Source organism: Anas platyrhynchos, chromosome 15, assembly GCF_047663525.1.
Source record: "Anas platyrhynchos isolate ZD024472 breed Pekin duck chromosome 15, IASCAAS_PekinDuck_T2T, whole genome shotgun sequence".
Classification (NCBI taxonomy): Eukaryota; Metazoa; Chordata; class Aves; order Anseriformes; family Anatidae; genus Anas; species Anas platyrhynchos.
In genome coordinates, this window is record NC_092601.1 from 7,372,232 (window position 1) to 7,480,773 (window position 108,542).

At 56.2% G+C, this 108,542-nt stretch overlaps 6 protein-coding genes, 1 long non-coding RNA gene and 1 other non-coding gene across 9 annotated transcripts; 4 read left to right on the forward strand and 4 right to left on the reverse strand.

Annotated features, from left to right (window-relative positions):
• The first annotated feature begins 5,721 nt into the window (after positions 1-5,721).
• On the forward strand, positions 5,722-36,476 carry RAB40C (RAB40C, member RAS oncogene family). Its single transcript, XM_038187091.2, has 6 exons — positions 5,722-6,095; positions 20,980-21,040; positions 23,162-23,222; positions 31,182-31,259; positions 31,744-31,966; positions 33,331-36,476. Exons 1-6 carry the CDS (start codon positions 5,954-5,956, stop codon positions 33,609-33,611), a joined length of 846 nt encoding a protein of 281 aa, XP_038043019.1. The 5' UTR covers positions 5,722-5,953; the 3' UTR covers positions 33,612-36,476.
• A 2,068-nt stretch (positions 36,477-38,544) lies between these two features.
• Positions 38,545-41,926, forward strand: WFIKKN1 (WAP, follistatin/kazal, immunoglobulin, kunitz and netrin domain containing 1). Its single transcript, XM_027468956.3, has 2 exons — positions 38,545-39,604; positions 40,436-41,926. The coding sequence occupies exons 1-2, from the start codon at positions 39,368-39,370 to the stop codon at positions 41,924-41,926; spliced, it is 1,728 nt and encodes a 575-aa protein (XP_027324757.3). The 5' UTR covers positions 38,545-39,367.
• A 404-nt stretch (positions 41,927-42,330) lies between these two features.
• Positions 42,331-45,157, reverse strand: METTL26 (methyltransferase like 26). The gene is made up of 6 exons (XM_027468958.3): positions 44,920-45,157; positions 43,759-43,921; positions 43,553-43,612; positions 43,069-43,136; positions 42,761-42,839; positions 42,331-42,686 (listed from the first exon to the last, which is right to left on the reverse strand). Exons 1-6 carry the CDS (start codon positions 45,111-45,113, stop codon positions 42,639-42,641), a joined length of 612 nt encoding a protein of 203 aa, XP_027324759.2. The 5' UTR covers positions 45,114-45,157; the 3' UTR covers positions 42,331-42,638.
• A 273-nt stretch (positions 45,158-45,430) lies between these two features.
• Positions 45,431-45,501, reverse strand: TRNAG-CCC (transfer RNA glycine (anticodon CCC)). Its single transcript has one exon. It is a non-coding gene; the product is annotated as a tRNA-Gly (tRNA).
• A 1,314-nt stretch (positions 45,502-46,815) lies between these two features.
• MCRIP2 (MAPK regulated corepressor interacting protein 2) lies at positions 46,816-50,814 on the forward strand. The gene is made up of 5 exons (XR_003500651.3): positions 46,816-46,975; positions 47,119-47,197; positions 49,742-49,869; positions 49,946-50,047; positions 50,347-50,814. It is a non-coding gene; the product is annotated as an MAPK regulated corepressor interacting protein 2 (long non-coding RNA).
• Positions 50,815-51,246: 432 nt separating this feature from the next.
• ABCA3 (ATP binding cassette subfamily A member 3) lies at positions 51,247-78,077 on the reverse strand. Its single transcript, XM_038187086.2, has 31 exons — positions 77,959-78,077; positions 73,775-73,867; positions 71,644-71,908; positions 70,896-71,023; positions 70,605-70,770; positions 69,193-69,452; positions 68,230-68,346; positions 67,531-67,651; positions 66,910-67,083; positions 66,049-66,230; positions 64,983-65,129; positions 64,331-64,460; positions 63,674-63,828; positions 63,308-63,463; positions 62,780-62,990; positions 62,337-62,487; positions 61,629-61,727; positions 60,724-60,916; positions 59,631-59,934; positions 59,094-59,367; positions 58,650-58,854; positions 58,002-58,221; positions 57,613-57,771; positions 56,642-56,814; positions 56,065-56,199; positions 55,723-55,917; positions 54,932-55,119; positions 54,640-54,810; positions 54,341-54,528; positions 54,177-54,250; positions 51,247-53,625 (listed from the first exon to the last, which is right to left on the reverse strand). Exons 2-31 carry the CDS (start codon positions 73,826-73,828, stop codon positions 53,494-53,496), a joined length of 5,127 nt encoding a protein of 1,708 aa, XP_038043014.1. The 5' UTR covers positions 73,829-73,867; positions 77,959-78,077; the 3' UTR covers positions 51,247-53,493.
• A 5,646-nt stretch (positions 78,078-83,723) lies between these two features.
• VRK3 (VRK serine/threonine kinase 3) lies at positions 83,724-93,028 on the forward strand. Of its 2 annotated transcripts, none has more exons than XR_003500666.2 (11): positions 83,724-84,279; positions 85,415-85,467; positions 87,286-87,352; positions 88,161-88,245; positions 88,740-88,839; positions 89,203-89,295; positions 89,636-89,768; positions 90,478-90,598; positions 90,905-91,022; positions 91,872-92,020; positions 92,698-93,028. XR_003500666.2 is itself a non-coding variant. In XM_027468965.2 (11 exons), the coding sequence occupies exons 1-10, from the start codon at positions 83,739-83,741 to the stop codon at positions 92,018-92,020; spliced, it is 1,404 nt and encodes a 467-aa protein (XP_027324766.1). In that variant the 5' UTR covers positions 83,724-83,738; the 3' UTR covers positions 92,698-93,028. The 2 variants fall into 2 exon arrangements, 1 of the variants encoding a protein (XP_027324766.1); XM_027468965.2 differs by having other exon boundaries at positions 90,905-90,966.
• Positions 93,029-94,521: 1,493 nt separating this feature from the next.
• On the reverse strand, positions 94,522-105,907 carry CCNF (cyclin F). Its single transcript, XM_027468963.3, has 17 exons — positions 105,758-105,907; positions 104,008-104,162; positions 103,475-103,581; positions 102,499-102,566; positions 101,540-101,733; positions 101,134-101,187; positions 100,493-100,597; positions 99,836-99,913; positions 99,264-99,415; positions 98,576-98,740; positions 97,787-97,910; positions 97,264-97,444; positions 96,727-96,814; positions 96,265-96,364; positions 95,832-95,962; positions 95,450-95,619; positions 94,522-95,080 (listed from the first exon to the last, which is right to left on the reverse strand). The coding sequence occupies exons 1-17, from the start codon at positions 105,768-105,770 to the stop codon at positions 94,617-94,619; spliced, it is 2,349 nt and encodes a 782-aa protein (XP_027324764.2). The 5' UTR covers positions 105,771-105,907; the 3' UTR covers positions 94,522-94,616.
• Positions 105,908-108,542: the final 2,635 nt, after the last annotated feature.

Consider the following 108,542-nt stretch of genomic DNA (forward strand, 5'->3'; position numbering starts at 1 on the left):
AGCATCAGGGGACAGCACAAAACAGCAAACGTGACCTTCCTATTGGGGACCTGCCAAGCGTGTCAGACTTTCCAGCACTGGGTCTGTTCGCTAGCGTCTGGTACTGACTCTGGGGATGATGAGATATCAAAGGGACAAAAAGCTTCTCCACAAATTGAAGCCTGAATCTTCTGTGGCCTCAAGTGCCCAGCTGGAAGTACCAGCCCCAGGTGGGGGCGATTCTCCAGTGTTGGGCAGAGCCGGTGCCGGAGCTGTCCTGCTGCCTCTGGTGCTCGGCGTTCTCCTTGCCTGTGATGGTGTCCGAGCCTGCGAGTTTCTTCTGCTGGATATTTGCCACGTCTCTGTTCTTCCTTTCCAGTCGCTGATGTGAACTAGCCTTCCCCCACCCTTTTCCGATCCTGCGCGGAGACATTACAGCGACTTAGCAGACATCCTGCTCAGGAACATCTGACCTTACGGCATCTCTAATTAGAAGGTGGGATCAGCATCATCTGCTACAGCAGTGCAGGCTGGCATTTCCCTGGGGGACAGACTGCTGATAAGGTTCTGGCACTCATTTATTGTGCCACAACTTACAGCAGGCAGCAAGCCGTCTTTGCCAACCATCATTCAAAGACTGTAATCTTGCAGGTTTTTTTATAATACTGCATTTCCTTATCATTGTTATCATTCCTTTTACCTTTTGTTTCCCAGTGCTGGCACAACATCTGATGTGCCTCTTTACATAGGCATGATTTTTGCGAAGGAAAATGTAACTCACTGCATGTAAAACTCCATCCTAGACAGAAGTTCTGCCTCTGAGAAATACTTTCCTTTCCTAACCAGAATAGCCTGTGACGATGCTGAAAGGAAATCTCGGTAATTACACTGCACCAAAGACTCTGTTTATGGTTTTGGGAGGCTTCCCTGATCCTGCAGCTAGACTGTGCCTTATTCTCCTGGCACATCCAAATACATCATCAGATCCACGGAAAACGAGCATCGCACGTACGTATAACCCCCACGTGGGCTCCCACGCGGCAGCTAGCAGGGAGCAGAGCAGTGCAGCATGCAGAGAGCCCCCGAGCCAGCAGGAGGGCAGGGCAGGGTGACTCCCGCTTGGCTCTTGCACCCAAAGGAGCCGTGTCAGCCTCACTGGCATTGTGCAACTCCACAATTAAAATTGACACATGGCACAGAGGCGTGTGGGTCCTAAGCTCTGAGAACACCTTGCTTAGCCTGGGAGCAGCTCCTCGGCTCCAGGAGCGGTGTCTCCGGTGCGAGCCAGGCCCTGGGCTTTAGGGACAGGGCAGTCTGTCTGCCTGCCCAAGCTGCTCTAATTTCACAGAGGATCCACAAGGGTAGGCAGTTTTCTGCTGTTTAATAGTGTGAAATGAAAGCAGGCAAATCTCCTGTTTGTCATCATGCAGATGATGAGTTGCTTTCCTCCTGCCATGTGTCGCCTGGTCCCAGCGCTGCGACAACACCTTCCTCCTTATCTCCAGCCCTTACTGATTTACCCTGTGCCCAGACCTGGTGATTACACCGTCGTGAATCACAGGGTAGCTGAGGCTGGATTGGGGCTGTGGACCTGGTCCAATGCCCCTGCTCAGACAGGGCCACCTGCAGTGGGTTGCCCAGGATTGTGTCCAGATGGATTTGAACATCTCCTGGGAAGGAGACCCCAAAACCTCCCCGTGCAACCTGTGCCAGTGCTCAGTCACCATGAATAAATGTTCCTGATGTTTAGGCCATTTCATGTGTTTTAATTCATGCCCATTGCCTCCCCGCGGGCTGTGGGGCTGGCAGCGTGTGAGGCTGCACGGAGCTGGGAGCTGCCTTTGCGCAGTGCTCTGGGGCTCTCCGTGGATACCCCGTGGCAGGATGCTGGTGAACACAGCGGGGACGTGCCTGGATTTCAGCAGATGACATGAGGCCACCGGGCTTTCCAGCTCATTCAGGATCTTCCAGGTTATATTCCACTGTGCAGGATAAACATGCTTAGAGCAATCCAAACCCTATGTGAGCAGCTGATCTCCATTCCCAGAGGGGAATGGTGCACCCATCCCATCCCCTTTGCATCTGGCCCACCTTTTTTTCACTGGGAGCTGAAGAGCTGCTCAGAGAACCTGTCCCGTGAGCCCTGGTGGCAGCTGGCAGCCTCCCTCCAGTGCTCATCCACATCAGGGCACAGACCTCAAACCCAGAACGCGCCGGCTGCCCGCTTATTGTCCCAGCAAGCTGCATGTGAGGAGGCCGCATGCAATTAGAAATGCTGAAGGCAGCAGGATGTAAACCCTTCGTTTCTAAATGGGGGCCGTGGCACAGAAAGCAGGCGGTGGTGCTGGGCACGCTGCGTGCCCGGGGAAGCAGAGGAGCCAGAGCCTGGGCTGCATCCAGCAGGGCTGGAGGGAGGCTGCGTGTGCGTCTCCTGGCCGTAGTAGTATTTAAGCAGCATCTGGGACTGGGGAAGTTCATGAGAACTTCACAACTGTTGTAGTCAATCCTTCTACTTACAGTCTTTCCAGTTTTAAAATATTTTTTGAAGTTCTGAAACATTTGTACTTTAATTTGCCGTGAGTGTTTGCATGTGAACATCAGAGATGATGGGGACGTCTCGTGCTGGTTAAACAGCACCGGCTCATTTTCTGTTTGCATTCGCATCGGTTACCAAGTGCTGGGCAGGAGCAACGTGCTCACATAGCAGCAAGGCACCGTTTGTTTTAAAATGCCCCTGTTAGCACCATTCAAAGCACGGCCATCCAGCAAACAGCTCTGCTGTGTGCCCATCCCAGGACCGTTTGTGCAAAGGCACGGCGATGCTCGTGGGGTTTGTACCTGCTGGTCCACGTGCAGCAGGGACCGGAGAGGTTCTGCAGGTGCTGCTGGGTGACAATACGGGGATGGAGATGTTTTCTCTGCTGACAGGTGTGGATTTTTTGGTTAATTAAGCCTTTTAATTGGAACTTAATTGGATTTTGATTACACTGGAATAAAGATGTTGGGAGAAAAATCAAGCTCTTCCCTCTCGTTTCTGCATGCCGACCCCTGCCTGGATGCCTGCAGCAGCGGCTGGTGCCACGGGGATGGAGCAGGGGGGCTGCAGGAGGGCTGGGCTGCTCCCCCTGGCCTGGCTGTGATCTCTGTTCCCCACACACATGGGGTAATTCACCCACTGCTCCCCCAGCTGAGTGCTCTGCTGAGGCCAGGTCACAAAAGCCTTGCGAGGAGGAGCACCGATCCAGCAGATCCTGCCCCACCACTGGGAGATGGTCATGGCCATCTTTCCACTTTCCCCGTGGCTCAGTTTTCTGCCAGCTCGTCTGTACCACACGTGGCTGCTCGAGGTGAGAGGCAGGACAAGGGGACGAGCTGTGCCATCTGAGCAGGGATATGCACCATGCCTGGGAACGGGGTGCTTGGGGCTGCTCCTCTCCTTTCCACATCAGAGCAGCCAACACCCTTGAATTTACCCCTCCTCTTCCTCCTCTCCTTTTTTCTTTTTCTTTTTCTTTTTCTTTTTCTTTTTCTTTTTCTTTTTCTTTTTCTTTTTCTTTTTCTTTTTCTTTTTCTTTTTCTTTTTCTTTTTCTTTTTCTTTTTCTTTTTTTTCTTTTCTCTTTTTCTCTTTTTCTCTTTTTCTCTTTTTCTCTTTTTCTCTTTTTCTCTTTTTCTCTTTTTCTCTTTTTCTCTTTTTCTCTTTTTCTTTTTTCCTTTCCCTATCCTTCAGCAGCTTGCACCAGCTGCCTCGTGCCCACCAGGCAGGGTGCTGCAAGCTGGGTTCACCCCGCGGCATCTGCCTGACCTCATGCTGCTGGGAGCACCCGGAGCCACCTGGGTTGCCTTCTCCTCTCCCACGGGGATCACCGTCAGCGTGGGATCTGCTTGGTGTCCCAGCAAGGGGATGAGGAGCACTCCAACAGCCTCGCCTGGAAACCTTGGCCCTGGAAAGAGCGGCAGGAGGAGAGGCAACGAAAAGAGAAGCAAATTTGAGGAGACGCCTGCCTGGCCTCTTCCTCCCACAGCTTTGGGTTGGGTGGGGTGGGAGCAGCACCACGGGGAATGATTCCTCTCTGCTGCGTTTGGGATGGCCCAAACCAGGCAGCGCTGGGTGAGGATGCCCAGGCCTGCTGCTGGGGGGGTGATTTTGTGCCTCTTTACGCAGCGCACCAGGGCCGCGGCTGCGAGCTGCTTCCTCATGCATTTTCAGTGACTGCGGGGAGGTTATTTTAACAAAAGCCTCATCAAAACAAGCCCTCCCGAGGGAGCTGAGATCGTGCGGCTCCGAGGCAGCAAATGAGCTCCAGCCCTTCGGCACGGGGAGGGAGCTGGGCTGGGACCACCGAGGCGGGGGCACGCGGGGCTGGCTCCGTGCCCACCGCCAGGCCTCCCCCCCCCTGCTCGCCCCCAGCCCTGCCGCAGCGCTGGCTCCCAGCCGCCTGCCAGCCCCCGAACAAAGGCAGCGAGCGGCCTGGGATGTGGCAGCAGGCTCAGCCCGGACAGACGGACGCAGACGGACACACAGCAGGGCGGGGAGAGCCAACCGTGCCCCCGGGGAGCAAGGCACGGAGCTGGCGGCCCCAGGCCCGTACACGGTGCTCGGGTCTCGGTGCCCGGAGCTCCTCATTCGGCTGAGGGCTGGTGCTGGTGGGCATTCCCCCTTCTGCTCCTGTTGTAGGTTGCCCCACTTCTGGGGCGGCTTCCAAACCCTCGCAGCTGGAGCAACCTGGTGCTTAGGGACATGGTTCAGTGGGTGACACTGGTGGTAGGGGGACGGTTGGACCCGATGATCTTGGAGGGCTTGCCCAGCCCTAATGGCTCTGTGGTTCTGATTCCTGGCAGAAGAGGCTGCCATGGGGCTGCCCAGCATCCCTGTGCCTGCAGCTCCCAGGCCCTGAGCCCCTTCTGACCGCCCCGCTCCCTGCCCAGCGCCCCCACCTCTGCCCCCAAACCCACCCACCCCATCCAGCCCATCGCCCTCCCGCTCCACCCAAGGGAATCTGGGGGTGCTCCAGGCATTAAGCAGTGGCGCTGAGGGGAGGGGATTCTCTGAGGGCTTGTAAGGATTGAGCTCGTGCTCCGTGCCCTGCCTCCCCTCACAGGCTGTCATACAGCGGGGGTCCCGGCCTGGGGGGGCCCCGCCTGGGGGGGCACCTCCACCCCCACAGCTCTTTGGAAACAACTAGAGGAGAGGTTTTGGGGGGGGGCAGGCAGGCAGAGGGGCTGTGAGACGGTGTGGGGCTGAGCCCCGCTGTGGGGCCAGACCCTGATTCCTGATCCGCCAGAGCCAGAGCAGGAGCTGGGGGTCCATTGGGTCCCCCTGGGGGGCTTTGGGGTCCCTGTGGGGACCCACAGGGTTCTTCTGGGGAGGACAATGGGGTCCCTCTGGGATCCACGGTGTCCCTCTGGGGTCCACAGGGTCCCTGTGGGGGTCCAGGGGGTCCCTGGGGCTGTCCCTGGGGTCCCCCTGCCCGGGGCTCGTTGTCCCCGCGGGGGCAGCCCCGGGGGGCGCGGTTCCCAGCCTGGCCCCTCCACCCCCCTCCCAGCCTCGCATTCCCATCACTCCCCGCGCCGCCGCGCCCGCTCTTTCCACCTCCCCCACCCGCGCGAGGCACGCCGGGACTCGTAGTTCCCCACCGCACCTCCCTCCCCCCCCCTCCCCCCTTGAGAGGGGGCGGGGCTAGGCGTGACGGACGTGCCTCCCGACCTATGGCGAGGCGCGCTGCGAGCCGCGGGGGCGGGGCCTGGGCGCCGCCTGTCCTCGGGCCGAGTGGGCGCCAGGCGGAGGCTGCGGCCCGGCCCCGGGGCGCCCGGCGCGGAGCTGAGCGCGGGGCCGGGGACCGGGGACCGAGCACCGGGGGTGGTGGTGGCGGGGCTGCGGGGCTCAGCCCTCAGAGGTGAGGCAGCCCCGGGCCCGGCGGTGGCGGAGCAGCAGCCCTGGAATGCGGCCTGAGCCTCCCGGCCCAGCCAGGGGCGATGGGGACGCAGGGCAGCCCGGTGAAGAGCTACGACTACCTGCTGAAATTCCTGCTGGTGGGAGACAGCGACGTGGGCAAGGGCGAGATCCTGGAGAGCCTCCAGGACGGGGCCTCAGAGTCCCCCTACGCCTACAGCAACGGTGAGCGGGGGGCTGGGGGTGGGTTTTTTTGGGGGGTTGGGGTGGGGTTTTGGGGTTATTTGGGGTTGGGGTGGGCCCTGTGGGGTTTTATGGGGTTGGTTTGGCAGGGTTGGGTTTGTCCCTGTGTCCCTACAATGCCTCTCATCAGGGTGTGTGCTCCTGGCAGCTCAGGGGGTTCCCCCAAGGGCCTGGCGGAGCAGTCAGTGCCCCCCCAAAGCACCGACCCCATAGCTGGGATCTATGGGGTTATCACCGAGCCAAGCTCTGCTCCACGGCCTGCTCACAGAGCCCAGGCTGCTTCTCCATTATCTCCACAGGGTTAAGGCCAGGGCTGAGCCGCGCCAGAAGGAAGCGGGGCCCGGAACAAAAGAACGGGAGCAGAGCGGGAGCGGTGCTGCCAGGGCAGGGCTGGGAGCGCTGGGGGCTGGCTGCTGAGCACGGCTCGGGGTGTCCCCCTCCTGCAAACACCACGCTTATAATGGAGCCCCTGACACACCATTAACTACAGTGTCACCAGACCATAATTAAGAGCCAAGGAGTGGCGCTGTGCTATTTCCTGCGTCCCCTCGCCGCAGTCAAAGCGTAACCCGGCCTGGCAGGGCGCAGGTCCTGGGGTGATGTCCAATCTGTCATCCTCCTCCCCAGCCTCCATGCGAAATAACGGCCCCAGGGGCTCGACAGAAGCAGCGCAATCCAGATCCTGCCCCAGCGCCGCAGCTGGCCCGAGGGCTGGAGCAGTTGGTGGCTGTTCTGGATGTAAACAGGGATCCGGGAGGATCGGGTGCTTCTGGGGGCTCTGAATTGAAGCTGGCTGAACGCAGAGCGTACAGGAGCGGCGTGGCTTGCCTGCTCGCCTCCCGATGCTCTGCTCGGCCCCCCGAGCTGCTGCCATCTCCGTAGGAGCTGATGCAAGAGCGCACCTGCTCTGCAGATACTCACGGGGAGGCAGTGACTCAGAAGTCCGGGTAGTTGTGAAAGGAGAGTAGCAAATTCTGGAACTAGGAGGCTGTGGGATCATTCATCTGTTTGGATGTCTGGCTGCGCTCGTGCGGTTTGCATTCGAGGAGATGCTGGGCAGCTGCCTGAAGCCTTCGCATCCCTGAAGCACCCGGAGCGGAGCACCCGCTGCACGGGGAGGGGTGAGGAGCATTTGTTTTAGGTGAGGTGTTAACGATGGAGTTGTCTTCCAATAAAAATGTTGTTTTGAGGCTAGTGATGCAGGAATAATGTGGACAATTGGAAAGGGAGCGTGTGGTGGGCTCCCTGATGCATGTGCAGAGCCCAAAGAGCTGTCGCTGTGGCTGCAGCAGGTCTATCTCTGTACCTGCTGTTTGTAACAACGAGGTAACGCTGTCTATTTCTTGAAAAAGAAATAACGTTTTCAAAACCTCCCCTCATCTTCCGTAGGCAATTGAACCTATTGCTAATTAGGGAATTGGGTCACGTGCTGTTTTTATTACAGCAATCTATGCCTCGATAGTCTCTGTTGCTTCTGCAGCTGCATGCCTTTTGGATAATCAGATTGAGCAGCTTTGAAATCGGAGTGAATTTGATACCAGAGAGATTCCTGACAGCCCTGGCAGTCAGGTTTCCTCCGTCTCTGATCAGCTGGGCTGTGCGTACCGGCAGGGGAAGCCTCACCACGTGCGCTGCCTGTGCCCCGACGGAGACTGGCCCTCGATGCGCAGGCACATGCCTGGTTTTTTCTCTCCTGAAGACAAAACTTGCCCTGATCGGTGTGAAAAGGAGCGTGCTTTAGGTTGTGTGGTGACAGGGACGTGGCTCAGCTCGTGCTCAGATCCCTTGTACCCAAGCTGTGTTGGGGAAAGGGTAAGTAGGGTGCCCACGCGCTGTCCCATCGGGGTTATTTGGCCAAGGACAGCTGTTTGGATGCAGGCTTTAGAAATGCAGGGTGAAATACCTTCCTTTGGGCTCTGGGGAGACACACCTTGTAAAAGGGAAACTGTAAATGAAGCCCTGGATCTTTTCCTGCTTACCTGCCCTACACCTGGTGTCTAGAAAGCAGTGAGAGGGATTCTTCGCTCCGCGAGCAGTGAGGTGCTGGAGAAGCGGGCGGCCAAGGGATAGGAGAGCCCTTTTCCTACCAGCATCTCCTTTGGGAACTCTAAGCAGCAGGGAGCCTCTGCTTGCTCCCACCCGGTTCTGAAAGCCTGGGGGGCTGTGTGATGAGTCCTAAAGCATCGTGGCTGCTTCTCTCTGCCCTCGTCCAGGATCCCAAAGCCCCACTTCTCAGCGTGGCGCCCTGTGCGACACCAGACACCAGGCACGGAGCTTCTGGAGGCTCAGCAGAGGCAGTGTGAACGGAGATTTGGCGTCCAGCTCTCACCTGTGTTCCTCACTGGGTTGCTGCTGAAGCCGCTGAGAGCGTTGGTGTCGAGGAGCGTGAGGCTGAGCGTGCTCCCGGTGAGGAGCAGGATCTGTCCCCCGGGGCTGCTGCCTGTGCCGTGTGGCTGGGCATTGGCACCCCTGCCCCAGGAGGGTTTCTAGCTGAGGTGGAATTGTGTTTTGCTGCTCCTTGCTCAGCTTCAGAAAGCCCTAAGCAAGCATCCTCCCTAGTATTTTAGGGAAAATGTAAGCTTTCAGGAGAACGCTACGGTTCTGATTTCTGAGCTTCCAGTGTTGTCCTTCCCAGCTTTTTCCCCCTCAAACTTCCCAAATCTGCTGCTGTGGAAGCCGGCTGCTGCTCTCAGAGCCCCCCGCTACTCCTGGCAGCTGGCAGACCTCACCCGCGAGCCAGAACCCTGCCTTTCCCCAAAAGCTTTTCGCTCTCAGCTCTCAGCCGTGCTCCCGAGGTGCAGCAGGGAGGTTTCCAGCCCTGTGGCAGTGTCCGAGCTGCCTCGGAGCAAGCCCACATGCCTTGCCCACAGACAGGAGCCCCCTACACGGCTCGCTTGTCACTTCAGTGCTTTTGCTGCCCACGAGGGTCCCGTCCTTGCCCTTGGACGGGTGGAAGCCGGACTCTGCGGGGCTGCGAGCGCTGAGCCGAGCGGCGGCCGTGTGCTCGCCCACAGCCAGCCCCGATGCCCCGTCAGCGCCGTGTCACCCGTCCTCTCGGGACCATCTCATTGTCGGTGTGCTGAAACAATCCTGCCGAGCTCGTTAGTTGGCTTGCTGACGAGGCTGCCCTGCGCCGTGCCGCAGCCCCACGGCCTGACTCACCCGGAGCCGCTGCCCGGCAGGCGCGGATGCCGCCGCGGCGTGGGCCAAGGTGCTCGGCGTGCAGCAGGAACAGGGCCTGGGCTGCCCTCAGCGCTCAGACACGAATGCGATGTGCTCCCCGCTCAGCCTCACGTGATCCCATGCTTTTTCTGTGGCTGAGTCTTCCCCCTCACCTGCTGCTGCTCCCATGGGAGAGGAGAGCCGTGTGCTCGGCAAGGAGCGGAGCATGTTTCTGAGCAGATGGTTTTGATTGGAAGGGGAATAGATTTTTTTTTTATTATTATTATTTTTTCTGTTCTCAGTTTGTATTAAGAAAGTCGTGAGGAGGGAAGCTCAGGTCTGCTGCGCTCTGGTCTCCGTACAGCAGCACGGGAAGGTGCCGCTGCAGGGCAGGGATGTCACCGGCCCCTCTGCAGGGGGACCCCGGCCCCGTCTGGGGCTCAGCACCTGCATTCAAGCACAGCTCGTGGTGCTGTTACCTGAGGATGCTGTCGTTGAGTGACCCACCTCTGGATGCTCAGAAGCACGCAGGCGAGCAGTTCTGCTTTAAACATGCAGCTCTGTACACCTGACAGCTCGCCGTCCCTCCTGAGAATACGAGCAAATATTGCAGGGTGCACCCCTGCTCGGCAAGATCTGGGGCAGGGCTGTAGGAACGGGAATAATGCTTTATTCTGAGGTTTTAGCGCTCAGGTGGGAGTTGGATTTGAGGCAGGATGTTCTAAATGGAGCCTCGCCATCACGTCCCTGTGGTGGCTGCAGGATGGGTCTGTGGGGAGCGCCTCGGCTCAGACAGGCTGATCGTGCTGCTGGGAATCTCCTCAAGGTACTGAAAGAGCGGAGAGGGTTTGTTACAGCAGGTCCTCGCGGCTGCCAGCGCTCGCATCAGTGTCCTTCAGGAATGGTTTTTTCCGTGGTCATCAGGGATGCAGAACTGATCTCATCAGAGCAGGCGTTGGGTTGGAAACCACTCTGGTATCTCGTAGTTCTCCCTCATTTACTTTTCCTTTGTGTAAAATCATTTCTGAACGTGCAGTCCTGCAGCTCTCTCTGCTCCAGGGGACCAAGTCCCTAGCAGGCCTGGATGTTTTCTGCTCCTTCAAGTCAGGACGGAAGATGCTCAGCGCGTGAGGCTTTGTGCACGCGTCGCCTTCCAGCAGGGCTGTGTTTTTGCAAAGCTGGGCACTTATTCTGCTGAGCTCTCTGTTGCCTGGGCAGTTCTCCCTGCCTCTAACCCCGTATAAAGGCTTTGCTTCCAGGTGGCTGCTGTATGCCTGAGCCTCAGGTCCACGAAGGTGATGCTGAATGAGTGGGATGAATCTGAAGTGGGTGGGATGCTCTCCTAATAACTGGAATGAAGTTTTTCTTTATATTTTTTGAGCTTGTTTTTTAAACGCCAATAGGTTTTGATTTTTCTAGATCGCGAGATGAACTTGTCTGCGTCTGTTGGCCTGTGCTTTCCTTGGCTGTAAACTGCAGAGGAAAACCCGTGTAAAATGTCTCCTCCTTCCCCGCCCCAGCCCCTTCAGCTTTTGTTTCCAGCTGTTCCCTGGCACGTTTTCCTCAGGCAGCTCCCTGCCTCCCTCTCTCACTGAGGAGCAGAGCATCTCTCTGCTGGGCTCACAAAGAGCGACGCTGCAAGCTGAACTTTCAGAGCTGGGGTTTTACAACCTCGCTGCTCTCGTTTTCTTCCCCAAACTTTCCTCTACCCCTCGCCTCCCTCCGGCAGGCTCATCACCATAGGAGCAGCGATACGGATGCCTTCTGTCGTACCAGTTTCTGTTTGATTTCAGGCTGAGGAGGAGGAAGGAAGCTCTGAGGCGAAAATCCTCAGCCCGTTTTTGCTGTTTTGCTGAATGATTTGCTTTGCTGAGAGCTGGGTTTTGCCTGAGGCAGTCTGGAAGAAACTTTCCTTGGGGCATGGAGGGCCACCGTGGCGTGGGTCTGCTGCTTCCTGCAAAAGCCGTGCTCACAGCAAGGTTGTGGCATAATGCTTTATTCCACTTAAAGGAAACAAATATTTTTTTTTTTTTAAGCATCACTTTAACTTATTTTCCACCCCTGCTCCAGAGTTGCCCAGCCCATCTGGGGGTTATCCTGCCACGTTCCTGGCTTTGCACAAGGTCGCTCCCCGCACGCTCTCGCAGCCACGTCCAGAGCAACGACTGCCCCTTGGTTTTTGCTGCTTTTGGCAGCAGTCAGGCTGTTTTGCCCGTGGTTCTTGTCCCAAGAACCGTGCGTGTGTTTTCTGTTGTGTGGGGGATTATTTATTTATTTATTTAGGACTGTGAGGTGCGCTGAGCCGATTCTCAGCTCCGTACGGGGAGCAGGCAGTGTCTGTGCTGAGGCACGAGGAGAAGTCGTGCAGGGCTGATCCTACCCGGCCAGAGCCCTGCCTGTGCTGCTCACTGCACAACAAAATGCAGGCACGTCCTAAATGTCTCCTCGGGAAACGTGTGCCTGTTCTCGTGGGGGCTGTCTGCGTTGTAAGGGTAACGCTCGGTGCTTTTGTCTAACCCAAACAGGTGAAATCCCCTCTTTCTCTTTGTAGCAGCAGCAGTGATGCTTCGTGACCCCAGCCGAGGTTCTGGGGCGAGGGGTGCTCTGCAGCAGCTGTAGGGGAAGTCTCGTAATTACTAGAGGTAGGACTGGAGGGCGTGCTCTCAAGGTTCAGGTTGGAAATGAGGAGACATTTCTGCTCAGAAAGAGCAGTCAGGCACTGGGACGGGTGGCTCAGAGAGGTGGGGGAGTCCCCGTCCCTGGGGGTGTTCAAGGAAAGGCTGGACGTGGTGTTAGGGACAGGGTTTAGTGGCTGATGGTGGTAGGGGATGGTTGGACCAGATGATCTCGGAGGCTTTTCCAACCTTTATGATTCTGGGATTCCGTTTGGGCTGCAAGCAGAGCGCTCGGCAGCGTGCATCGGGGTGCGCTCACCTCTCCATTAGGGCTGGCTCCATCTGAGGGATGGGACATGGCACCGGGCAGTGGTGCTCGGCCGTGTCAGCCCTTCAGCAAGCTGTGGCCTCCCTCCTGGGAGCTCAGGAGCCCCGTGCCTCCGCTCCCCGTGTAGGCTTCAGGCTGCCGGGCTCCAAGCACGGTGCCACCATCCCTCGTGGGGACAGCCTTGGGAGCTGGCGGCAGCCAACTCCGCAAGGCCGGCGCTGTGGAGGTGTTTCACGCAGTCACTCGGGCCTTGTTGAATGGTTTTTTTTTGTCCCCAAGCGTGCCTCGGTGTTTGTCTGGTGGTCCAGCAACAATGCGGATTGTTGTGGTGCCCTGCGATGCTTCCTCACAGGCCGCCTTTGTCCCCGCGTGCAGCTGCGCCGCTTTTATGGACATCTGAACTGTGAGGCATGAAGAAACTCTTTTTGTCCGTGGGAGCTTCTGTGCATAAAACCAATCTTGATTTTCTCCTAAAGAACAAATCCACTCGACGTTCCCGATTCTGGACTGACTTCTGGCTGTTTCCGTGGCGTCCCGGGTGCCCGCTGCTGTGCTGTGAGCTGCAGGAACAGATTTGCTCCTGGCTCCAGGCGCGGTTTTGGATGCGGATGTCACCCGGAGCTGAGCGCTGGACCCTGTGGCCACCGGGGTGCTGCAGGGATGTGGAGCAGGCTGCTGGTGGGTGCTCTGCAGCTCTGGGCTCCCCGAGCACTCTGAATGCACGTTTTACTTCTGGCTGGTCGCAAAACCAAAGGAGCAGTCACTGCTCGAGGTCCCTGCTCAGGGGCCGGTCACCGGGGATGAAGCTGCCTGGGAGCGGTCTCTTGGATCTGCGAAGGGCTTTGTGAAGCTGTGAAGCACCCACAACCAAGGTGAGGTGCTTCCCCTTCGACTGCACAGCAGGGATGGGTTTTGTCCTTCCTGCTTGAGGAGGAGGAGGCGATGAAGGGCAGAGCAGACGGCCTCCACCTACCCCGCTCCCCTGTGACCAGCACGATGCGCTGCTGGTCTCCTGGGTGCCCAGTGGGAACCGAGACCTCTTGGTCTTGTTCCTGAGGTGGCTTCTGCTCCACAAGGTGGCACAGGGCAGTGGGACAAGCACCTGCTTTCGGACCCTCAGCTCCAGCTCTGCCAGCACCAGCTGGGGGCACTGGGCAGCGATGCTCTTTGGGAACCTCACCACCACGATCCAACAGCGGTGCTGCGAGGCTCGTGTCCGCGCTGGAAGGCACAGAGCTGCAGGGACTCCATCCTTCTTCCAAGCCGTATGTTCTGACCTCCGTTGTTGATGAAGATAATTTGTTATTTGTCAACCTAAGGAGTGGGTAATTGAATGCATGACTCAAGCCGATGAGCTCATGTGTTGTTTGGAAGGGTTTTTTCCTGTGGCTTACAGCTCTGAGCTGACTGGCTGCATTGCTGCTGGTAATGCGCTGCTGTACACGCTTTTTAAGGTCGGATGACTTCATTAGTTGTTATTTGAATGGGTTGAATTTGGTTTTTTCGTCAGCTGCTGTTTGTGCTCATAGCACATTTTTCTAAACAGTTTGGTATAACTTACAGATGATGCATCTGTGGTGCGCAAATCCTTCCCGTGCTGGCCCCGGCAGCTGCCTCCTGCCTGGGAGCAGGGTTTTGGTTTTGGCATAGCAGTCATTGCACGTTGCCCACTGGCACCTTCCCTACAGTGTGTGCTTTGAATTGCCGTCCAGTGGCTTACAAGGACCTTTTGGGCTGCTGTGACTCCTGTGCTCATCTGCCTGGTTTGACTAGCAATGAAGTGACGGCGCTTTCTGCTCTGACCTTTGCCCACAAGTGAACAATTCTGGTACGAGTCTTCAGCCCTGGCTGTCCTTTGCTTGTAGGCTGGTGAAGGCACAAACAGCACAAGTCAAGGGGGGACAAAAAAACAAAACAAACCAAAAAAAACAACTGAAGATAAGGTATTGGGAACTTTTAATGGTGCCGGCTTCATGTTCTGTTTCATGCTGCTTGGAGCGACTTGGCTGCTGGGTTCGGTGGCTGTAGGATGACTGTCACTGGCCATATTTATCACCATACACTGCTCTACAGAGGACGAGTGCAGGATGTGAGCTGCTGTGTCCCGGCTGGCCCCGTGCTGCTGCCCTGCCGGTGCTGTGCCCGGCTGCTCCCCATGTCCGGCCGGCACGCACCAGGGCAGGGCTTTGGGCTTTAAAACCCAGCCACGTCGGTCGTGGCTGAGAAGCTTTTTGTTAACATCTGTAGCACCCAGGGACTTGGCAGAGCAAGCAGTCGTCTTTGGACACTTCTCAGCTATTGCTGGCATTTGGGCTAAATTAAGTTCTGCGCTGACTGCTTCAGGCTGGAGCAGAGAACCGAAGCACGCCGGTACGCAGCCTGCTGTGTGCGCCGCTCGCTGCGCTGCTCCTGGTGCAAGTTTAACACCTTGGTTGTTTGTTCTTTTAACCCACCTGAAAGGTCGGCACGAGCCCTGCGTGGAGGAGAGGGAGGGAGCTTTCAGCAGCTTGTGTCTCGCACGCGGTGTGCATTTCCCCTGCGGAGGTGGGCTGTGCCTCTCCGGTGTGCACAGGTGAATTTGTTCCTTTCCCTGCCCAGGCAGCACCGTGCTGCATGGTCTGAGCTCGTTTGGCTGTGATCAGTGCCATTGGATTAAGCCCTGCTGTCCAAGGACCTCCCTGGCCCTGCCTGCTGGGGATGTGTGCTCGGCTGCTGCCCCTCGGGCACGGAGCTGCTGCCGGTCCTCATCCTGCAGCGGGAGCTGAGAGGGGTTATGGCACCGCTGAGCCTCCTGCCCTGCTCTCCCACCTCCTTCTGAGAACTCAGAACTGTGTGCGGTGTTTTCGTCCAACATTGCATCTTGATGTTAAAGGTTATAAGTCAGGCTTACCCATCTCTGCTTAGCTGCATCTCTGGAAGTCCTTCCTGCCAAGAAACTGTTTGGAGATCTGTTCTTAACATCTTCCTTCTACAGAAAGGAAGAAAAGGCTATTTACATTCTGTTGCCTGCCCTATATTGTTTCTTTGGGCTTATGCTCTAAGTGTTTGTTTTCACTTCCTCAAGACCAGGTGTATGCTAGATGCTCAGGACTTCTGATCCATCCTTGTGCATCAGTAAGGATTTCCATGACACTGGTACTATAGATTTGTTGCAGTCTCTCTCCATAGTCTGCCACGCTGACTCCGAGGTGTTCAGTGCTGCCTGAGGCACAGGAGAAACAGGGTATGCTCAGTACCCTTGATGTTGTTCTCCTATTTTACAAACACAGCATGTCTTCGTGTGTTTTTATTTTTTTTTTCAGGTATTTATTTGCCAGGTGCTCATAGGGAACTACATCACTTTCTCCTGAGCATCTTAAGCACAGAGCATCACAACCAGCTCCTCAAAGCCGGTTACCTGAGGTCACCAGGACATTGCAGAAAGTTAAATCTCGGACACGTGTGCTGTGTTTCTGACTCTAGCTCTGCTCTCCCCACAGATCCCAGCAGTCTCTGGCCAGGGTAGCGTTAAGCCTCTTCCCCTCCCTAATGGGGGCTTCGCGATGGAGCTGGCTGAGGTTTGCTCTTTGGGGTTTCGCTGCTCGTGGTGTGCTGCACCCTGCTCCAGAAGCACCCCACGGGAGTGGGGGAAGACATCTGGGGCAGCCGTGCAGAGGGGAATTCTCCTCGAGTCATGGCCATGAGGAGGTGCTGGGGATTAGGTCCCAACATCAGGGGCTGGCAATCTAAGGAAGCTTTACAAAAATCATTACCTGAGAATTTTGTCCTAGACCTACACAAAACCAGAAGAGTTTGGGTGAAAATGCAGCGTCCTCAGACGGCTGTGGTGTTGTGGCTTTGGCAGTGCTGATGGCAGAGGTGCCCCGTCCCAAATGGAAGTGGGTCCCGGGCTTGCTCCGAAAGGCACCCCAGTGGCACAACGACTGCTTCTGGGTGGCTTGGGAGCCTCTGCTGGAACTTGCCAGTGCAGTAGGGTTCCTCTGCGGGTCCCAATGGATCAGGCACATCGCCTTCCTTGTGTTCCCCCAGACCTCAGATGCCTTTGTTTCTTGGGAGGGTCACACCGTGGAGTTGCTTTTGCTTGACCATGTCTACGGATGAAATAACCAATCTGTCTAAAAGCAGGAGTTGGGCAACAAGAGTTTACTCAATTTATCTTATTTTCCTATTTATATAATGCATTGATTGGAGGGTAGGTCCTGACTCATCACTGAATACCCCAAGTTCTGATTGCTGACCATATATAAGACTATAGTAGAGCATCTCCAGGGCAGAAAGCAAGCTTGTCTTAAAACTATGTCAGCACCTCACTCGAATGCATTGCTCTTTCCTTTGGGAAGAAGTTCCTGAACGTCACCTGGGATGCCTTCTGCCCCAGATCCGTAGGTGATTTGTGTGTTTTGCACCACGGATGCAGGCTGGAGATTCTGCACTGCACCGGGCTGGCAGCAGGCTTGGGGAAAGGCTGGAGGCAAACCCCCGGGAGCTTGCTGCGAGGTGGGGCAAGCTCCTTCCTCCCTCTGCTCCTTCCAGCAGCACCACCTACGTGTGTACACGGGTTTGGTGGGGCTGGCGGTTGGGGTTGGCTTCTCAGAGCCTCTCTGGAAGAGGACGGTTGATCGGGGCTGATAACAAACCTGAAATGCAGTACTGGCACCTGCAGTGGCCTCGCTGCCTCTGCTTGTGGAGAGCTGGGCTTGTTTTCATCCCAGCACTGCCTGAGGATCACCTGGGAAATCCAAAGGAGAGAAAAGCCACGTGCTCTCCTTACTGCTGCACAGGAAAATGGAGAAGGCTTGGCTCAGACCCTCCTCTTCTTGGAGGAAAGCTGTCTGGTCCCCTGCATGGGCGTTAGGGCAGGGCCAGTCCTGAGTCTGTATCTGCCAAACTCTCCTTTTTTTTCCCCCTGAAACAAAATCTTGCATAAAGCCAAGAAGCTACTGTGCTTACAGCAGTGACATTTACAGAACCTTGGTTGCTTAAACTATTTAAAGCAATTTTCATGATATCTTACTCTGTTTAGAGCTCGAGCAGCATGCAATACCTGCTCCCATTGTCTCTCTGCCTTTTCCAGGGCCACTTCCCAGTCTGTGTGCCTGCCTGCCCGCTGCCGCCTCCGTTTTGGTCTTGGTGTGCTGCTGCTCCTGCAGAGGGTGCGGAGGGGCACGACGAGGGCACCAGGTTCCCAGGAGAAGGGATCACAAAGCACTGCCTGTCACGTGCTGGAAGAAAATGCCCCTTCTTGGCGTGGCTTTACTTTTTCTGCTTACGTCAGGTGTAAGCTTGAGCTGGAAGTCCGAATTTTAACTAAGCCAAGTTTTGTTTCAGCTCTTGCTGATGTGAAGCATCCTGTGCTCGGCATGAGTAATCGGGAACAGGTCAGAGATTCCTACGTACACCCTGCCTATTCCCATGGGAAAGTGGCTTGTGTTTAGGTTTCCCTTGTACCGAGTGGCAAAGGGAATAAAGGTTTGGGATCCCTTGGAGCCCTGCCTGGGAGCGATTACCATGCTCGTGCACGAAGCCCAGCTCCACGGAGGGGAGAGGAGAGGGATGTCTGGCAGCAGCTGTATGACAACAAATCGCCTGGCTGCTCCGGGAGCGAGGCTGAGATGGCGTCAGCATCAGTAGGAGCCTAAAGCAGGGCTGGAAAAATAGCCGAGGAGTCGAACTGAATGCTCAATTACACAGAACAGCCCGGACTTGTTCTCCAAGCTTCGCTCGTTTTGTTGCATCATGCTAGATATCGGTCAGGAAGGAGATGGGCTGACACGAACGAGCTCTCGGCGAGGCTGCTTTCTCTCCCCACAGCGCTGCTTGCCCCGTGGGGCTGTGGTGGCGAGGTGGCTGGTGCTGCATGAGCCGCAGGAGCATCGCGTGGGCTTTGCAGCCACGCATCCCTTCCGGGGGATCAAAGCCTGCGCCGGCGGAGCTGAAATGTCAGTCTCGAAATGAGCTGTGCGCTGCTGCGCGCAGAGGTGATGCTCAGGTGGGGGAAACCCTGCCAACTCCAGAAATGATTTTTTTTTAAAAAAACTTCCCTTCACCAGCTTCCGAACTGCCTTGAAACGAAGACAAAAGAGCAGCCGTGGTGCTGCCAGCAGCCTCTGTGCGACAGTGGCATCTAGCGGCCGCTGCGCCCCGCGGGGCGGTGGCCCCCTGTCCCCACTGTCCCCAAAGCCCTGGGACAAGGGGGAAGCCCCAGCTGGGAGCTGCTGCAGGCAGGGCTGCTGATGAGGCTTTTGTAGGGAAAACCCTCATCCTTCCTTCCCTTTGTGCTGCTGTGCTCAAGGAAGTGGCTGGGTGGTGGCCGGAGCCAGCGGCAGCTTCCCCAGTGAGTCCCGTGGGTTTAGGGACATTGGGGACCCGTGGGGGCAGCATCACTGCAGGGCCCTGAGTTTGGTTTGCATGGGTGGGGACTGCACGTGTGACCTGGGCTGAGCACTGAGCTAACCACAGAACAGCCCTAAAAAATAAAGTTAGGTTCAGATGTTGCGGTTGCAAGCCTTTGTCCTCCCCAGTGAGCTCGTAGGTGGGGTTTTGCTGAAGATGTGCAAGGTACAAAGCGCATCGCCTTCTTCCAGCTTGCTTTACCAGGTATGTTTCAGTACTGAACGTAGCCTAGAATAAAAAGGCAAAGCAGCTCTGCTTTTCACCCGAATGCACATTAATTCCTTGGGCTGTCCAGGAGCGTGCTGCCTGCCTCCATCTGCGTATTTTTGTAGGTGTCAGACGCTGCAGTGAAGGAGCACCAGGTATTTTCCCTGCGCACCGTCAGAGCAAGGAGCAGTTGAAGCAGGAGCTCGGGAAGTTTCTGGCTGGTGCTTTCTGGAGGCTGTGTGCTTTGCTGGTGGTTGTCCTTCCCGAAGGGCTGTGTTACTCCGATTTGAAGTGCACGGTGTCGTTTTGGGTGGGAGCAGTGGCTGGGGGTCAGCCCCGCTTTGGGAATCGGGGGGTGTCAGGATGCTCCCCGCTGCCTGCCAGGCGGGTCTGCTCACTGTCCCTGGGCAGGGGGAGATTTGTGTTTGCCTGACAACAAATACAAATCATTCCCTCGCCTCTGGAGGAAGATAAAACGTAAACCGTCTCCTTTCTGTGATAAAGCGCTGGAAATAGTTGGAATTTAAGATAATTATCTTTTATTGCTTTTTATAGCACCCTGCGAAGACTGAAATCTAATTTGTTGTTCACTAACGGGATTCCTGCTGATGGCTCAGGAACAAATCCATTTGCTTTATTGACCAACTTGCCCATTTGGTTGTCGGGGAGGCGTTCTTGCAGGGGAAGGGAAATCCAGGCAGGAACACGAGTGGGTCTCTAATTTAGGGTCACACTTTGGTATCTAGTGGCTGGAGGAGAAAACGAAGCTGATGTAATCCAAGTGGAGGTGCGTGGAGTTATTAAAGATGTCCATGAATTTGTTCCTGCTTTCCAGGCTGCCTCCAGACCTCACAGCTGGAGCCTGTGGGACAGCCGCTTCCCCGGGCACGTCCTTTTGGCTGTGCCCCCGCATTTTGGTGGCGGCGAGCAGCACCCTCAGCTGGGTTCAGAGGTGCTGCTTGCAAGCCGAGCTGCCCTGCTGCAACCTTCCTCTCCGCATGGCAGGGGTGCAGCCTGTCGCCAGGCTCTGCTTTTAAGTCTCCTCCAGTGCAAATGGGTTGCTCGTTGGCAACAGCCCGGGGGGGGCAGTGCTGGGGGGGCCCTGTTCTGGCACTGGGGCTCTGTGAGGAGCCCTGCCGGTGCTGTTTGGTGTGGAGGCAGCGCTCTCTGAGAGCCCTGCTGGGCATGCCCCCGAGCTGCACCAGGAGCCTTCTCTGAAGCTGCGTCAGCCTCACTTCCTGACCCAGTTCGCAGCCCCCTGTGACCCAGATATGAAGCCCTTCAGTTCTTTTTTTCTGTAGAGAAGGGAAAAAATAAAAAAGGTATGGAAATGATGGAGCCTGCCCTGACTTGGTGGAGCTTGTAGCTGAGGGGCTGCTGGGCTCGTCCCGGGCTGCTTTTTGGAGCTTGGCACGAGCATCGACTGTGCCCCTTGTTATTCTGCACTACGAGCTGCTGCAGGAACCTGAAGGATGAGTGTAGGTGATGACAGAGAAAGTAATGTTGTCCCGAAATGCATCGGTGTTGGAGTCTCTTCATCTGCCACCAAGTTTGAGTTTTCACTTTTGAATGAAGTTCAAAAGTGAAGTTTTAATTCCTCTATTTTTATTAGCAAGCGCAGCAGGTGAGCATGCCTTGTAGGAGTTCTCAATTTTTTGTCTTCATAGTTGGAAAGAAGAAACTATATTCTCTGGACAGGCTTTTCAGCATCACCGCCTCCCAAAATGTACTTTGAATGTTTCAGGTAGTGATGTTCTTTTGGGCTGCTGGGTCTGCATGTCATGCTTTGAAATTGTTCATCTCCGGCTCACCCCCCAGAATCCTGTAACACCTGGGATAACGCTGCAGAGCGCTGGATCTCCTACAGCTGGAGCCCTCACAGCTTCTGCTCAATAATGGAGAAATAGAAAGCCTCCTAGGGGTTAACAGTATTTTTAGGGAGGAGGGAGAAGAGTTCCACAGGAGTAAGCTTTGCTTTGAAGAAGAGATCTGCTATGTCAAGGCTGTGTAATCCTTCCTAACCGTGTAGCAGAGCAAGAGGGAGGAAAACATCGCTTTATGTAAACACGAAATGAAGGATGTGGGTGGGAAAAGCAGATTTCTTGTCCATCTCTGAAGACATGCTCAGTATTTACTCAACTTTGTTTTGTTTTCCTTCTAGGAATTGACTACAAGACCACTACCATCTTGTTGGACGGCAGAAGGGTGAAGCTGGAACTCTGGTGAGCTTTGATTTTGAGCTGCTTTGGCTGTGAGCACGTTACTGGTGAGCGGGGCAGCCGGTCCTGCGAGTGGGATGCGGCACCAAGGTGTGGAGAGCGCAGAGCAGCCCCAGCCAGGTGGTGAGGCTTGCTAGCTCCTCGTACCAGAGTGTTATTCTGGCAAATCAGACCCCTCTCCATTCCTGAGCAGCACAAGCAGCTTGCTATCTTGTGCCGGAGTGGTCCAATGTGGGGCTTCCTCTGTCATACCTGACTGTGTTCCCATGCAGATCTCAGTCACTAGGGGAATGGTAGTATTTTGGAAATAGATACTTCCCTGAAATCCTAGGATGAGAAATCAATATGAGAGAATTGGGAAGACAAAAGGTGAAGCCCTCAGTTCCTTTGGAAGCGTGGGTATCGCTCAGGGACTTGAGTAAAAATCTGCAAGGAGAGCGATGAACAGACCTCTCAGCCACAGAGAATGGTGAATCCCTGGAGAACGGGGCTTACTGGAGTGACCTGGCACTGGGATGGAGATGTCAGAACACTGCACACGAGGGGTGGTTCCTTCCTTATCTGTCAGCGCTGGAAGAAGACCTGGAGCCCTGAGGTTTAAACTGCTGAGAAGCTGCCTCAAGAATCCTGTAGATGAGATAGGAAGGACAGACAGGCTGCCCTCATTCTGCGTTTCACCTGGATCTAGTAGGAAATGACACAGGCCCTAAAATACTAAATTAAACGTCTACCAAAGCATGTATGAAATAACTGGAATGGTAATGATCCATGTGACTGGTTAAATTAGGGAAGAGGAACAGGCTTCCCTAAATAGGAAAGAGGAACAGCCTCAGTGACTGACTCTAACAGCGTATAACTTCATGGCTTAATTATAATCCTGATCTCCAAGGAGCTGAATGTCTTCATGTTTCTAACAGCTAATTTATCTCTTCTACCCATATGTTTATATATGATTTTAATATTCTTTTGTTTCTCTTGTAAGACTTCTATTTTAACATTTCAGCTCCATGTATATAGTTACCCACTGCTTCCCTCCTGAGATCTTCATTTTATAGTATAATCCTACGGTTGGAGAGATAATCCTAGAGTTGGAGAACCAGCCCAGAACCTTACCTGAAAAGCTGGTAGTGTTGGTTTATGATGTCTTAATGCAATCTTTTACCATTACTTTCCTCATGCAACCAAATATCTGATTGTTAGGGAAGGAGATTAAAGCACAGGCTGCTAGGCTGGTGTACAGGACCAATAAGATCCCTGAATGACTCTCTTAAAGCTTGAGGTCGCTGCCTTTTTCATTTATCTGGTGCATATCTGGTATGAGGGATTCATTAACTTCCTCAGCGGTCATTAACGTGTCTTCACTGGGCCAGTAAAAAGCAAATAAGGCCAACGCCATCCCATGTCTCTGACCACCCTGATGCATTTCGGAGTATGCTGCTTAAATCAGCCCAGCGTGCTGAGCTCTGGCTTACCATCCCAGGTGCTCCCACAGGCACTGCTCAGTGCTGGTAACGTAATCAGGTTTCCTGCATCAGGAGTTGCAGTCAGTGTCCAAACAGCCCCTTGTTGTGACAGCATTTTAGAAACATTTTTCCTTAGTCTTGTTTCTGAGCTGTGTTGGGTATGCTGGTCCAGGTTTGTCAGATCTGGGTATATTCTTCCTCTCACTTTGGTTAAAACACGTTTGGAAAAAATCCACGAGACAGTGCAGGACGGTCTCTCCCATCTTTTGTGGTTAGGTTCATTTTATGATACACCAGCTCCTCCGTGACAGAAGAGATCTGAAGTCTCATTCGTACTTTGAATTCCAGTGGACTGTAGGGAACCAGGGAGAAGATGCTTTGTGTGAGAGAAGAAAATGGTTTACGTGTTTGTACATCACAAGCACAGTGACAGTGAGGAAGCTCTGCATTGACTGTAACCAAAGGTGGTGACACACCCAGCACACGTCTTCACATTCTTCCCAAAAACACCTTGCAGAGCAATTCATGTACCACGCGTGTTCTAAGAACTGATGAGATCTACCCTGGCTGATTTCTAGTCCAATGAGAGATTTATAGCTTGTGTTTTATTTTCTTTCCTTCCTAAATTTCACAGGTGTAATTTTAGTTTTCTTTGTTGCAGGGACACATCAGGGCAAGGAAGATTTTGTACCATTTTCAGATCGTACTCTAGAGGAGCCCAGGTAAGTGCTGCCCTCAGTTATTTGACAGGAGCACTCTTTCTTTTTCTTTACAATGGCATTAAAATTTTTTACAGCCTTAAGAGCTCTGAGGAGAAATGCATCAAGCATCAAAAAGATGAGAACCGTAAATACGGAGAGGTACCACATGTATTCCTGAAGTCTAGTTTTCTCATTTTATGAAACGATGGGAAAGATGGGAGTGAGTGACACTTCCCTAGACAGCTGTGGAAAAGGGCTGTTGGAGGCTGTTGGTTTCTAGGCAGGGGCTGTGAAGGTGGGGTTATAGAGGACATGGCAATTCTGATCTGAGATCTCCCTTAGCTTTGATGTGGCTGCTAACTTCCAAGGTTTATTAGGTTTGGTTCAGTATGCCAGCAGCTTTCCCAAAGGAGTTCTTTGTCTGTGTTGCCTCCAAGTCAGTTCCAAAAATAAGGTTTCTCCTGCTTGCACGTAAACTTGAAACTAGAGCAGCTCAACTGCATCTTAAAGTAGACTCCTTAAAAAGTGAAACTGTGTTTAAATTTTGAGCTGCTTCTTTGGGGCTTCCTCCAGAATAACGTTGGTTCTGAACGCTAGAGAAATCTTCTGCTCCTTTGGAAAAATTGCTGCTAGTTAATAAAGCTTTCTTGTATCAATAGCCGTCCCCTGAGTAACACAGCAGGGTCCCCCTAGGTAGAGCCTCAGTAAGTTACATGAACGATGGTGTTTTGCAATTTAGAAAGTTGGGAAAATTCTCTTCCTTCTACGCACTGAGTCCAAAACTGTACATCAACTTAGTGACCGAGCCATTGGGAGCTTTGCCATTTCTGCTCAATCTCTGCCACTGTTGCTCTTGGCTTTTCACTTCTTGTAGCTGCAGACTTGCTTTGCAAACTGGCAAAATCCGTCATGCTCTCTTTCCCTAAGCTGTTCTGCATATTCACTTGGGCTTTAGACATGAAAGCACTTAGCCTGGGATGCGCCGTTGGTATCTCCCCCGGTGTCTCAGTCTTGTCTGTGCACGCCTCCGGTGCCGTGCATGGCTTTGAGGCAGCTGCTTTGAAGAGGAGGCCAACTTCCCGGTGCGGGGTGGGGAGTGCTGCGGTGTGCCACGGGCGGTGGGAGAGAGCAGGATCTCCTGCACGCTTGGTCCGATGTGGGAGTTTAAATTTCCCTCTGTCCATGCTGTTTCAGAATACTCTAGCGCTTTGGTCCTAATATAACCTGTGCTTGAGATGGTGTCCCTTTCCCTCACCATGCCATACGGTGATCTGGGGCAGATGGGAGAGATGAAAGTGGTGATGGGAATACTTGGATAGATGAAGTACGCGTCTGTCTAGAAGCTGAAGTGGAGCTGGAAGGCACCTAGAGCGCACCCGTCAAGTTCCTGCAGCCTGTTTGCTGCGCAATTCCATCTGATGCTGGATGGGATAAGGTGTTGTATACGTGGCCAGCCTTAAGTTTGAAATGGATTGCTTTTATCTTCTGTGCTCGCAGTGAGGCTCTTGATCTTCTTTGCTTCGGAGGTAACATCTTGCCCTTCTGTTTTATTCATCAGTGTTGCTGTAGGAACTCCCACTTTAAAGTCTGGAAGGCTCGCCTCATCCGTCTTATCTGCCCGCCTTTGTCAAGGTGTTGGTTCCAGACATTCACAACAAACACCATCAGCCGGCTTGGCAGAGGCCCTTTTAATGTGAATCCTCTAATGCTGAGTGCTGGGGCACGCAGCAAAGTGTAGCTTATGCTTCAAGGTCTCAATTCTGCTTGTGCCACAACTCCCTGTTGCAAAGAACTGTTGCGGTGCCTCGGTCCTGACGTGCCACAGCAGTCAGCCTCTACCCGTCAGAACAACAAAACAGCCCAAGCAGCAAGCCTGCCCAGGGGAGGAGGGGAGCTTCCCAAGGGAAAAATCTCCACTGCCCTCTGAAAAACATCCTTGCGTGCAGCACTGCTCAGTGGGTGCCTTTTGAAGGCTGGCACCCGGAGTTCTGGTGCAGTCTTCTCCAGGTGGCTTGAAGGAAAACTTTTAGTTTTGGCATCAGGTGGTTGGTGTCCACGTGGCAATCCAGCAACATCCCTGCGTTAGCAGGAATACAGATTCTGTCTCTTGCACGACTCTCCATATCTTTCAGTGAAAGGAAGGCATCTTAATTTAAACTCCTAATGGTTAACCAAAGCAGCAGTGATGTTAAATGTGAACAGCAAATGTCTTTGCAGGAGCAGATCTGAGTAGCTGTAGTTATTTTTGGTGTGCAGAAGCCAACTTCAGCACAGCTGGGCAGTGCTCTCCTTGCTTGGAGTGAAAGCTGCTGCTTAGAAGATTGCCAATACCATTTTATTGACAGCGTAAAGGCAGCGTAACCCTGTGTGGTCTCAGGCAAGGGGAAAAAATGAAGTGCTCCTGTGCTTGCTTTCTTGGAGGTACACTTGATGCTGTGTGTTGGACTGCTTTGCTTTTAGTCTTTCTTCTCTTCTGTCTTGGTATTGTCAGACTTCAAGACTTCTGCTGTAGAAAGCCTGATGCAAATCCAGCTGGAAGCAAGAGAAACAGCTCTCTTTTTTCTTTTTTTAACTTACCAAAAGCTCAGGAAGAATAAATACAGCAGAGAAGAGAGATGCCAGGGGGAAAAAGCTCAGTTTAAAGAGCGGTGTGATATTTGTTCAAGAACAGCTTGGTATAAACTGGCAGTGAACACCTTTATGCTGAAACCCAGCAAAAGGGTTTGTTTTTTTTTAAGTAGAGGATGGAGGCTCCGAGCTGAGCTTCCTGTAAGGAACACAAGGGGAGCTTTAAGAGTGGCTCAGAGCTGGGTGTCCAAAGAGGTCTTTGAGAGGCTGCTGGGTGAGCAGGAGGCTGGCCTGGCTTTTCCCAGGACTGACTGAGAAGAGGGTAAGTGCATCTGAATGGCGAGTGCTTCAGAAAACAGGCAAAGCAGCTGCTTGGAATGAGAGGTGCCTTCAAGCAGGGGAAGCGCACCTGGCTCCCATCCCCACCTCGTGGTTTCTTGAGTGGAGTGGTAAGAACTTCTGAAATTAAACCCTGCAGAGATTGATTGCCAAGGGGAGAATCAGCCTGCAGACAGGAACCAGACCTTCTCGTGAGCCCCCCTTGCTGGTGCAGCACAGCACGGCGCTGTTCTCTGCTCAGCCTGGGCTGCAGGCGGCTCCCTCCCAAGTGGAAGGGCTCTTCCCGAGCACCTGGGTGCCTTCACTGGCTGTCCGTGGCTTAGTTTCCACACTGCTGTTTAGACCTCAAAGTAGTCCTGCTGTCCCAGATGAACCAGCTGTAAATGAGGAGCAGCCCCTCGTTGAGCCAAGGCAGACAATCCCGTTTACCTCTGGATTTGTGGCTGGGGTCACAGATCTCTCTTGCTTTCCCTCCCTGCCCTGCCTGGCAGATCTGATCTCATCAGGGATGCAGAGAGCTATTTGGCTCAAGGCAGGGGCTTGTGGCACACTGTGCCTGGGACCTCCCTCCTTTTCTCTCCTTGCTTCCCTGGGGTCTGAGTTTCCCTTCTCCTAACCCAGCAGGGGCTTGTTGTGCCAGCAGGTCTGCACCGTGCTGCTCCAGGGTCTCGCTCTGGGGCACAAGAGGAGCCTGGTGGGGTGGGGGCAGCATCACCCAGACCCCGTTGTGCTGACTCCAGGGGCAAGGTGGGGGTGGGAACACAATGCAGAGGCGTTGTGGTGTCACTGACATGCTCTGGAGGGTCCCAGGTTTCAGAACGGCACTGGCATCTCGTCTCGTGCTACCCATGTTGAAGGTGAGGTGGTGCTGAGGAGTGCTGGTACCTTCCCACGCTAACCAGTTCCTTGGCCAAAAAAAGAGAGAGCGAGGTGTAAGGAGTTACCTAACTCAGCTCTTGTTTTGGTTTTGTGGCTCGGGTCTCATGAAGGTGGGTGACAAGCAGTGAGCATCTGCTCCTGGGAACCGCTGGGCTGCAGCTCTCAGCTCTGCTGCTGGCTGTGCCAGAGCTGTGGCACGTGCTGGGTGCTCTCACAGCTGCAGAGCCATGATCCCCTTGCGCTGGGATGCAAGAGCTGCGTGATGTCCAACTTCTAGCCCCTTGGGAGGCTTAGCTGGGAGGTGGCACTTGGCCTTGGGCTTTGCAAGAGGAGCGAATAACCTGGAACGTCAGGAGCATGCAGAAGAAATTTTGTATTGCTGCAGTGTGGTGCATGGGGAAGGGTATTTGGTGATGCTTAAAGGTGCTTCAGAGATCTTTTGGTTTGCTCTTGGGCTGTTTCTGTTTGGCTATAAGGCCCCAGCACACCCACAGAGGAGCGGGCACACCGGCATCAACTGCTGCGTGCATGCAGCAGCTGCTCCGACGGCTGCTGGGAGCCAACGCGTCTCTTCCAGCAGTCATCGCTGAAGGCAGCAGGAATCCTGGTGGCACATCCTGATCTAGCAAGGAAGACGCAGATCCAGTGTCACTTCTGATCTCCTCGTGTGCCAGTGACTTAAACTGCTGCTGGAAACGCGGCTTGCCAGCACGTCCCAGACAGTGTGCTGGATGGAGTCCTTTAGGAATAGTTTGTCTACTGAAAGTCGTGCTCAACGTGCAGAAATGCTCCCATCTTCCAGCAGAGCTGCAGCCCTCACAGAATAATGAATGCCGTCGAGTTCTGCTTAGGCAGCTGATTTGAGCAGTTGCTGTTTATCCTGGTCGGGGCATCTTAGCATGCAGGGCGCTGCTGGCTGCTCCTGGCAGCTCAGCGGGCTCCGAGACGCAGGCGCTGCTGCGCCTTGCAGCATCCTTGGTTGCTGCATGTACCCTACCTGCCCCGGGTCACTCTGAGGGCTGCCCAGCTGCTGGGGGAGCTGGCCCTGCAAGGCGAAACGTTTATGGCAAGCTCGGTGATAAATAACCCCCATGATGTGTTAACGCTGTTGGGAAACGCTCTGGCAGCAGGGTGTAGCTGTGCCGCGAGCCAAGGGCTGCGGTGCCAGCTGGAAAGCTGCGGCTGAGCCTGGCCCTGACGGAGAAGGCAGGACAGAGTGTTCTGCCTGCCGTCACTGCCAGATCCTTGTTTGGGGCTGGATAGTCCTACGGGCTGGAGAAGTCCAGCCAGGGGGGGTGTTTGGGCAGCTTCAGCTCTGCTCTGCTTGTGGAGGACACCAGCGAGTGTCCTTCCCTGGCTGCCCTGTCCCCTGCTGAGGCTTTGGCACTGCTGCGAGCACTCAATTCTCCCAGCCGTGTTCTTGCAGGGCTGTGTGAGCAGCTGGAGCCCCCTGCTCGCAGCTGAGAAGCCTGCTCTGCTCTGCTGGGCGAGCACGCTGCGTCTGCCACCTCCAAAGCACATCGCTTGTAAACCTGCTCGAGGCACCTGCAGCAAGGAGGCAGGGGTGGGATTTGATTTCCCCCTTTGGTTATGGGGATGGATCTTTGTGCAAGCTCCTGCTGAAAACAAGCTTGATTTTGGCAAAGTAAGTGTCCACATGTGCTGCTGGATACGATAGCAGATGATCTCTGTTCTGTGTTCATGGCACCGTGCGCTCATGTGGAAATTTGTCACTGCAGTGCTCAGGCTTGCAGCAGTCCCAGCAGCGTGGAACAAAAGCAGAGTGGAAACGAACTTGGAAAATTAACTCTGAAAAGACCTGAGACAGGTCAGCCCACTCTTCTTCCACCCTGAACCTCTAGGCAGGCAGGGAGAAAGGCTGTTTGAGGGTTGGTGAGGGCTCCAGGATACCTTCACGAGGTGTTACTGCAAGACACTGAGGTGGATGTCTTGTGAAACTAAATATTGAGAGGGATGGAGACATTCGAGTGCTGACAGCCATCGAGGCACTTAGGGAATGGTTTAGGCTGCAAATGGGGATCTGTTCGTCTTTCTAGCTGAGTTGATTAAAATTCTGCACACTTTTTTTATTTAAAAATAAAAGACAACCTGACCGATCTCACTTGGAGCTGTCTGCAGAGCTGGAGCCAGCTCCCTGTCCACGTGCGTGTCTGCGTCCTGCTCTCTGCAGGGCAGAATGTGGCGATGACAGCGTGCTCTGGGGATGTGTGCCCTGGAAATGTGGTGTCTGGAGCACGTCTGTGCCACCTGGGGAAGCCCAGGGCCACCACGGGCTGGGCACTTCTGGGGCTGCTTCCTCCAGTTCGTGCTGGTGAAAGCAGAGCTGGTCTTAAAGCCCGTGCTGGGCAGGATGGGGACAGGATCGAGGCGTTAGACAACGTGGCCTTGGTGTCTTGTGGCTTTGGCAAGCTTGACTTGACAGTATAAACTCCAAATGTCACGCACGGAGCTGTGTTATGACCTTGGGGGTGAGCTGGCAGACGGTGTCTCTCCTCGCAGAGAGCACGGCCGTGACCTTCCCCCTGCTCCCAAGATCTGGGGGCTGTGTTTTGGCTGGTGGGGAATCCGTGCTCCTCTCTAACGCAGATCTGGGCTGGAGCTGCCAGCAAGCTGAAAAGCGCTGTTCTCCTAGAGCGAATTTCTGGCAGAAGCAGTCTTCACAAACTAGGTCTTGGTCTGTTTCCCTTGGCTAAAGGAAGCCGTCAGTCCAGAAATCAAATAAGTAGACTTCAGCTCTCTGGCAATTTGTCTTGGAAGGGGGTCATCAAACGTCTTCCTTTGTTATTTCCTGGTTATCAGTCATTCACATGCACAGCCTTGGAAGCCAGAAGTCAAAACAGATGTAACAATAATTAAAAGAAAGCTGAGTCTGGCTTTTTGTTTTTTCAAAATGCACTTTAACATAATATATCCTGATAGTAGGTAGTTCGTGATTGGCTTCTTGGAAAGCACTAGCCTGGGTTTCTGTGAGCTTTTTTTATTTGGGTGAAAACTGTTTCTTCCTAGACTTTTTTTTTCTAGGGGCAGTCCTGGTGTGATAACCTGCATGCCCCAGCGCTGAGCATCGCTGCCTCTGTCCCCAGAGGTGCTTCAACTCCAGGGAGGAGGAGGAGGAGGAGGTGGCTGGGCAGCCAGCTCTGCTCCGGGGCTTGCAGTGGGGGCTGCAGGGACAAACTTCTCCTCCTGGGGCCGTGCCCGTCCCGGCTGCCAGCCCTGCAGGTGGCCAGGCAGTGAGATGTGGGTGGCGTTAGGGAAGGTGTGTTTGGGCATGGGGACACAGGAGGCACCCTTTTTGATTTTTATTTTTTTCAAGGGTGCTGAAAATACTGTGCCACAGCTCGTGGAGCTGTTGGAGTTCCCAGCTCCCAGCAGAGGGTGGCTGGCAGCTGACTTGCCCAGCACCTTCCTGGTCACGTACCAGCACCGAGGCAGCTCCCCGTGCCCCCAGCTGCTCCTGGGCACTGGGCACGTTTCTTGGGCTGGGCTGCATGAGGCTTACCCCTGCCTCCTCCCTCCGGCACCTCCTTGGTCCTTCTGGGTTTTGCAGCTGGCACTGGGACTGTCCCCTTGAGCTGTGCACCCTGCAGCAGGACCTGCCCGTGGTGGGTCTGGTGTGGGTGCCAGGCTGGGGGTCTCTGTCCTCCAGAGCTCTCGATTGCTGCAGTCACTGCACTGCTTCCCTGGCAGCAACGGGAGGACTGAATGAGACGGGTTCTGGATGGAAAAGGAAAAGGTTTTGAAGACGGGTGAGCTGCTGCCATTCAGGGCAGGTGTTCTGCATAAGGGGAAGAGAAAAAAAATGTTCCTCCCTCTGTGAATGTGTATCAGGTTTGTGGTAGGAGGAGGGTGTGCAAAGCAGAGCCTTTCTCCTCTGGATACAGGGGCACTGGGGCAGTTCCTCCTCTGCAGAGTCTGCTGCTTCGCAGTGGTTTGGGGTCTGCTCGGGCCAAAACAAACCGGTGTCTCTTCCAGAGCTGCTTTCTTGTTGGAAACGGGAGTAAAACCTTCCCTAGCAGGTCTGAGTTAGTACATGAATTTTAGGCCTATTAAATGCACAAATAATGTGACTGGAGAAACCTTTCCTTAGCCTTTTAGGTTCTGGGCATAGCAGTGGTCTTCCAGGTGCATCTCCCTTTTAGTTTGCCTTACTGATCGCGTGTTTTCTTCCCTCAGGGAATTCTCCTGGTGTACGACATCACAAACCGCTGGTCCTTCGATGGGATAGATCGATGGATCAAGGAAATAGATGAGGTAAGCCAAAGGGAAGAACCCGTGGAGCACACCAGCTTCCTGCCGTGCCAGCTGTGTCCCAAAGCACATGTGGGACTGTTTGGGGAGAAACGTGGTGCTCAAGGGCAGCAGTCCAACAAAACCCCGAGGAGATGCCACCTCTGGTCTGGGGCAAGCGTGGCTCGGCTGGGGAGAGGAGGTGATGGCAGGCTGCTACAGGCAGAGGAAGGATTTAATGTCTGTCCATCAATATCGGTTCGGTATAAACCTGGAGTAGCAGGAAAGGGCTTGGGAATGTCAAGGAAGATGGGAAAATTCCCTCTAAAGTGGACTGTGGGAGGGATAAATGAGTTGTCTTCATCGTGTAGTATTGACTGCTCAGCAGTCAGAGCAGCCTCTCTTCCTTTGCCTGTCACTGCTGTTGAAGCCAGGTAGAACACCGGGTGTCATCTGCCTTGGCTAAAGGCAAACCGTGACTTTCTTTATTTTTTTTTCTTTTTTTCAGCATGCCCCTGGTGTCCCCCGGATCCTGGTGGGGAACAGGCTTCACCTCGCCTTCAAGCGGCAGGTGCCCACGGAGCAGGCCCGGGCCTACGCAGAGAAGAACTGCATGACGTTCTTTGAGGTCAGCCCCCTGTGCAACTTCAACGTGATCGAGTCCTTCACGGAGCTCTCCCGGATCGTCCTCATGCGGCACGGCATGGAGAAGATCTGGAGACCCAACAGAGGTGAGGAGGGCGCTCTGCGTGGGCAGCTGGAGGGGATGAAGGGGAGAGGGGTAGGACTGCCTGTGTGGGAGGCTCGTGTGCTTGGCCCCGTGGGGTCTGAAAGCACCTGAAATGGTGAAATGCTGGAGCTGAGCTGCAGCGAGCTGCCTGTGCTGGTGCCAGAGCCCTGCAGTGAGGGATGGGCAGCTCCAGAGGGCAGCTCAGCATGTCTGGGCTCTGAGCTGCTCTGGGACATCCTGCACCTCTGCGTTTACTCTGAATGGGGCTGAGGGTGATTAAGCTCCCAACTTGAAAGTACTGCAGTCAGATGGTTGTGTGGGATGAACCCGAGTGTAAGCAACTCTGTCCTTATCCCTGCCTGAGCCTGTATCTCCTGTTTTGGCAAGACGTGGGGGCAGAGTGAGCCCAGGGCAGCACAAGGAGTTGAAAAGGGATAAACCACGTCCCTGCTGTAGGCATGAAGCAGTGGGCTGGGATGTTCTGTATCAAGGTGCATGTGCTGCAGGGCAGAAGGCAGCGAGCAGAGGCCACCTGATGTCCCAGCCCGTTGAATTAGAAGCAAAATAACCCTTAGGCCCCGCGCTCCTGGCTGGAGGTAGCAGCATGTCCTGCTGGCAGGCTGAGCAGCAGGAGTTTAACACCCCACGAGGGATGACCTGCCTTCCTTGGGGTCCTGCCATCCTGCTTGCTAGGGAGGGCCGATCCCACTTGCTGGCCCCGCTCACCAAAGTGTCTGCCAGACTCTCCCAGAGGGCAGCACCCCTACCTGCTGCCTGCCTGGGAGCAGCAGAGAGACTTCAGCAGCCAGCTGGAGGTGAACGTGTGCCCTCCTGTGGCCGGCTGCTGGGAAATCCCATCCAAGCCGACTCGCCAAGGCAGATCCACGCGGTTACGCTGAGCTACAAGGACTCTGGGAAGCTTGTCCTGGCTGGATGGGATCCCGCTGCTGCAAGCACCCTGCAGAGAGGCAGCTCGTGGCTGCTGCTCACCGAGTAGGTCCCCAATGAGAACGTCCTACATCAGGGCTGGCCAACAGAGTGAACTCCTTCCCCGGCCTCCCCTTCAGGCTGCCCAGGGGAAAACCAGGCGTGGGGCAGGGGCACGAGCCAGCCCAGCATCTGAGCCCAGGGCTGACACTAAAGCTGGCCTCCTGCAAAGTCTGGCCTCCGCAGGCAGAGCCTACCTGAGCCCTACCCCACACCTACCCTGACTAATCTGCTCTCTGCTCAGGGCTCCCCTGCAGTCACTTTTAGCTCTTCTCCCCTTCTAAGCAAAAACTGCACGTTGTAAAGAATGGCTGCAGGAAGGAGGCAGCCCTTGAGGTCTCCTGGGCCTTGACTGTCCGTTTTTTTTTCTCCCACCAGTGTTCAGCCTACAGGACCTGTGCTGCCGAGCCATCGTTTCCTGCACCCCGGTGCACCTCATCGACAAGCTGCCGCTGCCCGTCACCATCAAGAGCCACCTGAAATCCTTCTCCATGGCCAACGGGATGAACGCGGTGATGATGCACGGCCGCTCGTACTCCCTGGCCAGCAGCGGCGGCGGCAGCAGCAGCAAAGGCAACAGCTTGAAGAGATCCAAGTCGATTCGGCCGCCCCAGAGCCCCCCACAGAACTGCTCGCGCAACAACTGCAAGATCTCTTAGCAGGACGGAGGCGCCGTGAGCTTCGAACGTGTCCGCACCCACCCACCGATGTACAGATGTTTGCACACTTCACCCTTTTCGACTGGATCCCTTCGGACGGGCCTCGGCTGCTCCTCTGCCGGCGCGTGTGAGCGTTGGGAACGTGCTCACGTTTGGCCTCGCATGTGAAGCGCGGTGCCGGCCGGGGGGGAGAGGACTCTGCCAAGTGACCCTCCAAGAATGCTTTGGGCTTTGCCTCTCGGCCTGGGGTGGAAAATTCAGCAGCTGCCGGGTTGGGGAGGGGGGAAGGGGAAAAAGCTCATCCAGTTTCGATGGAGAAATGGATTTAATGGCAGATTGAGAGGCTTAAGGGAGTAGGCAAGGAGAGTCTGTGCTGCAACTTTAACTCTTGGACTCCTGAACAGATTGCTGGTGCAATAGCGGCTGTTGGATGTAGTAAAGAAAATGGGGACAGGGGACTAGTGACCGTTTCCACCAGGATGTTAACCTGCTGTTGCCAAAAAGAAAAGAGGGGAGGGAAAAAAAAAAAAAAGGCAGGAGTTGGCCGACTGGCAAGCTGAAGGAAGCAGTCTGCTTGCCTTCTTCGTTTATTTATGTAAATAGTATACATATATATATATCACTTGTTTTTTAAGGTTTTTTTTAAGAAGCAGTCAGGGAAAATTTTATGCAGCCATGTAAATAAAAGCACGGGATTAACTTGACCAGTGTCAGCAAAAGGGGAAAAATGGAGGATTTTAAGATGAAAATACACAAATGCTTTAAGAGACTTCCAGTTGCTGCCAGGATTTATGCTGGGATTTTTAAATACTACATATGCAGAAGGAAAGAACGATTGGCGTGTTACGTACCCCAAGCTGCTTTACTCTGATTGTTCCCTAAAACTTGAGTGCCGAAGGCAGGGTGGGATTTAGAATCGATTCGAGGGCAGAGCAGGGGCCTGGGGCTGGATTTTGTTTTCAGCGGGCAGGACAAAGAGGCAGCTCTGAGGTTTGAAGCCACCCAGGCGACCGACCGACGCCTCGATCAGGTGCACATTAGAAGATGTGAGGAGATCAGGGGCTGAGGAGCAGCGGGGGCAAGCCCTGAGCCTAAAGCAGCAGGAAGGTGCCGACCTTGTCCTGTATGGGGAGCAGCGCAGCAGAGCCCTGCCTCCACCATGCTCCTCCTGGATCCTCGCATTGCCACCCCGTGAGACTGGCCCTGAATCCTGCCTTTTTTGCTTTGCTTTCCCAAAGATGCCCTGCCTGAGCTCGTGCTGCTGTGGCTCCTCCTGGATGAAAGCGGGCAGGGGCAGACGCAGCTCGTCCCGCTGGAGGTGAAGGAGCAGCAGTGGGGCTGCGGCTGGGGGTGGACGCTGGGCGCCGTTTGCGCAGCAGGGCAGCAGTCACCGGCCCCCACGTCCCGCCGTGGTGAGCTTGCTGGGCTCGTGGCCACGGCAGGGATCAGGAAAGCCGGCTGCTTTGTCCTGTGGGACTGCTCCTGGGTTTTAGAGGACACGCAGGCTCGGTGGCGAGAGCCTGAGATACACGCCTGGGGCAGGAGAAGATCTGTCAAACAAAGGCATGCGCATCCCTGGCACAGCCCCTTGGCACTGTATTGGTTTGTGATGGAAATTCACCTGGAAACTGAAAACTCACGCCTAGACCTCACTGCAGCAGAAGAGCAGGGCCTGGCAGCGGTACTGAGCTGCGCTGACAGGTCCCTGCAGCCAGCCAGGACGTGTGGATCGCGAGCACCGTGGCAGAAAGCGAACTGCTCTTCGTCTCCGCGGAGGAGAGCAGCGGTGCAGTGCTGCCATCTTCCTCCTGTTGTCAGCAACTCCTCGGGGCCTCGGTGTGCTCCTCTCCTCTCCTCTCCTCCCAAAGCTCCCCGTCGCCTTGCACGGGCAGGATGAAGCCGCAGCAGTTTCTGCGAGGCTGACGACCCCCTTGGTGCAAGCAGCAGGCGGGCGGGCAGCCCCCTGCCCTGGGCGAGGAAGGAGCCTTCCCCCTCCCCGCTCCGCAGAACAAAACCCAGCGCTGGGGTGGGTTTCTTGGCTTGTCCCTGGTGTGCTTTATTGCCCAGCTCAAATGAGCGGGGAGAGAATTAAACCCCGGGCAGAGGGGGGGAGAAGAATCCTTTGTAGTGGTGATTTGGCTCAGGAGCAAAGCTGCAGCCGATTTCGGCACGGAGGCCGGGGGATTTCTGGAACCTGTCTGGGACGGCTGGCACCTGTTTCCCATCACTTAACACACAGCAGAAGACAATCGCTGGCTCAGCAGCCCGGCGGGCTGGGGATATACGGCCAACAGGTGATGCACCCCAGCCCTGCAGAAGGCAGCTCCTCCTGGAAAACATCTCCTGGGCAGCGCGGGGCCGGGCTGCAGGCGGCCTCTCGCCTCCGCAGCAGCCAGGCAGCGGCGCGCGAGGCGGAGAGGCACGAAGGTTTCCTTCACAAAGTCACAAAGCTGCTGCATGTGTAGAAAAACTCGACGTACCTCTGCTTGGTTTTGCTTTGAGACGTGCGGCACCTCCTGCGCCTTTTGCCCAAAGCTGATTTTTTTTTATTTTTTTTTTTTTCATCCTGTAAAGTTCAAGAGATCCCGTCTGGAGGGAGAATGAAAGATTCACCCGGAATGTTTGCTCAGCAATTTATTTTATTATTTTTTAATTTAAAAAGGAAAAGAGGTCCTTGCATCTGATGTCAACACTAGTCTTTAGCTGCTCTCCAACACTTGTACCATTCCTGAGGGTTGTGTTTTGGTTTTGTTTCTTGGACTGTCCTTTTATTTTTTTATTCCTTTGTACAGTCAGTGTTGTTCAACTGATTATACATGGTTTTGTTTTATATAAATTAAAGCCTTTTTTGTTTTGAACTGCCAACCAGGAGCTGGAGGAGTTGTATCAGGGTTTTTGGGGGGGCGTGGGAGGAGGCTGGGAAGAGCTGTAAAAGAAAAAGTGGTGGTTTTGCCCCAAACTGGGCAAAAGCAGGTGTGCTTGTGATGCTGGGTGTCCCATCCAGCAACAGGAGCTGATCTCAGCTTCCCTTTGGGGAGGTGGGAATCTTAAACTCCTGACACTGGTTCTGGTGTTTTGCCCTGCTCCATACATACAAAAGCTAAAATTGTTCTCATCAAAAGCTCGATTGTCACACCATGGCTGAGGCTGGGTGGCTTTGAGCAAGCAGAGCCCAGCCTGGCAGGGGCTGAGTGCTGGAGGAAGGCGCCGTCCCCGTGGTGCCCATGGGTTTGCGCAGCCGCCCCATGGCGCTGGGTGCTGGAGTCCAGAGCCAGCAGCTTGCTGCGGGGCTGGAAGGAAACTTCTCCTCGCCCCATCCTCTTCTGCTCCCAGCCCACCTCCCCGTGACCTCCCTCTTCCCCTGCCTGCTCACTTCCCGAGGATCAGATTTTCCACTTCGTACCAGACCGGCCACGCTTGTTTTAACAGCTTAAGTAATTATTGCTGGGGCGGGGAGGGGGCAAGGGGGGAAATCAGATAGCGTCTGCAGCCTGGAAAACCCTGAACTAAGGTAAAAGCTTGGCCGGGGAAGAGTCACGGAGCCCTTTTTGTTCTCCGGGTGGCTTCTGGCAGCGACTGCTCCTCAGCAGCACGGTCTGGCCAAGGGCTGTGGGTGGCTTCAGGTGGGGGAAGCGCCAGCAGGAGCCAGTTCTGCGGGGGCAGCAGGGCAAGGAGATGCCGTACGCAGCATGCTGTGGCTCTGGCCGGTCCCGTTGTGCCCCCCGGGTTGTTCCATGGGGCTGTGGGGTCGAGGCAGTGCCCCCCTGCCCCTACCTGGGCTGCTCAGTGCTGGGGTGCGGTGGCCGTGTTGCTGGAGCAGGAGCTGTCACCCTCACTAGGGCTCAGGGCTGCTGAGCAAAAGCCACCATCGGCGTCTGTGACCTTGAAAATGACCCCCAAAAATCCCTGCTCTGGTGCACGATGCGTGTCTGAGCAGTGGCTGGGGCTGGGAGCAGAGTTGGGCACGGTGATACAGCCATGGGAACAGCAGATGAAGTCCCAATTCCTGAAAACCTTTAGATGATGAGGGTTTCTAGCATGCTTGGTCTGGAGGGCAGGAGGATTGCCTTGTCAACCCCGTCCTGAAGCAGCAGCAGCACCACCGGGGGAGGCGAGGGCTTGGAGGTGCCCGTCCCGTCCCCAGGGTCCCCAGGTGGCCATGCCCACACGGCTGCACCTCAGCTGGAGCGAGGGGGGATTGGGGATGGGGGCGCGTGGGGTCTCTGCACAGAGCCCCGTGGCTGTGTATGGGGGGTGCAGGGGGCTCCAGGCTGCTGTGCTGCCCCTCGGGCTGCTCGGATGCGATTCTCCGTTTGCAAAATCTCTCTCCAGCCTCCCCGTTGGTGTCCCAGGGCGGCACAACCTCCCCTGCGCACCCCAAACCAACTCAGCCAAGGGGTTGTCCGCACCTGGAGGACGGGGTGATGCCCAGGGGACAGCCTGGACCTGGTGCTGACTTGCACGTTTTGCCACCCCTCAGCACTACAACGGGCTGGGGGTTAAAAAAAAGGCTAAGGAGGGAGCGCACCCAGCTCTGCCTGCGCCTGGCAGGGGTTTGGTGCTCATCCAGCTCCCAGGTCAAAGCTCGGGTCGTGGCTTCTGCCAGTGCTGCAGGAGTTAATGCTCCCCAGGCCGCTCCGAGACCCTTCCTGCCGCAGGTCAGTCTCCAGCAGGGATTAAGGGAATCTGGCTGGGAGCAAGGGCCGGCTCCTGCCAGCTTAGGGCCGGCTCCGGGAGGTGCTGTGCAAGGCAGCGGTGGGGTTGCAGGGTCCGGCCGGGGTCTGGCACGGCCAGGAGCTGCCTCCCCGGAGCAGAAAAATACGGAGCGTAAAAACCCAGCTGCACATCATCACCGGCTGCTGCTGGAGTGGGGAGGGAGGGAGGGCCGGCTACAAACCTGGGGGTTTACGGGGGGCTGGGGGAGCCCGCAGGTGCCCAGAGGAGAAGGCAGACGTGGGGTGGGGGTCCCAGAGCAGCCCCCAGCATGGCCCTGCAGCCCCCCAGCCCCACTGCCCGGCTGCTGTAGCCCGGATCTGCGGCCGGCGGTGCCGTGGGGCTGGGGGCTGCGGCTGCTTCCCCGCCAGCAGACCCGGGGTGGCCGAGCCGCGGCGGGCAGACAACAGGCTCTGGCTGTTTTCTCATCCTGCAGGAATTCGGCTCCATGGGCCGGGCATTTTTTTCCCCTCCTTTCACTCTCTCTCTTTGGAGACTTTCCGCATTCTGCCTTTGATCTCCCCCCTGTGTTTGCCCAGTCGATCGGCTCAGACGGGGTTAGAGGCTGAGGTCAGCGCCTTTTCCATTCCAAACACCCAGAAACATCAGTGAGAAGGGAGGGGATTCAGATTACAACCTTCCCGTCCTCCCCTTCCACCCCTGCCCCACACGCAGGCTGCACCCCAGCCCCACTGCCCGCTCCCGCCGTGCTGGGAGCCTGGCCCTGCCGCCACCGCCACGGCTTCGGGGTGCCAGGCATGGAGTGAGCCCCCCAGCAGCATGGGGACACCAGCGAGGCTGAGCCACCACCGCACGATGCTGTCCCCATCACCCTGAGGGCTCAGCGATGGACGGAGGTGCTGGGCAGCATCCCCGCAGAGCCAGCACGCTGCAGGCGCACTAAACCACAGTGGTTTGGACCTCATCTCCTCCTCCTCTTTGTCCTCCCTGCCTCCTTTTTGATTTTTTTTTTGATTTTTTTTTTTTCCCTTCCATCCAATGTGATTTGTGCCGAGCTTCGCGGCAGGGCACAGGGCAGCCAGATGCCTCGCCGGAGTTTTGGCCGCCCGGGACCCCGGGTGCACGCAGGCAGGCGGCAGCTCGGCAGGGCTGAGCCGATGCTTGCGGCTCTGCTCCTGCCCTTGCTGGCCGCCGTCGCCACCGGGCTGAGCCTGCAGCCGGTCAGGATGCGGCACCTGGGGGTCTGCCCCAACCAGCTGAACCCCAACCTCTGGGTGGACGCGCAGAGCACCTGCGAGCGGGAGTGCCAGGCCGACCAGGTGAGCGGGGGGCTGCGTGGGGGCTGCGGGCACGGATGGGATGGCTTCGGGTGCTGCTGGGGCTGCACGCAGCTGCTTGGAAAAAACCCATGTGGTTTTGTGGGGCTGGGGTGTCCCCAGGGGGTGCTGGTTCCCAGTGTGTTGGGATGGCTGGTCCCAGCGCCGGGGGCTGCAGCCGGTGCCCCGCGTGCTCAGCCCCTTTGCAACTTCACCCTGCCCTGCACGAGCGGTGCCCAGGGGCTGGTCCCAAACCCTGCAGCAGGCAAAGCTACGGCTCATTGCCCCACCGTGTCCCCCCCAGCCACTCTCCATGTCTAAGACCTCCCCCCTGCCCCATACACCCCCAGGATGCCCCCAGCTGGTTGTGGGACCACCGCTGAGACGAGGGGTGTGGGTGCACCGGGACTGCTCCCCCCACCAAGCCCCTCAGCTTTCCCAGTGCTGCCCATCCCAGGGGACTGACCATGCTGCAGCTCATCACTGCAATGAGTTCTGCCTCCCCTCAGCCAGCCGAAGCTCACAGGGGGGGGACAGCGCCGGGTCCCCTCTCAGTGCACCCACGGGGGCAGGTCCTCACCGGGTGACCGCGCTGCCCCGGGGCCTGGCATCGCTGCGCGGGGGGGGCTGTCTGTGCCTCACCCCCACCATCCTGGGGGGCTGAGTTCAGCCTGGGTCCGGGCACAGCTGTGCAGGGAAGGTCCAGCTCAGACCCAACACCCATAGGAGCCCACGAACGATGGAGGCTCTCCAGCAGTGGGAGCATCCCCGCAGCGGTGGCACGGCGCTGACCCCTCTCTCCCCTCCTTCTCCTTCCCTTCCCCTCCCGGCCAGGACTGCGAGGGCTTCGAGAAGTGCTGCACCAACGTCTGCGGGCTGCGCAGCTGCGTGGCCGCCCGCTTCGCCGACGGCAGCCTGCCGGCAATGGAGCTGGGCCGCGGGCCCTCGTGCGAGAGCTTCGTGTGCGCGCAGCAGGGCTCCGACTGCGACATCTGGGACGGGCAGCCCGTCTGCAAGTGCAAGGACCGCTGCGAGAAGGAGCCCAACTTCACCTGCGCCTCCGACGGCCTCACCTACTACAACAAGTGCTACATGGACGCCGAGGCGTGCCTGCGCGGCACGCGCCTCACCACCGTGCCCTGCAAGTACATCTTCACCTGGCCCGACACCAGCCCCGTGCCGCGGGAGACGACGGCGCGGCCCACGCCGGGTGCCGGCCCCGAGGTGCCGGTGCCCCCCGCCCTCTACAGCAACCCCTTCCACCAGGCCGTGCGCGCCGGCGGCACCGTCAGCTTCCGCTGCGACGTGAGCGGCCGCCCGCGGCCCGACATCACCTGGGAGAAGCAGAGCGACCGGGCCGAGAACTTCATCATGCGGCCCGACCAGATGTACGGCAACGTGGTGGTCACCAACATCGGGCAGCTGGTCATCTACAACGCCCGCCAGGAGGACGCCGGCATCTACACCTGCACGGCCAGGAACGCCGCCGGGCTGCTGCGCGCCGACTTCCCGCTCTCGGTGCTCAAGAGGGAGCCCGGGGGGGCCCCGCGGGCCAGCAGCCCCCAGCCCTTCCCCAGCGCCGAGTGCCTGAAGGAGCCCGACCGGCGCCGCTGCGAGGCCCTGGAGGTGCGCTGGCACTTCGACGCCAAGCAGGGCTCCTGCCTCACCTTCCGCTACGGCGGCTGCGGCGCCAACAGGAACCACTTCGAGACGTACGAGGAGTGCCGCGCCGCCTGCCTGGGCAGCGCCCGGCCCACCTGCCTGCTGCCCATGGTGCAGGGCCCCTGCCAGAACTGGGAGCCCCGCTGGGCCTACAACCACCTGCTGAAGCAGTGCCACTCCTTCGTCTACGGCGGCTGCGAGGGCAACAACAACAACTTCGACAGCAAGGAGACCTGCGAGGACGTCTGCCCCTTCCCCAAGAGCCTGCAGTGCAAGGCCTGCCGCCTCAAGAGCAAGATGGTGCTGAGCCTCTGCCGCAGCGACTTCGCCATCGTGGGGCGGCTGATGGAGATCGTCGAGGACCAGGACTCGGGCATCGCCCGCTTCGCCCTCGAGGACGTCCTGAAGGATGAGAAGATGGGCCTCAAGTTCTTCAACATCAAGTACCTGGAGGTGACCTTGACCGACATGGACTGGAGCTGCCCCTGCCCCAACATGACGGCCGAGGACGGGCCGCTCATCATCATGGGTGAGGTGCACGACGGCATGGCCACGCTGGACCCCAGCAGCTACGTCCGGGCAGCCAACGACAAGCGGGTGAAGAAGATCTACGAGCTGATGGAGAAGAAAACCTGCGACCTCCTCAACCGCTTCCAGGACTAGGGGCGAGCCGGGATGCGCAGACGCGGGGGCTGCGGGGCTGCAGACCCCTGGTGGGGGGGGACGGCACGCCCAAGCCCGCATTTATTTAGCAGTTATCACCATTTTGTAGTTCCCTCCCCTGTAATTTATCTGTCCGCATGCCCTCCCCATGTACCCCCAGCCTGGGCAGCAGCAATAAAGGACTGGGCTGGGTTGCAGAGGGGTCTGCCCGGCCCCCCGCCCACGACAACCTTCCCGCAGCACCGAAGCCTGGGGTGCAGCGTGATGCCCTTGAGCGGCTGCGCGCTGCAGGGCTCTGGGCAGGGGCTGGTGCCCCACAGCCTCAGCGCTGGGGGGCGGTGATGGAGGGAGAGCCCCCACCCCAAATGTGTCTCTGGAACAGGGACAGTGCGTGGCGGCTGGGCTGGAGCTCTTGGGAAGCTGCTGCTGGGGCGCAGCCCCCCCAGACTTTATTGGGGGCAGCAGCGTGGTCCCATGTGGGGAATGGGGTCCCACAGCTCGGCACGGTGCCTGCCCGGAGACACGGAAACCGGCACCGGGAGAGAGCTGCCCCCTGCGCCCCCTCCCAGATTGTGCCACCCAGGGAGTCCCATGGAGGAGCCAGAGGAGATGGAGCCGAGACCTCTGGCCGGGGCAAGCCGTGGCGCTGCGCCCTCGTTGCCATGCCCAGTCCCTTGCGAAGCACTGGGAGGTGCCTGCAGGGCGCAGCGGGTTACAGCTTGCGGAAGATGAGGCTCTTGTTGTTGGCCGGCATGTCCACCTGCAAGCACAGAGCTGGGGTCGGGGGGGGGCCACCATCACGGGGACCGTCCCCCCCAGGGACTCAGCACCTACCATCCTCTCCAGGCGCATCCCGTTGGCCTCAGCCAGCTGCCGCAGCAGCGCCGTGTCCCGAAGGCCCCAGGCGGGGTTGCTGCCGGGAGGGGAGGCACCGGTGAGCCAGGCGGACGGGCAGGCAGACACCTCACCCCCAAAATGACCCCATCTCCCAGGGGTGCCCCGAGGAGCCCCTGCTTTAGGTCTTTCCCCGAGGGATCCCACTCGGAGGGTGGGCACGCGGTGGGCAGTGCCAGCAGGGTGGGCAGCGGGGGCAGCCCCAGGCAGGCTGCTCGGACCCCCAGCCCCTGGCTTCCCCCTCCTACCTCTGCCTCAGGCTGCGGTCAAACTCCACGTTGCTCTGGGGACTGATCTGGCCATCCACAGCGTACGGCTGCCGGGACACAAAGCCGGAGCTGTGGGCTCGAGCCACGGCTCCCTGCTGGAACCCCCAGTCCCTGTCCCTGTCCCGCAGAGGCCAAGCAAGAAGGGACACGGCCCTGGAAGGAGCCACAGACGCTGTCACCCACCGCAGGGCTCCCAGCCTCTGCTCTGCTCCTCTGCAGAGTGTTTTGGGGTGATGCTTACACCCAGCAGACAGCACCCCTGCAGTGCTGGGGGCGAATGGCCAAAGCAGCCCCATCCCGAGCTCACAGCACTCCCCAGAAGATCGATCCCCCCTTAACTTGAGCCCCCCTTTTCCCAGCCCAGGGAATCCCCCCTCTGCCCCCCAGCAGGAGCTCCAGCATCCCCAGGGCCACCCCTGACCCCATTGCCGTGCTCCCACCCGGCCCTTGGAGCAGCACCCACCCCGTAGGTGAAGAGCACTCCTCCGGGCTTCAGCAGCACCCCGGCCCCCTTGAACAGCCCCTGGGGAAAGAAAGAAGCAGGAGCTGGGTCAGGGACACCCCACAGCTGATTTCCCAACCCCGGGCACTGCAGCCTTCACCCCGAGCCCCCCAATAAATACAGGGAGCTGCACCCGAGCCCCCCACGCCCCCAGGGGCACCGCTCACCTCCGTGCAGCGCAGCTCCGAGATGTGCATCATGTTGATGCTGACGACGAGGTCGAGGGTGGCGGGTTGGCTGCCCCCCCAGGTCTCCCAGCCCTGCGAGACGTCCAGGTAGATGGGCGGCAGCATGTTGGGCACCTGCATGGCCTCTGCGTAGGCAGCGATGCTGCGGGCACAACCCCCCCGTCAGCCCCAGCGCCGCCCCGCACCAGCACCCGAAGCCCACCCGCCCCGTGGGGCTCCCAGGTGGAGTCTCTGATGTCTCGTAATAAGGCTGTGCTCGCATCCCAGCAGCGGAGGGGGGCACGAGCTTGGCTCTGGTGCTTCAGGGGCTGCGGGATGAGGGGGCACTGCATGAGCCTTGCCTCCGCTCACATCCAGGGAGCTGCTTTAAGAACACACTGAAAAATCCCAGAGAAACCCTCTAGACACCGCTCCCGGGTCCCAGCACTGCTTCTTCCAGCCCCGTCCCCAAAGGGCTCAGGGCAAGCAGCACAACCCCTCCACCCTGGCTCTGAAAATCAGCCTGGACGTGGCCAGAGAAGGGCTGGGAGTGCCCCACGACGGTTTGGCCCTGCGCTAAACCTCCGCCCCAGCCCAAGGAGTATTTTTAACCAGGGCAGCGAGTGCTCGGGGCTGCTCCCGACGAGGGGACGGGTGGAAGGACGCGGGCTGAGCCCCCCGGCCCCGGCGGTTATTTCTGCCCCTCTGCAGGGAGTGATTTGCTGCTGGGGAATTCCTCTCCTTTTAAGAGCCCGCGTTTATTTTGGTTTCCTCGCTGGAAAACCGAGCCCGTGCGGCGCGGCAATGCCTGGAATGGGCATCGGGGCAGCCCCGCAGCGCGAACAACCGGGGGCTGGCGGCTCCGTCGGGGGGCTTGTGGCTCTGTCGGGGGGGCTGGTGGCTTCTCGGGGGGGCTGGTGGCTCCTCAAGAGTGCTGGGGGCTCCTCGGGGGGCTGGGGGCTCCGTCGGGGTTCCCGGCGGTGCCGGTGGGCAGTGGGGCGCGCATCCCCTCGGCGTCGCACGGGCCCCCCCGGGAGCCACCCAGAAGCAAACGCTGCCAGCCGGAGACCCCCGGGGGGGGGGGTTCAGCCCCAGCTCGGTTCCCGCTGCAGCCCCCCCCGGGCAGCCTGGAGCCGCCGTCCCCAGCCCCTCTCCTCTCACCTGCGCAGCGCCCGCGGCTCCACGTCGGAGGGCAGCCAGCGGGCGTGCGGCAGCGCCCGGGCGCAGTGCGCGGCGTGAAGCCCCGAGCCCGCCCCCACCTCCAGCACCCGCACGGGGCCCGGCCCCCCCGCGTAGTCCCGCAGCACCGCCAGGATCGGGCCCTTGTTGCGCTCCGCAGCCGCCGGCGCCAGCATGGTTGGACGGGGCGGGCTGGGGGTGGCACGGCTCGGGGAGGCTCGGGGAGGCACGGCACGCTGGGGAGTGTAGTCGCAGGGCACGGGACTACAGCTCCCAGCCCGCCCCGCTGCTGCCACCCTCCTTCCTCCTCCACCCCCCCAAAAAAAATAAAAAAATAAAAAAATAAAATAAATAAAAAAATAAACGACAGCCGCCCTCGCCGCCGTCCCGGCCCCGGGACGTGGCAAAAAAAAGGCCGAGGTTTTACGTTAAAAGGTGAAAAGGGAATTTCGTCGAGATTGAAGAAAAATAAAAGATAAGGAAAAAAACATTCTGCGCCGCCCGGGAATCGAACCCGGGTCGCAAGAATGGGAATCTTGCATGATACCACTACACCAGCGGCGCCGCTGGTTGCAAAACCCAGCCCGGTCCCTTTTGACTCCATCCCGGCCCCGTTTTCCCCCCCCTGCAGCGACCCCCGACGGCCCCCAACGACCCCCGACGGCTGCGGTGCCCCCGCCGAAGCCCGGGGTGCTGCGGGGCTCCGGGCCTGTGCGTGGCAAAGCGTGGGGAGGCCTCGTGCACACAGGTGTCCTCGGCCATCTGCTGCTGTCTCGGGTGGGGAAACTGAGGCACGACCCCCCCCCGGGTGGCAGGATGGGAACACCGAGGTCCCCCCGGGCTGCAGGGTCACAGTCACGTTAACCAGGGCCTGCTGTGTGAGGTATCCCCGAGGGGTTGGGGGAGCTCCGGGGGGCTGCTGGCTGCACCCCCGTGGGCCACCCAGGGGTGCCCAGCACCCTGCAGGATCCGGCCCTGCTCATCCCCACCGCACAAGTGGCACGGGAGGGCTGTGCAGGCCCCACAGCAAGGCTGGGGCATCCTCACCACCCCGAGTGTTGTCCCACAGCCTCTCCCCAAAGCCCCCAACGCTGCCCAGGGCAGGTGACACCACCCAGACATGGGGGCCACCCCCAGCCCCACGCCTCCCCCCATGCGTTCTGGCCCGCAGACCTCGTGCACCTTCCCCGTCCAAAGGTCACCTCGGCACGGGGACGGGGCCGCAGCCACCCAGCCCCTCGTCCTGTGCTGTGGGGTGGCCCCATGGGGTGGAGTGTTGGGGGGCACACTGCTCCTACCCAGCTCGGGGACCTCGGGGCTCAGTGCTGGGGCAGCACCCAGGGGTGTTCCCGAGCCCTGTGCAGGTTTGGGGGCACAGAGTGCCAGGAGCGAGGTGCTGCCCCCACCCAGACCCAGGGCACCTCACTGTCCCCAAATGCAGAGGGACAGGGGGTGGTGGCACCTCTGCGGCCCAGGACACGCGGTGCCAGCCGCAGCGCTCGGCCGTGCCCTGGCACCTCGCGCTGTCCCCTGCGTGTCCCCTGCGCGTCCCAGCCGCCGCTCCTCCTTGTCCCCTGCGCCTGCCATGTGTCCTCCCAGGGGTCCCGCGCGTGTCCCCCGGGTGTCCCCCGGGTGTCCCCCGGGTGTCGCACGAGTGACTCCTGCGCCCTCCCCGCCCCTGCGCTCCACGTGCGCCCTGCGCCCTCCACGCGCCCGGGGCCACCGCGGCCCCCACGCGCCCCACGCGCGCCCCGCTCCCCGCGTGGGGGACACCTCGCAGCTCCCCCCCCACCCCCCCGAGCCCCGACCTCCCACGGCCACCCCCCAACCCCCCCCCTCCCCACGGCCCCGCGCTCTGCGAACCGCCCCCTTGGAGGGGGCGGTCCCGGTTAAAGGCCCCGGGGGGGCGCCGAGCGCACTCGGCCGGCAGGAGCGGCGGGGCCGTGCCGGGCCGGGCCGGGCCGTGCCGTCGGGGGGGGCCGCAGGATGTACACGCTGACACGCGGCCCCAGCAAGCTGGCCACGCAGCGCCGCACAGGTAGCGGGGACCGGGGAGGTTGGGGGGGGACACGGAGCAAACGGAAAAGGCGGAGGCGGAGGGAAGGGGGGGGGGCCGAGCGGCGGTGCCGGTGCCCCCCCGGCTCCTCGCCGCCCGGCTCTGACGGCCGCTGCCGCCCGCAGGTCCGACACAGCAGCCGGTGGAGAGCAAGGTGGGCGAGCCGCGGGGCCGGCTGCAGCCCGGTGCCTGGCCCCCCGCCAGGTGAGCCCCTCGGAGCGCCGTGACCTTGGGGAAAGGTGACCGCGGCCGTGCGGCGCCGGGACGGGACGCCACGGGGAGGGAGGGGGGGGCGGGACGGGGCACGGAGCCCCCCGGCAAGGGAGGGAGCGTGGAGGGTGAGGGGGGGAGCGGAGCGCGCCGGGGAGGGGGGTCCCGGTTGGGGGCTGCCCCCCGGGGGGCTGCTGGGGCTGAGCGCCGCGGGGAGGGGGCGCGGAGCCTCGCCGCCCCCCCGGGCAGCGCTAAGTGCGAGGTCGATCCCTCAAAGCCCGGGGGGGCCGGGCTGCGAGCTCCCCCCCGCAGGGAGCTGGGAGCCCCCCGCGGCCGGCCCCGGCGGAGTTGTGCAAGCGGCGGGGAGGGCCGGGCAGGGAGCGGGGCTCAATCGGTGCCCGCTGCGCCTCCAGCAGCCCGGCAGGGCCCCGCTGCGGTGGGTTACGGCCCCCCCGGGCTGTGCTCGGCCCCCCCGGGCTGTGCTCGGCCCCCCCAGGCTCTGCGAGCAAGGGGCTCCCCCCGGCTCCCTGCGTTTTGCCGGCTGCGCAAGGCAGCTCCTGCAGCCCGGGTCTGCTCCCTGCCCTCGCCACCTGTCCCTTTCCCTCCCCAAGGAAGGGGAAAAAAACCTTTGGGATGGGCTCCCAGCTCTCAGCAGGGGCTGGGGGAAGGGGGTTAAGCGGCTGGAGGGGGGAGATAACCTCCCTGAAGGAGGGCACTGCTGCTGCAGCAGGCGTGGGGCTGGGGAGCTGGGGCGAGCCCCGGGGCTGGCTGTAGCGGGAGGAGGCGATGCTGCTTTCTCCCCTTTTCCTCCATCTTCAAGAAATGCCTAAGAAAAGCTTCACCTCCAGCTTGCTTTCTTGCCTGTCATCTCATAAATTAACTGCTTGAACCGCTCTCCCTCCTCAGGGCAGGCCGCCTGCTCACGCTCCCCGCTTCCCGCAGCAGGTGCTCGAACGTGCTGGGTGCCCTGGGGCTGTGTGGGGCTGGGGCTGGGGCTGCGGGGCTTTGGGGGAGCCTCCCCCTGCCCCATGCCTTGGGGCAGCTCCCGCAGGCTGCAGGGGCACGGGCAGGGGCTGCCTGCTCCAGCTCTGCTGCTCTGCAAAGTATTTTTTCCAAACCCCCCCCCCCCCCCCCCACGTGCTCTGGGGCCTTTCAGACTTTGTCCCGTGAGAAGCGTGACCGCTGCGAACGTGTCCTGCCCCAGAGCTGCTCAAGGGCAGCCCAAATACTGAACCTTGGCGTGCAGCACGCTGCCGAGCCTCGCTCCAGCTCCTCAGTTTGGGTCTGGCTGCCTTCGCAGGGTTTCCAGATGGGTTCGAGTGTCCTGCTCCGGGCAGGAGGGGTGCCAGGTCGCGGGGAGCCCGCTCTGGTCCCAGTTCCCAGACCTCTGTCCCAGTTCCCCCAGTGCCCCGTGGATGTGCTGCTGGAGCTGGGCACCCCGCTGCTGCAGCAGGAGGAGCGGGGCCGCTCCAGCGAGCTCGGCATCACGAGTTCAGATGTTTGCCTGTGCTCGGAGCACTTCCCACTGCCCAAACAACATCTCACTTCCATTTTCCTCGTGTTTCAGCAATTCCTCTTGGGCAGCAAATTTCCTTTGTGCCAGGGCGGGAGGGGGCAGCTCTTGCTTTTGCTGTCAGCTCCCCTCCGGTGCTTGCAGGCGCAGTTCCCCTGGGGCTTTCCCCCACCCGTGGTGCCCTTCACCCTCCCAGCTCCTCTCGTGCTGGGTGACCTTTCCTTGCCGCCTGTTGCATCAGTTTTAACGCTTCCCAAGGTTTGCAGTCCAAGGCTGCCTGGCCGGGCACGTGGCTGTGCGCTACCCTCATTTAATGCCTCCGTGCCTCGGTTTCCCCTCGCCGTGTGGTGGAGGTGTTTGTCCTGAAGCACTCCAGGCTTTGCAGAGCTGCAGCAGCTGGCGGGTTCCTGGTGCCACACACTCGTGTGTCCCCCCCCGTGTCCCCTGCATGGCTGTGAGGGGCTGTGTGTGCCTCCCTGCACGGCGGGGGGGTGAGCAGCACGCCGTGCACCCTGGCACACTTTTCCCCGTTACTTTTGTGCCCAGCCTGCTTCCCTGTGCCCCCAGCCTAGCGAGCGTGCCGTCACCCTGCAGCAACCCTTCTGCCTTCACCGGGGGCACAGCCAAAACCTGAAAAGCAAAATGTCCCTGCTGGGCCCGGGGACCTGCCCGTGGGCACTGCCACCTGCCTCGGGGCCACCCGCGGCCTTCTTGCACCTTCAGGCCCAGGCTGGAGCAGGGGGGAGAAGGAATCGCTGAGCGCTGCCTTTTGGACCTGGGTGCCCACCCTGTCTGTCTGTCTGTCCGTCCTGCCCCTCCGTGCTGTGGGGCGATGGGGAGGGGACGGCACAGAGCCGTGGTGGCCCTGCCGCGTGGCCGTGTCCCCGCTGTCCCCTGGCAGCCCTGTTGGCCAGGCTGGAGGCTGGGGCTGGCTGCGTGTGCATCGCTTCCACGAGCTCCTGCGGCACCCGTCCAGCACCAGCTCCTCCTCCTCCTCCTCCTCAATCCTCGCCTTGCCCCCGCAGCCCGCTCCCGAAACTCGTCTTCAACAGAGTGAACGGCAAGCGGCCCCAGGTGCTGCTGCCACACACCGCAGGGCCCGAGGAGTGCTACACGGCGGCCCACGAGGAGAACGTCCGCTTCGTCTACGAAGGTGCGGGGGGCTCTGGGGGGGCCCCGTGGGGTGCTGGCTGCGGGCCCGGGCCTCACCCGCTGCCCTCTGTCCCCAGCCTGGCAGGAGGTCGAGCAGCAGCTGGACGACAGCCAGAGAGGGGAGAGCGCCCGCGGGCCCGTGCAGTACGTAGAGAAAACCCCGGACCCCAGCCTGAAATGTGAGTGAGGGTTGGGGTTGTGGGGGGGTCCCACAGGCCCTGCTGGAGGCTCAGCCTCGCTGCTGCCTTGTCTCAGAGCGGTGCCTCCTCCAGCCACCAAAGGGGGGCCGATGCCATGTAGAGAGCCCCCGGTCCTGTCCTGGGGACCCCATAGCCCCAGCCTGGGAGGGGGCTCCGGGGAGGGGGGATCTCCGTGGTGTTTTTCCCAGCCACAGGGAATGCACACTGGTGGGAACACGCTGTGCTCTGCTGCCTTCTCCAGCTGCCCTCCTATGCTCTCTCCCTCCCCTCTCTTTCAGACTTTGTTCCCATCGACCTGGAGGAGTGGTGGGCAAAACAATTTTTGGCCAAAATCTGAACCGTATCATAAAAGGGAAGAAAGTTTTTTTTTCTTTCTTTTTTTTTTTAAAAAAAAAAAAAAAGCTAAGAGCCTCTCTGGTCACACCCTGGACTCGGTGGTATTTAGGAACACCTTTTTACAAGATGTCAGCGACCCCGTGACCCCCCTCTGCCAGCCCCCCGAGGACGGCGGGACCGGACCACAGCCATGCCCGGCCACGCGCCCGCTCCCTGCGCAGGGCGGAGGAGCCGCGAGCGGCCCCGGCCGGGATTCCTCAAGTGCCACTTCTGAGACGTCTGCGGCTCCGGCAGCCCCCCCGGGACACTGCGGTGCCGTGCTGGGGCCAGGCAGGAGCAGCCTCTCCCCCCCCCGGAGGACAGCAGGTGGCTGTAGCAGGACTGCCAGACAATAAAGCGCTCAAACTGCCCGTGGCGAGGCGCTTGCGGCATGGCCGGGGAGGATTTGCTCGGGGGAGCGGCTGAGGCTGAGCTGGGGCAGCCCGCCCTGGCTTCCTCTAGGCCCTCCTCGGAGCTGCCTCCTGCTTCTTCCACCCCACACAGGCCGAGGGAGGCTGCGCTGTGGGGGCACCTTTGGGGTGGGGGGTGTCAGAACCGCGCTGTGCATCGTCTCTCCAGCACACGGGGGTAAAGCAGCAGGGAGAAGGGGGCGAGGGCCAGCACCGTCCTGCAGGGGAAGGGATGGGGGACACTTCCCCCAGAGGGGTGCTTGCAGCCCCAGCAGTGAGTGCAGAGCCCCACAGCCCACCACCAGCCCCCAGTTCCCTTCCTTTCCCACCCCTCTGCCACAGGACTCCGGCTGGAGCTGCCCCGGACTCTGAAGGAGGCCAGCAGACACCCACTGGAAAAAAAAATCTGTTTTATTCCTATGGTGGGAACAAGAACAGTGCTGCAGCCCCCCTGGGCACAGCAGCCACATCCCCAATCCCCGCTGCTCCTGCCTGGGGCCAAGCAGCAGCTGCACCCCCGGCATCCCGGCCCCGCAGGAGGAGAGGTGCGGGACGGGGCCTTGGGGGATCCTGGGGGCCTTGGGGACCACCCCACAGCTTTGGCTGTGCCTCAGGGTGGCCGTGCCCACCTGGGGCCAGCTCCAGCACAGGTCAGGAGCGTTCTTGGTCCTGTGTCAGGCACCCAGCACCCCGTCAGGTCCCTCCTGCCGCAGCAGGACCCGTGCTGGGGGTGCGTGGCTGTGCCACCCAGCCCTCCTGCCCCACTGCCCCCCTCTGTGGGTGCAGCTCTGCCCTGTCCTACTCGTCTCCCTCTGCCCCCAGTTGGCACCACAAGTTCAACAGGCTCTGGGCAGATCCAGGACAGCCCAACAAAGCACCACACGTTTTCCTTGCAACTGAGCAGCTCAGAGCAGGGGAAGGTCGGGGGTGCTGGGGTTTTCCTCCCCGGCTCCCTCATTATCCCCCGCGTGGTGTGGGGATGCTCCCAGCGAGCAGATCCCCTGCACCCACAGCCCAAGGGGGCTCCTCCTGGGTGCCGGGGGGCTGCTGCTCACCAATAAAAAACAGACTTGGTTAAGATCCAGGGAAATTCTTAGTAACATGATGCACCATCATCTTCAACAACAACAGTAGGCAAAGGGAAGGATGGAACAGGAAAGAACGATTTGGTTACAGGAACGAAACAAAAACCCAACCCAAAACGTAGCCCAACCCCTGACAATGCAATCACAGGAAGGGAATCAGCACCCCTTGCCATAAATATTAATTCATTTTAGTATGTGCAATTGTGTGTATTACTATAGTGCAAATAGCTCTGCATTGATCGCGGAGCAGCCAGCCAGAAGGGGACTGCCCGCAGGTGACACAGGGACTAGTTAGAGACAGACAAGAGTAAACACGTATGGAAAACAAACAAACGAAAAAAAGCAACGCTGGGAAACACCAAAATTAATCCCCGTTGCTGCCTCTGGGCTCCGGGCTCAGCGGGGGCTGCAGCCCAGCACGGTGAGGAGGGGGCAGAGCAGCAGGACCCGGGCGCACTGAGCGCATCGCCAGCTCCAAGCCTCCATCCTGCAGCCTGTGGCACAGGCTGCAGGGCAGTGCTGCTGTTTCACCCTTTTAATGGACGCACCACGGAGCCAGGCAGCGTGCCCAGGCAGCCTGCAACACCTCCACCCCATTGCTGCCTCCTCGCTGAGCCCCAGGGCAGGATTCATCACGCGCTGGGCATTTCGCCATCCGTGTGTCCTCCCCCGGCCCAGCGCCAGCCCCGCACGGCCTCGCACTCTGCTCGGGCTGCTGCCCAGCTCGCCCGCGCCCACGGAGGTTTTTGGGCAGCAGGAGGAAGAGGAGCTCTCGGGGTTCCCTTTTGCCATGGCACCAGGAGCCTGGGTGGTGGCACCAGGGGTTTTGGTGCCAACGGAGACGACTCAGCACACGCTGCTCACGCTAACCAGGGCTGTGCAGACACAGCCTGTCCTTCCTGCCTTCCCTGCACCTCTCGTGCTCGGGGTGGGAGTTTTGCTGCTGGGGAAAACCCGCGGCTGCTCCTCTGTGTCCCCTCCAGCTAGGGCAAAGCGCCCCCGAGGGCAACCACAGAGCACCCCAATTAACCCAGCAAACGTTTTGGATCTAAGCTATTCAACAGCATCCTGATAAACCACAAGCAAACCAAAACAGCGAACAGAATACAATTCAGCATGCGTGCACAGACCATGAAGCAACCTCCTGGTGCGTGTGAGTGCCGGGCAGGGTGTGTGGGGGGGACGGGACGGGGGTGTGGGGACCTGAGGCTCCTGCGCCCCACTGCCGACGGAGCTCCAGCCCCAGCCCACAACGCCTGCCTGCACCCGTCCGTGCCTTCCCCAGCTTCGGGGGCTTTTTTTTTTGTAGATGGGGACAAATGATGACGAGTGAAGTGTCACATGCGCACGCAGGCACACGCACACCCGTGCACACGCACTGCTCGTGTTCCCGAGAGCAGAGGGTACGATTCCATCCTCTCCCCACCCCAGTGAAAATTTTCTTACATTTATACATTATTTAAGACACACGCTGATATATAAATTACTGTCTCTATATATACTATGTATAGGCAGCAGGGCCAGTCCATGGAGAAGGACACCAGGGGGCTTTTGCTCATTTCCCTCTGTCCTCTGTGTAGTGCTGGAAGCGAGTGAAGCTCATGAAGACTTGCTCCAGGGATATCTGGCTAACCGAATAGTCTTCTAAGCGATACTTCTCTTTGGCTTTCTCCAAGGCCCCAAAGACCTGCACGGGACAGCACAGCAGCACCAGTCACTGCCAGATCCCTCATCCTGGGGAGAGCCACAGCAGGCTGCGGCTGAAAGAGCAAAGCTTTTCCCCATGGAAACCACGGGGCAGCAAAACCTTCCCTGGCAGGAGGGTGGTGAGAAGCCAGGAGACGGATTATTTAGCAGAGCACCATTATTTAGCAGAGTACCCGAGCCCATTAAAAAAATGCACACGTTTCCTGGGCTGGGGTCCAACAGGGCTGGTGGCTCTGCAAAGCCACCGCCTGCAGCCCCGGGGAGCAGCAAGGAGCAGCAAGGCTCAAACCCCGCGGGCCCTGGAGGGTCTGTGCTGGCTCACGGGAACCCCGTGCTGTGCTCCCGGCAGGGAGATGGACATGATGACCAAACACAGCCCCTCCAGCGCCCTGCTGTCGCAGAGCCTTCAGGAAATACTGGGAGATGAACACAAGCAAAATCAGCGTGTGAACACGCAGGAACGCAGCCACCCCCCCGGCCACCCTCACCTCCTCCTGCAAAGGGAGGAGACGTGCCCCAGCACCCCCTTACCTGTGCCCAGCTGAGGTTCTTGTTGGTCAAGTGGTAATGCACCATGCCCTGGTGCTCGTGCTTCAGGACACTGCCTGGGAGAGACCAGGAGAGAGAGGCTGTGAGCTAAGAAACTCCTGAAGCTCACCAAAGCCCCCGGCCCCCAGTCCGGCAGCTCCCGGTACCTGGGAAAGTTTTCTCCACGAAGGCCTTGAAGGCCTGCAGCTCGCCTTCCTCGTCGCTCCGCGTTTTGGCCAGCAAGGTGTAGCCGCTGCCAAACTTGCTCTTCAGGTGCTGGGGGCTGCCCAGGCACTTGAACTGCCCGTTCACCATGATGGCCAGCCGCGTGCACAGGGCCTCGCACTCCTCCATGCTGCGGGACACGAGGGGGGGCTCGTTTAGTGGGGCAGGGGTGCCGGGACATGCCGGCTCTGCCCGCTGCTCCCCCAAAACCTCGGGCCCAAGCCCTGCCCGGAGGAGTCACCTGTGGGAGGTGAAGATGATGGATTTGCCGCACTCCCGCGTCCGTGTCACGGCGTCCCAGAGCAACCGCCGGGCCACGGGGTCCATGCCGGTGGAGGGCTCGTCCAGGAAGATGACGGGGGGGCCGCCGATCAGGGCGATGCCGGCGCTCAGCTTCCGCTTGTTGCCACCGCTGCAGGGGGAGATGGAGAGGGGCCCGACGTGAGCACGGGGAAACCACGCCAGGAAAAGTGCAGAGGACCCCTCGGAGAGGGTGTGGGGGCACGCAGGGGCGCGTTTGAGGCCCTGCTCACCTGTAGGTCCTGACGAGCTTGTCCGCGTGGGGCTCCAGGAGCAGCCCCCTCAGCATGTTCTCCACGCAGCTGCCAATGTAGCGCTCGGGGATGCCCCGCAGCCGGGCGTACATGCTGAGGGTCTCGCGGCCCGTCATGTGCTCCAGGAGGGCATCGAACTGCGGGCAGTACCCGATCCGCTGCTGGACCTTTAGGGGGGAGAGAGGAAGCCAAGGGGGTCAGCTCGGCAGCAGGTCTGCACCGCGAGGTGCCCTGGCACCCCCAGAGGGTCGCTTTGCACCTCCGCGAGGTTATGGGCTTCGGGTAACGGGGATGTCCTGGGCTGACGGGGGTAGGTGCACACAGGGATGGGGCTGAAACCCCTGACCCATGCTCCGGGGTGTTTCGGGTTGTGACTTATCTCTCGCCTTGCCACAGGGAGTGGGCGATTCCCAGCAAGGAGAGACCTAGCAGGGGTTTGGAAGCATCTCACCTGCTTGTTTTAGGGAGACCACCGTCTGAGCGTGGGCACTAACTCACATTTTTCATGTGCCCAGTTGCAGAGCTAACCCATTTTAAAGCTTCTGCCGCCCTCCCAAGGTTAGGCTCCCCTTTGTTTCCTATCTGTTAACCCAGCGGAGAGGGGACTGCTTCCAGGTGAACAAATTAACGGGGAGCCAGATGAGAACACCGCATCCTTGGGGCATCACATCACCCCTGACACTCGCAACCATGCCCTCCTCAGAGGCACTTAGAGATGACCCAGCCCAGCCCAGCAGGACACCAGACACCGCCCCTGCAGCCCTCGGTACCTTCTTGATGTTGGCCAGGATGCTGTGGCCATCCACAAAGGCATCCCCTGACGTGATGCTCTCATCACCTGTCAGCATCTTGAACGTGGTGGTTTTGCCCGCTCCGTTGAAGCCGAGGAGACCAAAGCATTCCCCTTTGCTGACCGCCAAGGAGATCCTGTCCACTGCCAGCAGGGACTCCCGGCTGTCGTAGACCTGGGGGAGAGCACAGCACAAGCGTGCAGGACACGGCACATGCCAGGTGCCCCTCGGCACAGCCAGGCTGGCGGGGGCTTCACCAGCCCCCAGGGAGCACGGCTCTGCTCCCAGCAGGATGCCCAGCAAGGACCACGCTCTCCTCACCTTAGTGAGCTCCTTGATGACCAGGGGGCTGCTCAGAGACGACAGCAGCTCTGGCGGTGACTCCAAAACCTTCTTCCTCTCGTCTGCTACGTCACGGTCCTCAGGAAGCACGGACACCCTGTTCAGCAGTGCCACCTGAATGCAGGGACAAAAAGCACCGTCACCTTGCTGCTGGGGGACAAGGGGCTTCCTCTGGGCTGCCCTGGCAGGAGCCACCCCCTCCATCAGCCACCTCCGGGGCATCCCACTCCAACCCACACACCCCACAGGACCTGCCCCTCGGAGCAACCCGCCCCACGGCTGCTCCCCAGGGAAGATGATTGAGGTAAAAAGGCCAAGAGCCCGTGGGGTTTGGGAGCTGCAGCTCCTGAAGCATCTCAGCCAAGTGACACTTCATGCAGAGTGCCAAATGGAGGCAGAAGCAGAATTTGGAGCCCTAACCACCACGAGTGACCCCACGAACCCCCAGCATTTGGGTTGGATCTGAGCAAGGGACACAGGCCTGTCTCCAGCCCGCGGGGACTCCTGCTTTGTCCCAAGGGCACCTTGCTTCTCCCCCCCACGTGCTTCAGCTCACCCATTTCCGCCGCCTGCAGATGCCACAGACCAAAGTTCTCAGCCTCCAGAGAAGGTTGGTCTCAATGAGGAAGAGGAGGAAGAGGAAGGAGAAGCCCTGGATGGTCAAGGAGGTCAAGTACCGCCCGATCCCAGGCGACTCCCAGGAGAAGTAGTTCATTTGATAGCTGATATCTGAGCAGGGTTGGAACAAAACCAAACTTGGATCAATCCCCACTCTGGGGAAGGGCAGATAAGCTTCAGAGAAAGCTGTGAGCTTTGCCAGCCCCATCCCCACCCCCACCGGGCTCCCTGCCCACAGCTCTTTCCAGCACTTCCCACAAGAGGATTCAGGTCCTGGAGGGCGTCTGGCACCAAGGTGCTGGGCACAGACACAGAAGAGACCCAGTCACTCGTTCAGGACCGTGCCTGGCTTTTCCTGACTAGTCCATGAAACTTTCCCCAGTCCACATTTTCCTCCAAATCACAGAATCAAAGAATACCCTGAGTTGGAAGGGATCCACAAGGATCATCGAGTCCAGCTCCTGGCTTCTCATTAGTAAGAAAAAAAGGTTCATTATCTAGATCGCTCCGTTAGTGTCCAATGCTGCCCCATTTTTGCTTTAAATTGACACCTGGAGCTACTGCCCAGGTTGGGTTCGAGGCCTGGTGACACTGGAGCCACCTCCCCAGGCGAGCATCTCCTTCCCGAGCCCTGTCCGGGAGCACCCTGGGGACAGGCACCCCCACAGCAGGGACCCAGATGCTGTTGTGGATTTTTTAGCCCAATCCCCACCACAAACCCCACTCCATCACCTCCAGCTGCCACAGGGCACATGCAGAGCAGAGCTCACCTCCAACTCCAGCTGGATTTCCTCCAGAACAGAACCAGAGCTGCCCACAGCCCTGCTGGACCCACACCAGCCTTCCCAGCACCCCCAGCCCCACAGAGAACCCCAAAAGGGGCCGGCCAGGACCAAGGCAGAGACTCACTGAATGCCTTGCAGATGAAGATGGCTTCAACGGAGGAGGTGCAGAACTGAATGAACTCGTAGTTCTGGTAGAAGTCACTGATGCACTGGCCCAAGCAGTAATTGGGTAAGGCCAGGAAGACTTTATCCAGGGTTCTGGAGAGGTCCACCAAGCCCAGCTCTGAAAGAGGACCAGAGAAGGATCAACAGGCTGGATTTAGCTGCTTTTAGAGAAAGACCCTGACGCATCTCAGAAGGAGAAACAACACATTTTGTTCTGCTTAACGGGTGAGAAGGGGCTGTCTGGGGGGGTTTCTGCTATGTGGCCCTAGAGCCTAATGTGAAGGAGTCCCCCCCCTTAGGGGCTGTGTCTTCTCAGTGACTGGGTGTGCAGAGAGGGCAGCCACCCACCTGGGATGCTCATGATGGTGACAGCGAGGAAGGTGGCTGTGCCCGAGAGGATGTTGAAGATGGTGAGGCGGGTGTAGGCAGTGGCTGCCACCGAGAAGAAGAAGCTGAGGAGGTACATAAGGGGGATGATGGCCCAGCCATAAAGGAGGAAGATCAGCATCACATCGACGAGGTGGCTGTCTTGCGTGAAGGCTTGCACGTCAAAGGCTTGGAATATCACCTGGGGCACAGCAAGGTGAGGAGAGCACACGGTTGTCTTGACTGCAAGCGATGCCATCCTGCCTCCGTGGCCCAGGCTGCACCGCCCTGACCAGGGAACTGCTCCCACACAGCTCCTGCTGGCGGCACCAGCAGCCCATGCCCGTCCCCAAGGAAAGCCCTCTTTCTGCAGATTTTGATGCCTAAAGGTGAATCCAGGGAACTTCTCTCCATGCTCCCACCCGTCAGATTTTCTAGTGCCAGTGCCCACACCCGCTGCACCCAACCGACCTGGATCAGGGGAGCTGGGCTCTACCAACACACATCCCAGATCTCCCAGAGGATCCACAAGAAGCATCCGGAGCTCATCTGGGAGATCCCTGCAACTTTCCACGAACTGTGGGGGTTTCACTGAGACAGGAGGGTGCTGGGCTGCCAGCAGCGACCTACCAGCATCAGAGCGCAGGGAATGAGGAAGTTGATGATGTCCCAGAGCAGGGCGGACAGCCAGAAGTTGACCACGTAGACGCCGCTGACGAACTGGACGTGCTTGGCCTTGATGGCCCGCTCACTGACCAGCAGGAGGGCGAAGGTGCTGGCGAGCGAGGCCATGCCGTACAGCAGGTTGATCGCAATGGCAAACCCGGTCTGGCCCCTGCGGGAGAGCAGCGGGGCTGGTTAGGACAGGAACAGCCTGACAGACCGACACGGAGGCCGCATGGGGCCAACACGCCTTCACCGTGCTTCCCGCGGAGTCTACGCTAGTGAATGCCCCAAAAAAAAGCATGTCTCTGTGGGACGAGGGCACAAACAGCCCTCCTGGCACACCACAAACCTCCACCCACCCTGCCAGACACCCTAACAGGAAAGGAAGCACCACGCGATCGGACGTACTCCATGAGCTGGTCTTTGGCCTTCTCGGTGATGTTGCGGGGCTGCGGGTAGTTGGTGACCGTGATGGAGGCGTTGGGGCCTGCCAGCACCCTGAAGACTGCGTTGTCGGCCAGCATTAGGGCCGTGGCGGGGGAGTGGTAGGCCTGGTTGTTGAAGAGCGCGGTGACCATCGTGCGGTTCCCAGCTCCTTCGAAGGAGGCGGCAGCGATGTAGTGCTCGTTGAAGGCTCCCCCCTCCTCGGATGCTCTCGAGATGAGGTACTCCTCCAGGCCACCTGCCGAACACCGCTGCTGTTACAGGCGGACTCCAGGCAACGAGAGCTGACCAGGACCACCTGGAGAAACCCCCTGGTGGCCCACTTGGCTCCAAAAACACAGCTCTGCCCGGGTGAGGAGGGGAAGGAGCCCGCCATGGGACCCTCCTGTGCAGGACAGGATGCAACAGGGTGCATCAGGTGGGACCCCAGCTGCAGGAGAGAAGCCTGCAGCCCCCAAAACACATCACTGGGCATTGCCCGGGTGCCCTGCCAAGCCTCACCCAGCACCTCCAGCGGCGCCTGGCGCTGGGCATCCAGCAGCTCCACGTACTGCTCTGCCAGCTTCTGCGACAGAGCCGAGGTGGCCGGGACGGAGAAAGGCACAATGGTCTGGCCGTAGGGCTCCAGCGTCAGCCTCAGCAGGGAGGAGTCCCTGGGTCCCGGGAAGGTTTTGGCCACGATGAGGGCAAAGGCGGTGAAGATCAGAGGCACGAGGAACTGCGCTGCCACCATCTTCCAGTTGCGCCAGCTGTACATGGCTCGCTTCATGAACATGGCGTAGAACTGCTGGCAGCACAGGTAGAACTGGCAGGGGAGAAGGCAGGTCAGCGCCGGGCCCAGCACCACCCCGCACGGCTGGGGAGGGAACGAGCCCAGAAACCCCTCCCTGTCCCCCTCCAGCCCCCAGGCTGTGCCACCAGCTGCTTCCAGCAAAGGGGTAGGCAGGGCAGCTGCTTGACTTCGGTGCAGCTGGTCAGCCGTTCAGAATCCACTTTGGGATCTAAGGGCTCAGAAAAGCAGCTTCAGGCACGGCCTTCACCTCAGCCCAACCCTCAGCACGGGAGGTTCTCAAATAGGATTGCTGCGGCACGGCTGCCTGCCAAGGCAGCTGAGAGGCCTGGAGCTCCCAAGCCCAGCGCATGTGAGCGCCTTCTTTACTTTTTAAACCATAAACATCTTTCTCCCTCTAGTGTGTGACGTGCCCTTGAGAAGGACAGGGCAACTTATCACAGGCATGTAGGCAGCAGGCCATGAAGGACTGCGGCAGATCTGGAACACCCAGCGAGGGAAAGGAACCCTTCTCATCTCCCTGCTGGAAACGCCAAGGGCTGTAGCAAAAGCAGATGAGAAACACTTGGGATCACCCAGACATCTTCACAAGGTGGCACCTCTACAGAGCACGGGATTAACGTGCAGGTTGGCAGTGACCAACCCCAAGCAACCCTTAAAATAATTTGTGCTTAAGTTTCGGATTCCACTTCTCCACCTGCAGCTTTCAACTCACACAAGGTGAGACGGGGCCGTGTGGGGTGCTCTGTCCGGTAACCCCACTGCCGAGGTCCTGTCCCTGGGGCCCTGACACCCAGCACTCACCCCGGTGTTGAGCTTGATGCTGGAGCAGTCCTCGGTGATGAGCGCTCCGCTGTCGTCCGTCATGTCTGTCATCCCGCTCAGGCTGCTGGAGTCATCCATGGCCCAGTCGTTGGAACGCCTCTCGTGCTGGTACTGCAGAGCAGGCAGCTGGATGGCCTGGATGTCCATGCTGGAGTCCACCAGCTTCCCAACTCTGCACCAGGAGGGACAGGGGAGGATGAGAGATGAACCCAGACGGGATCAAGCTGGAGAAGCCAAACCCAGGAGACAAAACCCACATGTGCTGTGGAGAGCCCAACACAACCTGCGTTGGATCGAGCCTTCCAACCTTCCTTCTCTCCCCAGAGCAGGTGTTTTTCCCCCAGTCTGGACATTCAGACACAGAACTTTGGGAAGGACCCGTGGGAGAAAGGTGCTGCCTGTATGAAGCTTCTTCCACAGTTGCAACTGTTTTTTTTTTTTTCTGTTTATTTGTTTGTTTTTTCTAATCCATTAAAAATCAAATGTTTGTTTTTGCAGGGAGAAGGTAAGAACATGACTTAGTGGGACTTCACACCGACACTTGGACTTGCTGTTTCCAGCCCAGAGAGCTGGGGGGCTGTGCTGGACACCACTGCTGCTGATGCCCATGGGGGCTGTGCCACAAGACGGCTGTTGGGACTGTCCCAGTGCTGCTCACAGAGCCCAGGCCACCCCTGCCCACACGCTGCATGGTCCCAATCCCATTACCCTCTGGAAAACTCTTGCAGGACATGACTAAGGCACATGGATTGCGCAGCCAGCCCCAAAGGGTCCCTGACCACCACTCTCGGGGGGACTCAGCTCATGATGAAGGACCCAGCTCGTGCCCCCACACATTGCTCTTCCCACCAGCTGGACCACAACCCAGCTCCCTGTCCCCCTACCTCAGGAAGACTTCCTCCATGGTGGTGACCGAAGCACCGTAGCTTGCGATGCCCAGCTCCTCCCGCTTCTGCTCCAGCTCCGTGAACAGGGCCTCAAACCTGGAAGGACGAGCGAGGTGTCAGGCTCTGCTGCTCATCCCTTCTGCTGCAGCCAAAAGCCAGCTCCAGCGGGCAGATCCCCCTGCTTGGGGGCACCAGGAGGTGGTTTCATGGACGGCAGACAAAGCCGTGCACTGCAGCACCCATCCAGGGGCACACCCTGGGGCTTGGATTTCAGCACAGCCACAGGTGAGAAGAGGATGAGAGATCTCAAAGTGATGGTTTGAGTCCTGTAGCCAGGGATGTTTGCAGCACTGGGCGTCCCTCTATCCTCAGGAACAGCTTTTGGGCTCTGTTTTGTGCTGTTCTCCCTTGTCACAGGCAGCCTCAGCCACCCTTGTGCCATTGCCCCATCCAGAGAAACCAACGCCCCCAGCCTCCCACCCCCTGCCCAGGCAGTTTCTGCATGACAGGCATGGTGGCACGAGAGTGACGTGCCGGAGGACTGCCGTGAGAAAAGGAACCCAACTCGACTCCTCAGGACCAGCACTGCAGCCACGGGCTCACGCACACCCGCAGCTTCCCAGGAGATGCAGAGAGCAGAGATCCCCCAGTGCATGGGGACAGGGGACCCGCTCGGGGAGGGAGAGCAGGAGGTGACACCATTACCTGTGGGTGCTCTCTTTGGGTAGGATGAAGGACAGCTCTGCCCCGGCGTTGCTCTCCATGGTGGCGTTGGGCACGTACTGACAGATAAGGCGTGAGATCTCCCCCAGGTTGCAGTAAGGCTCTTTCACCATCACCATGTGGTATCCTGCCCCTGGGAAGAGAGGAAAAAGAGGGTAAGACCTGGCCCTTCAGTGCTGGAGCACAGAGAGGGGCTGCCAAGGCACCGCAGGGCCTTGCTGGCTTTGTGTGGGCTGCAGACAATGCAAAAGCCAGCGAGAAGGGCTGAAGGCAAGCCAAGGAGCAAAGCTTTCACAGCACCAGCCACCTCTGAGCGACTAGCGGTGAGAAACAAGCAGGGTATGGGCCTCAGGAAAGGCGTAACAGCATGACGGGGAGGCAGGGAGAGGACAAACACTGGCACAGCCCGCCTGCTCCTTCCTTACCATATTTACGTTTGAGGAAGAGCGAGGAGCCGCAGCACTGCAGCTCGCCCTTGGCCATGATAGCGATGCGGTCCCCCAGCAGGTCGGCCTCGTCCATGAAGTGGGTGGTGAGCAGGATGGTGCGGTTGCTCCTCTGCTGCTGGAGGAGGTCCCAGGTGGCTCGGCGAGAGGCTGGGTCCATCCCCGACGTTGGCTCATCCAGCATCACCACCTGGGCATGGGAGATGGGCGCGGGTCAAAATGGGTCTGGGAGAGGCACGGTGGTGCTGGAAGGGGTAAACCTGGCACCCATGAGCCTTGAGCCCCCAAAGTTTGTCTGGGGGAGTTCCCAGGCAGCAGAGCTGCACTGCAACCTCAGGACATCAGTCTCAGAGCTGCTTCCCTTGGTGGCAGTGCTTCCACCTCCTTCTCACTGCCCCTGCAGCTCCACTAGCACACAACGGGTGAGGGACAACCTCAGAGCTGCAAAAAAAGCCCATGTTACCCCGGGGAGAAAGGCTCAAAGTGAGCCCCACCGCGGATGCTTGCCTTGGAGTCCCCGATGAGGGCGATGCCGATGGAGAGCTTTCTCTTCATGCCTCCGGAGAGCGCCTTGGTCAGCGAGTGGCGTTTGTCCTCCAGGTTCAGGATCCGCAGGACGTGGTTGATCTCCTCGGGGCACTTGGAGGCTGGGAACCCCTTCAGCTGCTCGACAAAAAGAAAGAGGGCTTGGTACACCCGCAGGGGGCAAGCATCCCTGACAAAACCCTTCCCACCTCACCAGCAACCGGCTGCTAAGCCCCACCACGGCCCCTGCTCCACACCCAGGGGCTTGCCTGCCTGCTGACAGCCCCACGAGCAGCATGGGGTGCTGCACCACGAGGTTGCCCCAGGCTGCCCCAGCCCCAGGCTCACCCCAGCGTAGAAGTGGAGGTGCTCCTCCACCGTCATGTTGTCGAAGAGCACGTCGTGCTGGGGACACAGCCCCAGGCTGCGGCGGATCAGCACCATGTCCTGCGAGATCTCGTAGCCGTTGATGTACGCCTGCCCGCTCGTCGGGGAGTACAGACCTGCGAGGAGCAGCAGCAGAACCGTGCTGAGCCTGCACGGCTGAGCTGGAGGAAGGCTGGAGAGGCTGAGCAGGGCCTTGCCGTGGCTGTGAGACCCCCAGGTGCTGCCTGGCCGGCACCCGCTGAGGCTGGAGCACGGAGCTCTTCCCTCCCACCCACAAGGGAGGCCGAGAGGCTTCCACAGGCAAAGTTGGTGCTGCTGTGTGTGCAGAAAGCCCACAGCAACCCATCCTACAGCCAGTCCTTTCTCCTGGCAGGGCTGGCTGCGATCTGCTCCAGGCCCGTCCCCCCGGAGGACACCCTCAGGCCGATGCCCCAGGCTCCCTCCATCTCCCCCAGGCACTGATGTGCCTCCCAACACCCTGCCGTCCCCAGCTAACAGCTCAGCAAACCCAAGGTGCTCTGAGGAAGGGCAAAACCCTCTCCAGGCTCAGAGAGGAAGCACAGAGAGGACCCCACCCAGCCCTGCCCAGCAAGCCCGCAGGCTGGACACAGCCCCTACCTGTGAGCATGGACAGAGTGGTGGTCTTCCCAGCCCCGTTGTGTCCCAACAGAACGGTGATCTGCCCTTCGTACATGTTCACTGTTAAGTCCTTGACTGCCTCCTTCACCTTGTTTCCCACTCTGAAGACCTGCAGGGATCACGTTACTGAGCTGATGCTGCACTCAGGGCGGGTGCTGTCAGGCCTGCGCCCTCCAGACAGCCCAAGCCTGTGACGTTCACGTGGGGTTGAAGACCCCTGGGTGAAGAGGGCAGTAAGTGACGGGGAACCTCCCCAGAGGTGGGAGCTTTCAGAAAACCAAGCACCAGGTGCAACAGGCACTGCTGCTGCATGGGCAAGCACAGCTCAGCCCGGTGGGACCAGGACGGAGAGCCCTGCAGGCCTGCTGTGCTGGAGGAACGGGGCTGCTCTGCCCGGACCACCATGCAGGCCATGCCTACTGCCCTTCCAGAGCAGGGATCAAGGCACCCCATGAGCTCAGGGTGCTGTGAGATTGTTTGACAAATTGTTGAGGAAAGGCCTGAGCTGTGCTCCCATTGACGGCCACACCTGGCTGCTCCTTGCAGGAGCTGCACGAGGACTGCTCGAACGCTGAGACAGCACGGGGGAAGGGAGAGCACGGGACCAGAATTTGTGCTGGGCAGGCAGTACCTTGGAAAGGTGCTTTATTTTGATTCCTGACACAAGGTCAGAAGGCTCCTCCTCGATGTACTGGCTCTTCAGGGCTTTCTCAGGGTCCTCCTCCTCCTCCTTCTCTTTTCCTATGACCGTCCTGGGGCGCCCGCACCAGTACGAGGGCTGACAGGAGAAGGCAGAGAGACACTCATCAGCCCCCAAAACCCTGTGTGCTCTAAATGGAAAAGGCCTGGGATCCACTTGCTGCAGTTACACCCTTTTTGACCTGCTTCTCTACGAATGAAGTGTCCAGGACCTTAAAACCCTGTGCAAACAGCAAGTCAGCAACTCCCGGACCTAGGGCATCTGAGTGCCAGCACACCAAGGTGCCCAGCACAGGGCTGCCCTGGGGTACTACTGCCTTCTGCCCCAAATCACCATCCCAACACCCGCATCTCCGCTCCACCAAGAGCTCTGCGTGGGTCTAGCTTCAAGAGGAAGTCGGATGCTCGAGTGCAATTATGCTGGGATAAGGGGGTTTAGAGGGGAGGAGGAAAAGCCTCCCAACATTCACGCGATCAGAAGCGATGTCTCAGTGCAGCTTAGGCAATTCTCAGCAAGCAGCTGAGCTGCAGTGACCACCACGGGGACAGGCTGGGGTGACATCAGACCTGGCAGTGAGTGCAGCACAGCCGACGGGTGACAACTGGCTGGCCCTGCAGCTGCAGCCTCCCCAGGCCAGCGGTGACAGCACGGGACAGACCCCGCTGCACCTTGCTGCTCAGGGCGGTCTCAAGCGACTGTGTCTGCTGGCCCTCACCTGGGTCTTCTCTCTGATGCCTTTGCTTGGGGCATGGAGACACGGTCAGCAACACCGTGCGTGCCAAGAAGTGTTGGGACAAAGATTGAAAGACAAGAACTATGTCTTGCAGGTCATGGAAAAAAATCTGGCTGCATCACCCTTGACCACAGATGGAAGCTGGTGGTGCCACCATTTCGCTTTAGCCCGACCTGCTGCACGGCCCCAAACCAGAAAACATCGCTGAGTAATGCCCGTAAGTCCTGCTGGAAAGGGTGGAAAGGGTGTGCAGGCAGTGCTCACCGTCAGGAAGAAGTACCAGGGCTGCGGCACGCCGTACTCCCCCGGGAAGACAGCCTCCACGTACCAGGCCACCAGGCCATAGAGCACCGAGTCCAGGAGCAGCATCCCCAGGACTTGTGCCAAGGTGAAGTTGTCGTCCACGCTGATGGGCTTCATGAGGTCCCTCCACTGAATGCCAGTCCCTGCAGTGACACAGGGCACTGCTCACCCCTGCCCAGGGCGCTCGCTCACCCCCCGAAGGATGGAGGGGAGCAGCAAGTGTTCCCAGGGCTGCAAGATAGCACCCCCGCCCCTAATTCCGTGCTCTATAACGAGAAGCACATGCACAGCCCAACAACCTCCATTTCAAATACAGAAAGATGTAGCAGAAGCATACTAAATCTGGAGGCTCCCACCCTGTCCCCTGCACACATCACCAAACTTCTATCACATTCTCCATAACTGCCCTGGGAAGAAACCATCTCCTCTCTGGCCACTGCAGCCTCCTTTTAGTCCCACCACTTTGCAAAAATGCCGCCTCTGCTGGAACCAACAGCGAATTCTTACTAATGTAGAATTTAAAAAAAAAAAAATGGAAAGGAGGAAACACAGTAAGTTCCCATCCCTTGGAACAGAATTAACTTTGCCACCAAAGTGGCACGTGACAGCATTGTGCAAAGCACAGACTCCATTTGGTGACTGCCAGATGCATGGGTTTGGAGAAGGCAGAACCTTGGTTCTGACAAGAGCTGTGGAGCACCCTGAAATTACCCATCCTGCTCACATCCAGCCGCCCCCTGATTTCTTTCTGCCCCTCAGACCACCTGCCAGCCCGTCCCGACCCACCGCAGGAAGCTCTGACGCACCGAAGGACGCGCTCACCTTTTCCTTCAAACATGCCGATGAGCTGTGCCCCCATGGCCATGGCCACGTTGGAGATAAGGCAGGACGCCAGCTTCTGGCTGTGGGACATGAGGTCGTAGCGAGGCGAGATGAAGAAGTAGGGGATGTAGGAGAAGAAGTACAGGAAGCCACCGGCAGCAGCCGCAACATTTGCTGCGAGCACAGAGAAAAGAGGGAGGGAAAACATCAACCAACTTCCCACCAGCTTTCCATCCAGAGATGGAGACCTTTTGTACAAGGGGGGCAGGACGATGAGTTGCCCAACCCAGTGCACTCCGGGGCTGCAGCAGCTGGACAAGGCCCTAACACGTGAGCCCATCTGGTTTTGGAAGTGCCAGGGTACACTTCCAACGCACGATGTGGAAAACGCAGCCAAAAAAGGGAGGAAAGGACCCCCCTCCACATGTCAAAACAAGTTATTCTACACGCAGCCCCGTGCAACCTCATGTAACTCTGGAGCTGGCCCTGCTTTGCACGCACTGATGACCTCCAGAACCCCCTCCCAACCAAACTTAATCAGAGGTCTTACAGCACAACCCCCCTGGGCATTGCGTGCCGACCCACCCAGCCCTGCGAGGAGGCGGGCGGGGAGGAACTCACCTCTCGAGAAGAAGGTGCTCACCATGAAGTTGAAGGAGATGGAGGAGATGGAGAAGATGGCGAGGAAGGTGAACACCAGCGTGGGGTCGCTGTTGGTAAGCACTGCTCCTTGTTCGCTCACCTGCCAAAAAAACGGGGTCAGGCGTGGGGCTGGCACTGCGAGCCTGGTGTCCTCCGTGGGGTAAAGGCAAAAAAAGGCAGGTGGAGACACCCAGACCCTCCCAGAGCAGTCCAGAGGAAGGAAACGGGGCTGTCCTCATGTGATGCAGGGTCTACGAGGCAGGGGATGCCTGGCTCTGCATCCAGACAGCCACCTCCTGCTTCTTGCGGTGCAGATGTGAGGAGAGGAGAGCTCGAGGAGCCGAGGACGCAACCCTGAGCGGTGGGATGGCCCTGCCTGGACAGTGCCTGCACCCGCAGAGCTCCCACCCAGCCTCCTGGGCAGCTCACTGCTGCTGTGAGAGGCAGCTACGGGGCTGTGGATGCAACATCCCAAAGCTGGGAGCAACTGAAACAGACGTGCATTCACCCACAGAGCTCCAGCTCTGCCCACGCAGCTCAGGAGAAGGCCAACTCCAGCCTCTGTGACACACGGGGACGAGTCCCAGGTCACCGGGACAGCCCAGCCCGCGGCACAGGAGCCCCATCACCCTCGTGCCCCGGCACCGCAGAGCTTCTGGCCCGAGGGCAGCCACTCACCTTGACACAGAAGAGCACGGTGACGAAGAACACGGACACCAGGAGGAAGAGGAAGAACATGAGGAACCAGGCGCTCCAGTGCAACCAGTTGCTGAGCCCCATCATGTGCATGTACTCCTGCAGGGAGGTCACGCCGTCACCCGGGGCTGCTGCCACGCTTCCCGGGCAGGGGAACGTGGCCACGGCAAGGGGAGGTGGAGAGGTGGCGACCGCTCTGCCCCCCCAGCACTGTCGAGGGAGGTGGCAGCCCCGGGTGCCCCACAGGAGCTGTTGGCCGAGCTCCCCCCTGCCCACGCACCACAGCAGGGAAACACGGGGTTCCAAATTGGAAAGACAAAAGTCCCGTTTCCCACACGCTGATCTCCTGCACCCACGAGAGCTGCCTCTCTGTGGGCTGCCCCCTCCGAGCACCCTCACACCACGGGAAGCAGAGCGCAGAGCCACGTCCCAGCAGCAGGATTAGCGACATTCCTCGCACTGCCTTGCTAATCCCTGACTCCTGTGTGCTGGCTCCAAAGCCAGCAGGGATTTAACCTGGAGTGCTGTGTCCAGTTCTGGGCTCCCCGCTACAAAAAGGACAGGGATCTCCTGGAAAGAGTCCAGAGGAGGGACACAAAGACGATACGGGGCCTGGAGCATCTTCCCTATGAGGAGAGGCTGAGAGACCTGGGGCTGGTCAGCCTGGAGAAGAGAAGACTGAGAGGGGATCTCAGCAAGGTGTATAAATCCCATAAGTGTGGGAGACGGAGGGGTTTGGCCAACCTCTTTTCAGTGGTTTGTGGGGACAGGACAAGGGGTAATGGCCACAAGATAGAGCACAGGAAGTTCTGCACCGACACGCGGAAGAACTTCTTCACGGTGAGGGTGACGGAGCACTGGGACAGGCTGCCCAGGGAGGCTGTGGGGTCTCCTTCTCTGGAGATATCCAAGGCCTGTCTGGATGCCTACAGACCCTCGCATTACCTTCAGCTTCTTCTCCTTCTCGTGCACGACGGCGCGGACGATGTTGAGCGAGGTGTAGGTGAAGCTGAGCATGAGTAGCAGGGGCAGCTGGTTCTGGATGGCGAGGACAAAGAGGTCGTTGACGTAGGGCGGGTAGGGGAAGCGCTGCACCACCACCGTGATGTTCTCCAGCAGGCTGGCGGCGCTGGCGTTGGCATGGTACTGCATGATGGCCCTGTCCACCGCATGCTGCACCGCCAGGAAACCTTCTCGGATATAACCTGCACGGCAACAACACCATAAAGCAGGGATGGGCGCGTGCTCTCCAGGAAGCAGAGAAGAGCACGGCGCCTTTGGAGGCGAAGCAGCCTTTACAGAAGGAGGGATTTCTTGGGAAGAGCAGGAAACATAAAAAGAGCTCAAAACAGAAGGAAAAGTTGCTATGAAAGCACTCTCTATCATTCCAGCAGATGCTGGGAAAGATTTAAATCAGAGGAATTTAAATCTTTAGCAATCATCATTTAAAAGAGCTAGCAGAGATCCTCAAAATAAACTGCAATCCTCTAAGATTCTCGGTCATTGTTAACCATCAACAATGCCACTGAGCAGAGCTTATTTGTGGTGTTTGTTTTGTTTTTTTGGTAAAGCAAGAACATGGGAAACTATTGTATGTTTTGGTGAGGAAGAACATATCCCATTACGGACACATTTGGTTTAAAAATTTTGTGCGTTAGAAAATAGTGAAAGATTTATTTTTGTTTTTTAACTGTTCTATTGTTCCTTGGGATTTCTGCCATGTTACTGAAGTTGAGACTCGGATTCTGTTCAGAACGCCCCAAGAGAGCATTTTGGAAGTTGGCTGCTTAAAACATGCTAGACAGGTAAGGAAAAGGTGAGAATATGAGATTACTCGGTGTTATATATTAACTAAGTTGCTAAACAAACACTGTAGTGAGAGAACTGATCCCAGCTTCTGGTCACCCCGTCCTGCAGGATATTTGAACTAGCAGGTATTGTTCTCTTGTGTTTGGTTTTATTTACACTCTGTGAGCAAGAACAGGCTGCCTGCCTTCTCAGGCCTTCAGTCTTTTGCTTGATGTTGCCGTGAAATCAGGAGGAAGAAGACACCAGGCTGGGGGAAATATCCCTTTCACAGCCAGAAAGGAAGCTCCCGAAATCAAGAGCGGGGCTGGTCTGAAACTGGTGCCAGTTCCAGCAACGTGGCCGCTGACTCCTGCTCAGGCTGTGGTCTGGCTTTCATTAAAAACCCGCGCTCAAACCACAGAATTGCTCTATTTTAAGCATTTAAACAGCACGATAAATCCTAGATAGTTTGGACCCTGAAATATGTTTTCCTGTAACCCATTTAAAAATAGAAAAGAAGAAGATCCACACGCCCATCTCCTCGCCTGGCGGAGCAGTGTAGGCCTCACCTGGCGTTCCCCCATCCGCAAACTTGGCCTCCCGGGGGCCGGGCAGCTGGAAGAGTGGGAAGAGGTAGCTGGTGTGCCAGTCACGGTCCAGGTTGGGGTTCAGGCCCGTCTGCTCGCTCCGCGGGGCGTTCCTGGGGCTGTACTTGAAGCGCAGCTCATAGTCCACCTGCGGGGAGGACGACCACGTCGCGCACCAACCACAAAGGGGTAATTTTGGGACCTGTCCCAGGAGCAGCAAGGTGCTGGGGGCTGCATCCAGCCCCGCTGTCCCTGGGGTCCCGCAGCACTCACCTGGAGGGGCAGCGGGGCCGTGCTGTGGTTGAAGCGGTGCTTGAAGACGACAGCAGCCAGCACGCTGCCCGAGCGGTTGTCCACCCTGACGTACTCCTCAAACTCCCTCTCCGAGGCGAAGCCCTGAGCTGCAGGGAGGAAAGCCGGGCCGTGAGCTGCCGGTACTCGCAGAGCAGAAATTAGATATCCTTGCACAGAAAAACCTAACGTTATTTTCAGTTTCACACACGAAGTGCTAAGATTTTCTGTGCAAGGAGATTTCCAAAATGCTCAGCTTTAGGGAAGCGACAGCCAGTTTTCTTCAACTATTTTAAGCCAGTATTTTTCTAGATAGAAACTGCAACAAGATGTGACAAAAATCAGAACTAAACCCTGCAGCTTTACACAGGAAAACCGTTGCCTTGACGTTCTGACAAAAACCAAGGCATCCTTGGAACTGAGCGTGGGTATTTAACCGAATAGAAGTTTGTCCGAGAATTTCTGGTCCCAGGGTGGAAGGCAGACTGACGATGCCTAAATTCATCCAGCTGGATGCCCTTTTTTCCAACCTCATTTGCTTTACCCGTTCCCTGTAAGACCAGGCTGCTGAGCAGAGGGCTGTTCTGGGAGACCTCCTCACCCCGGCTGTCAGAGCACAGGCGCTGCCCCAGCACCCACGAAGCTGAGCACATCGTGCCCCGTCCACGCCACCGCGGCGGTGCAGGACGGAGCCGCGACCACGCACGAGCTGTGGCCTGGCCCCGCTCACCTCGGATGCTGATGGGTAAAGCTCTCTCCACCGCCTCAGCGATGCTCCTGACGGCGCTGCTGTTGGAGGGGACGTAGGCCAGCTCCCAGGGGTTGCTCGGGTGCCGGCGGTAGAAGAAGCCCGGCAGCTCATCCACGGACTCGGCGGGGTAGATGGTGGCGTTGGGGTGGCTGATGGAGTGCACCCGATGCCGAAGCGCGATCAGGATGGCAGCAAACAGCAGCGGGAGGCAGATTTCGATGACCGTTACCAAAATCTGCCGTTTCTGCGGAGAGGCCAAGGGGAGGGGAGAACAAAAACCAGACCGAGATGTTAACACTGGAAGCAGAGTAAGTGCTGCAACGACGATCGGGGCGCGCGAACGCCGGGTGCCCAAAGCGCTCCTCGCTTCGCCGCGCTGGTTTCGCAGCCGGGGCTTTCCTGCAGCTGGCCACAACAAAGGAAGCAGCCAAGTTAACCACGAGGCCAGGCGGGCTCTGACGGCCGCACAGGAGGTTCCCACACCTCCCAGGACTTCCCAGCCACGGCGGTTCCTGTCCCCTTCCCCAACCTCCGTCCGGCTTTGAGCCGCGTGCCTTTAGAGTCAGCCTGAGCTCAGCGCGCGTCCCAGGCAGCCCGAGCACCACCCTCCAGCCCCTCAGTTCTCCCCCGGGGCTGCCTCGCAAGACTTCAAAACCTAACTGCCAGCACGTGCTCAGCCCGGGCATTAATTAGCATTTTAAATGGGGCTCCTCCATTTCTGCTGGCAGGCGCCCAGCCTCTTGCAGGATGCTTTGCGGCGCGGGGGCAAGGAGCGCCTCCTCCTGCAGCCCGAGCTGCCCACAGGCAGGGCAAACCCATCTCGCCTGACCTCAATCGCTGCAGCCACGGCTCCTGAGATTTCTCTGCACGCACCCCAAGCCTAGCAAGCCCCGGTGAGATCCGCGGCACCGTGGGGCGTTTTGGGTGCAGCCCTGCCTGCAGCAGCTCCTTCAGACCCACAACCATCAGCCCCTGAGCGGCGCTGCCCAGCGAGTTATAACCTCCCAGGCTCTCTGCAGACTGGAGGAAGGATTTATTTTTCAGACGGGAGGGGAAAAAGGAGCAAGCTGGGCAGCCTCTCAGCACAAGGAGCACGGAGTCAGCCCTGGCATCGCAGGAGGGATGCCGAGGCTCTGGGCTGGCAGGGAAAAGGAGCGTTCCAAAGGCGACGCTCGTAGAAGCGAGTGTTGCAGTTGTCTGATGGTTTTATAACGCAGCTCTCGCAGACCAGCAGCCTCCTGCAGATTTACTACCATATTAACCCTCTAACAGTCCCTTGGACTTTCTCCAGAAGGGCTGCCTGGCTCCGTGAACTTGGCGGCTGATGCGCATTTACCAGCACGAGCTTTTGCTACCGCGAAAGTCGTCCACGCTGCCGTGTTTCAGAGGCACCAGGGACACCCATCCACAGCCACCACCACGAACGGCTGCTGCTGCCAGCCCGGGGCAAGCTGCGTGCCCCCACCCTGGCACCCAGCTCCACGTGGAGGTGTGTTCCCCTCCCTGTGCCAGGAGGGGATGCTCCTGGTGGGACGCTGCAAGCTGGCCCCGCTCCTGGCGCCGAGGCAGCAGCCCAGCTCACCCTCCCCTCTGCCCCCTTTTACTTTTATACAAGTGCTGATGTGCAAAATGGGGACCGAAGCTGCCCAGCCTGCTGCTCCCACCTCCCGTGCTGCCCAGGCCTGGTGAGAGGCACAGCCACGCTGCTCCAGGTGGTTTAAGGCAGCCCATGCACCCCTAAAAGCTGCTTCTGAGGACAGCGGAGAGTAATGGGGTAAAACCATCTGGGTCGTGGTTTACAGGCACCGCTCAGGACCTGCCAAATCCTTCAAGGATTTGTGTAAGGAGATAGCTCAGAAAAGCCACGCCGCACAGGAGGGCACGGGGGGTTATCGTGCCCACGAGCAAGGAAGCTGAACTCTGCCTGATTTCAGAAGCGAGGGTAATGGGGAAGTGTGGGCACGAGGGGATGGGGACAGAGGCAGAGAGGCGCCGATCCCTGCCCGTCTGCCCTGACACAGAAACACCAGAACCGGGACGCCAGGAAAGCTCTGATGTGACCACGTCTGGCAGTGCCAAAGGCAGTGCCCCCCAGGAGCGCTGTGCCTACCTGCAGGATGTAGTTCTTCCAGAGGAGCAGCCCAAACTGCCTGAGAACAACCATCCTCCCATCGGACGGGGACCGCCGCCGCTCCGCAGGACTCTGAGGAAGAGGAGAGAGCAGTGAGCACGGTGCCCTCGCAGACCCCGGCAGCTCCCCACCGCCAAGGCCCAGGAGCTTGCGTGGTGGGGCAGAGGTTGCTGAGCCCCCCCAGGGCAGCAGGGTTTCATTTTGCCACAAGGAGCGCCAGGAGCTGAGGATGATGATGGTGTGAGGAGACCAGGAAACATCCCAGGCGTCGGCAGCAAGGCTGAGGGTGGCTATCGCCGCTCCCAGGACGATGTCGCAACAACCAGCTCAGCCCCGAAAGAGTGGAAAATAACCACAGTGCTCCCTCCCCAAGGGTCACGAGGAGCCCTCAAGAGCCAGAGGCGCCTTGGGTTTCTGGTGCTATCTGCTCCCAGCCATCCGCACGGCCTCGAGGCAGCTGCAAGCATCTGGACACGCAGTGAGCGAGGCTGCTGCTCGGAAACCCAGCCTGAGAGCACCAGGAGGTGTTGCAGCCACGTCCCACGGAGCTCCCGGGGTGCTGCACCCACCACACGGAGCAGGGCAGGAGCCCCACAGGCAGCGCCGGGCGAGCACGCTGCTGCCCAGGGCTCTGCAAGACACCCCGAAGGCTGCTGCGCAAAGGGAGCCAGCGCTCGGGCAGCTGCACAACCTCGTAGGGGTGCTTCAGCCAGCCACGGGCAGGGAAAAGATGTAGTGAAGGGGTGTGAGCACAGGATTACAGCACCACAACCAGCCCGAGGCCGGCCAGGAAGGCACTTGTCACCCCTTCTTTTGGTTCAGATTTCAGGCTGCGCCCCCGCCTCCCGCGACGCAGAAGTGGTGGTTGTGCAACGGGAACAATGCTTGCCCAGAACAAACTCTTGTCCCAGAGGAGAGGCAAGGTTGAGAAAAGCACAGGGGAGAGAGGTCTGCGCCCCAGGGTGCTGCACCCAAGCCCTTCCCCTCTCTGGAGGAACCCACCAGCCCTCCTCCCGCTTCCAGTTGAGCCATCGCTCGTCGGGCACGCAGGGGTTCCCCAAGGAAACTCTCCAGCCCCGGCAGGAGTTGAGCTGTGCTGGCACTCACCCCAACACCCCGGTGCAGGGGGTCAGCCCCAGCACGAGCAGAGCCAGCCAGCATCACGGCTGACCCTGGGATGACGAGACAAGAGGAGGTAGCACGGCCCCGCCAGCAGCTCAGGATAAATGCCAAATAATCATCTCAGAAATCCCTGACCTCAAAGGTCTTGTGCCAGGCAGCTGAACTCACTTCATCACATCACGTTTGGCAACTGGAGCCGGGAAACGCAAACCACAAAGTCGGGGCAAAGGAGCTATTGAGCCAAACAACAGCCCTGCTGTGCTCGGAGGCTGAGCCCAGCAAGTCCCCTCTTACCAGCTTCACCTCGGAGGTGCCCTGTGCCACGAGGAGCCCCGTGCTCCAGCCCCAGCCTCACGGCTTGGTCCAGAGGCTGGCAGCCACATGAAAGGACAGAAATAGCACAGGAGATGCTCGGCAGCAGGTTCTCCAGCTCTGGAGGGTACAGCACCAGTTCCCCGGGTTTGGAGGCTTGCTGCACTCGTGCGAGCAAAGGCAGGCAGGCAGGCAGGCTGTGTTTTCAGCAGACGCTGCACAAAAGCATCGCCTGCAGACACGGGAAAGCTGGCTCTGAGGGGCGGCCACGCTGCTCCGTGCCTCACCCGGCTGCCCCTGCGACACAGCCGCCTCCTCCTCCTCCCTCTGGCCGCAGTGGGGCCGTGCTGCTGCCACTGGGATTGCTTCCTGCGGCCAAAAGCACCCACAGGCAGCTGGGCCTCTGGAGATTAATAGCACCCATAGCCTCGGCAGAGAGCTGCGAGTACAAGGCGAAGCAGCCCAGCAAAGCCAGGGGGTGGTCAGTGACCCACCCGGCCAGAGCTGGGTAAAAACACGCCACAAGCACAGCGCCAGCAGCTGGGAGTATCAGAACGGCAGCAAGAGCAGGTTAAAATCCACACGGATCCATGGATAAAGCAACAAGCATCCATTTGGCCAGCCTGCCCTCCATAGCCAGGTCCCCGAGCCCTCCAGGTGTCCTCCTGGCTTGGCACACTTCTGTCCAGCCCTGAATCAAAACCCAGGTGCGAGCTCTGAGCAGAAAACCATCTGCTTTTTTCCCCGTTTGATACAAAGAAGTTCGATTCTTGCAGTAGCAAGCAACATCTGCGCCAGACTGTCCTGCTCTGCGCAGTAACCCAGAAAAAGAAGAAGAGCTCCAGAAGGAGCCCGTCAGACACCCCCCTCCACGGCGGCAGGCAGGGGAGGAACAGCAAAGCGGATTTTGCCAAGGTGGCTGCTGCTAGATTTCGGTTAAAACAGCCCAAAGCCCATCCCAGGCCCTCTCCGCCCCAGGTGACACCTTAGCAGAAATGCCACGGGAAGGGCCGGGACCCCTCGAGCCCCACACGCAGCAAAGCAGACGACAGGACCCCCGTGCGCCCACACGAACCACCTGAACACAAAAACCTCCTCCTGCACCTCCTCGAAGGGCATCAGGAACGAATCGAGGCAACCAAAACCATTGCTCCTTTGTTTCACAGGCGATCCGACAGCGACCTACCTGCTGCTCGCCCTGCCGCACCCTCAGACACCTCCCGAGCGCCCGCACGGCGCTGCTGCTCCCAGCGGGGCTCTCACCTCTCTGAGAAAGTGTCAAGCACCTCTTGGGTAACGCCAACGCTACGCAACGTCGGAAAACTCCAGTATTGCCAATCAAATCTGCCCACCCTTTTTTAAGTGCCCCAAGAAAACCCACACCGAACCGTTTGCTGGCTGCGGAACAAGAGCAGGAAGGCGCTCAGGGCTGCTCTTACAGGCTTGAGTGCAAAAAAAAAAAAAAAAAAAAATGGTTTCCCAGGTTCTGAGCATCCCCAGAAATGATTTTTTCAACTCAGAATGTGCAAAACCTGAAGGGAAAGCATTTTTTTTTTTTTTGAAGGCGCTCCCTGGGCGAGCTCTGATGCCCCAGCAGGCCCCAGCCTTGCTCCTGGGGCTGCTCGATGGCCATCCCTGGGAAGCGGGGCTGTGCACAGGCGGATCCGTGCAACCACGGGAGGCACCGCGTGTACCTTGCAGGAGGACACCACGCAACTCACCTGCAACCCCGGGGTGCTGGGGCAGCTCAGGTTACCCTCCAGAGACGCTCTCCTGCCTGACCTCAGCGCTCGCTCTGCCAGCCAGGACCGACGAGCCCAGGGGGAGCAGGAACACGGCCAGCTTGGGGAACGCGTGGTCCCCCAGTTCCACCTCCCCAAAAAGCCCCCGCTTTCTGCACTGCAGCCCCGAGGGACAGCGAGCCCGCTGAGCACAGGGCTGGCCCCGTGGCCACCCTCCTGCCCACAAGGACCTGGCGGGTTGGGATCCGGGCAGGGACGGTGCCACATCGCGACCCCGCTGCGAAGGGCCGGGTGAAGGCCGTGCACTCCCGGGCGCAGCGCTCATTTCCGCGGCCTCGCCTCATTTCTGCTCTTCTGCTGCCCTGTTGCCATAGGAACGCGGCCTGGAAATGGCAGACGGGGCTTTTTTTTTTTAATCGTTTCTCCCTCCCGGCTCGGGGAGGAAGCATCCCCGGCAGGCTGGGGGGGCTGCAGCAAGCCGGGGCCGGGCACGGTGCCGGCAGCCACGTCCCGGGCTGGATGGGGCAAGCTGCGCACAGCGTTTTGGGGAGCCGGGAGCCATTTCCAACACCTCCAGCCCATCCTGCCTCCAGCAGGGCTCCGGGACTGCGTGCCCCGAGCCGCCAGCTCCCGGTTGCCGCCTCCCTTTTCCCGTTTCGCTGCCGCAGGAAGCGCAGGAGCCGTGCGCCCGGCAGCCGACAGCCCCAGCGCACTGCGGTGCGCACGGAGCCGGGACCCCGACGCGCGCCCCCGCGAACCGGCACCGGCGGCTCCCGGAGCGGCCCCCACCGTGCGCGCCCCCGGCGCTCCCCGCTCCCCAAGGGCGAGCACCGGCAGCGGGCACGAGCGGCGGCGGCGCCGCCACCTCCTGGAGACCCCCCTGGAGACCCCCCCGGGGACCTCCCCGGGGACCTCCCCAAGGGACCCTCCCGGTGCTGTTGGGGCTCGGCCACGGGGTCGGAGCCCCCCCCCCGGTCCCGCACTCACCGGCACCCCCCGGCCGGGCGGCTCCGGCCTCAGCGCCGCGCCCGCGCCGCCGCCATCCCGGGAGCCGCCCCGCCCCGCGCACGCGCCGGGCGTGCGCGTGCACGCGAGCGCGCGCGCGCGCCGGGGCTGCGCCCGATGGCTCCGGTGGGGGGGGGGGGGGGAGGAGGGAGCAAGCGCGTGCGCGAGGGGCGCGCGTGCCCGCGGGGGGACCTGCGGCACCTGGGGGCTGGGGAGGGGACCCCAGGGGCAGGGCTGCAAGGGGGGAGGCAGGGCAAGAAATGGGGAGCCCAGGGGGGACGTGTCCCCAAAACCAGCCCAGGGCTCGTTGCAGGGTTTGGGGTTAGGAGGATTGGCAGGGTGGGATGGGGATGGTGTGTGCCTGCTCTCCGAGCTCCAGCTGGGGTTTGGTGGGCTCCACGGGTGGTTGGTGGGCTCCTCGTGGCTTTTCGCCATCGCTTGGGACCACGCTGCAAACATATTGCTTTCAACCTACTGCAGGTGTAACGGGAACGGGGTGGGCAGAGCGCTGTGCCCCCAGTGCCAGGGAGCTCGGCAGCGTGGCCACGGGTGCTGGGGGGTATCTGGGGCAGCTGGTGGCTGTGGAAGGCAGGCCCACGGCGTTGCGGCCTCGCGTCAGCCTGGGTTGAGCCAGCCCTGCCGCGTCCACGCCCCTCCTCCAGCGTGGTTTGATCTTCCCCAATTACAGCTTCCCCGTGACCTTCCCTATTGCCTCACTCGGCTCTTCTCCGGGCCTGGCTTTGAAGGAAGCGGAGCGATTAGATCAAAACAGAAGTCTTGCCAAAGCCGGTATTTACAGGCTCCTCGCTGCTCCTGGAACAGCAAATGAGAGATGTTGCAAGGAGGCAGGGTGACATCGCGGTGACTCAGCTGGTGCTCAGGAGACGGGAGCAGGGCCAGGGCTGCCCTGCGGAGAGGGGCAGCAGCACGCCAAGGTGCGAGGACCGAGGCTGCAGTCGGGTGCAGGGCAGGGAGGACTGGGTAATCCCATCCAGGACTGGGCACGGGCAGAAGATAAACCACAGGGACAGCCTTCCCACCTCGCTGTGTCGGAAAGCTGGAGAGGGCTTGGTTGTGGGTGTGTCCCCCCCATGGCTCCGTCACACTCATCAGCAACATCTGAAAGGATGAGAAGTCAGCCCCTGTGCTGGCACAGCTGCTGAAACCTGCTGGTCACCTCCTCCTTCCAGAAATTCTGGTTTGAAACCATCTTCCTGTGTCCAACATCAGCCCAGCTGTCCCCAGGGAGCCTCTCCACGCGGGGTTGTGTGTCCCCGAGCCTGGGGACACCAGCCCCCAGGATAGCCCCTGGGCTGCATGGCCGGGGGGCTGAGGTGCGTGCTGAGGATACCCACACTCGGCTACTGCTGGGGAGCACTGTTTGATGACGCTGGTGTCGCTGTGCAGCACCCAGGGACAAACCTGGCCATGTCCTTGTGCTCCCTGCCACCTAAAGAGGAGGAGCTGCCAGCGACACTTCCCTGGACAGCCCCAAACCACGAACCCAGGGTCAGAGACAGGCAAACAGAGCTGACTTCTGCTGGGTTCACTTCCCATTTTGTCCCAGTTTCTTCCCACTTGTTGGCTTAGCTGCAATGCTGGCTGTTGCAATACCGGGGACCGTGTTTGTTACCCCAGAGCGCCACCTCCCAAGAGAAGATGCCAGGGATGTTCCTCGTGCAAGTGGGGAGCAGATCAGCACCTTGCTGCTTCAGAGCCTCGGGGTGAGCATCCACACATTACGTCTTGCAGAAACTGGGAGCATTGCAGGAAGAGTCAGAAGTTCACCTAAAACACAGCTTTAGAGGAAACCTCATACACTGCAGCCAGCGCGGCTCACACAGCAAGGGTGGGCAGGCTGCTGGTTAGGCAGGTTGCCTTTAGTCTTAGGAAAAAATAGAGACATTTTCAGAATAGAGAAAGCATTCCAAGGAATGATGGGCTCTAAATGAAAACCAAATCAGCTCTTAAACTGAAAACAATCCCAGGAGGGCTTTTAGGTCAAGGATGGGGTGGGGTCGGTGGGCAGTGGTGCAGGGAATCATCCAGAGGTAAATTCATATCTCTGCTCCTTCAGCAAGGGTCAGAGGAAGAGAGACATTGAAAACAGCCTCCAGGGCAAGAGGAGATGCGGATGGTGCTCTGCTGTGCCTGCAGCCCTGGCAGGAGGAGCAGGCAGCCTGGTTTGGGTGAAGATAAGGCATCGGTGAAAGGGACAACCCGGGGTGGGAGGCGAGGAGGAGCTGGTGGAGGACTGGGTGTGCAAAGGGCTGGGGGAGGCACGGGACCAAGCAAGTGAAGGTGTGGGGTGCAGTTAGGTGCGTTGGGAAGCAGAGAGGTGCATCGGGAACCTGCAGGAACCCCTGGGGAGTGGCCCAGGAGACAGAGAGGATGAGGGAGGAGGGCACTCCACCCAGAGAGGATGGGGACAATGTGCCCAAACTGCTGAGGGAGGCCACGAGGCTGTGAGAGCGAGAAATCGCTGTGTACGGAAGGAGAAATGAGAAATGTGACAGCAAAGACATCCCAAATTGACTGCATCTGGAGAAGCACAAGGAGGGGCATCCCCCGAGCCATAGACTGGGAAAATCCTCCGTGAATCCTCCGCAAATACATGTACATGCACCCCTGGTCTCTGCACGCTTTCCCAGACATCACCCACTGCTGATGGCAGGATCTGGGCTTTAGTGTGACCTGATATGGCTGGGACTGTGCTTCGTTAATGCTGGGCTCAGTTCTCAGCAGCAAGCCAGGCCGTGCTGGTGCTATCACGGGATGGCAACCGCTGCCTCGGCCAGGAGCTGCCAGGCTGCAAAATGGGCACAGGTAAGGGCAAAAACCCTTGGCACGCTTACATAACCTTGCCAGGAGGAACTACGTAAAACAGAGAAACTCACAGGGAGAAGTGAAAATGAAATACAGAGGAAAGTTCTTGTAAATGATGGGGAGATATCATCTAGCCAGTGTACCACCAAGACACAGAGGTTCTGCCATGGTGAACCTGCTGGGGGATGGCTTAACAGCAAGGCAAGCTAGCCAAAATGCAAACAAATAGTTAAAACACACCAAATAAAATTATTAGAAAACTGGCATTTTCTGTTTCAAACAAGGAAAACAGCAAGATGCAAAGCCCTCAGCAAGTTAAAAGCCACGTTCACACAGACAAAAAATATTTTGAGCGTAATTTGCTTACCGCACAAAAATTATAGCCAGGGTTTGCAAACCCGTCAGAAAGAAGAAGTTTGCTGGGAGCCCACTGTGGCTGGCAGGGATGGGGCAGGTGTGTGCTGGGGCCTCACTGCAGAAGCTCTGCACGATGTTAAGGATGGATTTACAGCAAGCTTTTGCTTTTAAAGTAACTGCTTAGGAGTTAGGAGATGGTGTGGGAATAAATGGGATGATGTGTGCCAGACCTGTGCTGGTCAATACGTCCATGAGAGAGCAGCTCCTGCTGGCGATGCGCAGGGCCTCGGGGTGGTGAAGATGAAAGCAGGCTGTGAAAAGCTGGGGAGGGGTTGCGTGATGTCAAGTGGCTGAGCAGAAAGACTTAAAATGTGATTCAATATAACTGAATTCAAGGCAACATAAAAAATAGTGCTATGTGTACGCACTGACAGGCTCTCTCTTTTTTTTTTTTTTTCTTTGATACTAGCTTGGGGGCTCTTGGAAAGAAATCTTAAAGAATTCCCCTTTTTTCACACACATTTTCCCATCACTAATTTTTCTCACCATTTTTTCTCGGCCTTCTGGGGTTTGACTTTTTAAAGCAATATGTATTTTGGTTTACTGAATGGATTATTCTCTGCCCAAATTGAATGTAATCAGGTCATGATCACCGTTCCCTAGGCAACCACCACCAGAATTATAGAGCTATGATCATGAATTAACACCGTTTAAAGAAGTCAAAAACAACAGCAACAAAAAAAATTGTAACTGCAGGGCTTAATAAGTTGTTGCTGAAACATGACATTCACGTCGGGGCCACCAGCTGGTGCCTTCGGTAGGGAAAAGCAACGATTATAGATCTTAATTCAGGAGCGAGGTGAAGACGCCAGCAGCCTGTAAAGGTGCGTTCAGCCAAATCTGATGAAGGAAATTGTGACGCATAGCTCTGATTAACAAAGGAATTGCTATCTGCACCCATACGAGGGGCAGGAATAGCTAGGACTGAGAAGAAGCTGGCGCACTGGGGGGTGGCTGCGGGGGCAGCCAGCTCTGCACACCCCTGCTACACCCACAGAGCCAGGAAAAAATGACAAAGTGACCCAAGTGCGTGCTGTGTCCTGATGAACGCCGCAGGTAGGGACGTGGGAGCCCGGCCAGCCTGCTCCACGGCTGCTGGCAGCGTCCACACGCTTCAAAGGCAGATGGAAAAGTGCCGGCAACAGACGGCAGCAAACAATCCGAGTACGTGCTGGGCCTCCTCCGTCACTTGGCGCAGTTTGGGCTTTTCTGGGAACACTTCAAGTGCTCAGCGAGTGTTGGGAATGTTTTTGGTGTTTGGAGGGGCTGGGCTGGGCAGCCAGCCTGAGGTGGGACGAGGTCTGTGCAGCACTCCTTGGCCGGGGGAATCTCTCCTGAGCTGGGCCCTGGTGTGGGGCTGATGCCAGGTGCCATTTTATTCAGGCAGCTCCTTCCTGGCCCTGCCATTTTATTCAGCCAGCTCCTTCCTGGCCCTGCCATTAATCATCCAGCTCCCTCCCGGCCTCGCTGAGCTACCATGAGGGCAGCTGCTGCCCCAGCCTGCTGCCAGCCCGCTCCCTGCACGCGAGGTGCTGCAGGCTGGCCAGGACGAGGTCTGGAGGGCGATGCCATCATGACGGCACCCCCTGCGCCTGTCCCACCAGCACCTTCCTCACACGTGGCCCTGTTTGAGCCCACCCGGGGCAGAATGGCCGCAGCCCACCCACATTTGTTGTGTTGGCCCCGTGGGGCCAGCCTGAGGTGCACGGTGTGCAGTACAGAGAGCAGCGGGCCTTGTTACTCCTCCCAACACTGTCTCATTAACCCCAGCACTCATGAATTTTGAAGAACCCATTTTGTAGTCCTAAGTTCACTTTTATGTAGCTTTTTATTACAATTTCTTAAATAACAAACCAATAACCCAAAACCAAGAAGGAAGTAACGGAAATAGCCTCCTTCCTCCAGCGCCAGGACCTGGGAAGGCTGGTTGAGGCAGCAGGGGCAGCCCCTGGCAGCGTTCCCCTTCCTTCTCTTTCTGTCCCTTCCCTTTCCCCATCCTCATCCCCTTCCCCTTCTTCATCCCTATCCCCTTTCCCTTCCTCACCCCTTCCCTTTCCCCTTCCTCATCCCCTTCCCCTTCCTCATCCTCATCCCCTTCCTCATCCTCTTCCCTTTTCCCATCCTCATCCCCTTCCCTTTCTCCTTCCCCATCCTCATCCCCTTCCGTTCCCCATCCTTATCCTTATCCTACCTCCTTCTCCTTCCCTATCTCCTTCTCCATCCTCAACCCCATCCTCTTCTCCATCCTTATCCTTATCTTAATCCTTATCCTTGTTCCCTTCCTCACTTTCTCCTTCTCTTTCTCCTTCTCTTTCTCCTTCTCCTCCTTCTTCCCCTTCTCCTACCCTTTCCCTTTCCCCTTCCCCTTCCTCATCCTCTTCTCCTCCTCCTTCACCCCATTCCTCTTCCCCTTCCTTATCCTCCCCTTCCCCCTGCCCGCCCCACCGCACCCCGACCCCTCCGTGCCGAGGAGCCGCCCCCCCTGCCCCGTCCCTTCCCGTCCCCCCCCAGCCTCGCGCATGCCCGTGCCGGGCCGCAGCGGCTCCTCGCGGGCCCTCAGCGGCGGGGCTGCGGCGATGCCGGGCCGCGGGCGGCGGGGCCGGGGCCGCGCTGCGGGGCCGCAGCAGAGCCCGGCTCCAGCTCCGGCTCCGGCTCCGGCTCCGGCTCCGGCTCCCGGCTGTGCCCTCGGGCCCGCCCGCTTCTGCCCGCAGTGCGGCCGCGGCGTGGAGGCCGCCTTCAGGTTCTGCCCGGCCTGCGGGGAGCGGCAGCCGCCGGCCCCAGGGGAAGCAGCGGCGGCGGCCCCGGCACCGTGGCAGGCCCGGAGCCCCGCGGCCGGGCCCGGCTCCGGCTCCTCGTCCCCCTCGGGGGCCTCCCGGCCGCCCCCGCCCCGGTCCCCGTCCCTGTCCCCGGCGGCGAAGCGCGGCTCCTTCTCGCCCCGCAAGCCGCGGGCGGTGGCGGCGGTGCCGTTCCCGGAGGCCGAGGTGCTGGAGGATCACGGCAAGAGGCGCTGGAGGCTGGGCCGGCTGCTGGAGCACGGCGGGCCCGGGCTGATGTACGAAGGTGCTGTGGGGACGGGGAGCTGGGGGTGAGGGGGGCACGGCCCGGGCAGGGCTGGCGGGGGGTCCCCAGGGGGTGTGGGGCGGGGGCTGGAGGCCCCACACCGGGTTGTGGCCCCGTGGGGTCGGGGATTTGTGTTAGGACCAGGAGCCTTGCAGGCCATGGTGCAGTTTCCTGTTTTTTTAGGTTCACAACCCACAGGCCGTGAGCCCCACGCAGGAGTTCCTGTGCCGCAGGTGCTGTTGGGGCTGTGTAAATGTCAGGTGGGGATTTTCCCCATTTCAGGGCCAAAAGGAACCAGAGAAATCATCAGGGCATTGTCTCGGCTGTTCAGTGCGTGCTGAGCTTTTCTCACCACTCCAGTTGTGTATTTCCAAGGGAGAAGTTTTGATCCCATTCCCCACCGTCACCCTGAACACACTGCTCAGGAGGAATTGCCCCCACGAGTAAGCTTTGCCCCATGTTTGGCTTCAGTTTCCTTCTACTTGCTTATGCCGCTTCGTAACAAAGGCAGGGCATCCACAGGCGTGATGGTAGGAAAAGAGCAAATCAATGCTGTTACTGCAGTGGAAGGTGCTGTTACAGAGACACCTTTGGGGTGATGAGCAGCTGATAACCTCTGTGTAGCATCCAGGCTGCGAGCAGCAGAAAGGAGCCTGCCCCAAGGCAAAGTAATGGGTGCACATTTTGGAGGAGGAAGGTGACGTGCATAATAACATTACGCAGAGGAGGAGGGACTTACAGATCTCTTACAGACTGGAAAAACTACATAGTGAGCCAAAGGGAACTCTCATCAAATTAATTTGGGGATGCCTTTGAGATTCTACTAATGACTTGTTCTTTGCGTGCCATCTTCAAAGCACCCCCCGTACTGTAGCCATGCGTAGATGCTGCTGTGACTTAAGCAGATCTGCACCTGAAGCATGTCAGGGGTGCTGTGCCTCTGGAGCAAGGTAAGAATTATTTTGTGGCAGTATGGGAAGGCGCTGTCACGGAGGAAGCTTTTGCAAAGTCCAAGCGAAAGAAGCAGAGGATAAGTAAGAGTCGGGCTGTGCAGGCTGTGTTTAATGGCACAGCTGACACTGCGAGTAGCTCTTTTCTGTGCTTCTGTAACCACATCTGTTCCATCCTTCCACAGCACAGTCAGCATCTGGAGCCTGTCCTCAAAAGCAAAGATTCTCCCTCAAACTTGTGAGTTTTGATCTGTTTGGGTAAGAAGTAGTGTGTAGTGCTGTGTCCAGGGCCTGACCCACCCGTCTGTAGGGCTAGAGGTGGCATTCAGGGCAGGTGGGCAGAGAGGCCCCCTCTAGCCTGAAGCTGTGCCGCCTCGTGGCTTCACTGTCCTCATCTCTGTAGGTAAAATCCCTCAGAGGGAGGAAAATAACACCATTGCTTAGGAGATGGATAAAACTTCCCAGGAATCTCTTGCTTGGTTTTCAGTAGACGTTGGCTGTTCCACTAGAGGTGTGAAGAAAAACAGCTACAAGGAATTCATTTAAAAGCAAACAGACAAAAACCCCTTCATCCCAGAAGACTGCCCCTTCAATCCACAAGGCTCAGTAATCTCTAAACCTGAATTTAGTGCTGTAGGATAGAGTTCTTGTTCCATTAATGTCAGGCCTGCTTTCTTCCTGTATGGCGAGGGCATAAATCCTGCTGAAATCAGGGGGGAACTGGAGATGACAGCATTTGGTGGTTACGCTGAGGTTATACTGAGAGACTCTTAACACCAGAGCACATCTTTAAATTAAACAGTAATTAAAGTTGTAATTCTAAGCCAGCTTCCTAGGCGCTTCCAAAGATTTGTGTTCTCTGGAAACGTGTTATTTTCACTAATAGCTGTTCTGCAGTTGAAATCGAGTTGATGACTGATGGCTCTGTGGGGGACGTGGTGGTGCCCACTCACATGTGCTAGTAAAATTATTCACTCTTCTGTCAGAGGAGAGCTACATAGGAGGGTGGAGAAAGAATAGAGTGTTAATGAGAACAGACAGCTAGCTGCCACAAAACTAGAACCAGTAGGTGGGGATCTTTGTTCAGTTCTGTACGTAATGCTCCCAGCTCCTGTATTTTGCACCTTCTGGTGTTTTGATCAGCAGTCTTCTGACTGCAGCCCAGCCCTGGTGGCTGTAGCGGTCTGTAGCATAGCACACGAGAGCATTTGGGTTCAGGTTGGCTTCCCAGGCAAGATGCACAATGAAATATCTGGAACGTGGTCGTTGGTGTTGTCTGGAGACTGCTGATCCCGCAGAAAGCGGGGCTGCTTGTGGGTGGGGTCTTTGGTATCAAACCAGCCAGGATGTGAAACGGCTGCCTCCTCCCATGCGGAGCATCTGCCCTAAGTTAGCGTGCAGTGTCCTGAGGATATTTCTGTGTATGTCTGTATAAACGTGTGTGGGCACACAGACGTGGATACGTTGGTTGTAAACCATCAGGTCACTTGATAACAGGAGTAGTAAAAGAGCAGCAGTGCTGACTGGCGTAAAAAGGATGGATTTTAAGAATCCAACACATTACCCAGACACTTAGGAAATGTTGCGAATCCTTGTCTCGTTTTCTGACAGCTAGCATAAAATGGAATAGCTTTGACTTGCCTCTTCGCAGAAAGAACCTCATCTGTGCTGTGGCTATGAAGGTTGCCTCTGTCTCCTAACATAACAGCTTCAGGACTAGAGCTCGTTCTGGGCTGCCAGATGGTTCACGTTGTCTAGGTGCTCTTAACCGATGGATGCTTCTTAGTGGTAGTGCTTGAAACGTGTGAGAGCTGCTCCCTCCTTCCATGCTGATGCTTGGAGTCAGTGCGGCTGTCAGGTGCAGCATTAAATATTGAGCCAAAAGACCTGAACTCTCTTCTCAGCTCTTCTGCTGTCTGTTCTTTCGTTTTTTGGGGGTAGGAAGGGGGAGGTTTAAAAATATTTAGTGAAAGTCTTATAGCAGTCTTGCCCAAATTTGCCATTCCAGCAGGGGGTGTGTTGCTGAAGTAATGCATTTTCTTTCTGTTTCCTTTAGGATGCCAAAGATGGCAAGATCTACAACGAACAGAACTTTTTCCAGCGAGCTGCAAAGAAAGACACAGGTTGGTGCTTCTTGGAATGGTGGGGACAAGGCTGCTTGTTAGGAAAACTGGCATCACTCTCTCGTTGGTTCTGTCAGTTTCTCAGAAGGCAAGGCTAGAATAAACTAATTTGTTGCTTCATCTGTGCCAGAGTGCTGAGCAGTTCAGCCAAGAGCCTGCTCTCCCAGGCTGTCCCTGCCTTCAGGACACTGTAATATTGGCATTTTGAAGCTCTCTTGCTCTACCCAGGCTTCGTCTTCATCTCGGTGGTAGCCGTTGAATCCTGCAGCCTGGCTGGCCGTTGCTCGCTCTCTCTTCTGTGCTGCTTCCGCATTTCTGTCAGCTGCTGTCAAGTATTTACTCAGTTGACTCAAAAACCTCAGCGTGGGCAAATCTGACCAGGGAACATGGGCAGGTGTTTGAGCAGGGGTTTTGGGGGAATTCCTGACAAACCTGCACTTCTGGGAAGACTGCAATCAAATCCTTCCCAAGCCTATGTGTAGAATTTGCTTGTCCATCACTGCTCCTGACTCTTCTTCCCTTCTTGTTTTACACAGCCCCATAGCAAGCACACGCTTTAGCCTGCTCTGGTATTTCCAGCATCTCTGCTGTCATATTCTTGCTCTGCAGTGCTGTGTTCATTGACATGCTAACACCCCAGCATATTAGGCTGGCATTTCTGGGACAGAATCAGTATGAGAGTGACTTTTAACTGAGCTGCCCAGGGCAGATCAGGCCTTTGGAGAAAGGCCATCCCTGACTGAGCTCCTTTGTTTTGGAGCTCCTTAGCAGCATCTGCTGCACTTTGTCCTCTTCTCTTGCCTTCTAGTGGATAAGTGGAAGAAGCTACACTCTTTGCCCCTGCTGGGAATCCCCAATTGTGTTGGCTTTGGACTGCATGCAGATAAATACAGGTGAGGTGACTCTGTGAAGGACACAGCTGAGCTCTTTTGTCCACAATTGCCATCCTCTTGGGCTTTTTCTTTCTTTCCCTCTTGCTCTCTGCTGTTTCATTTCTTGCTGTCCACAGGCTCCTAAGTATGTATTGCTCCTATTTCATTTATTACCAAAATTATTTATCACCAAAAATTATTGCCTCTCCCAATATTCCTTCAGTCTTTGTGTTGCTGGTGAAGTCATTGCTTTTGCTGCTTCTGCTCCTCAGGCCCAGGGACATCTTATTGCTGCCTTTTAAACTTAACTCAAAAGGGGAGACGAGACTTTGTAATATGTGGTCAGCGTGTCTCTCCTTTTCATAGAGTTTTTTGTTATATATAAGAAATGAGAAAAGCTTTACCCACGTTAACATGAAGTGGGGGACAGGTCTAATCCAGGTAGAATGCTTGATGAGTGTCTGTTGTAGGGTTTCTGAACCAGGTAGGTACTGCCAAGTCCTTGTCTCTTGTAGGTTTTTGGTGTTCTCAGACTTAGGGCGAACTCTTCACTCCATCCTGAATGATGGCGTACGCCTGAATGAGAAGGCAGCTTTTCAGATCGTAGTCCGGCTGGTACGTAGAGAACCAATACTTCCCAAGGGACTTGTTCAGAAAAGGCATACAACTTCTCCCCTAATCTTATAAAGATGTTTTAAAGCTAACCCAGGGGCTTGGCTGGGGTCTTAAAGCAGCATCACTTGAGCCTGTTGTTGAACTTGAGTAGCATCTCTTGAGCAGTATGTAAATTTGAAGGAATTTGAGATAAGGAGAGTGAAAGAAACCTGGCACTTGAAAATCAGAATCTGTGAGACGTGGTGCTAATGTGTACCTGCACACAGCTTCAAGGAACTGTGTTGGAAAGTCCAGTTTAGGGAAAGCCCGTGTGCAGAAGGAACGCATGGGTCTAATACGTTGACGTTTTCTGTTTACTTGTAGCTAGACTGCCTGGAGTACCTTCATGAAAATGAGTATGTGCATGGGGACATCACGGCTGAGAACATCTACGTGAACCCAGAAGACCTCACGCAGGTATGGAGCTGGAGCCGTGCTGCAAGGAAATGGCAGTGAAGGAGGGCTGATGAAGCAGGACAGAACACCCAGGATCCTGCTCTTGAGCAGGGGAATGATGCATTCTGTGCAGTGCTCAAGCAGGTTTTGTAGTGCAGGATTGGGGAATTCACAGATTTAACACCTGAAGGAGTGGACGTGGTACCTGCCATGCCACCTGGAGTCTGCAATAAGGAGATTCCTTGGAGGGAAGTTTCAGGCTCTGTCCTGGAGACCTATGGAGGAAGAGGAGCAGATATACAGCTTGGGGTCCTGGCCCCAAGCAGTAATGCTCAGACGCGTGTTTCTTGGTGTCTTGTAGGTGACCCTAGCGGGCTACTGCTTTGCATTCCGTTACTGCCCAGGAGGGAAGCACGTGGCTCAGCGCGAAGGCAGCAGGACCCCTCACGAAGGCACGATAGAGTTTATCAGTCTGGACAGCCACAGGGGAGCAGGTCAGTCTCTTTCTGACACGAGCCAGTCAAGCTTGCCACAGAGCTGTTTCTGTGGCATTGCTCTCTGGAGCTGGCATTTGTTAGTAAAAATGCCTGGAAATCATCACCTGCAACTCAGCTTCTGGTCGGGCTGTTCCCTCTAACCTCTCTCTAGGCTGCTGTGCTGGGACTTGCCAGGTTACTCAGCAACAGCAGCAAGAGGTGCAGGGATGTTCCTGCTCCATCTGGAGCCTTGGCTTTACTGCAGGCATGCAAGGAATAGAAAACTGGGCTGCTTCCTGCTGGCTTAGCAGGGGTATGTTTCAAACCAGACTGGATCCCTGCCCAAAACAGAGTTGAAGCAAGCCGGCTTTGCTCTGACCTTGAAGCAGTGAGAGCTGGAAGGGTATTTAAATTAGCCAGTACCTCTCTTGGTTGCAGTGTTCACACTGGGCAAATGTTCATCCAGGGGCTGGGATGTGCTCATTCAGCTGTGGGCAGCAGGCTCTCAGAACTGTCGATATCCTCTAGCAGTGAAACTCTTGCATTTCTGTACTTCAGCTCCTTAGGCTTGTGCCCCATCACAAAGCTGCCTGTTTTACATAAAGAACACTTAAAATAGAGACTTCCGAGGTTGTGCAATGCGTGCTAGTCTCTACTTTCATTTGAAGGAAAGGTGCTAGCCTCCCAAATACTTTTTCATGTGTCAATCTCCCTTCTTTCCCATCAGGACCATCTCGACGGAGTGACTTGGAATCTCTGGGCTACTGTCTCCTGAAATGGCTCTGTGGCTTCTTGCCTTGGTCTCATGATCTGAAGAACGTGGAAGCTGTGGTGGAGAAGAAAGAAAAGTAGGAGAAATCTTCTGCTCTTTTGGGAAACGCTCAGCAGAAAGTGCTGAGGAATGTTCTGTGACTTAAAGAGAAATCACATGGTCACAGTACACTATTGGGATGTGGGTTAATCCAATGTAAAGGCTGAGACTGGAAGCAGGTGGCCAAACAAAAGGGTTATTGGTGAACCCAGAGTTCAGCACCGTTTAGAACTTGGCCACCTGAATTCAGCCTTTTTTTGTCCCTGTTGTTCTGCTTGATGGTCTGCTTGAGGGCCTGCTCCTTTGCTTCTCATCTGACAGCACTCTGCATTGATTATTCCAGGTACAAAGCAGATGTGACGTGCCTTCTCCGACAGTGCTTCATGGGGCAGAGAGCAATTCCAGGTGTGGGCTTGCTTTCCTGCGGGCTTCTTGTGGAGGGAGGATTGACTGTACTTGAGGTCAGAGCCTTCCCTGTGCTGGCGTGCTAGCTGGGATGGCTTCCAGTGGTGATGGTGGCAAAGCATTGCATGGAGCAGCTGACAGGCTCCCCCTGTGAATGAATCCCTTGTTTTCTTTGCAGCAAAACAAGGAGGGCTGCTGCCCATTATCTGTATTCATGAGCCTTGCTGAAGAGGCAAGTGTTCTGGGGGCTTTAAAAATGCAGGACTTGGGTCACTTCCCCACCCTATCTTTGAGTTTCATATTAGCCTTTTGTTTTCATAGACCCACAAAACAGTTTGGGTGGGAAGGGACCTTAAACATCATCTGGTTTCACCACCCACATAGCAAAGAATTTCTTATATCTAATCCAAGTCTACTCTCTTTTAAAGACTCCTTGTCCTATCACTATGCTCCTGGCAAAGAGTCCCTCTCCAGCTTTCCTGTAGCCCCCTTTAGGTACTAGAAGGCCGCTGTAAGATCTCCCCAGAGCCTTCTCTCCTCTGAGCTGAACGAGGCAGCTCTCTCAGCCATAATGGAAGTGCTCTGTCCCTTTGGTTGCCCTCATGGCCCTCCTGTGGACTCACTCCAGCAGCTCCCTGTCCTTCCCCTGTGTGGGGGGCCCAAGCTGAACGCAGGGCACTGCGGGTGGTGCCTCACAAGAGCAGAGGGGGCGAATCACCTCCCTTGTACCTGCTGCTCCCACTGCTCCTGAGGCAGTCCAGGTTTTGTTTTCCTTTCTCTGCAGCTGGCCAAGGCAGGTGAGCGAGCTGTCTATGGGGAATGCAGTCTGGAGAGGCTATTTGGCAGCTTTGTAAAGATGATGGGTGGCTGTGCTGCTCCGGGCGGTGACATTCCTCATTTTGCAGATGCCCTTCAGCGCTACCTGCAGCAAGTAATGGCACTGGAGTATGAGGAGAAGCCCAACTATGAGTTCCTGCGGCAGCTCTTCAAAAAGCCACTGGAGAAGATGAAAGCATCAGCTTACGACTCCGTGGCCATCACGATAGTGCCCTAAGTAAGTGCCTGTAGTTCAGACTGCCACAGTGCAAAGCACTTGTGCCCCTGTGCTGCTTTGAGTAGCACAGTGCCGTACACCCTGGGGTGCTGCAGGCAGCAGCAAGAGGAGGTGAGAAGAGAGTAGGGTGGTCTGTGAACTCACCCAAGACCACGGGGCTCCTCCTGACTGTGAAAGCAGCACTGTTATTTCACTGTTCCCTCTTAAGAGGCCAGTCCAGTGCTATGCAAGGCCAAGCTTAGCAGTTGTCACATCTGCTTCTTTGAGGTTTTGTAGAAAGGCATAATACTTGCCAACTTGCCACCTTCTTCCAGGTGCAATAAAGGCTGAAGTCTGCAGGGCCCTGAAGGTGCTAACAAAGTACAGATTGATGTGGTCCTTAAAAAAAAAAAAAAAATCCAGAATCTGGGCTGTACCTTTTGTAGTTCTTTTTCATAAAGCCACCTTCTAGTGCAGCCCTGTAGGCACAAGTGCTCTATTTTGTCCATGAAACACTTCATGCCAAGGTGAAGGCTTGATAAGAGATACAATACAAATAAATACAAAGACAAATCTATGTCTAGTCTGGGCCTGCCTCAGTTAAGGCCTCTGGTTTAAGCAGGAGCCCCAGGAGCAGATTTCTGGGAAGGAGTTGTACAAATGCTGGTTAATATTCCTGTTTGTGCCTTTTCTTTTAGATCAAGGAAACTTGGACTGGAAAACAGAGTTCAAAGCTTTCTGCAGTGTGAGCCCCTTTTCAGAAGACATTTAACTTTTACCTACCTGGTTTAGCGAAAGACTTTTTAAAGGCATTTTCCTCTAATTTTAATGTAACGTGCTACTGAATGCTGAGCCACTGCTGTAAGAAGCTACTGTGAAGATGCTCCTGCGTGGCAAGTTAGTGTAAACAGCTGGAGAAGTGCACTCTAGCCACCAGGAGAAGGGCACAAAGAAACTAAATCAGGGACTTTTTTAAGTGACAACAGTGGCAGTACGTTGTTTTATAATAAACTTTAGACAAGCACCTAAGGCCCCCTGTCATGCAGTTATTTGTCATGTTCAAGGCATTTCTGGAGACTTTCTTTCTGGGGATGCTATAGAGTTATGATGGTGAGTTGAGCCCCATCTAATTTTTTTTTTTGCCGTGTAATGGCAGTTTGCAGGATGCTCTCCCAACTGCTCATGCTGTTCATGTAAATAGCCTACAGGCTGTCCCTCTTGGAACACAATCCTAACAACTTGGCTCAGAGCTAAACCCTGACTTCATCCCTAAGCAGTACCTTAACTCTCCAAGCGCCAGGTCAGTGCAGTAGGCAAACGGGATACCATCCACAGAAGTAACACAAGGAGCCATCTATTTATACAAAAAAAAAAGTTTTATAAAAAAAGTCACTACATTGTGTGTATCTGAACTGTTGCCATCTGCCACAGTAAATTCTAAACAAAGGAAGAATCATGGAGTCCAGTTCCAGTGTTAAGTTCATTGACATCTCCTGGAAGTCTTATACCTTGGTATTTGAATGTTCACTATGTTTTTAAAAAGAAGGCTGTTTTCCCAACATTCACAGGCTGACAGAGCTTTAACCAGGGCTGGCTAGGCTGGGGTCAGCATCACTATGGATACAGCACAGAAGATAATATTTTTTGTAAGAGAAGTAGATGCTGCCTTTGTGAATTAGGATCCAGTTACAATAAAAATTAAGTTAAGGCTTTCTGTACGACAGAATGTTTGCCATTACTACCTTGATGCCTGTTTCTAGTGTTCAAGTGATTTGTGCTTTATTTCAGGACACGTTAATAGAAATAGCAAGGAAGACTGTGCAAGACAGGAAATGAAGTTTTGCCACTGGCTGGAGGTGGCAGCTTAACCACACAGTTCCAGCATAGACTAACAGTTCACAGAGATCACATTACTGTAGCATTGGGCAGTGAAGCATAAGGCACAGGAGGAGGATTTTTCAGGTGAGGGAACATATGGCAACTAAGGCCTGAGGCAAATAGGGCTTAAAACCATGTGAGAGGTAGGTTAAAAAAATAAAAGCTCAGACCTGCTGTGAGCCTTCATTTACCTCTTGATTGTATCCATAAAAACCTTAGATCAGTGCAGCAAAGAGTATATACACACACACATAGACAAGGGAAGCACCAGCTGACTTGATATAGTACCTGGCTGGAAGAAAAAGGCAGCACAACCTCAAAAAGGTTTTTCAAATGGAAGAATTCAAGCATAGTGTTACATCTAGTAACTTGGCAACCAAAAATAAATTCCTTTCTTTTATAGTGCCAGGCCTCACAGTGAAGCAAGGGACATGACAAGTTTCCTATCACCAAGAATTAACTGGTGAGGTATGACAAGCTATAACATTTCATCAGTGGAAAAGGATCTTAATTTGCACAGGACCAGACAATAGGGGATACTTAAAAAAAGACAGATATCAAGGAAGGAAACAGCCCAGAAGTGAGCTACAGAATTAAAAGACAGGCTTGCAGATCACGATAGGCAAAGTTGAGGGGAAGGACTCTTTTTGGAGGTATTGTCAATTATTCACTATCATCCCTGTACGACTATGACAGAAATACTGTTTCCAGGAAACCTAGAGAAGTAAAAAGCGTGAAGTCAGAGGCTTAAGAAGCCCAAGTTCACCCTTTCTTCACTGTGTTCCGCTATGTTTTTTCGTTTGACTTGCCTTCTGTCACACTTGCCATCACTAGACCTAGCACAGACTGACTGTAAACATGATTCCAAGTAACGAGGCAGGCATGGCTCCTTGTTCATGGCGCTGCCAAGAGACAGTGCTGAGGTAGGTTTGAGAGGTACTCCACAGCTGCCTTCTACAGAAGATGTAGGACTAGCACCATTGATGGAAGAGTAGCCCGAGCTCCCTTCCCGGTTAGGGTTTCTTGGGGCAAGATATGTTGAAATTCTGTGAGTGTCATCCGCTGTCTTGGCCTTCCTCTGTGGTGCCGCATGCTCGGACCACTCTGCAGAGAGGTTGTCTTCATCGCTGGAGTCCTGACAGCAGTGCTCCGCTGGGTCCACGTACACCACCGTCACATCCAAGATTCCACTGGGACCTGTCACTGCAAGGATGATAAAAGGGAAAGGTTGGTTATGAGTTGGGCATCACCAAGCAGGCATTCAGCACAGTCGAGCAGGAAAAAAAAACATGCAAATATAAACTGCCTACTGTTGTATCTGAAAATACTGTCTTGAAATGCTAAGCCACTACCAAAATCCCTCATTATGTTCTGAAGCAGTATGTTCCTTTTCTTCTGTATATTCCTAAAACAGTTTAACAGTTATCATCACTGGGGGAAGGGGGAAGAGTTCTTCCAGCTGACCTTCTGCTGAAAGTTCAGGCTCCTGGTGCCTGAGAAACAGTTTTAAGCAAAGATAACAAGCCAGTTTTAATTCTCGTCTACTTTTTATAAGGAGAATAAAAGCCTCACCATCTCCATCTCTCTCGCCTTCGCTTTCCTGATCACCTTCATAACCTGAGCAGGAATCTAAACTCCAGTCCAGGAAGTTGTCTAGAAGGCTTTCTTCCTGGGTGGACAGTTCAGCTGTAGGCGTAGTCACAAAGCTGCCTCTGTCATCCTGAATGCTGTCTTCCCTCCTCCTGTAGCAAAGAAATGCAGAAGTCACGCATTAAAAAAAAAAAAAAAAAAAAAAAGAGATCTACTTTTCCAGCTATTTTAATAGGTATGCCAATTAAGGCAATTACAGAAAAAAATATCTAAGAATAGAACCTCAGGATACCAGAGGGGAGGAAAGAGGAGGAAAGGCTCATGTTAGTCTTCAGAGACATATAAAGCAAGGACTTATACTAGCCTTTTAGTTCTCTTTCCAGAGGGAGAGCTAAGGAAAGTCTCAATTTCCACCACATTCGTGTGTAAAGGACTGGGCTCCGGGTCCTCCTGTTTCACACCCAACACTGAGCAGAGCTGGCTGTAACTCATCATCTGAAAAATAAAGGGTCAGTAAGAATTAGATCAAGTGATTCCCTCTGCCAGGAGACAGCTATTTTATCCTTATTTTTCTAGAAGCAAGCTATCCTGGTGAGTTCTTCCTACACGTTCTCAACCCTACAGTTACAATCCCAGCAGGGGAAGTTTAAAAGCCACAACTTTACCTAGTTGTTCTCGCTTCCAAAAACCTGAAGTTAAAACCCACTTCCCCTTATGTGAAGTTTTGTACATCCTGCCACATGGTAGCTTTGCTCTGGGTGTCCAGCTTCAGCAAACGAAACAAAGAGCTAACCCACCTTTTCTTTGCCTATTTCTTCATAACGCTCATCTTCAAATCGTTGTTTCACAGCAGTTAAGGACACCTGCCTATAATCCTTTGGGACCTCATCATGGAAACTGCAAAGACAGATTGAAGTCCTAGTCTTAGAATGAATTACATGAAACAGTGAGAGCAAAACCTAGCAGTTTATGTGCATTCCCTCTGCCCACCTTAGCTCTGAGCTAAAGAAGTTGGCATTTCACCAGGGAACTAACTTGAGGAGCACCAGGTCTTTGTAACCCGGGGCCACTACCAGGACAAACAGAGTAACTGTCAGTGAAGCAGCCCCTATACTTTAGTGCCTCCTGGTAGAGGGAGCAAGGCAGTTTTCCAAAGCCACCTCCTTCATGGGGAAGGGCTGCCTATGGATGCAGCATGGCTGCAAGAGCTGGAATACACACACTCATGTTTCCTCCCAAAAGAGTTCCAGAAGTCTTACCATTTTTGGTGGAGGCTTAGCACACAGGGCAACAGGTCTTCAAGAGAGAAGCCAGTGCACTCAGACAACTGGCTGGTCCAGGGATGTGCTAGAGAAGAGAACAGGCATTACCATTTCATGTTCTATAATCAGATTTCTTTATGGGATAAAGATCAAGTGATAATGATTGCCATGAGGTTTTGCCTCTACACAGTTTAAGTTAAGAATTAGATTCAAAGATAGTTTTACTTGAAAAACTTAAGATACACCTAAATATAATCCTACATCGTAGACAATGGCAGAAATCTTCAGAATTGTTTAAACACTGGACTTGCATTGGCTGATGCTAATACTCTTGTTCGTCACAGCTATTAAGAAGTCAAATAGACTGAACTCAGCTCTTAATTTTTCAAATTTTACACCTGTTCTCCTCTCCACCCGGCCCCCCCAAAGTGACTGGGACATCTTGGTTAAACTCCAAGTAAACAAACAAAAGGCACCCTAAAAGGGAAAGGCAGACTGACATACTACAATCTGCTCCAAATGGGCTTTCCTTACCTTGACCGTGTAGTATCTTAGCCAGCAGCAGTGCCGCAGCAGCCAGGCGAGCTGGGGAATACACAAAAAGGCTTGTATTTAAGAGTGACAGTTCGCAAATGAAGCTGTAAAGGTGCAGAGTTCTTCTCTCCAGTGAGACTATGTTTGACAGTACTTCTTTGTAGTCCACAATAGTAGGTATCTAATACAAAGGATAACAGAGGTTGGCAATACAAGACAAACACCAAGTATTTAGAACAGTTGTTTCCAGAAGACATCATTTTCATTCGTGTTTTCTTTCCTTTTTTAATACTACACTAACATTGAAATATTCTCCAGCAGAAAAGTGTCCTCAACTTGTCTCAAGAGACCTAAGTACTAATCTCTACAGAAAGAGAGAGCGCTTTGCATCTGCATGCTCTTAAACATGCATGGCCTCCATAGCTAATAAAGAACATCTGCATAAAACAATAATGTCTTAGATAAGGAGCACTAATTACAAGAGCCCTACAGGCAAAAAATTCCCTCCACTTTCCAAACTCACCCTTATCTTTCCCTCCAGGGCAGAAATGATCTCGCCCATCATCCTCACCAGGTCTTCATATTTGTATGTGTTGTCCGTTAGCCACACAGCTTCCCGTATTGTCAAGATCTCTTTGCTGATGAAACTGCAATATCAAAGAATACTAACAGTTAACCCTAGAAGAGTGAGCTTGTGCACTTATGCACTATTTGTTTCTTTCTGTGGCCAATAAATGCATTCAAGAAGGCCACGGAGTTAAACTTTAATAAGTACCTTATAAAGTCAAGCACTGATTGGGAAAGAATAAATAACAATTCTTCATTTATTTCACCTTTTAGCTCAAACCGCCTATTAGGACACTGCTAATTCTTCATTTATAAAACCTTTCTTAGGTTAAGATGCAAGATATTGAGGTAATTAACAGAGAAGAATAATTATCCACCGCACCCTTCTGTTCATCTGAGCATAACAGACTGAACTAGGTAACAACACTGCTGCAGTTGTTCCTTACAGGGTTACTCATGCTGATGAGAGTGTGAAAGATTTCAGTTATTGATGGAATGCATTTAGGCTTATCCACCACTATGGAGTTGTTTTCATATTAAAAAACATGTTCAAGGAATATTCTGTGCCTCATTTGCAGAGGCTGGGACTGTTTGTATTTGAATTCAGTTCAAGCAGCAGTCATTGTAGAGGGAAGCCAAAGATTCTTTCCAGTACTATTATTAGCATGGGGAAAAAAGCTTGAGCTGCACAAATGAATTTGAATGATCACAGTAACCACCTCTCAGCATGAGTCAGAAACCCTACCGTGTGCAAATAACCATGCAGGCTATTCCCAGAAGTTGGAGTCGAGATCGAGGTACAGGTCGCAGCTTCAAATAGCGATCCACACATCCCACTGTCATGTGCAGGCACAGGCAAGAGAAGTCTTTCATGGTAGCCACTTCCACCAGCCAATCAATCAGGATATACCTAGATGGCAGAGACAAACACATCCTGCCCAGTTAGAAGCCATTCAAATCAGTCCCAAACACCCTCCCTTTCCCTAGTTTTCTGAATTCCTCCTCCAATTAAAAGTTCAAAGACAAGACCACAGCCCTGTTTAAGTGCCTGACCACCCTCTCGGTGAAGAGCCTTTTCCTGATACCCAACCTGAATTGAGACAACTACTGCTCCACTCACATGAGAGGGCACGGCTGTGGTTACACAACTCCACACCGTGCACAAGGTATTCCCACCTACCCCCAGCCTGCCCCAAGATGCTTCCTGCATCCCCTAAACAGGAGGCCAAGGAGCGTGCCCAGGCACCGGAGTGCTGAGTATTCACAGTGCTGAAGCACTAGCTTGCACCTGATTGCACATAATGAACTGCAGAAGAGTAAAGCTAAAGATTTCATCTTCCAACAGACCTCATTCTAGGTGTGCTTCCCCTCTACAGATGTAAAGGGAAACAGTTTTTTGCTGTGTGGCCTGACTCCTGGATCTGAGTTTTTACCTCATTGTTTCATTTATTCTTTTCTGCACAGTGAAGATACTTTGCTTGCTGATAGGAAGGGAGGCTTGAAAGATCTGAGACACCATTTCACTGGAAGATTTTGGCTCTAATCCTAGCTGGTTTCCATTCCCACAAGCTTTGGCTAAAGCTATCTGTAGTAGAGAAAACACAAAAGAAAGGGTTTTTACCAAATGCAAAATAAAGCAGCTTAGAATGGTCCTGTAATTTTCCTGTAGAGAAGAGGGAACAAGAGAAACTACTTGAGAGAACTGCTAGATAATTAGTAGTTGTTAGTCTGGCTAAAATACCCAACACTGCACACGTAATTCAGGGGCAGGCTTTTATGTCTATCACAAGCTTAACCCTTGGATTGTACCAAGGAGAAGTGCAGGATTTTCCAAAGGAGGGTGATTTGCAGAGTATATATACACACACATATAGATATTATTCAGCAATTTTGACCCTGCTTCTGAAGGGAGAAGTCTAAGCCTATAGTGACAGCGCATAGATAAGACCAAATGAAGATAGCTTTCTGGTGTGGGGGTTGAAAAAAAAAAAAAAAGTTATCTTACCTGTGCTTCCCAGCAGCCCTTTGCTGCATAGTCCCGTAGCTTCCTGAGACTTTGGAGGTACCTGCCGGGATCTGACATCTGTAGAGGAGAATGTAAACACATTTCAAAAACCATTACCTTTACAGAACAAACAGAAGGACTGAAGTACTAATATCCAGAGAAAAAAACAGTACCCGCAGGTACCTCTATTATTTCAGCAACCTGCCTGTTCTGTTTCTCACCATGACAACAACACTGTTTTTAAGAAAAACTTTCTTCAGCTCTTGCCCAGGGTCTTGCAGGAAATGAGATGGGTTACAGGAGATTCCAACATACTAGTTTTGGCATTTTTTTTTTTTTTTTTTTTTAAATGACAACGCAGGCAATCTCCCCACTCCTGTTCCCAAGTGAGCAACCTGATCACTGGCCAGCAGTCTCTATGCATTTAGTAGGCTCACTATGAAAGAACTGCTAACACCTTTTACAACTACTTGTAGACTCATTTACTTTAAACACCAAGACAAACACCAGAGCTCATTTGTGAATGTTCTTACTATTCTTGGTTATGACGAAAGTAAGATTTGAGAAACAGCGATGTCTTTCTCCATATGCTCCTTGCACAGGACAAAGGTTCAGACATTACAGTGAAAATGTTTTTTGAGAAACAAAATTACTTACAGCAACCTTTCTGTTACTTTCCCAAAGGAGGTAGGAGCTGTTTAAACAACCCTGCTTTGAAGATTCTTCAAACATTTCAAGGGACTCTTTCCTTTTTTCTTCATCCTAAGAAGGAAAGGTGTGACTGTATTTATGCTGTCCAGACAGATCTCAATACTTCAGAAGCTACAGAATGGCTCTGTACTGAGAACTAGAGAGCAGAATCAACAACTTGTGAGTCCACTCCAGATTATGAGGGCTGTTCCAACATCCACTCAGCATTTAAAGATTCCATCTCAGGAAGCAGTGGTTTTCCTCAGCCAGACAAAATCGTTTTACCTCATTCACTACTGAAGGCCATTTTTGTGTGTTTGATGCTCATTATGAATGGAAGGCTTCCTGTAAGACCCGACCACACAGCAAGCCCATGATCGTGCTAAAATTAATTTAATTGTTTCTAAAATTGGATAAACTAAGTTTATAATGCTCCTTTAAGCAATTATTGGGTTAAGCCCATGAGAGCAGAAATTGTTACGCCACTTGAGGAAGATAAGAACATTTGGATGACTTTTCTCTTCTTCACTCGAGGCAAACACAGCATTAGCATCAATAAAAGTCATTTTCAGAATCCTCAAACATATCAAATCAGAAACACCGCTCACCTCAAAGAGACTCAAGACCTTAGCCAAGCAGTAGAGAATAGATCCTTTCTGAGCCTGAAAAAAAGCATCAAGATAAAGTATTGCTAAAGATAAACAAGGAACAATAGCAACTTTTTGCTATTAATTCCAGAGTAAAGTTGTTTGCCTTTCATTCTTCCTGCCTGCTTTTCTCAATGTTTCGTCATCTTTGAGACAGTACTGAATCTCTCAGAAGACACAGCACAAGGCCTCTGGTACTCATGATATACCGCGTACTTTGGCAGCAGATTCATTAAGATGATTGATCCACAGTCACTTAAACAGCAAGAGCATAGGAGCTCCTTGGGGAAATGAAAACAATTTTTCCCAAAAGAAGTAGGTGCAGCTACCAGCCTGTCTTAAAGTCAAGGGCAGAAAGCAGTCTTACCTTCTCCAACTGACACTCTGCTTTAAGACTCTCAAACACCACAGCTTTACAACAGCTTCCACTCAAGGACCAGGGAGGACGAATAAAAAGCCAGATAAACGGGGCTGCGGACACATTCAAACGCTCTGCCAGACTGAAGAAATGAGACGCCTTTAATCCATTCACTTCTGCACGACCTTCATCAGAGATGGACACTAAACAAACAATAAAAAAAAAAGGAAAGTTCAGAGTTTATTCACAACATGGTTTTGGCATTTAGTCAGGCTGAGAGAGAAAATAAGATACCACCAGGAAAAGATTGGATTGTATTTTCCCCTTAAAGCTTTAAAGATCAGGGAGATGGCAAGAGAAGACAAATCTTATTATAATTAGTCGGTAGGAACATAAAGCCTTAAGCCCAGGAGGCATTCTACAAATCCCAACACTCAAAGCAATGTTAATTCCTGTCACTGCACAAACGAATTAGTGTGCAAGTTACCTGCCTTGCTAGCACCCTCAGCAAGGAGGTTCCTCCTGCCAGCCATCAGCCCCTTTTGTTACAACTAACAGACTAGTTAAGTAGCCAAGTTTGACCAGGAGTTTACAAAAGATGACTTCTAAACATGAATTTGTAGGCTTTGCACAGACTCATTTTGTCGCGTTAAAAGCCCTGTGCACCATACACCATGGCACTGAACACCTGGCAGTTTAGTGCCCAGGTCTTAAGTTCTACTGAAAAATAAAACTGAAAAGGCATGATGACACAGGAGACCTAACCACACGCTTAAGACAGCAAACTGGCTCTGAACCTGGGTACAAAAAAATCAGTGCTCAAGGCACTGGAGAAATAGCTTTGCAAGTCGCCAGTGAAAATGAGGAGGGAATTAGTCTGATCTGCAGCTACAAGCCATCAGTTCGTCTTTATTTCTTTCCATTATGCCATCTTCCCCAAGGACCCAAGCACAAGCTCCCACACTTACAGCCTTCATTGTACAGGTATGCTATTCCCAGCTTCACAGCAGCTTCAAAGTTACCCCTTTCAGCAGCCCTGAATGGGAACACAGAAGATACCTCAGGTTGAAGTCAGTCGGTGTTTTCAGGCCCACATCATCAGACAAGTTACTTCAGTGGAGGCCAAACTGTGAATCTGCTGTTCACCAGCCACCAGCATACGTGTTTTCACTACGTAACTTAAAGGCAAATTACGCTGTGGCTTTTCTTGATGCAACCCTTTCATATGTCCATATCCAGGATAATTTGACAATTCACAGGAACAGTTTCCCAATCCCAAGCAACATCCCCAATACAAGATTGCAATAATACGCTTCAGTACTTGCGCCATCGAGGACATGCCTCAAGCCCTTGTGCTCCTCCCTTCCAGACCAATTTTCAGACAAATCTTCTTCAGAAAGAAGATGATACATGCATCAGAGCAGAGGCAATAACCAGAAGCAGAACAATTAGCATGACATTTATATTGATTCATCGCCTTCAAATCAGATGAGTAAGACACTCTCCTTCCTTTTTATGGTGCTTCCTTTTTTAATTTTATAAATTACCCATTTAAACTGCACTTGTTTCAACACTGAAGTTTATCTGCTTTTTAATACAGTGGGTTGCACAAGAAGTGACCAAAACAACTAGGACCCAGAAATACAGTTATGCTCTTGATCCTATGATCTCACTTGCATGTTCCTATGGAAGCACCTGTAACGTTTCAGTTAATGTGTCATGTTCTAACATGCAATACTAATGCCCTTGGAGAGAAATAACTTCAGTGTATGCAATTATTTGCAGCTTACATGTGAAATCAGTAATTCTTCATCACCCTATGGAAAGACTTCTATAAAAAAGGGTAGTCAGATTTCTCACTTGCAGTGAAGATTGATTAGAGCTGCATATCTAGCTTGAAACATCCTCCTCTACTTCAGGGGAATATTGATTCTTAGAGCTTACCTTTCAAACACTTTCAGGTTTTTTGGAGAAGGCCATACATCTTCAAAACTTGCACATGCCCAAACACTAGCATGATTATCCACAAGGTATTTAAGATGTGAGTGCACCTGCAGGGTTGGGGAAGAAGTGTAAAATAATAATTGTTAAAGTAAAGTGACCAAAGGAGAAATAGTTCTTTGTGATCTGATTTTATATAGGTAACTAATTAATCACAACTTCATCGTAACTCTCTTCCTGTCTAACCATCACTAAGGCAAAAGATGCTAAACCAAATCAACTTGTTCAGTCCCAGTGAGTTGGCAAGACAATTTCCACAGAAAAGTTGCACAAATCAAACAAATATCACTGCTACAATTTTGAAGCTTGAGTACCAAGAAATAAAGTTACTAGGATACCAAATACCCAGCTACTGCATGTATTTTTTGCCTTCCTTCAGGTTTACTTGGACACAGACTTTCCTGTATGCAGTCCTGGCTCCTAATGGCAGAAATAAGCCATTGCACGCGACAGAGGAGAAGCACTTGCAGACTCACAGCTCTGACCGAGAGGATGTCCTCAGCAGGAAGGCCTTTCAGAACATGAAACAGAACGTCCTCGGGCAGGCTTAGCAACGTCAGGACGCGGGGCCGTTTTCTTATCCTCCGCTTTGAAGGGAAAGAAAAACACCTGGAGCACCTACAGTGAATCACTGGGAAACAAAACCAAAGAACACCTCAGTTAGTGATGGAACAGTACAAGAAAAAAAAGGCACTTACAGTGTACATGCACACATAAACACGCATCTGATCAAGTACCTATTGACTGCAGCATGTAATACTTCTTCAAACTGTAACTGTAGAGATTGAGCCCGTCACAGAACGCTGTAAGGCTTAGCTACGAAGAAGCAACTGGTTCAATTTTTTTTAGTTCAGTTTAGTCAGTTAAGCTGAGATGCTCAGGAAGGATGGCTCGTGCCATTCAGCTCAAACACTCCTCACCCAGGAGAAGGCTCCTGCGCCCTAACTCCACCGTTTGCCTGTTTAGTTAAACTGTCACCACTACGACTCCATTTACCTCCCCCACCTCCCAACTTTTCCTCCTCAATTGATAACAGACCTTGAAATGTGACCGGCTCGATTAGGAAGTTAAGACCCACTAAACCTGCTGACGCCAGAAGCCCACCTTCCTGGGCAGCCAGTTGCTGCCACGGGCACTCAGAGAAGAGCCCTAAGAACCAGGAAACCTTTCTCTGAAGTCTTCACCGTTTTGTAGGGCTCACAGACCAGGGCGCTGGCTACTTCTGTTGCTCGTTAAGAGTTCACCCTCACTGCCAAGAGGGGCAAACCCAAGGGGAGCACAGCGCATTGCTCTCTGAGGACAGGAAACCCAAACTTTTCTCCGTCTGCTACTGAGAGCACAGTGCTGGGCTGCCACCCGGACCCAGGGCAGGCAGATGCACGGGCAACAGAGGCCACTGCTGAGACTGAAGGCGGCTGAACGTTTCCTTCACAGATGGGGGGCTCCAAAACTAAATTCTGAAGTGAAAGCCTGAGCCCCATAAATTAGAGGGACACTTAAAGGTCTTTGCTTTGGCCACAGAGGGCTTCTTGATTGAACTTTTCAAATCTGGTTCAAGCCTCACACAAAAAGAGGTTATACCTGGGAAATTTATTTAGTTTTCTTCCTAAAGAAGCTTCCTAGGAGACTCCCTGGCTCTGCTGGAGACCTCAACACCGTGCTGCCGGCCCTATTCTCACCGGCTCATTTCTCATGTGGAGATATTTGGATGTAGGTGCGAGCAGCACGGTACCACACCGAACCGCCCTGTCTGATCCGTGGGGGCCGAAGGCAGCAGCTGGGCCCGCGGTGCCGCTCCCGGCTCCTCCCCACGGTGAGAGAGACGGATAAAGGGGGAGCACGGGGGATTTTTAGGGGGTGCTCTCTCCCTTTTCCCTTCCCTTGGCCCCGCTCCTCTGCAAAACCCCGCACCCGGACAGCCCCGGGGCCCAGCGGCTCCCCCCACACACACCGGGAAGGGAACGGACGGGACCCCCGCACCCCCCCCGGCTCCACAGGCCCCGGGGGGAGCCCAGCCCCAGGCCGAGCCCCCCCGGCAGGGGCAGCGCCGCCGGGGCCCGGCCGCCTCCGGGAACCTCCGGGAGCCTCCCCGCCGGTCCCCCCCGGCCTCCCCCACCCCGGGACCCCACCGAGGCCCTGTCCCCGCCCCGGTTTGAATCCCCCGGGAGCCGAGGGGCCGCGTTGGGCTGCGTGTGGGGGTGCCGTGGCGGCGCGGCCCTCACTCACCGCCCGCCTTCATCGCGGAGCCTCCCCGGGGATCGAGCGGCGGCGGCGGCGGCGCCCGGAGCGCTTCTGAGGGGACGGGGCCGAGGGGGCGGGGCCTCACCGAGCAGGGGGCGGGGCTTAGCGGTGAGGGGCGGGGCTAAGCCGTAAAGGGGCGGGGCTTGGCGCTGCCCGCTCCGGCCCCGGGGCCTGGCCACGCCCCCTCGGCGCTCAGCGAGGGTCAGGGAAGGAGCGCGCGGCCGGCCCCGCCCCCAAGCCACGCCCCCTCCCCTCAGGCCCCGCCTACCCTGGGGGTGGTGCTGGCGGAAGCCCCGCCCCTTTCCGCCGCCGGCCCGGCTCCGCTGAGCGACGCCTGCCGGCCGCGCGCACTTTTTTTTTTAAACCCAGCGGGCCGCCTGATTGGCCGGCGGGGCGCGGGGGGGCGGGGCCGGGCCCGCCCCGCGGGCCGCGATTGGGCGTCGAGGATGCGAATTCGAATCGGGGCAGTTGGCGGTTCGAGCACCTCGCGGGCACGGCGGCTGCGGCGCATGCGTGCGGAGAGCAGGGACCCCCCCCCCCCCCCTTCGCCCCCCCCCGTGTGCGGGGCGGGCGTTGCCATGGCAACCAGCGCGGCCTGCGGGCCCGCTCCCCTCAGGCGGTGCCAGGCAGGGCCCGCACGGCCCAGCTTAGCTTCAATAAACTTTCCTATTTGTTAGAGTGTCTCTGAGTTTTATTTAATAACACCCCGCGGTTTTAGGAGCGTATTTCATCACACAACACATTCTGGATGCTCCCACGGGAGGGGTTTTGGGGGGCTCTGAGGTATCTCCAGTGCTCCAGCTTGGTGCTGGGGGAGCCCAGCTGAGGTGGCTCCGTGCCTTATTTCGGGGGGCTCCACGCCGCTGTGCCGGGACGGAGCCCCTCGTGCCCACCCCAGAGCCGTGCAGTGACCACAGGTGTGAATACAGCCCTGAACGCAGGAGCTGCTGTGGAAGGCTTCCCCCCGTGCACATCCACCTCCATCCTCAAAGCTGCCTCACGGTCCTGGGGCATGGCAAAGTGGCATCGAGTTCTCATCAAATATTCATCTCCTTTTAGCTGGGAAGTGTTTTGAGTGAAAGAGTTAATCACGCTGTCGGCTTTTGTTCCTTATTTCTCCCCCTCACAGCTGTTTCTGTCAACTAAAAATAAGTTGAGCCAGCAAACAAAACGTGAATAACCGCGTAGAAAGCTAAAATACCACCGGGAGATGCTCCGTGAGTCATGGGGCAGAGTGCCCTCAGGTAGATCTCATCCCTCCCCGAAACTGGAGCAGCAGCGGAAGGCAGGCCACAGGGAAGGGGGCAGCTTACAACAGAAACCCAGGCGGGCACACAGAGCTGGGACCTGGCAGTGAGGTGGCAGGAACACAAAGTCTGTGACTGTAGATGCAGGAAAGGTTTGGGGCAGGGCACGGCAGCAGTGCTCTGACACCAGAACTGGTGAGCTGGCCCCAAAGCAGCTGCAGCTAAAGGGATGCTGCTTGCCAAAAGCCAGAAGATACCATTCTCCCAGTGCTTATTACTGGAAAGGCATTGCTCATTTACTGGAACAACTATGCCGACCTTGTGTGGGCCTGACACAAAGTCAAGGGAAATTAATGTGAGAGTCTCTCTGTGGCTATCTTCAGAGGGTTTATAGCGGGTTTACAAAGACAAAGGACTTCTAATTAGATATATTACTCAGAGCAATATTCTGTCTTTTCTGTGAAAGTGATAATTATGGTTGAGATTTTCAGCAGTGGTGAACTTTGTCCTGGTTTGTCCTCTCTGGAATCCGATGGCAGAACATCCAGATGGCTTTATCCCTGACATACAAGATCAGAGGCAGACCAGTGTGCATTGGGTTTCGTGTTGCTTAAACATGGCCATCTGGCAAGAGCTTTGAAACCCTGTGGTGTCTGCAAGCCCTGCCTGGAGCCGGCAGGTTGGGATGGGAGAGGGACCAGGTTGGGATGGGAGGGGGACAAGGCTGGATGCACCTCTCTCACACTCCTGTACTTCTCAGCAAGGCATGACACAGATATGAGTCTTTCCCCAAAGAGAGGAAGGCTGATTCATGTGTGTTTTAATCACTGTTGCCTGAGCTGGATTCCCCTTGTTTGCCGTGTCTCCACTGAACAGCCGAATGTCTTTCTTCCCTTCACATCTGTTGGCTGTGGAAGTGAAGCTAAACACAGTGAAAGCCTTTTATTTGCCTCAATTGCTGTGATTTAAACAAAGCTCAACAAAGATGTGAGGCGGTTCTTCTGGGGGCAACAGATGCTGCTACACTTGCTTGTGCTTCAGCCAAGGTGTTGACTCCTCTCATGAAGTGATTCAAGGGTCTGAGACCATGGCATCTGAGCATTATGTGCATGGCCAGCAAATACATTCCATTGGTAAAACATCTTTATTTCCAAGGCATGGTCTGTTAGTCTAGGAGACAATTTTCTTACAGGGAAAGAGACTCTCTTGGATGCCTACAGCCCATCAAGAGCCCTTTCTCCTGCAGGTGCTGGGGAGTTTGCCTGTGGCAGATGGAGCAGGAGGCAGTCGAGGAGTCCTGCCACCACAGTGGCGGCCCCGTCGCTTTTCTGGGCAGAACAAACAGGCTTGTCAGAAATGTCTGTCCGCTTGGTTTCCTTCATGCATAGAATCTCTTGTTAGATTTGGTTTTCCTGTATTAGTCTTTAAGTTCCCATGACATTTAAAGTATTGTCTGTAAGTTTGCTGAAATATACCTGTTAATAAGGCATATATCAACTTGCATTTTTTAAAATCCATTTGTG

What these genes read in the sequence shown, in the direction of transcription:
- VRK3 (XM_027468965.2), top strand. Translation starts at nt 83,739, where the DNA reads ATGCCCGTGCCGGGCCGCAGCGGCTCCTCGCGGGCCCTCAGCGGCGGG. An exon ending in CTGCATGCAGATAAATACAG is followed by an intron (nt 88,246 to 88,739) that starts GTGAGGTGACTC and finishes TGTCTCTTGTAG; the next exon opens with GTTTTTGGTGTTCTCAGACT. An exon ending in GGGGCAGAGAGCAATTCCAG is followed by an intron (nt 90,967 to 91,871) that starts GTGTGGGCTTGC and finishes CTCATTTTGCAG; the next exon opens with ATGCCCTTCAGCGCTACCTG.
- RAB40C (XM_038187091.2), top strand. Translation starts at nt 5,954, where the DNA reads ATGGGGACGCAGGGCAGCCCGGTGAAGAGCTACGACTACCTGCTGAAA. An exon ending in CCCCTACGCCTACAGCAACG is followed by an intron (nt 6,096 to 20,979) that starts GTGAGCGGGGGG and finishes TTTTCCTTCTAG; the next exon opens with GAATTGACTACAAGACCACT. An exon ending in GATCTGGAGACCCAACAGAG is followed by an intron (nt 31,967 to 33,330) that starts GTGAGGAGGGCG and finishes TTCTCCCACCAG; the next exon opens with TGTTCAGCCTACAGGACCTG.
- METTL26 (XM_027468958.3), bottom strand. Translation starts at nt 45,113, where the DNA reads ATGCTGGCGCCGGCGGCTGCGGAGCGCAACAAGGGCCCGATCCTGGCG. An exon ending in CGGAGCTGCGCTGCACGGAG is followed by an intron (nt 43,613 to 43,758) that starts GTGAGCGGTGCC and finishes TTCTTTCCCCAG; the next exon opens with GGGCTGTTCAAGGGGGCCGG. An exon ending in GAGTGCTCTTCACCTACGGG is followed by an intron (nt 43,137 to 43,552) that starts GTGGGTGCTGCT and finishes GTGTCCCGGCAG; the next exon opens with CCGTACGCTGTGGATGGCCA.
- WFIKKN1 (XM_027468956.3), top strand. Translation starts at nt 39,368, where the DNA reads ATGCCTCGCCGGAGTTTTGGCCGCCCGGGACCCCGGGTGCACGCAGGC. An exon ending in GGGAGTGCCAGGCCGACCAG is followed by an intron (nt 39,605 to 40,435) that starts GTGAGCGGGGGG and finishes CCTCCCGGCCAG; the next exon opens with GACTGCGAGGGCTTCGAGAA.
- ABCA3 (XM_038187086.2), bottom strand. Translation starts at nt 73,828, where the DNA reads ATGGTTGTTCTCAGGCAGTTTGGGCTGCTCCTCTGGAAGAACTACATC. An exon ending in CTTCCTCAAACGTAAATATG is followed by an intron (nt 62,488 to 62,779) that starts GTAAGGAAGGAG and finishes CTCTCTTCCCAG; the next exon opens with GGGCAGGATACCACATGGTG. An exon ending in ATCATCTTCACCTCCCACAG is followed by an intron (nt 54,529 to 54,639) that starts GTGACTCCTCCG and finishes CGTGTCCCGCAG; the next exon opens with CATGGAGGAGTGCGAGGCCC.
- CCNF (XM_027468963.3), bottom strand. An exon ending in AAAGTAACAGAAAGGTTGCT is followed by an intron (nt 99,914 to 100,492) that starts GTAAGTAATTTT and finishes TCTCCTCTACAG; the next exon opens with ATGTCAGATCCCGGCAGGTA. An exon ending in AAGAAATAGGCAAAGAAAAG is followed by an intron (nt 95,963 to 96,264) that starts GTGGGTTAGCTC and finishes TTTATTTTTCAG; the next exon opens with ATGATGAGTTACAGCCAGCT.